The sequence below is a fragment of the Anabrus simplex genome, chromosome 2 (assembly GCF_040414725.1).
Source record: "Anabrus simplex isolate iqAnaSimp1 chromosome 2, ASM4041472v1, whole genome shotgun sequence".
Taxonomy (NCBI): Eukaryota; Metazoa; Arthropoda; class Insecta; order Orthoptera; family Tettigoniidae; genus Anabrus; species Anabrus simplex.
Genome location: NC_090266.1, coordinates 508,430,522 through 508,574,700, shown reverse-complemented (window position 1 = coordinate 508,574,700; position 144,179 = coordinate 508,430,522). Strand labels below are relative to the sequence as shown.

Genomic DNA, 144,179 nt, shown 5'->3' with positions numbered 1-144,179 from the left:
TAGGTGGTAAGAACGGCAGGGGTAGACCAAGGTATGAATATGACAAGCAGATTAGAGCAGATGTAGGATGCAATAGTTACGTAGAAATGAAAAGATTAGCACAGGATAGGGTGGCATGGAGAGCTGCATCAAACAAGTCTATGGACTGATGACTCAAACAACAACAACTGCTCCACAGAAAGAGGCAAGTCACTTGGTTTGACAGACGGTTATCCTTCGAGAATGTCTCGAAAATCGCACAACTGTTTATAGCCAGGATTTTTTGAACTTACATAATTTATTTTTTTCTTTCACTTTTTGTCCTATACTACCAGGAACAGAATTTAGATTGGATATAGTTTTTTTCGGAAACAGTAGGTATTTTCTTTAAGGGAGATCCTACAGCTTCCAGTGACGTTATGGTGGTTGGCAAGAAGGAAAAATGGGCGTTTATAAAAACAAGATTCTCTTCTAACTCAATGCCTGACAGAATATTTTGTACTGTTTGTATTGATGCAGCTTCATTCGAGTCCAATGAATTAACAACCTCCTTGAATATTTCTATGTGCTGAGCATAATACAAAGCTGCATCCAGCCATGTTCCCCATCATGTTAATACTAGGGCAGGAAGAAGTGGGATATTGGGCGCTGTCGATCTAAACAACTTGACTCGTGAAGGAGATTTAACAAAAAATTTCTTTGAACAGACCACAAATCGATCTACCAATGGGAAAGAATTGCGTATTGTCTCAGCAATGCGATTAAGGACGTGCGCCAAACAAGTTACATCAATTAAGTTCGGAAAAATGACTTTCAGTCTTTTTCCTGATTTTACCATACACTGTAAGTACCTGCATCGGTAATAAATAAAAGTAGCTGGTCGTATTTTATTCCAGATGGCCATAATAATTTCATTGAGTATATCACACACTTTGTTACAGTTTCATTGTTAGCGGCCTGCAATTCACACACATTAAGAAGATATGGTATCGTCTTTGTTCATTATTTAAGGCGCCCATAATTACATTAGCAATAAATCGGTCCTCAGAACCAGTGGTTTTATCAATAGACAACCACACAAAGTGATCCGCTAGCTCAATTTGTAAATTTGACAATACTTTTTTGTAACAACGTCCTACGTAAATCTTAACGCAATGTACTTGCCTGGAGTGAAAATGGGAAACCACGGAAAAATATCTTCAGGGCTGCCGACAGATGAATATATGCCTGAGGGCTCCTTCTCTTGGACTGTAGACTATCATGCTAACTAAATGTTTGTGCATTAAAAGCTTGCATTTATTTCAAATATCTGGCCTTCGAGCTCGTAAAGTCAGGTTTCTGCGTAGATGTGTACACACTCAGGGCACTGTTCCATAATACATTTCGTATAATCGCGTTAGTAGCTGTTCTATGGAAAAATGCGACATCACAAACGCTGCAGGAAATTACATTTCTAATTATTTTATCTGAACATGTCTTTCCGTACAGGTTATAATAAGAGAGATAATAATAACTGTAAGCTTTTGCTGAGTTGCGAGAATTTTTGACCAGAATGTTGTTTTCACGTTAGAGTGACATATGTATATAGACTCGATGTAAAAATGAGAAATCACGTAAAAAAGCTTCAGAGTGGTGGTTCACACCTACTGTCTCTTCTGTACAAGTTCATGGCCGACAGCATTTTTAAACTTAAGCTTCGGACTAGGGCTTGTACGGTTAACGCCCTTAGGCCAGCTGTTCAACCCGAGGTCTGTAAGTTTAAGCCTGAACACGTAGCCAGACCTGAAGTCCATAAGGTTAAGTCTGGACAAAGTGCTAGCGTAATTTGAGGTTAAGAGCACGCTCTTAACCTCACATAATCCTACGTATTCTTTTGTTTTCAGAAAATTACTTAAGATGGGGTGATAGAATTGAAAAAAATTCGAATTATTTTTTGAGGATACTTAGATTTAAAAAACTAAATGTGTTACTGACATGAAAATTGGTATTTGGAACCACCTTTAAAAATTCAGTAACATGTGTTACGGAGATATCCGTGGTAGTTAGAGGTGAAAGAAGGTGCGGGCTGGAATAGGTCTCAACTACAAAAGTTTGAAAGATGAATTAAAATTTCCACAAGGTTATATTTTCAAAACTTAACAATGGTAACATAGAACTTTGTGCGTACAACAAAGAACAACAGTTAAATCAGGTACACAGCAACTTTACAAATTCTGGGCTACAAGCCCCGAAGTCTGAGCTCTCAGCTCACACCCACAATTTAACAAAGGGCAGAAAAACCCTTCATTACATGGAGTACTTGCTCCCGCTTAATAATGTCAGGCCTCCTGGAGGCACCTTCCAAAATACCAGAAAGAGCTGACCTGCCCTCGATTTTTACAAGCCTATCAAAGGCCACAACAACCCTTACTACTAACTGCCCTCAAGGCACACAAAGAAGCAGGGGCATTTAATACCCAGCCTACATGGCTTTCACATGAAGAAAACAAAACATCGGGTTAATTAAATGGCCCAAAATACAAAATTGAATGGAGGCGAATACATGCACTCCTAAACAAAAGTTATTAAAACCTAAGAGGCACTACGCCGATAATACAGGGGCTAATCCCAATCTATGGAGGTGACTCGTATGAGGAAACTTAACACATTAAGGAAGCGTAGAAACGGTTATGAAAACGTAGTCACCTCAATTTCAAGATGAAGGGGAACTCGAGAGGGTAAAGCACTCTCTATCCCCGCTTTACAGTAAAAGAGATTTGTAGTTTTCACATAGACAGAAGAGGAATATACATTTTAGAGTGGTAGGTTACATATTAAAAGTTTCGAACCCTCCCCGAGAGTTAAACTGCTGAGCTAGCAAGAAATGAAGATGTTAACAGGCCATTACCTTGTTGAAGAGCTGCTACTTGAAGAAAGAGGCGCTTCCCGCCCCCTGCTACATATCCACACACTGAGTTAGATGTTATACTAGTGGCCCGGAGACAAGAAAATCAGCAGTTTTTATACCCTCGTGGAAAATTCGAGACCTTTCAAGAATGAGTAGGCACACCCCCTCAACTTTATTGGATTGCTTAGAGCTACATATCCATATCGAAGAAGACATACATGATTGGCTTAGAATTAATTAAAGAAATTCGGGATTGGCTAAGTTCAAACCTGGCGGAAGGAAGGCTTAATATTGCCAACCCAAAACTAAAAGAACAAAATTTAGTAAAAACAACAACTTTTGAATACAAAATTTCTTCAAGAAGGTTCATTCCTTTGCACCAGAGTGCATGATCATAGTTTTTTTTGTAGAGACATCTGGTAGAGAACGTCCACACTTCTTGATCAATGACAAACAAAAACACATCAAAATTCACACAGAGCCATCTTCGGAGAAACTGTTGAGTTAATACAGTTTTTTAAAGTTCAGGCTTTCTCCTGTAGAGGAGTTTCAATTGGCGCAATATTTGAACAAGCGGCATGGAGGTGTACCGCCCGGTACAACATGTATTGTTTTGTTTCCGTAAATTTCACTTTCGTGGGGTTGGATTGGGGGAGGACTGATAAATGGTTTCGATTTTTTTACAATGATACTTATATCTCAAAAGCTGAACATGTTACAGACGTGGAAATAGGTTTTTGAGATCACTTTAAAAAATAGAGTTACTTTTTTTCGACTTGAGCGTAGACTGCTTCTCACGTGTGCATTTCTTTGTCACTTGGTCATCTTCACCCAAAATACAATACCACAAACGTGGTTTACAATGAGTCTCACGGGTAAATGAAACTGGACTTTTTGGTGAGATTTTATTTAGGGATTTTCAGATGATGTCTTAGTACAGTACCGAGGAACAATTACATTTTACAGATCACCAAATGCACGCGTGCGAAGCCGCGGGTAACACCTAATCTTCCTATAAATACGAACACAGTGTGGTTACCACGACATCAGATGCACCTGATAACACAATCCAGAGTGAGTGGATTGCAAATAAATCGTTTGATCGAAATACGTCCACCAATTTTCCACTTTTAGGTACAAACACACAGACAGACACCAAAGGAATTGTTGTACCTCATGTTCCTCGGTGTTCAGATACATTACGTGGGGTTAATTTTCAACCCGAGAGAAATATTATGCACCCTCTGATTTTCTCCTCTCATGGATCCTTCAAGTAACCGTTGATGTGCGAGGGTGTCTGTCACTGGCTGCTGAGCATGAAGCCCGTAGGAAATAGTATTGTTCTTCGTCATTTCAATAATAAGCGAAATAATGTACTTAAAAATATACCTAAAGTGAAGGGGCGGTTAACATATAGTCCACAGATTTTACTTATAATCAATAGCGTAGGAGAAAATTGGGAAGGAACCCCTTATTTTATTCCTATAAACCCCCTGTCCGTTCAATTATTTCTACATGATATGCGTATCAGAACGTGCTCCTGGTCGATTGGAATCTAAATGTGAAATTTGACCGAGGTAAAAACAATAGTATAAAATAAAATTGAAAAATTTCTACTGGTCTTTGTATAAACCCCCAGTCTATTCATGGAATTTAAAATTATATGGATATAGAAACCTGCTTCTGGACGAGTAGACTCAAAATATGAAGTTTGGTATAGGTATATTCAGTCGTTCTGGTGGAACAAACGGACAAACAGACAAACAAACAAATACACAGACAAACAGAAAATACGACACGAAAGCTAAAAACTACCTATATTATTTCGGGGTGACCTAAAACGGATAAAAGTATGATAATTTGGCCAAATAAGTGACATTTGAGGCAGCGGACTTCGTAGAATTATATTTATAAGACTATACTACCATCCTTGGAGAACACACATCCTAAATACTTGAAATTATCCAGCTGTCCTAGCTTTGTATCCCCAATCTCACATTTAATTATCTTGGATTCCATACCAACTGTTTTCAATTTAGTCTTCGAAAGGCTAATTTTCATGACGTACTCAGTGCACCTATTTTCAAGTTCCAAGATGCTACACTCCAGTCTCTCGGCACAATCTGCCATGAAGAATAAGTCATCAGCATATGCCAGACTGCTTACTACATTTTAACCTAACTGAGTCCCGCCCTGCCAATTAGCACGTTTCAGCAGATTATCCTTGTAAATTATGAACTATGAACGTCTCCAACCCGTGTAAGTACCCTGAACCAAGAACTCAATTCTACCACCAATTCTCACTGCAGTCCAATCGTCAACATAAATGCCATTGATTGATTTTAATAATCTACACTTAATCCCATAGTCCCCCAGTACGGCAGACAAATTTCACCTCGGTACTCCATCATCAGCCTTCTCTAGATGTACGAACCGTAAACATAACTGTATTACTCTCGTATCATTCTTCATACTGAAAATCTAATCCTGACAGTCCCTCGGTTGTCTGTAACTTCACTGGATATCATCCAACATTCTGCCATCCACTGATGGAACCCTCCATCCGAAAACGCTAGTGAATACCTTGCCTGGTATACCGATCAATGAGATACCTTGATATTTGTTGCAATCCTTCCTGTTCCCTCGCTTACAGATAACAGCAATTACTGATTTTGTCCTATCAGGAGGTACCTTACTAATACTTCATGCTAATCTTATTTCTCTACGAAGACAATTCGTCCCTGCCTTTCCGTTCTATTTCACCATTTCATCTATTCCTTCTGATTTACGAAAGTGGAGATTATTAACCATCATTTCCACTTTCTCCAGCGTAATTTTAGTAGTTGCAACTTCTTATTTTCTAGATACATAACATACATGCAAGGTTCTAGATTTCACAGGCCTTCGATGTTTTTTGCTAGTTGCTTTACGTCGCACCGACACAGATAGGTCTTATGGCGACGATGGGATAGGAAAGGGCTAGGAGTGGGAAGGAAGCGGCCGTGGCCTTAATTAAGGTACAGTCCCAGCATTTGCCTGGTGTGCAATTGGGAAACCACGGAAAACCATCTTCAGGGCTGCCGACACTAGGGTTCGAACCTACTATCCCCCGGATGCAAATTCACAGCTGCGCGCTCCTAACCGCACGGCCAACTCGCCCGGTGGCCTTCGACTTACCCACAAAGTACAAAGTACTCCCAGCAAAGCTGAAGTCTTTAGATGCGTCGCAAATGCCTAATCTCTCGGTCGTGCGAAGAGACGATTGATTACCGGCAGAAGGTCTTCAGCTGTTTGGAGGCGAATCCCACTCACTTCTTCCTTCGTTTTTGGGATTAAGTTGAAGTCATAGGGGCATAAATCCGAAAAATTATGGTGGGGGTAGTTGCTGGTATAGAACTTCCTAGCCCCAGAGACTGAACAACTTAGAAACCGGTGCTGCTGCATGCACCCTTGTATTGTCGTGCAGAATGATGTTTATTTTTTGCACGAAATGTCGTCGTTTCCTTCTCAGTGCTGCTCGCAGATTATTTTGAAGAAACGTCAATTTTTAACCAGCTCCTCCGCTGTTGGTTCGAAAATATTGCGACTGTGATCCGTGTCCGCTCGTTCACAACTGCTCTGTTCTTGTTATTACTATTACTGCGCAGTCACATGTGGAGGATGGGGGGGGGGGCGTGGACGACGACGACGACGACGGGCATGTTCATTTGCTCGGAGGAAGGATAGGTATTTTGAACTACCTGCGGTGCTACTGCATTGTTGGCTCTATGAACAAATCAACCAATGTACATTTATCAGGCGGTTCGCGAACGCCATACTTTCTACTTATAAATGTCCCGCATGCAGTTGTGATGAATGGGATATCTACTAACTGATTTTCACAACAGCACTACTGCAAGGAGGCAGGTTACTTCAGAATATGAAGAGATAACAACCGGACGATCGCTCTTAACTTGTCCATCAACGCCACCCGTCTATTGCAACCCCTTGCATTAGTAAGCGCTGGTGTATGGTACAGCAGCACTACATTTACTGTCTAGTGGCTAGTGTGTTCAGGAACGACGAATAGACAGACATAATTTTGATCTACTGTGCCCTACTGCACTTAAAGTTCCGTCCAGGCGAAAGCCGGTCTCAAACCCAGAGTACAGTAGTGAAAGAACTCTCACAGACGTGAGCTGGTGCACATAGTCTTACCTGAACACAGTCCTCTTCATTCAGTCGGGAAAGCACTCTTCTCAGGGATAACATGGGTATAACGGGGCAACATAAAGATAAAACACTAGGACATGTGCCTACTCAGGTAAGAATTCGCTAAATCAAATGAGATATAAAAAACTAACAAAAACATCGCTGCATTCAAAGTTTAACAAATAGGGATTTATTATACAAAATTGAATTATTTACAAATGAAAGAACTTTTCAATTTGATATGGTCAAATGACGCTGAGCCGATGACAACCAGTTCACTGCCTTCACGAAACCGCTGTACTGCAACAAGCATGTTACAATAGTGTAAGTAACGCAGTATAGAAAGATGGATATCTGCTTAACCACTCATAAACAGTAATTCCCATAAAATTTACAATGCCTCGCGCCGTCGAACACCGGTGCAAACAAAAATCACCAAAAATGTACAATGACCTGACTCGGTCACGAACCCTAGTCCCATGAAGAGTAAGGCGTCAAAGATACCAATGCACACAAAATAAAAAGGACACAATCAACATATACACGCATGTAAGTATCAAACGGGCCAGTGTTAAAATCTTACGTACAACAAATAGGAAATTAAAAAAATCTCTTCCTGCTTTCAAAACATGAAGGTCGTTTCTTGCCCCCCCGGCATACTTGACACACTGCAGACGACCAACTCACAAGCCTGTGACGTCAAGCTCAATAACCTCCACCCTCACCACTCCACTTGCGGCAGTCCCCTAATTTATGAGCTCAAACGGGGCGACAGGCTAAAGTCTTGCCTTTCAAAGAAACATCTCACGTAATCTGCTGCTACAGCCCTCTATTAACTATACCTGGGCTATCTGCCCTCGTATTAATATCTCCAGCAGTCTCGCAAATCTTACTTATGCCTCTCATGGGCTCAATCCTGGTGCTACAAAAACACTAATCATTAAGCGATAGTCACATTGCCATACTAGACATCTCCAAATATATTCAATAAACTCTCAATTGTGCTGGGCTCTCTCATATCAATCGCAAATCTTATTTCTGCCTATCATGGGCTCATATCTCTTAAATATTCGGACTCGCTCGCTCTATTAGTGAATCTGGGTGAATTACTGGTCACGTATTGGTCACAACTATACACATCTACGTCTGCAGAAACAAATGCCTAAATGCGATCTAATAAAGTTCCTATCTGTAGACTAACCTCCTATGACAAAGGAGTTCGATCAGACCCTTACAAACACGCGTACCTTAAATAACACAATCAAAATGAAATATGAACACGCTAACAAGGACTCTACAAATAACATCTACCTTAAAGTACGGGGTTCGAGTTTGAGGCCTAGCTCTAAATTACAAGGAAAATTTTCCTACTACCACAAATCTGTTGACTGACGGCCCCATATTCCTATCTAAATTTAAATGACATGCTTGAAACAGAATTGGAAAGCTCTGACCTTATTTATCTCGGACATGACGGAGTGGCCATCCCTGTGGACCACTGGATCTACCACATCATGATAGACTGCGGAGCTGGCATCAGATACTGTTGACCACTTGGAGACATTCTTGCTTGTGTGGCGTCTTCGTACAGCTCCCTCTGTAGTTGGAAGGTGTCCCCTTCGATGTCGTGCTGATCAGGTGCTCCCGATGTTCCTGGATCGATGCCCGTTTTCGTGTTGGCTTCAGCTCCTGGTTGTGGCTTCTTTGCAATGATGCTGTCAAACACTCGTTCTGACTTGATGCTGGGGTAATTCCTCGCAGATCTAGCTGTACTCTTCGTCTGTGCTGCTCGAAGACAAAGCGTTGTTCTCAGTACCGACACGCAGTATGACGACTCGTTCAAGCAGTCTTCTTGTCCACGAATGAGACTGATATGCCAGGCTGCCTTATTTTATAATCCCGTCTCGCGTCCTCAAGCCGCTTGGTCGCGTGCAATCTTAGCGCGCCCGGGAAGTTTTCCCGCATTAATTATATCATGAGCTCTAATTAGCGAATGCATTAATGAATGCAGCCCTAATGCATATCAAAATAAAGCAGAAATTATACAGGTTGCAATTCTTGTCTCAAATCCAATGCAACTCTTCCGTAACCAAAGATATTAATTTAATTCTTTCTTCCCTCGTAATATAAGTTTTGCCGGGATCTGGGAAGCGTCCCCAATCTTCATCAAGAGGCTTGGCTTGGGACATAACTCCTTTTAATGCGTTTCTGGAGATTTCTCATAATGACGCTCGCGCTCACTTCACATAAGAACGCTTCTTCTGGACCCCTTTATGACATATACTGTAAGACATTGGCTTCGTGGGTGGCCTTGTGTGATTCCAATATCCAATACTCAAATTCATACAATTGTCCCAATGAACCGAATGGTTCATAGCCCCCCGTGAACGACAAAATAAAATTTTGACAAGAATTTTATTTTCCTAACTGCCGAGATCATCTTCTCATTGCAATCATATATGCTGTCAATATTCAATACTTCATGGCACGGGACTATCTTCAGCTACAGACATGATAGCCTCCCTATCCTTCCTAACTTGGTAATAGGCATCCAGCAGAGCTAGAAATCTCCGGTGGTTACTCTCGCAGTCTTGACACTCCGTTTCTTCGCGCTGCTCAGATAGCTGTTTCTGGTTCCCTGGAGATATCATATTTACTTCTTCATCTTCACCATTGGGTCCTTCTAGTTGTTCTTCTTCGTCGTCATGTTCATCTTCTTCCGGAATGACAACCTCCTCTCTGGCAATATCTCCGGTGTCTTCCTCCCCAAATTCTTCCTCTTCTTCGCCTCCTTCTTCTTCTTCTTCTTCCTGATTGTCTAATTGATATTGGCCTGGTTGGAAAAAGGGCTTAAGATTTGATGAGTTAAAGACCTTAGTCACTGTAGCGTCCAAGCTTTGTACCTTGTATGAGTTATTTTCATAACTATGAATTATTCTATACGGTCCAGTGTATAGCTCAGCGAACTTATGGTAGTATCTCTCCGTAGGGTTAGAGACAGTGGGTGTCTTAACTAACACCAATTCGCCCACTTGTAGGGGTCTATGAAATCGTTTGTTCCTAGATCTTCGCAGCCGCTTCTCAGCCTGTGCTTTTAAGTGTTCCGCAACGTTATTAACACATATCTCTCGAGCTAGTTGAGGATCCCTAGGGCACGGAATTACATTTTCCCAAGGACGTTTAGGCAGCTCATTATTATGAATCCATGCTGGAATCATACCGGTCGATTCGTGTCTGGTTGTGTTAATACACTCTGTGATAATAGGCACTACAGTGTTCCACTTATAATGTTCTCTCGGGCAGTATATCCTACAATACTTGGATATCTCCCTCATGATACGTTCACTCGGGTTAGCTTGCGGATGTCTGATGCTGGATAAGACATGCTTGATTCCTAGTCTTTCTAGTTCACGCTTAAACCCTGCAGCAGTGAATTGGCTCCCATGATCACTTAAGATGCTCTCAGGCTTACCCATAATGGGTATTATCTTTCTTTTGATCTGCGATAGCGTCGAACGAGTATTCGCCTTTTGAATAGGGCATAATGTAACAAATTTACTGAAGACGTCCATACAGACAAGGATGTACTTTAAGCCCCTAGTAGCAGAGGGTAACGGACCGAAGAAGTCTATTGCATATAATTTACGTGGTCCCGTAGGTATCAGTGGTCATGGCGGTTGCTTCAGAAGGTACGGATTTGGTTTCACCCTCTGACAGATGTCACAGGTACGCAGGATTTTCTGCACCATCGACCTCATTTTAGGCCACACGAACGTTTCCTGCAGTATTGCTACCACTTTATCAATTCCTGAATGTCCTGTCGAGTGATGAGCTATCCACACCAAGTCAATCTGTAATCGAGGAGGTACCACAATTCTAAATTTCGTATGATTCTCATCCACAAACTTATGCAAAATGTTGTTAAAGTAGTGATAATTTGCTGTTTTGCGCTCCGCTTCATCGTACTGTGGAGTCCCGGGTTGGAGTTCTTTCCGAAAGTACTGGATCAGCCGTCCGGTCTCTGAGTAATTTTCCTGTTCCTCATGAATATTCCGAAGTCTCGCCAGTATATTCTGATCCTGTTGGTCTAACATAGTTAAGTGTATTGTAAGTTCCTCCGGATTAGGATTCCTGCTCAACGCGTCAGCTAGTATGTTCACTTTCCCTGGGCAATGTTCTACCGTGAGGTCGAACTGCTGGACGTACAGTGCCCATTTACTGACCCGTGCATTAGCCATGTCCGTCTTAAGAATGAAGGTAAGTGCTTTGTGATCTGTTCTAATCACTACTGGGAATCCGTACACATACTTTCTCCAGTGAGCTAAGGCAGTAACTATAGCTAACATCTCCAACTCGGTGGTCGTGTATTTCAATTCGTGTCCTCGTAATTTTCTACTCATGAAAGCCAAATATAATATTTTATGCTCCCTCTCGGGTGTTTCCTGGTAAAGCACTGCTCCGACTCCCACTGCAGAGGCATCCGTCTGTATGATGAACTTCCTATCGAAGCTAGGGTACCCCAATTTTACGGAATTTTCTAAAAGTACTTTCGTGTTTACAAAAGCTTTTTCTTGCTCTTCTCCCCATTTCCATCTATTATTGGTCTTCAACATATCTTGAAGAGGCGCCACTGTATCCGTGTAACCGGGACAATGATTGGAGAAAAAGTTCGTTAGGCCCAAGAACTGCCTAACGTGTTTAATCTTGATCGGCCTAGGAAAATTTTGTATCGCCGCAATTTTAGCTGGGTTGGGCCGAATGCCTTGACCGTCGACAACATGTCCCAGGAACAATACCCTGCGCTGACAGAAGTGTGATTTTTCAAAATTAACCTTGAAATTGCATCTCTCGAGGTCCTGAAAGAGTAAATTCAATTTTTCCATGTGTTCTAGGGTTTTAGTGCAGATTAAAATATCGTCGATATACCGGATCGTAAACTCTTTTACCTCGGGACTGAGGTTCGATTCCAGTGCCCGTATCAAAGCGGCACAACTTGAGACCAGGCCAAAGGGCAGACGTAGGAAAATATACGTCTGGTTATCAAATAAAAATCCAGTTAGCATATTTGTACTTGGATCCAGAACGATATGGTGAAAGCTTGAGGTCATGTCTACCGTACTGAAAAATTCCATATCTCCGAACTTCTTAAGAATATCCTTAAGGTTTGGAGGTCTCTCATACTCGGGGACTAGGCGTTGGTTCAAAGATCGTGCGTCAAGGCACACGCGCACAGTTCCATTTGCCTTGGCCACTGCACATAACGGATTTAAAAACGGACTCGGGGACTTGGCGATTATCCCGTTCCTCTCCATGTCTTCGATTACCTCCCGGACCTGGGGTAACATTTTCTCTGGAATCGGATATGGTCTCTGTTTGAAAGGCTCCCAGTTATTTACACATAATTTGTATTGGTAATTCGGGATCTTTCCAGGCCTCGAACCAAAGACCGTCTCATGCCTCATCAATAACTCCTGCAGCCGCCCCTTGTCTTCCGGACTAATCTTTGCTTCTTCGATTTTGCTCGGCAACAGTTCCAAAAATTTTTCTTTCTCTCGCTGTTCTTCCAATTCGGATACCATAATTTCGAACTCCGGAATAATTTCTTCGTGACCCTGTAGCCACCTTTCTGACTCAAGTTCTTCCGTCTGCATGTCCATTGTCCAAATACGTTCACCGGGTCGGTAATCCTGGTTCTTGTTTAACTCTATTCGTTCCTGGTTACCATTTAATTTCAACTGGATAGAGTTTGTACCCATGTCAATAACAGCTTCGTATTCTCTTAAGAAATCGGCTCCTAATATAAGATCGTATTCCATTTTAGGAAGCACAATACATGGATGGGACACCAGTAAATCTCCAATCTGGATGTCAAGTAATACCTGCTCCTTACAGGACGTTACTTTGTCAGGTATAATACCCTTAATTTTGACCTTTGAAATTGGTATGGACGGGATACGAACTCTGCTTTGAATTTCCGAAACTAAGGCCTGTGATACGACACTGACCGTGGCTCCAGTGTCCGCCAGACAGCGTACGTTTAAATCGTGAATTCTCGTATAAATTACAGGTAATTCTTTCGGTCGGGGCAAGTTACTTTTATTAGGATCCTCTAGTAGATCATCAGGAGTGATAACCCAATTATTAATAGCTATAGTCATCCAACCGGCATCCTCGCGAAATATTCTATCTCCTGGCACTAAATTTCTCGTTTTTTTTATCCTCCCTCTCGATCTCGGCAAAGCTGGGTACATTTGGGTTGAGACCCTTCTGCCTGGCTCCATTATGAAATTCTTGGTATGCCAAGCTCGCAGCTCCAGGAGAGTTGGCAGCACTGTGAGTTCGGATTGCTTCCTGCCATGTGTCGCGTGTTGACATATCCCCCGATTCTCTTACTCTCGAGTGGTAGGCGCCTTCTTGTCTCTCACCATTTCTCGGGCGCAGTGAACTCTCCCTAGGCCTGTCATATCTCACTCGGTTCCCATTCCACCGCTGGCTGTTACTTCTGGGGTTGTAACGTTCACCGTCTCGTCTCCAGTACGGCCGGTCATTCCGCCGCTGTTCGAATGAATTTCTTCGGCGTTCTTGCCCTCTCCATCGGTCCGGTTCCTCCCGCCATGTGCTCCATCTTCGAGGTCGCCAATTCGTATCTCCTCTGGGTTTAGGATTTTCTTCATCTCGTTCCCTCCGGGTAGGCGTTTGAGTGCCGGAATTTTGACATTCCTTGTGGCTTCTTTCTCCTATCTGCTCTTCTGCCTGTACGTTCACATTATGGACAGTCTCTATGGCCCGTATACGTGGCTGATGCAGTGCAGACGTCTGGTCCCAGAGCCTAAGCATTTCTTCCGCGGCCACCGCCGTCGTTACATTTGCCGCGATAAGAGCCCTCTGCACCTCTACAGGCAGCTGTCTGATAATGGTTGTGACGATTTCCATCTCTTCGGGCTGATGATCTAGCTCTTGCAAACGTAAATATTGGGAAATGAAGAACTCGCTTAGTCTAGTGGGAGTACTATTCGCATATCTTCGTGCGTAGAGCTCCATTCTGAGCGCCAACTGATGCCCCTGATTCCAGAATTTATTCAGGAATGCCCGTTTAAACTCATCATAATTCTTAAATGATTGCCCAAACGCCTTAAACCAGGCTCCAGCAATCCCTCCAAGATACTTTTCTGCCGTGCGTAGTCTGCGCTCAGGTGGTATCTGTCCTTCGTCCATGTAGGTCTCTAACTCCTTCAGGAATGAACGGGGCGTGACCTCTCCATTCCCCTCAAATTTCTTCGGTTTCTCCTCAGGTGCCCTAATCCAATGGTAACCCGGGAAAACACTGTCCTGACTGAATAGGGTTGAATTTCCTATCCTTGGCTTAGCCCTAAATGATTCTCCTAGTATCTCATGTCCCTCTTCCTGACTTTCATTCAGGCTGTCATCTCCATACTGGCGTTCCATCGGGCTATGAGTCCTACTCAGCTTCCGCTTCTTTACTCCGTTGTCTTCCTCAATTTTTAATTGGTCCAACTTATCACGTATATTCTCCATTTCATGTTCTAACCCTAGTATACGTTTCTCAGTTGTCCGTTGTTCCTGCTCACTGCACTCCTTCAAACCCTGGACCTCCGCGCTGATTTCCTTCCTAGTTTGTTGTAAATCCAATTCTAGTCCAGCAATTTTAGCCTTATTTTTCTCGGTCGTCCTTTCATATTTGTCTACCACTTCTTGAGTCCTAGCCTCTAGTTTTTCTTCTATTCTGACTAGTTCTTCTTGAGTATGATCCATGCCGACTACTACGGCCATCAGGTTTTCTCTAAATGTTCCTAGTTCGGACTGAGTCTCCTTATCTTTTTCTTCCATGCGCTGTTCTATTCCCTCGATACTATTCTTTACTTCCCGAATTTGCTTCTCTACCGTTCTGTGCGATTCTTCAACCTGTTGACTCAACTTCTCGGTCGTGGTAACACAGCACAGCCGTACATTTTCTATTTTGGTATCTAATTCTGCTATGGTTTCCCTAGTCGCTTCATTTTCAGAGGCCAATTGCTCCAATCGAATGCTAGTGTGTTCCTTTAGCTCAGTGATTTGGGTCGCTACCCGGGTTTCTGTGAATACTAATTGTTCGGTCAAGTGTTCCTTAAGTTCTTTTATTTGTTCCGAGTTCCTAATTTCCTGTTCTTTAAATTGTGCACTGACTTGGTCGTTCAAACGCTCACCGTTCTGAACCAATAGCTCACGATTCCTAGTCACTTGTTCGTTCAAACGTTCACCTATATCCTCCCTAAGTTCCTCTTTAAGCGCCACAAACTGTTCATTGAATCGCTCACTATCCCTGGTCTGTTGTCCTTTAATAACCCCTATATCCTCTTTAAGTTCCTCTTTAAGCGCCACTAACTGCTCATTGCTTTTGGCACCCTGTTCTTTTATCTGCTCGCTGAGTTGCCTCAGCATCTCTCCTATGTCTACCGACATTCAACTCACTTGTTATAAGGTCCGGCGGAAAAACCGCTCCGTATGTCCTCGATTAAATTTCAAATACTATAAATTTCCTACACTTTCTAATTTATCAAAATGTTCCTACTGCCCACTATCGGCAGCCCTGAAGATGGTTTTCCGTGGTTTCCCATTTTCACACCAGGCAAATGCTGGGGCTGTACCTTAATTAAGGCCACGGCCGCTTCCTTCCAACTCCTAGGCCTTTCCCATCCCATCGTCGCCATAAGACCTATCTGTGTCGGTGCGACGTAAAGCCCCTAGCAAAAAAAATGTTCCTACTGCTAAACTCTCGAACTTTCAAAGCCTAAATTGGCTACCTCAATCTAACATCATGTCATTCAAACATAGGGTAACCGTCAGTACAACACTATCACAAAATATATATACAACACAAACATAAAATTCTTCAACAAAATGTCATAAAACAACAAAAACTACAACATGCAAAAATCCAAGCTATCCGATTATACACCTGTAAAACACCACCCTGCAGGTCAAATCCCCGCACGAATAACATCCATCACTCAACGGAAACCACAAAATCGGCACATCCTCGCTAAACACCATCAACAGCAATATCCATATACCAATGGTAAGACCAAAGACATAACATCACAAAATACCGCTCTGAACTGGCAGTCATTCAACCTCCCAAGTTTTAACAACTTACTCCAACTATATCATCAAGCTAACAGTACAGATCACAGACCAAACTTGGTATACCTGCACAACACATAATTGAATGCAGCTGTCATAACATATGCTTGAACTCAAGCATTGCACGACCTTTATTTACCGAAATATCAGGTCCTGCCTTTATAGACACACGTTATGACCTATAGCCCTATTCTATGGGGAAAATCAGTAAAATACCACTTGGTTGTGTGAGCTCGTTTACACAAATATCAAGCATCACCTGACGGCATAATAAAACAAGCTGTATGACCCTCCTTACTGCCATATCGGGTCCTCAGTCAGCCACACCAAGTTCACAATGTAGACAAAGGCGCAATGGTCCCTTTTACTGAGATATCGGGCCATTCGTTACTCGTCGTCATAAATACCATGGTGCTATGGTTAGCCGTTTACGAAAATTCGGCCAACACATTGCTCGGCGACAAAATACTATGGCGCTATGTCATAATGACAAAATAGGCCCCGTTTTACAAAGTTATCGAGCCCATCGTTGCTCGGCGCCATTTATACTATGTGCCCTACTGCACTTAAAGTTCCGTCCAGGCGAAAGCCGGTCTCAAACCCAGAGTACAGTAGTGAAAGAACTCTCACAGACGTGAGCTGGTGCACATAGTCTTACCTGAACACAGTCCTCATCATTCAGTCGGGAAAGCACTCTTCTCAGGGATAACATGTGTATAACGGGGCAACGTAAAGATAAAACACTAGGACATGTGCCTACTCAGGTAAGAATTCGCTAAATCAAATGATATAAAAAAAACTAACAAAAAAACATCGCTGCATTCAAAGTTTAACAAATAGGGATTTATTATACAAAATTGAATTATTTACAAATGAAAGAGCTTTTCAATTTGATATGGTCAAATGACGCTGAGCTGATGACAACCAGTTCACTGCCTTCACGAAACCGCTGTACTGCAACAAGCATATTACAATAGTGTAAGTAACGCAGTATAGAAAGATGGATATCTGCTTAACCACTCATAAACAGTAATTCCCATAAAATTTACAATGCCTCGCGCCGTCGAACCCCGGTGCAAACAAAAATCGCCACAAAATGTACAATGACCTGACTCGGTCACGAACCCTAGTCCCATGAAGAGTAAGGCGTCAAAGATACCAATGCACACAAAATAAAAAGGACACAATCAACATATACACGCATGTAAGTATCAAACGGGCCAGTGTTAAAATCTTACGTACAACAAATAGGACATTAAAAAAATCTCTTCCTGCTTTCAAAACATGAAGGTCGTTTCTTGCCCCCCCGGCATACTTGACACACTGCAGACGACCAACTCACAAGCCTGTGACGTCAAGCTCAATGACCTCCACCCTCACCACTCCACTTGCGGCAGTCCCCTAATTTATGAGCTCAAACGGGGCGACAGGCTAAAGTCTTGCCTTTCAAAGAAACATCTCACGTAATCTGCTGCTACAGCCCTCTATTAACTATACCTGGGCTATCTGCCCTCGTATTAATATCTCCAGCAGTCTCTCAAATCTTACTTATGCCTCTCATGGGCTCAATCCTGGTGCTACAAAAACACTAATCATTAAGCGATAGTCACATTGCCATACTAGACATCTCCAAATATATTCAATAAACTCTCAATTGTGCTGGGCTCTCTCATATCAATCGCAAATCTTATTTCTGCCTATCATGGGCTCATATCTCTTAAATATTCGGACTCGCTCGCTCTATTAGTGAATCTGGGTGAATTACTGGTCACGTATTGGTCACAACTATACACATCTACGTCTGCAGAAACAAATGCCTAAATGCGATCTAATAAAGTTCCTATCTGTAGACTAACCTCCTATGACAAAGGAGTTCGATCAGACCCTTACAAACACGCGTACCTTAAATAACACAATCAAAATGAAATATGAACACGCTAACAAGGTTTCTACAAATAACATCTACCTTAAAGTACGGGGTTCGAGTTTGAGGCCTAGCTCTAAATTACAAGGAAAATTTTCCTACTACCACAAATCTGTTGACTGACGGCCCCCATATTCCTATCTAAATTTAAATGACATGCTTGAAACAGAATTGGAAAGCTCTGCCCTTATTTATCTCGGACATGACGGAGCGGCCATCCCTGTGGACCACTGGATCTACCACATCATGATAGACTGCGGAGCTGGCATCAGATACTGTTGACCACTTGGAGACATTCTTGCTTGTGTGGCGTCTTCGTACAGCTCCCTCTGTAGTTGGAAGGTGTCCCCTTCGATGTCGTGCTGATCAGGTGCTCCCGATGTTCCTGGATCGATGCCCGTTGTCGTGTTGGCTTCAGCTCCTGGTTGTGGCTTCTTTGCAATGATGCTGTCAAACACTCGTTCTGACTTGATGCTGGGGTAATTCCTCGCAGATCTAGCTGTACTCTTCGTCTGTGCTGCTCGAAGACAAAGCGTTGTTCTCAGTACCGACACGCAGTATGACGACTCGTTCAAGCAGTCTTCTTGTCCACGAATGAGACTGATATGCCAGGCTGCCTTATTTTATAATCCCGTCTCGCGTCCTCAAGCCGCTTGGTCGCGTGCAATCTTAGCGCGCCCGGGAAGTTTTCCCGCATTAATTATATCATGAGCTCTAATTAGCGAATGCATTAATGAATGCAGCCCTAATGCATATCAAAATAAAGCAGAAATTATACAGGTTGCAATTCTTGTCTCAAATCCAATGCAACTCTTCCGTAACCAAAGATATTAATTTAATTCTTTCTTCCCTCGTAATATAAGTTTTGCCGGGATCTGAGAAGCGTCCCCAATCTTCATCAAGAGGCTTGGCTTGGGACATAACTCCTTTTAATGCGTTTCTGGAGATTTCTCATAATGACGCTCGCGCTCACTTCACATAAGAACGCTTCTTCTGGACCCCTTTATGACATATACTGTAAGACATTGGCTTCGTGGGTGGCCTTGTGTGATTCCAATATCCAATACTCAAATTCATACAATTGTCCCAATGAACCGAATGGTTCACTACGGACAATCTGGTCGAAATGCTGCCGAAACTCGCAGACGATATGCACAGGAGTTTCGAAACAGACGTCGTCTTTCTACACACATATTTCGCCGAACAGAGCTGCAGTTAAGAACTAATGGATCGTTCAAGGCACATATGAGCAGAGACAGACCCGTCTGCGACAATGCTGGCGTTGTGCAGAATATACTGCAATACTTTGAACGCAATCCTTCACATGGTAAATTGAACTTCACCTTACTCTGATAATAATAATAATAATAATAATAATAATAATAATAATAATAATAATAATAATAATAATAATAATAATAAAAACATCATTGTCACAACGCGCACATGTCTAATGTTACTTCGGGCAAAGACGAGCTGCGGATGACCTTAGAGTATCCCGAGCGTCCATACAAAGGATCCTAAATTAGAGAAATTGTCACCCGTACAAGGTCCGTATTTTGTCAGTAATATCCTGTGGAGCGATGAATGTTACTTTTCGAATGATTACATCTTCAACACTCACAATCTTCATTATTGGGCTCCAGGAAAACCCCACTCGGTTCAAGCACAGCATATGCAACTCCAGTGGGGGGTTAATATTTGGTGCGGTATTCTGGGAGACAACATCATTGGGCCTAGTTTTATAGCCCCTAGGCTCACTGGTAGGTGTTGTATGGGAATTTTAGCCAACGAATTTCCCCTAGAAATCATTCCAGAAGATATTCCACTGCAGCTACTACTCTAATACTGGTTCCAGCTTGATGGTCCACCACTTGACAACTTCCGAACCGTGAATGAACATCTAGATGCACGATATCCTGAACGGTGGATAGGTCGTGCTGAACCCCGGCAGTGACCACCATGATCACCTGATCTCATCATTCTGGACTTTCTGCTGTGGGGATATACCAGATCGAAAGTGTACGAAACTGAACCATAATATGCTGAACAATTACAACAAGGAATTCGTGAGGCTAGTACTGCGGTGAAACCTGAAATATTGAGACGTGTCCATGCAGACTCTGTGAAACGTGTTCAGCACTGCCTGCACCATCAGGGACATGTTTTTGAGCATATCTAATATGAGTTTCTGTAGAAGGAAGCGGTATGGTAGATCCAAGTGTGACATTTTCATTTTTTTAGCTTTGAGGCCACAACAATATGTATAGTGTTTGTTTTATAGACTAGAATGTCTGCACGTGTATAAATTACGTAAGTGGATTAAAAGGTTATTTGCACTAACGTGCCGCAGCAGCGCGCTATGTGTCGCAAACGTGGGCACAGCTGAGAAAGGGACAGACACTGCCCACACGTCTGATAGCAGGTCGCTGTGGTGTCTAGTCTAGTATTGTGTGAATAGCGGCCAAATGTAATGGCGCGTCAACTGGACGTTCACTCCAAATATGAGGTGCGTGCGACAATGCGATTCCTATGGGCCAAAAGGAAAAATTGCACGGACATTCATCGTGAAATTAGTGCTGTGTGGGGGGAGCGGGCCATTTTGCGGCAAGGTATCGTAAAGTGGTGTCAGCAATTCGCAGCCGGACGCACGGATATCATGGACAACCATCGCGAAGGCAGGCCAGCAACGTCCAGGACCCGTGCAAATTTCAACAGTGTGAATGCGATCATTAGAAGGAACCGGCGCATTAAACTGAGAGAAATCGCGACGCAGCTGAACATGGCAATGTGTTCGCCATTTTTCACGAGGACCTTGGATATCGTAAGTTGTGTCAAAGATGGGTCCCACGTCTTCTCACCGATGAGCACAAGGGACAACGTTTCCAATCCTCCCTGGCATTTCTGCAACGTTATGCAGCAGACGGCAACGGGTTTCTGCGGCGAATCGTCACAGGCGACGAAAGGTGGGTCCACCACTTCAACCCCGAAACGAAGCGAACATCAATGGAATGGGTGCACCCCTCATCACCACAACGAAAGAAGGCCAAGGTTCAACCTTCAGCCGGTAAGGTTATGGCGACAGTGTTCTTTGACATGGAGGATTTGCTGCACGTGGAATTCATGCCGAAAGGAACGACGATCAACGCGGCGTCGTATTGTCAAACGTTGCAACGGTTGCGTAATGCGATTAAAGAGAAGCGTCGGGGGAAATTGAGCGCCGGTGTAATTTTGTTGCACGATAACGCAACAACTCACAAGGCCCGCCAAACGAGAGAACTGCTGCAGCGTTTCAAGTGGGAGGTCTACCCTACAAGCCCGACCTGGCGCCATGCGACTTTCATCTGTTCGGTAAGCTCAAAACGGCGCTCGGTGGTCGACGTTTCCAGACCAATGAGGAGGTGAAGGCCGCTGTCTCCGAGTGGTTGCAGAACGCTAGAGGAAATTTCTATGCATCCGGCATCGACAAGTTGGTTGTGTGTTCGCAGAAATGTTTGGAGTCTCTTGGAAACTATGTGGAAAAGTGACGTTACAGTGTATATCGTTATAGTCGTGTTGCTGTTGTATAGGTGGTGTTATAAATGGCCATAACTGGGAACTGCAACTTATTTTCTGATCTGCCCTCGTAATAAGATTTTCTTTCCTTTATCCTTGGTGTACTCACAAATACACCCATTCATAGATCGTGTGCAGTAAAATTACTGCTATTCGTTCCACACATCCGAAATACAGCACGTTGTCGCTCCTTCGAAAACAAGTGATTAGGCATCCCATGCATCACTAGTGCATGCGGGACATTTGTAAATAGAAAGTACTGCGCTCGCGAATCGTCTGGTATAAGCACACGTACATTTTTACAGCAAATCCCAACGCTGACGTGTGTGGTGGGCAATTTACCTGTGAATTGTGAATTCAGGAGGGAAGTGGGATTGGTCTCCCACGTTCAATAACATACATAGCTGCTTGATTGCTCGTGTGAGTGATATAAGTGTCGAGTTACCGTTCTGTTCGTTTTGGTTGAGTATCTACCAATTATCCTAATTTTCATATGTTTTGTTTCATTGTTAACTACCCCTAATCTTAGTTCTGTCTCTGGATCAGTGTATTAGTTTCAAATCCGGTAGAGGTTAATCGAAATATTCATTGAGAGTAGAGAGTTCGTTCGATTCCATATCGTGGGACTTCGGCATGTATTGTAGAAGATCTAGTAGTACAGCTGGTGTTTATCCTAGATAATTAATTAAATTCAGTCGTAGATTACCCAAGAGAGATCCGGTTTACGCTGTCACCTAGTAGAGTAAATCGGAACGTCGAAATTGACACATACGTATCCAGGATTGCGTCAAATCAAAATGCCCGCTCACGGCAGCTGAGGCTCTACGATTATCATTACTTTTCTTTCTTTCTTTCTTTCTCTCTTTCTTAATCTGTTTACCTTCCAGGGTTGGTTTTTCCCTCGGACTCAGCAAGGGATCCCACCTCTAACGCCGCCTAGACCGTGAGACTTGGGGTCGGGGGATCCAACTGGGGAGAAGGACCAATACCTCGCCCAGGCGGCCTCACTTGCTGTGCTGAACACAGTTCTTGCGGAGGGATGCGAATATTGGAAGGGATATACAAGGAAGAGGGAAGGAAGCGGCCGTGCCTTAAATTATGTACCACCCCGGCATTTGCCTGAAGGAGAAGTGGGAAACCACGGAAAAACACATCGAGGATAGCTCAGGTGGGAATCGAACACATCTCTACTCAGCTGACCTCCCGAGACTGAGTGGACCCCGTTCCAGCACTCGTACCACTAGTCATATTTCGTAGCAGAGCAGGGAATCGAACCCAGGCCTCCGGTTGCGGCAGCTAATCACGCTAACCACTACACCACAGAGGCGGACGATTATTATGATGATAATGGTAATAGTGATGATGATGATGATGATAATAATTATTATATTTATTATTGTTTTATGTAGTTGAAAGGATTTGTTTTAAATGCAATCCCTGTATTATGTCAGTCGTAAAGTATGTAGAATGCAAGCGTTGTCTTAATATTATTATGTTCCCTCACTACAATGAATAATATTGGTATCTCATGCCCTAAAGTTCAAGGATAGGTCGTGTTAAATAAACACGTCTCCAGCTCTGTTCGTGTACACTTTGCTTAGTCTTGTCGTCCATGTATTCATTACATAAACATGTAGGGCTGTGTGTGTTTTCCTCTCTAAATTCCATTTAGTTCATCATATAACATAAATTTCTCCCTTTGTTAATTTTCAGAACATGGGTTCTTCACCACGAACCATTTAATAACGTTATTCATACATTTATAACAACTTGTTTATCGTTTATTAATTTCTGTTACATGGAGCACTCTTCAGCTCGATCACTGTAGATTTTACGAGATTCGGTACCAGCGGTCCTTTTATGTTCAGGGGATTATATAAACAAATGTTTAGCGCTGTCGTTCGTATTTAAAACCGATACGATGCATTAAGAATGAAACATTCGGTCGGCCATTGAAAGTCACAGAGGCAAGATTGTGACCACTTAAATTTACTTGCTGGGTTGAGTAACTCAGCAAGTAGAACACTGGTCTTCTGAACTCAATATGGTGGTTTCGATCCCGGCTCAGTCCGGTGGTATTTGAAAGTGCTCAAATACGCAAGCCCCGGGTCTTTAAATTAACCGGCATGTAATACAAATTTTGCGGAACAAAATTTTGGCACCTCGGTTTCTCCGAAAATAGTAAAACTAGTTAATTGGGAATGAAATCAATAAAATTAAAATCAGTTCCCCTGTGCCGTCATAGTGAGTCGGAGCGTACACGTGGCTATGAACGTTGGCAGATTTTAATTTTCTATGCAGAATAGTCGGAAATAACGTTAACGGGGTATATAATCGTTAGACGGTTGGTCACTCTGATAAATAATTTGGAAGGAATAATTCGCTATCTCGTGCCATGGTCATTTTATCAGCTGGTGATGTTAGCCAACCAGATAGCTTCACGGGCGAATTCAAAGGGCATTTCGAGGCTGTGTTTCTAAATCTGCATGTGGCCGAGAAAGGCTTACGTAGCAGTGTGACTCCATATCAACTGTACGCATGCCACATGGCTGCTTAACGAACATTTCCGCAGATGACCGATCACCTGCCTGCTATGAATGCCGAGAAATGAGCATCGAACACGAACACATCGAGGGCTTCAGCCAGTGTCCTCGTAGCGTTCTTGATATGGCGTGATTAAGTCAGATCGGAGGTCCGTGTTCAAATCCCTCCCTCGGCGAAGAATTTTCCTTCTATTGATGCTCACAAGCTTGTCTTATGCCATGTGCAGATTTAGCAACACCGCCTCGCAAAGCCCGTTTGAATTCGGCCGCGAAACTATCTGATTGGCTAAATTCAGGGGCTGAATAAACAACAACGGCACGAAATATCTAATTATTTCTTCAAATTATTTATCAGTATGACCAACCCCCAAACGCTCACATATCTGGATCACATTGTTTCCGACCGCCCTGTATAAAGAGAAATATATACATCATCTGTGTGAACTCTTAACACTCGTTCCATAGAGCAGATTTCACCATGTCCTATAACTATGCATGACATACAGTATCTTACAATTTATTAATATTACTTGGGTTGTCAGTATATGGACTTATTCGATGCAGCCTTCATTGCCCCCCTCCACTCCTGGCCTTGTTCTAACCTTATTCGGTCTACGTAACTGCTGCATACATCTGTCGTATTTATGCCTTGGTCTACATTAATTACGGACACTATTCACTCCTGTTAGGCACCATCATCAGTTAGGAAGGGAGGAAAAATTTAGGACTGTTGTAAGTGCGGAGATAAGGAAAATCAGGATTCGGGGTAAAAGGAGAGACTTGGCGCGGGGGCTACTGCGCAATATGGCGGCTATACACGGGCTCTTATAGGAATAAATCCTGGGAGCTGGCGCGGAGGCTACTGCGCAATATGGCGGCTGTACATGGACTCTTATAGGAATAAATCCTGGGAGCTGGCGCAGGGGCTAATGCGCAAGATGGCGGCTATACAGGGGCTCTTATAAGAATAAATCCTGGGAGCTGGCGCGGGGGCTACTGCGCAATATGGCGGCTATACATGGGCTCGTAGGGAGAAATCTGGCGCAGACGAGAATAGGCGGTATACATAAGACTTAAGGAGACGGCCTAGGGAATAATGTGCAAGATTGTGGCCGTGTGCAACTTCCTAATCCTAAGGCCCTCAGACTTACATACGTGGGCAATGTTAACCTCACGGATCCCGCAAGATGGCTGCTATACTCTATTTGTTTAGACTTAACTAGACGGCTCACTCAGGCTCTCAAAACGTGTAAGTTATGAACTATTACCTTTATCAGCCTAACATTCGTGGATGAGACAAGGGCCACCATGCAAGATGGCTGCTATACTCTATTCGTTTAATCTTAACTAGAGGGCTCCCTCAGGGGCTCACAACTTGTAACTTATGACATATTATAGTAGTTTTATCAGCCCAACATTCGAGAACTGAGGCAAAGGATACCATGCAAGATATATGCTATACTCTATTCGTATATAGCTAACCAGAGGGCTGCCTCAGGGGCTCCCAACTTTCTAACTTATAACCTATTAGATTGATCAGCCTAACATTCGAGAAATGTGGCAAGGGTTATTATGCAAGATGACTGCTATACTCTATTCGTATAGACCAAAATACAGGGCTGCCTCAGGGGTTCAACCCTTGTAACCTAGGACCTATTAGTTTTATCAGCCTGACATTTGAGAACCGAGGCAGGGGGTGCCATGCAAGAAGGCTGCTACACTCTATTCGTATAGACCTAAGTAGGGAGCTGCCTCGGGGATCACAACTTGTAACTTGTGCCCTAGTAGTTATTTTGCTATTTGCTTTACGTCGCACCGACACAGATATGTCTTTGGCGACGATGAGATAGAAAAGGCCTAGGAATGGGAAGGAAGTGGCCGTGGTCTTAATTAAGGTACAGCCCCAGCATTTGCCTGGTGTGAAAATGGGAAACAACTGAAAACAATCTATTCAAATGGACCTAACTAGAGGGCTGCCTCAGGTGCTCACAACTTGTAACTTATGACCTATCAGTTTTACCAGCCCCACCTTCGTGAATTGAGGCAAGGGCTACTATGCAAGTTGGCTGCTATACTGTATTCTCATGGACCGATCTCCATAGAGCTGTCTCAGCGGCTTACAACTTGTAACATATTACCTATTATTTTTATCAGCCTGACATTCGAGAACTGAAGCAACTGTTGCTATGCAAGATAGCTCATATACTCTGTTCGTATAGACCTAACTACAGAGCTGCCTCATGGGTTCACAACTTGTATCTTATGACCTATTATTTTATCAGCCTGACATTCGAGAACTGAGGCAAGTGCTGCTATGCAAGATAGCTCATATACACTATTCGTATAGACCTAACTAGAGAGCTACTTCAGGGGCTCACAACTTGTAACTTATGAACTATTCGTTTTACCAGTCTAACTTTCGGGAACTGAAGCAAGGGCTACTATGCATGATGGCAGCTGTACAGCATTCTAAGGAACCGAACTCTAGAGAGCTACCTCAGGAGCTTACAACTTGTAAGTTACGGCTAATTATTTTTATCGCCTGACTTTTGGGGAATTAAGGCAGGGGCTACTAGGCAAGATAGCTTCTGTACGTTGGTTATATTAGACTAACATTAATTATCTAGGCTATCGCTCATCCTTCGAACCAGCTACCATTCATAACTTTAGTCTAGCGCAGGAGCAAGTGGTGAGAGGTGGGCGTATGACACTAACTGGGGGAGAGCTGTGCTAGGGCTTTTCGCGCATTGAGCTTTTGCTGGGTTTCATCCTCCTAACCGGATGCCCTTCCTAACATCAGTCTTGAGCAGGGTCTCTTGCATATACATAGGCTCGGATGGGACTAGGGAGAGCTGCACTAGGGCTCTCGAGGAAAGATAGCAGCTCAAAGCCACGAGGTATGTAGGTGTTACGGTTACAAGCCAACCGAGATATTAGAGGGTAGAAACCGCTATTAACACTAAAGTGGGCGTGGAAATCGCGTCTTATCAAGGTGTAGCCAGTATTCTGTTCGGTGTATCAGAGCTCTAACATCAGCTAGTAACAGCCTGCATGAATGCAGGTGTTAGGGTTAAAAGCCAACGGGGATATTAGACGGTAGAAACCGCCATGGACACATCAGCAGAGGTTGTAAGCTTGTCTTGCAGAAGTGTAGCAAGTTCTCTACTCCATCTCCGACGTCGCGATCGCATAAAGATAAAAAAGCCAAAATGTCGAAACGGCGAAAGGGACAAGTGGCCAAAGGACCAAAGGGCAAATTGGCAAATGGGCAAAAGGTCAAAACGGCAAAATATCCGAAGGGAAAAAGGGCCAAAGGGCAAATGAGCCTAAGGGAAAACTTGCTAAAAGGCTAAAGGGCAAAATGACTTACAATTTTTCTGGTATTTAGGGTGCCGCTCCACTCTTTATCTGGGCTTGTGACCGGCTCTACAGCTAGAGGCGGAGCTAACACCCTAAGGAGGGGAGAATGTTGGAAAGGAGTCTGTACCTGTATAGCTACTCGATCATCTATATGCTACAGGAGGGTGATTAAGGGAAGGATGAGTGTGAGGGCTGAGAATGTAAGAAGGTGTTTAGGCTGTTTTACTGTCGAGAGAGAGAGAGGTTACAGGTAAGGTCTTCACTTTGAAGAGCTATTACTCAATGATACCTGCAAGACGTAATTCTTGCTCTATTTCCAAAATATCTGCTTTATACTCTGTGCAACCAGCATCTTGATAGGCTCTTAGCAGTTGTAAATATTTTACGAATAGGTTGGGTTCTTTACAGTCTCTTACGTCTACATATGGTAACAGAGGCTTGTTGTGATATTTGAGCCGTCATACAGACAGTTGATGTGTTGGGACTTGTTTTGATATAATATGTGCTTCTGCAGTAGCGCTTCCAGGTACAAACTTAACTTGTTTTGATAGCAAAGAAGCGTTCATATCTTCTACTTCCTCTTGCATCTCTTCTTGAAATGTTTGCACTGCGACAGAACGTGTAGTAGGCTTAGAAAATGAAGTAAAATAATACAGCCCTAATTGCAAAGAAACATTGATATCTTCTTCTTCTCTTTTTTGTTAAATTATCACTATAATCGTCAGTATCCTCGTCCCCATCATCATCATCATCATCATCATCATTTTGCTTCTCATTATCTCGAAATGTGTGCTTAATAACAGAACTTGTAGCAGGCCTAGACAACAAGGGCGATTTAAAAATCTCTCACAGAAGTGTACTTTTTAAGCATAAATCAGTATTTACTTGAATACGGTTGAGATCTTTATATTTTCTTCTCGATGGAGCTACATTACACGGGGCTTCGTGACGTTGAGCGTTGTAAGCGTTCTTGAGCTCTCTTCAACAATGTTTATATTGAAAAATTTTCCTACAAGATATCTTATGATGTCTCTCGTGATAGCTTTTCCACACTGTTTGCAAATATAGTTAGAAATGGGTTATTCCATGACGGACTTTATCTTCTGCTAACAAATTCCTCCAAAAAAGAAACAAACCTAAATCTACTAGACACTTGATATTCTCTACTTATATATTTTTATAAAAAGCTGTGTAGATCAGAAAAGTAGCCTGTAGTAGGTTTAGGACGAGAGGTCTTACCACGATGTTAACAGCTTGGCGGTTAACAGTAAACTAAACCACAAAACGTATAACCTGTATTTTATACCTTATACAGGGTCGGTGAGGAGATTAGAAGGTATAGTTAAGGAAGTGGGAAGGAAGCGGCCAAGGTTTGGTTCATATGGGCAATATGTTGATATACAGGGTGTTAGGTGTATACGTGCAGATATTAAGCTAGTCGGCTAAGAAAAATACATCTCATAATATATGCTATGTACTTTTTTCCTTGTCCTATTAGTTTGCCCATAACTGAGCCAAATATTTCAGGACCTAATGTGTTTTGAACGGCCGTAGCAGGATACGCCGGTGATGTCATTCTGTCCACGCGTAGCGGAAGTACAGTAGCCGAGTATAGGGCTTGTTGAACCTGTTTCTTATCGCAGGCCAACACATGTTGTTGTGCACTTCCCCTAAAGGCTTGGCAAGTAGAAGAGGATGACTCACGTGCCAGGTCACTTGCTGTACTCGAAAACCGGTGTAGGGTACTCTGTGTGAAAAGTACACAGAATCCTTACAGTGACGTCGAAGATCCGTACAAGCACATACGTGCGAATCAAGTGTTGTGTAGTTGTGTACGATTTTTAAGACGTCAATGGCATTACTCAGTGATCCAAGCTGACAAAATGAAAGGAAATGGTTAATAAGTAAATGAAATATGGGCGCAACATTTCTGTGCTGTTATTGCGACAGTCTACGATGAATTTCTGACAATAGACAATGCGGGTTGTCTATACTTATTCATAAACTTTTTAGGTCATTGAAAGGACGGTGGACACTGAAAGAAAAGGCTATAAGTATTCAGTGAAATTGTTATTAATGAGACAAATTTCAAAAACCGTAATTGCATCCATCGTGAACATTGCTCGAAGGAAAAAGACCTACTGTGGAATTGCCGCCGGGCATTTCTAATAGAAGGCTTATTCTTCTTTTTCCTAATCTGTTTACCCTCCAGGGTTGGTTTTTCATGGGACTCAGCAAGGGATCCCACCTCTACCGCCTCAAGGGTAGTGTCCTGGAGCGTGAGACATTGGATCGGGGATACAACTGGGGAGAATGACCAGTACCTCACCCAGGCGGCCTCACCTGCTATGCTGAACAGGGGCCTTGCGGAGTTATGGGAAGATTGGAAAGGATAGACAAGGAAGAGGGAAGGAAGCGGCCGTGGCCTTAAGTTAGGTACCATCCCGGCATTTGCCTGGAGAAGGGGGAACTACGGGAAACAACTTTCAGGATGGCTGAGTTGGGAATCGGACCACCTCTACTCATTTGACCTCCCAAGGCTAAGTGGACCCCGTTCCAGCCCTCGTACCACTTTTCAAATTTCTTGTCAGAGCTGGAAATCGAACCCGAGCTTCGGGGGTGGCAGCTAATCACACTAACCACTGCACCACAGAGGCGGACGGAAGGCTTATTACTGAACAGTAAGTACCGATAGGTAAAATGATGACTGTAATGGACCCGTTTAATTAGAACTTCCGTAAAAATAATATTACTACTACTACTACTACTACTACTACTACTACTACTAATAATAATAATAATAATAATAATAATAATATCTTTACGTTCCACTAACTAATTTGCACGGTTGTCGGAGACGCTGAAATGCCAGAATTTTTTTATCGCAGTATTTTTTAATGCAAATAAATCTACAGACACGAGACTGACGTATTTGAGCACCTTCAAATACCACCGGACTGAGCCAAGACCAAGCCTCCCAAGTTGGGTTCAGAAGGCCAGCACTTTACGCAGTGCTGCACCAATCATCTTGCCGGGCTGAGTGGCTCAGACGGTTGAGGCACTGGCCTTCTGAGTCCAGTCTTGACAAGGTGCTCAAATACGTCAGCCTTGTGTCAGTAGATTTACTGGTACGTGAAGAACTCCTATGGTACTAAATTCCTGCAAATCCGCGTCTCCGAAAACCGTGAAAAGTAGTTAGTGGGACGTAAAGCCAATGACATTATTATCATCATCTTACCTGCACAGTTCATAGGGGTATCTTACCTGGAGTTCCTCATAGGTACGTTATTAGAGCTTTCAGAGGACGCTCCGTTTCGACTACGCCGAAACATGTGGTTTTTACACGATGGTCCACCACCTGATATAAGCCGCTTACTGCGTGATCATTTGGATCAGTCCTTTGGTCTATGGCGAATAGGACGACATGGACCCATCAATTGGCCCGCCAGATCTCCAATGGATATTACGGAAGACTGGATTCGGAGAAGTGATTTTCTTTTGTTAGTTGCTTTACGTCGCACCAACACAGAGAGGTCTTATGGCGACAATCGGACAAGAAAGGCCTAGGAATGGTAAGAAAGTGGTCGTGGCCTTAATTAAGGTTCAACCCCCGCAATGCCTGGTGTGAACTTGGGAAACCACGGAAAACCATCTTCAGGGCTGCCGACATTGGGGTTCGAAGCCCCAATCTCCCGGATGCGAGCTCACAGCTGTGCGCTCCTAACCGTATGGCCAACTCGCCGGGTACGGAGAAGTGAAGCCTGCAGAGTAGTCCAGGGAGGTCACTTGAACAATTGCTACGTGTTTCACATTGGTATGTCAGATGTTACACCATTTCTGCAGCGTATTGAGTTGGGAGTTCAGTTCTCAATCGATGTAGTATTTTGAGTCTCGATAGTTCGATATTCTCATAAATCCGAGCAGAAAAATTGAAGTACCGGTAACAAAAATTATAAATCTAGAGTTTCAGTTCGCGATTGCCTTGTACGTGGCGCAAGCTGAACACAACACACGGAAGACGTGCTTGTTAAAACGCTAGATATTGACCTTGAACACAGCATGGCAGTTCTTCATTCTACACTGTACTGGTTTGGGTACATTGCGTGTGTGTGTCTGTTGATGTGCACGTTTGATGTTTATACACAAAACCTGTTTGTCACACTTTGTCCTCTAGTGCTAACCACAATACGAAAATACACCTGACTCATCGCAAAGAGACCTGGTTCTGGTCTTACGCATACTATCCTGTAGTAAACTACTGCGAGCGATGTAGGCACGGGTGAAGTACATTTCATCTTGTTTCCTCCTACACCACGCATATTTTACTATTTTCTTCCCTGCCTTTCAGCTCCTAATGACTTGTTAATAATAATACCGGTAATGTTATTTGCTTTACGTCCCACTAACTACTCTTACTGTTTCTGGAGGCGCTGAGGTGCTGTAATTTAGTCTCGCAGGAGTTCTTTTTACGCGCCAGTAAATCTACCGACACGAGGCCGACTTATTTGAGCATCTTCGAATACCATCGGACTGAGCCAAGATCGAGCCTGCCAAGTTGGGGTCAGAAGGCCAGCGCCTCAACCGTCTGAGCCACTCTGCCCGGCAGCAAATATTATTATTATTATTATTATTATTATTATTATTATTATTATTATTATTATTATTATTATTATTAATATTACCGGGCGAGTTGGCCGTGCGGTTAGAGGCGCATGGCTGACAGCTTGCATCCCGGAGATAATGGGTTCGAATCCCACTCTCGGCAGCCCAGAAGATGGTTTTCCGTGGTTTCCCATTTTCACACCAGGCAAATGCTAGGGCTGTACCTTAATTAAGGCCACGGCCGCCTCCTTCCAACTCCTAGGCCTTTGCTATCCCATCGTCCTATAAGACCTATCTGTATCGGTGCGTCGCACCGACACAGATAGGTTTTATGGCGATAGATATAACTAAGGACTAGGATCGGGAAGGAATCAACCGTGGTCTTAATTAAGGTACAGCCCTAGCATTTTCCTGGTGTGAACATGAAAAACCACGGAAAATCATCTTTAAAGCTGCCGACAGAGGGATTCGAAGCCAGTACATCCCGAATATTGGATACTGTTCGAACTTTAGCGACTGCTACTATCAAGCTCGGTGATGATTTAAGAGTGGATTTCTGCCACTGGTTAATTGATCAAGCACTCAATCCAGAATTTCTGTCAAGTGTATTAGTGACACATGAGGCAATTTTTATAGAAGGAGTGTTTAATATTTAGTATACCAAGGCAACCGCTAGCACCGGCTCTCAATTAATATCTGGATGGATGCAGTGGGAAGTCTGTCTCTTTGACCAATCGGCTTTTCATTAGCGTTATTTTGCTTTACGTCCCACATACTATTTATACCGTTTTCTGAGACGCTGAGGTGACGAAATTTCATATCGCAGGAGTTCATTTACGTGCCAGTATTTCTACGACACGAGACTGACGTATGTGTGCCCCATCAAACATCATCAGACTGAGCCAAGATTGAACCTGCCAAGTTGGAGGTCGGAAGATAAGGACCTCAACGGTCTCAGACACTCAGACCGGTACCAATCACCTTACTTGCATAAATTTGATTGGTGTAGCTTTCCTTATGGTGACGATGGGACGGGAAAGGAAGCGATCGTGGCATTCATGACGTTACAGCCCCAGCATTTGCCTGGTGTGAACATGGAAAACCACGGTAAACCACCTTTAGGGCTGCCGACAGAGGGGTTGGAACCCACTATATCACACTCATGAGCTGTGGAATATCCCCATTCAATAGGACAAGGCAGTTTCCAGCACCGGTTCTAATTAATATCAGGATGGGTGTAGTTGGAGGTCGGTTACATCTTTTTATTAATGTTATCTTGTTCCTGTACAGTAGATACAGTACGTTACTGGAGCTTTCAGAGGACGTGTCGCTTCGACTACGCCGAACCACGTGGATTTTACACGATGGTGCAGACATTTCCTCAACGGTAGACAGGACGATGTGGAACTATCAATTGGCCAGCCCTTATTCCAGTGGATTGTTATGCCTGGGGGGACATGAGAAACAAAGTATACCGAACTGAGGTAACCACTTCGGATGACCTCCGTGAACGTATGTTTAAGCACCAGAGGATATTCTGAACCACAGTGGTGTCTTGGCTCGAATGACAAGTTGCTTTACGTCGCACCGACACAGATAGGTATTATAGCGATGACGGGGCAGGTAAGGGTTAGGAGTGGGAAGGAAGCAACCATGGCCTTAATTAAGGTACAGCCCCAGCATTTGCCTCGTGTGAAAATGGGAAACCACGGAAAACCATCTTCAGGGCTACCGACAGTGCGGTACGAACCCACTATCTCCCGAATACTGGATACTGGTAGCACTTAAGCGACTGCAGCTATCGAGCTCGGTGTACCAGTAAATATACCGACACGAGGCTGACGTATTTGAGCACCTTCAAATACCACTGCACGGGGCCAGATTCGAACATGCCAAGTTGGAGTCAAAAGGCTGGCACCTCAACCGTTTTAGCCACTCAACCAGGCAGGAAGCACGAAATGTAGGTACGTTTAATTTACTTAGTTGTATAATATGTCCATTTTTCGTTTGAAACAAAACGTTCGATGTGCTTCGATAATTCAATTCTGATTCTACTCATATGGATATCCTATGCCATGCATTTGTTCGTTGGCGCAAGGAACTGTCTTCCTTCTTCTACCTTTACGCAATGCACAACGGGGATCGTACCGCATTTCACGTCCCGGCGTGCGTATCCCAACCAATAATTGACGACAGAAAAGTTGTATGGCGCAGCCACGCGGTAGAATGTTGAAGCTGCAACATAGTGACTGGTGAGCTTTATTTACATGGCGAAGCATTGACGTCGTGATGGAAACAGAAAGAAAATTGTCAAATTTGAGGAGGTACTGCTCTGTATACGGTTGCAAATCGTATAAAACGAATGCGAAATCTCTTCACTACTTTCCTGTACAAAAAGTTCAGAGAGAAAGATGGGCTTCCGCGCTGTCAATTCGAAAACGCGTTACGCGATACATAACAGTGTGCAGTCTGCATTCTCGTGAAGACGACTTCTTTACACAGCGTAGGTACCGGTACTGTTTATTGTACTCATTGATAGTTATTGTCTCTAATTTGTATTCACAACGATTTAGCTACATCAAAAATACTGTTAACTTGTAGCCTAATACTTCTGTGCCGCACATAGAATGTAATCCGCTCTTTGTAAACTTCTTCATATGTGTAACAGCAGGCAGTACATTAACTATCTACGTGTGAGTAATATCTTTAACTGGTAGTAATTAAGCACTGCATTTAAATTGCCTATAAAATACTTCTTTCAATGAAAGAAAATATGTAGTATTTTGCCATCATAAATTAGCTTTTTTTGCTATTTGTTTTACGTCACACCGACACAGATAGGTCTTATGGCGGCGATGGGACAGGAAAGGTCTAGAAACGGGAAGGAAGCGGCCGTGGCCTTAATTAAGGTACAGCCCCAGCATTTGGGAAACCACGGAAACCCATCTTCAGGGCTGCCGCCACTGGGGTTCGAACGCACTATCTCCCGGATGCGAGCTCACAGCTGCACGCTCCTAACCGCACGGCCATCTCGCCCGGTCATCATAAATAAGAAGCCATAACCTAATTATTTGGTAGAATTGGACAAACCAAGTATTCTTCAACCCCAAACAGCTGTGACTGTAGAGGTTATACTACTCTTGAATTATAATTTTCAAACTTTGCTCAGCATATTCTGTAGGTAGTTATACATTTTATACTTACTATTGTCGGTTCTAAGTTCTAACTTTTGTGCTGATGGTAAAAATGGAAGAATGTTAAGATTAGGATGTGGGCTGTTCCAACAAAAGCCTGTATAAAGCCTAGGATTTATTTGCTTTACAACATTTACTTAGTAGAATTATTATTTTATTTCTTCCCCAAGATTACAGTTTACAAGACAGGTAACTCCCCCGTCACCTGGCTAAAGCTTTGGCATGGACCAAATCAACAAGAAATTACTCCATAACTTCTAATAGTGGAAAATTACAGTAGCTTAACTGTTAAGGTGCGTTAGCGTGTCAACGGTAACATTTCTCTAACAAACCCGCTTTACATGTACAGTTGCACTTCACATTTTCACTCCCTTTGTTCAAGACAACATTAACTTTGTGGGGTTTTGAATCGATGTGGGATGATTGTAAACACAGCGCTACAACACCAGTTTCATCTTCTGTTTCAAACTTTTTACCTACACATATCAAGTAATTACGCTTGAATATTTCTTCCCCTTCCACTAATGGACGTGTGAAATCTCCGACAACTCTCAACAGTTGCGCATACGACACCAAAGACATTTTGAACATTTAATAAATCCTACAGACGCACACCCGATCACTGTCGTGTTTATTTCCCGTCACTATCTCGCCGCCATATTGGAAACAGCTGAACGTAGGCTCCTCCCCCGTTTCGGACGTCAATTATATCACACGCTCGTACAGGTCGCGCACCGGCACAGGTTTTCAGGTCATTTCCATACTCACTAGACCACAGGGCTGACGACCACAGATATCCCTATCCCCTAAAGGACGTAACAGCAAATGAACCAGTATTAACGCTGAGAATTCAATACATCTCCAGGGTCCGAAACAGATAACTAGTGTTGTCTGAAACCCCTAAGACGGAAACTAAATACTAACAACAACAAACCAGTCTGGCGATAATGTAACGTAACATGTTGTAGACTGGTAGCCTTCAGATGTTACCGTAGGTCACTTGCTCGTAAACATAAAACCAGTTTGGCAAGTATATTACGTAACATCTCGTGGCATGGAATAGGGAGCGCTCAGCTGTCACAGTAATACATTTGCTCTTAAACATAAACAGAACAGAAACCAGTTTGGCAGGGATGGCGCGTGACTTGCCTGTTATCAAAGGAAAGCTATTCATTCACCAGAACAAGGCATACTACCTATTCTAAAAACATCGTACCCCTTTGCTCTCGAAAATAACTTCCGAGGATTACTAAAAGTTTGATATATAGTGGTTCGTCACATCGTTCTTTATTGATACAATAAATATCTGCACGTATACACCTAACACCCTGTATTTCTGATGAAATCGAGCCTCCTGCGTCGACTGACACATCTTAACCGACTGCCCTTCCTTACGCCAGCCCGTTGTAGGATGACTGAATCACCATGACTTGTATTTTCTCTTTGTGCGTGAAAAGTGCTGGAGTGATGCGTGTTTTGGAACAACGTTCGTAACTTCATCTGTTCTTGCAATTGCATATGTCAAAAATTGCTAGAAACGACGTTTCGATTCGTCAAATTTGAGGGCTTAAATGCCAAGGAGAACGCTTACAACGCTGAACGTCACTATTCTGCGTGTAATGTAGCTTCATCGAGAAGAAAATATAAGAGTCCAACCTCATTCAAGCTAATACTGATTTTTTTAAGTGCACCTCTGCGAGATATTTTTAATTCTCCCTTGTTGTCTAGGCCTGCTACAAGTTCTGTTGCTGAGCACACGTTTCGACATAAAGAGATGTTGATGAGGATTATGATGATGGTGAGGATGAGGATGCTGATGGTAATAGTGATAGTAAAGGAAAAGAACGAGGATAAGAAGAAAAAGGGGATCTCAAAATTTCTTTGCCATTAGACGTTTATGATTTTACTTCAATTTCTAAGCCTACTACACGTTCTGTCGCGGTGCAAACATCTCAAGAAGAGATGCATGGTGAAGTAGAAGATTGCGACACTTTTTGATATCAAAAATGTTAAATTCGTACCTGGAAACGATACTGCAGAAGCACTTATTACATCAAAACAGGTCCCTATACATCAACTGTCCGCATCAAGGCTCAAAGTTCACAAGAAACCTCTGTTGCCCTTTGTAGACATAAGGTACTCTAAAGAACCCAACCTACTCGTAAAATGTTTGCAACTGCTAAGAGCCTATCAAGATGATGGTTACACAGAGTATAAAGCAGATATTTTTGAAATAGAGCAAGGACAACGTCGTGCAGGTATTTTTGAGTAATAGCCACTCAAAGTGAAGAACTTACCAGTAAGCTCTCTCTGGACAGTACAACAGCCTCAACACCTTCCTGCATTCCCAGCCCTCGCACTCAACCTCACCTAAGTCATCCTTCTGTAGCATAAAATGTATCGAGTAGCTATACTGGTACAGACTTTTTTCCAACATTCTCCCTTCCTTACGGTGTTAACTAAACCTGTAGCAGTAGAGCCGGACGCATGCCCAATAAAGAGAGTAGAGGCACCCTAAATACGAGAACAAGTATAAGCCCTTTAGTCCTTTAGCCCTTTAGCACTTTAGCACTTCTTCCCTGTATCCCTTTTGCCTTTTTGCCCTTTACCCCTTTAGCCCCTTAGCCCTTTAGCCCTTTCGCCATTTGGCTCTTTGGCCCTTTTGCCCTTTTGCCATTTGGCCCTGATTCCCTTTCACCATTTAGCTCGTCTGTCCTTTATGCAGTCGCGCCCTCGCAAAGGAAGCAGAGTAATTGCTACACTTCTGTAAGACAGACTTACAACCTCTGCTGATGTGTTAATGCCGGTTTCTACATTCTAACATCTCGGTTGGCTTGTAACCCTAACAATTGCCTATATATATAAAAGCTCTAACTAGTTGATGTTAGAGCTCTCATAGAGCGAATAGAGTACGGACTCACCTTGAAAAGACGAGATTACAACCCTCGCTGTGGTGTTAATTGCGGTTTCTACCTTCTAACATCTCGTTTGGCTTATAACCCTAACACCTCTAGTACGCGAACTTTTTCTTAAGCCCTAGTTCCCATTCAGCACTATGGAGCTCAGGGCTCAAAAAAGGTTCGCGTACTATACTTACCTCCAAGCTTTAAGCGGCTATCTTTCATCGAGAACCCTAGTGCAGACTCTCCCCGGATTAGTCCCATCAGTGCCTATGTATACGCAAGAGCCCCTGTGCAAGAGTGATGTTAGGAAGGGCATCCGGTTAGGTGTATGAAAGCCCCGCATTAGTCCAATACGCGAAAAGCCCTAGCACAGCTCCACCCAAGTTAGTGCCAGGAAAGCCCATGTATCACCACTAGCTCCTGTGCTAGACTAAAGTTATGAAGGGTAGTTGGTTAGAAGGATGAACGAGAGCACAGCTCCTTAATATTAGTCTAATACAACCAATGTACAGCAGCTATCTTGATTAGTAGCCACCGCCTCATTTCCCTAAAAGTTAGGCGATGAAACCAATGGGCCATAAGTTACAAGTTGTAAGCTCCTCAGTATATCTCTAGAGTTAGGTCCATGAGAATGCAGTATAGCAGCCATTTTGCATAGTAGCCCTTATTTCAGATCTCGAAAGTTAGGCTGGTAGAAGTAACAGTTCATATGTTGCAAGTTGTGAGCTCCTGAGGCAGCTCTCTAGTTAGGTCTATACGATTAGAGTGTATCAGCTACCTTCCATAGCAGCACTTGCCTCAGTTTTCGAATGTCAGACTGATAATACTAATAGGTCATAAATTACAAGTTGTAAGACCCTGAGGCAGCTCTCTAGAGATCGGTCCATGAGAATAGAGTATAGCAGCCATCTTGCATAATAGCCCTTGCCTAAGTCCTGAAAATTAGTCTGCTGAAACTTATAGGTCATGAGTTAAAAGTTGTGAGCACCTCATGCAGCTCTCTTGTTAGGTCTATACGAATAGTGTATAGGAGCCATCTTGCATGGTAGCCCTTGCCTCAGTGCCAAAAATTAGGCTGATAAAACTAATAGGTCATAAGTCAAAAGTTGTGAGCCCATGAGGCAGCTCCCTATTTAGGTCTATACGACTAGAGTACAGCAGCCATCTTCCATGGCAGCCCTTATCTCAGTTCTCGAATATCAGGCTGATAAAACTAATAGGTCATAAGTTACATGTTGTGAGCCCCTGAGGTAGACCTCTTGTTAGGTCTATACGAATAGAGTATAACAGTCATCTTGCATAGTAGCCCTTGCCTCAGTTCTCGAATGTCAGGCTGATCAAACTGATAGGCCATAAGTTACAAGTTGTGAGCCCCGGAGGCAGCCCTCTATTTAGGTCTCTACGGATAGAGTATAGCAGTCATCTTGCAATGTAGCCCTTGCCTCGGTTCTCGAATGTTGGCCTGATAAATAATAGGTCATAAGTTACAAGTTGTGAGCCCTGAGGGATCCCTGTAGTTAAGTCTAAACGGATAGACTATAGCAGCCATCTTGCAGGGTCCGTGACGTTAGCATTGCCCACGTACGTAAGTCGGAGGGCCTTAGCACTAGGAAGTTCCACACGGCCGCCATCATGCGCATTAGTCCCTAGGCCATCTATTTAAGTCCTATGTATATCGCCTATTCTCCCCTGCGCCACCTTTCTCTAAAATATCCCGTGTATAGCCGCCATCTTGCGCATTAGCGCATTTCTCTAAACTTCTGAAAATTATCCTTACCTCGCAATGATGGATAGTCTGCTGCTAGTACTACTACTGCTAATGAAACTTCATTTCAACATTTCAACTACCACAATTTCTCAAGAGACGATAGAGTGCCAGCATTTTGTTAAACATTCATTCACCCGATTAAGATGGGATTTAATATTTCACCATTAGAACGAGGTGGTGATTGTCTAACTGGTTGAACTAGATAATAATGTTCTTATTCCCGACTATAGGTACCCGTGTGCTTCCCGCACGGACAAATCGCAATGAGTATCAAGAGAAACGTCCAACGATAAATGCTTAGATATGACATAGAAAGGGACGTTACATAATAACCAGGTGAACCAAGTCCATCGCGTTCTACAAATTAAATGGCCAATGCACATTTCGTGGGATATTACCCCCTTTTCGCATCGTCAAAAGCCTTGATCAACCAAGGTGATTACTGCCCATCAGATGACATGAAGTTACTAGAATTCCATGTAGTCAACCTAACACTATCCTCAGCCGTATTGCTTAGCATTGTTGGCTGGATTCGCTGCCTCACATAACCTATTAGCCTGCTTTCCATATTTTCTCATTAAGCTGATTTAACCCCGTCGCAGCCTTTAATTCAGAATATAAATCCCTGCACTGGCAAGATAACGAGCCCGGAGCCTCCGAGTAAGAGGCAGGCATGCTTCCCTACAACATAGGCCTATGGCTGGCCGGTGAGGTATAAAACTATTTAACATTCGTTTTACTGTGAGCGTCAATACACATGTTTCGGTCCGAAGCACATGGTTGCACTGTACAGTTATTCACAAAAGTATACCTACTCGTGATATATTAATCATCTTCCATTGTTAATACCAGTATTACGACCGTGACATATTTTAGTATTGGTAAACTTTGAATGCGAAATGTACGGTGACTAGGCCGTGTCGGGTGGCCCTGCCTCGTGTACAGAAAACAGTTTTGCCCTGAAAAACGTGAAGTAATGTAACTGAAACAATAACGTCACGTAACAAAAGTATTCATACGCACCATAAAAGTATTCGAACATAGCACTGAAACATCGATTTGGTTTTGTCCTGAATGGAAACGAAACCGAGGATGCACTCAAGATAGCATTTGTGATATAGAGACAGACGCAACAGTTTACTGCTCCTACAAGCAGTATAATGGCGCGTAAAAGTTAAACCACATCCCTTGAATTACGTCAGCTGATAGTTGATCATTTAAAGAAAGGTTAAACATTCCGACAGATTAAAGAAATGACGGGAAAATATGTTTCGACAATCCAGTCTGTAATCAAGAAATTCAAGATAAGGGAACGGGATTTAAGATGAACTAAACTCAGGACGTCCTAGACTACTGACTCCAAGAGATGAGCGATTTATTGCAAATGAAATAAACTTAAATCCAAGAATGAGTGCTCCCATGATTGCTTCGAGCTGTTAAAACAATATTTTGTAAAAGTAAGTTCAGAAACTCTAAGGCGAGTGTTAACGGGGAACATCTATAATGGGAGAGTAGCTATTGAAAAACCATATTATATCAGTCAAATAAATCGCAAAAACAGAGTGGCATTTGTTGTGGAACATGCAATTAAACCAAAGGACTTTTGAAAGGACATTATATTTACTGATTAAAGTAAATTTAACATTTTGTGGTCTGATGGTTGGCAAATAGCATGGAGAAATGCAGATGAACCAAATATCAAAAATCTTATTTCCACTTTTAAGTTCGGAGGTGGTTCAGTACTAGTATGAGGTTGTATGTCTTCCAGTGGTGTTGGAAATGTAACCTTCATTGAAGGCACGATGGACCAATACAAGTACGTAGATATAGTGAAGAATAATTTTAAAGAAAGTGCTATAAAAATGGGGCACGGAGAATAGTTTCAAGTTATTACTTGCACGTACCACGTACCTAGAGTACTGGAAACACCTCCCCAATAGCCTGATATCAATCCTATAGAACATTTGTGGTCTCACCTTGTAAAACAACTTCGAAAACATGACATTCGAAATGCTAAAGATCTTGAAGAAAAACTTCAAGTAAAATGGCAGGCTATTTCACCATCATTAACAAGCAAGTTGGTTAGGTCAATGCCTAAACGGCTACAAAGTGTATTACAACAGAAAGATCACTCTACCAAGTACCAATTTGTAGAACATACGTGTTGTATGCATACATTTGTGTACGTACGAATAAATTTGTGAAGGATACAAATATGTTTGTGGCACTGTAATTTTATGATTTTTTGATATTCCTTACCATTGTCCTATGTAAAGGTCAGAAATGATTTAAGTTCATCTGTACAATCTGTATTCCTTTTCATTTTCATAAACAATATCACAATTCAGACATTAAATCTCCTTCATTTATAAATATCTCTAGTGTACGAATACTTTTGTGAGTAACTGTATCTGGAGAAACGTTTTGTATTGGGTGAAAATACGAGTATGTTTACGCTTGTGTACCTAGGAAGTTTTACTTCTGAACTTCAGTTTAGGACACACTTCCCCCACCCACCCACGCAGCTTCCTGGAGACAGTTCTGGGAATATGCATTTTTAGGGACCTTGGAGGTATTGAGTTCTCTGGTGTCAAGTTTTTAGTTTCTGAGGAGCCTGAAATTCCCTCATTAATTCATGCATATACTTATGTTTATATAGCAATTCTTCTAATTCCATTTATTGGTATTCGTATACATGTTATAAATATATCAGTGGTGGGGTATTAAGGGTGAGGATGTCATAAGTTAGAGGTTAGTTATTTTTAGAAACTGGTATAATACGTAATAAAGCCATTTATTAACATTCTTTCATTGTTAACGATTTCAAGGAATGCCAGGATGTCAGATTTTAATTTTACAGGAGTCCATGGCCTTTAATGTACCGGACGTCAACATCCCCGACGTGTAGCAGTTAAGCACCTAAACATGTGTTCGGCTTCATGGCTAAATGGATGGCGTGCTGGCCTTTGGTCAAAGGCGTCCCTGATTCGATTCGCGGCAGGGTCGGGAATTTTAACCATCATTGGTTTCGCTGGCACGGGGGCTGGGTATATGTGTCGTCTCCATCACGAGGCGCAGGTCGCCTACGGGTGTCAAATCAAATGATCTGCACCTAGTGAGCCGAACTTGTCCTCGGAAACTCCCGGCACTAAAAGCCATACGCCATTTCATTTCAGTTTTACCTAAACGTGTCACAGACCCCGGTCGGGATCGAACCACCAATCTGGGAAACAGGACACTGGCTTGGCAAATTTGCATATACATACCTGTATTAACAATTTGGATCAACTGGCGTGAATATGTATATGTTCATGAGCTTTTCGTCGATTACACTGACAAAAAATGTCATATGGGAAATCTCAACTCCATATTGTTCAGTACGTTTTTATATGAAAGTGATCGAGAGAGTTATTTCTCAGTAGTGTATTTACGGCAGGAAAAAATAATTGCATTCGAATAATAAAGACTTCGGGTTATTTAAATAAGTGGCTCGAATACAATCTGAGTGAAAAGGGAGGATTGGAGAATCCAAAACTAGTTTTGTAGAGAGACAGGTAAATTGAATCATATCGATGAAGAGTTCGATGCGGACTTCATTATCTGCACTTTCAGCCATGTTTTAGGCAATCAGAGAGAATCGTAATGCAACTCCCACTCATACACATTCTTGACTCACTGAGAAGGAAAGCTTTGCATTGTTCATCATTCTACTATAGAAATGTGATCAAACTATGTCTAAATTCAAGATACTGTTTGGAGCCGATGACCTCGATATTAGGCCCCTTTAAGCAACTTGCATTTTGAGATTCTGTTTTCACCTCTCTCTTGTCTATTATTTAGGGAAATTAGGTACTTGAAGAAAAGATATTCACTCATTTCATTGAAAAGGATGGGCCATGAAATACTAAAAGGGTACATGCCATCTTGTGGTCTTCACGTTCTCCCGATCCTGCGTAGCTCATTATCCCATTTTTGCTGTGTGACCCGTGTACATGGCATAATCTACCATACTCTTCAGCCGTATTCGTCACAATCTTTCCGGGAGGATAGCAAATGAATGTATCCCAAACATATAGAAGCAGAATTAAATACCTCGTCATTGAAAGTTGTTTCGTTTATGAGCCAAACCTTTCTGCTGTGGGAAGCCAGAGTATCTGATATCGAGGCAGGCAGCCACGTGTTATCGGCTTTCGGGGCCAGGAGAAACAAGATGGCACGTTCATGTATCACATGGGAGGGATGCTGGCAACGTGACGTCACGACCAGCCATAAAAGCCAGATGTAAGATAGGCATTCAATCCTGGTGAACTGAGCCGTGCTGAGCTACCTCTCTCGAGGAAACACTTTCACATCTGGGCAAAAGTATGCTATTCTCAGCGACGACCAGCTGGAGTTGAACGTCCGACTATTGTGGAACTCTCGTATTTTAAGTCAATTTGCAATGATATTCTAGGCAGAATTTATTTTGCTCCACGAATTGTAGGTGTAGGTAAATTTCTTTCTCTTACTTAAATGATCCGTAACCAGATGCATACTTAGCCGGCTGATAAGTGGTGGCTAGTTATGTTACTGGAGTCCGAAAGTATTACTCCATGTAGCTATACTATACTACTTTCTCCCATGTTCCCTCCTCTCTTTAGTATTCCCGCGGTAGTTGAAAATTAAGTTGGAGTAGATTTTTTAGAACTTTACGCTCCGAAGGCCTTGAAGGTGTTTTCCTTGGATTCCTGTTTTCACACCAGAAAAATAGCGCAACCGTCCTTTATTTGAGGTTATGTGCACTGTATTTCCTTCTTGTTTCAGCGTTCCCGGAAACCAGTTGTGTTGATACGACGTTTCACAGCTACCAAAAAACCAATATCTTCAGTGTAAACAAGTGCTCCATTCAGGTATTAAGTTTCCCTATTTAAAGAAAACAGACGTTACATAAAAAAAATTATTTTCACCAGATACAGCAATGTTGGAAGTATTTTTCGACATAATCACCACCAGAATTGCGACACTTGTCATATTGTGGGGTCAAATGTTGTATGCCGGTGTCCTAGAAGTCTGTCCCCTGGGAATAGAGCCAGCATGTGAAATTAGGCCTCAGCTCTTCGACCATGAGAACGAGCTGACAGAAGGACAGGAACTCCTTGACGTGCAAGAAAATATGAAAATCTCTGGAAGGAATGTCAGGACTGTACGGTGGATGTTGAAACGCCTCCCTGCCGAACTGCTGAAGAACAGTTGCTGAGCACCGAGCCGTATGTGGGCGAGCATTGCCATGGATCAGCACAACACCTTATCTGAGCATTCCAAGCCTCTTGCTTTGAATGGCTCATCGCAATTTCCGTACAAAGCTTATCACAGAACGAACCTCGCAGGTGGCGGAATAAAACAATACGAGCACCGATTTCGAGCTAATGCTGTTGCGCTACTGACACCAGATGTAGTTAGGGGCGCGCTGCTGTGAGCTTGCATCCGGGAGATAGTGAGTTCGAATACCACTGACGGCAGCCCTGAAGATGGTTTCTGTAGTTTCCAATTTTCAAACCAGGCAAATGCTGAGGCTGTACCTTAATTTAGTCCAAGGGAGCTTATTTTCCACTCCTAGCCCTTTCCTCTCCCATCGTCGCCATAAGATATACCTGTGTCCGTGCGACGTAAAGCCAGTTGTAACACTTAAAAGAGAAGAAACCAGTTGGGACTTTTCCGGCCGGTATATGATTGCTACGTCATAGATCTGTCACGTATTCTCATATTTCCCCGCTAAATACGTTTACTTTACAAGGAGCGATATAGGGAAACTTAATTTATGGATGGCCTACGTACATTCAGAACGATCTTTGATGTCCTCCAATTCCGTATTGGTAAGAAGGATGTGCATCCAAAAGAATGTTCCTTTTTCTCATACTTCAAAGACTGGCATGGATTATTATGGTTTATTAATCACTGCCTTCTCCCACCTTTCCTGGGCCGTAGTTCTGGTTATCATTCTAGGATACCTTCCATCGTTTAAAACTACCATTCCATCTGTTCCTCGTTCATGCTTCTCGACTCTTAATGCATCATTCCTCATTATTCTCCGCCTACAGTCTTCTTCTTATTCTTCTACACCTTATCTTCACACCCTGCTGGGTTCCTGTGCGCGAACTGTGTCGCTCATTTGGACATGGCCTTATTTTACCGCCGGATCATTTTCGTTATGCCAACCACATGTGGATGGCTGTACATTCTATTGCGTGCTTCTTTTCTAGAAGATAGTATGGTGTGTCCGGTGAATATTGTACCTTACTGGGTCGGTAAACAAATGAAAAGCAATACAAAAAGTTGGGACATCACGTAATTAGCTACAATTTACAAATGTTTCCTTTCCTCTCTTGACCTTGCTAGTTCAGCGGCTTAGCCCGCGGATCGTCCAGAATCTTGGCCTCCAAACTACCACCGAATAAAATCTTGAAGATGTAAGTAGCACAGGAATTTCTTTTGTGTGAATGAACAACACAACACAACACAACACAACACAACACAACACAACACAACACAACACAACACAACACAACACAACACAACACAACACAACGCAACACAACATTCCCTAGTTAACTCGGTACAATATGTATTACAAAATTGTTGATAGCCATCAATTGGCAACAAGTCAAAGTCAGTTACCTAGGAATTCGTGGGGGCGTTACACAAACACTACATTGTACACTTAGATAAGTTTGACCAGACTCGACTGTTGGCGTCGTATTTGAACGTCCTGGTACACGAGATAATCAACAGAACACTTCGCGTATAAGAGAAACTAAGGTTGAAGTTATTCTCATAAATCTGGGATATTCCCATAAATGTGGGATACAAAATCTACACGAACACTTATTTAGGACTTTCTGATACCCCCAAAGATACTGGAGCTGATACGAGCCCGACCTCATAATCAAGGCGAGGATGAAACTCGCAACCCCTAGAATGCATACTTGCGTCCACTCTAGCAATATACAATCAAATAACAATCAAGAATATAGAGACACAATAAAGAATCATAATAAACAAAGCACAGGATATTAAATAAACACACAAAAAGGAACACACTGGTCTTGTGGGCTGGTGATGTAATCGCCTTCCTGGGTCGTCTTACTGGGTGACGTCATCGACCTTCCCTTACTTGGGGAAATGGCAAGGTCGTCTAACCCTCGCTGTATTAAGAACACAAATGTCTGTCAGCAGATACACGTAGCTACACAGTCAAGCCTCTCTTCTGGCTTTCATCAAATGTTTCGGTGCCCTCTCCAGCTAACAGTCCAAGGCAGCTCTCAGCTGAGCGGAATCTCACTCTTCACTCGGGACAGACTGCAGGCGTTACTGGCCTTTCAAAAACACATAACAAGGAGCATATCTTTCTGTCCTGGAATCATTTCCTCAAACTCGTAATTTACAGGCCTACATGCTTGACCTTGTTTTCAGACCGTCCCAGAATATCCGTATTACACTCCCAAAATCTCCTCTCTTCGAGCCATGGACCCCGGTTCATGTCATGTGAGAGCTGGCCAGAATTCTTTGGAAAACCCTTTCTAAATTCGACGTTGAGATTCATTGTCATCAGCTTCTTCCGCATATCTGTTAAAACTCATGCACATTTAAATGACATGCAATTCCTGTTCATTAGGTTGCCTGGCACTTCCAGTAAGGATCTCACCATCCTTCAATGTCCACCAATTGTCTGTAAAGGAGGCTATTTTCTACGTTTACCCTGAAACTGGCTTCAGAAAAGGGGCAAATGAGGTAACATCTTTTCTTAATGAATACATTACAAGAATTCTTAGCCCAGATGTCCGGAATTTAAATATATTCTGTGACTCTACAGCAGGGAAGAACAAAAATTACACACTTTTCGGATATTTACACTGTTTTGTCCACGAGCAGAAACGTCTACACATTCCCAGTGAGAGGGAATTCATACCAGGATTGTGACAAAGATATGGGACTGACAAATACAAAAACTGTAACAGAAATTTCTCAAGACTGGGTTGGAGTGTTCCAACGTGCAAGAGTGAAGCCTGAATCCTTCACAGTAGTAGAAGTAGACGATGGAATGATGAGAGATTGGAGCAGCTTCCTTGATGATTACTACTGTAAGAAGTATCCCATTCCAACCAGGCCAATCAAGGAATTGAAAGTTGAAGCAGACCATCCGCGCCTAGTCATCCACCGGGAATTATACAATGCAGCATGGATTTCCATTGTTGTGCGCAAGAGGAGATCAAAAAGAAGCGTTGTGCGTGATATGGAACCTAATGAATTACGTTGTCCTCCAAGAGCATACTCGGGACATCTACCGATATCAGAAGTGAAGTTCAAAGACCTCCAAGGATTGAAAGCTTTTGTTCAAACGAGTCTCAAATCTATCACATGAATCTACCACATGAAGCTAAATTACGAAGAAAATGAATGTGGAGAAAATATTGTGATCACATTTTGCTATAACAATAATAGATTTGTTGATTTACCTCCCTATTCTACCGTAAAAGGTGACTCTTTGAAAGAATTTTTGTTAATGTGTTGTGCTCCTGTTGACAAAAATTGCATAATATTGTATTCCATAAGAAAGAAATATACGTTTGTTACATTACATACTGTCATTGTAAGGCATTTAAAGACAAATTCACGTCATTTGGTTTCAAACTTTAAATCAGATCCTGTGTAAAATTATGAAATCTTGACTTGCCTCCCTTTTTCCATGTGGTCGCTACTTATAAAGCATCTTCGTCCTTTAAATTTTAATGATCCTAGCTCCACAAACTTCCAAACAACACTCCCCAATAAGAATAACACTACTTTGCGTGACTACAGAACAAACCTAATTTAATCCTAACACCCTCATTACCATACATAACTGACACATACCTTATAACACTGAGTACACATGCATTAGTCCTAAGCATAATTATATGATCGCCATAAAGGTTTAATGAACGCTTATTTACAAAGAAAAGTATGCGAAGCTAATCTGTACCTCTCTCATGCTATAGAAATCTGTTCAAAATTATCTGTTATATTGCGACCTCACGGTTCCTCCATGCTGGACTTTGTCAAATGGATTTAGCCCAACATCTCACTAGCATCGTTTAGGCTGCTGGTCCTCGGCTCAGTTCCGTGGTGTGGCCCATCGTGATGCCATCTTCTTGAATCCTGTATTGTCGGATGTTCTCGTGCTCAAACAGATCTTGTTGTAGATTACCCGTACCGCCAATAACTGCAATATTATGCACAAAATTAAAATTACTGTTTGCGCACTCCGGTCACTCCGAGTTCAGAATATCTCTGGATCAGGGTTTATTAATTTATTACTTCCTAGTATCGTGTACTGGCTACTTATCCATGCTACAAGGAATAAAGCTGGCCGACGCTACATATTGTAATATAGATTCCTTGTGACTTCTACAAGCTCACGACGCATCCCCCCTCATGTCCGTCTTCCGAAGAAAGGAAGAAAAAATGAATGAATTCCATCTCGTTTTTTACGGGGGCCCCCGTAGTCCGCTCCGCCGTTGTGGCAATCGACTCAGTCTACATTGCCTCCGACATGCTATTAGTTCTAAGTAGAAAGAGACAGCTGGGAAGAGTGGGAAATGATACAAGGAGTGTCTGCCTGTTTCCATGTTAGACACGTTACCAGGCGAGTAAGGTGTGGTATTGAAGGGTGAGGGAAAAACCACATAGGCAGAAAAAGAGAAAGAGCCTACATGTAAAACCTGACATCCTTTGATAGCACATGCAAGGATGTGGGCTGGAAAGTCCAGAGGTTGTGTTAGTTAGGAGTATCATGCAATTATAACCATTTTCGTAGCTTTTGTCAGTTATTATGGGGTATCAGTCCTTCTTGTCACTGCCTGGAGCGGCTCGGGTCCGCTGGCGTCTGGTGTTAGGGCCACAGGTTAGTCCCTTGGTCCAGCAGCCAGCGGTCCCTGGTGCCAAGTCTCCTTTAAGGAGAAGGGGAGTATAGCCAAGTCTTACATGGGGTAAGGGGCTTCTACTTCTCGCCTGATGACGTCCCCTGCGGTGTTGGTGGCCCACACTTGTCTCTGCAACTATATATACACATACATACACACATACGTCGTTATCATATATACATTTATACGTTTCTCGGTAGAATGCGGGCCGCTCTTCCGTTCTCAGGTCCTGTAAAATTAGTAAATTACATAATAAAGTGGTTGCTGCAGGGGGGTTTTCTGCCCACTCCTTTGTCGCTGGCGGGAGGCAGGGGTGGATTGGGTCGTCTCTTATTATGGCCATGTTGCCTTCGTCATTGTGTTTCTTCTCTCAATCCTCCCTCGCTTGGTTCCCTGTAACATAAGACAAGAGGCATAGATATACATGTACATATATACAGGTGTTTGCAGTGTGGTGTGTGTGCGTAATATTAAGTGGAGCGGTGTAGTGAGTTTGTGTCAGCTTAGGAGACGGAGACGTTTTTGGACTCCCGGCCTCCTTACCCTGTGGCTGAACAGAATGTGCTTCAGCGTGGGGTATTTGGTGTATAGATCGACGTCGTAGCGTCCTATTCCACTGACTAGTGGGTTGATCTTAATACCCCATGACTTCGTGTACATTCGGAGTGTTTGTTTTCGTATGTGTGCCTTATCCAGCTGACTTTCGCAATTGCGCATAGGTGGCGTATTGGTGTGTCATACGGGAGTCTAGACGCTGCTCGAATGCATTCGTTTCGTATTAGTTCCAGCTTATCCAGGTTCCTCATAGCAGTGTAGCCCCAGGCGGGGGCTGCGTACGTTATTATTGACCTAAGTAAGGCCTTGTACATGTGGATTGCTACTCTCTTGTTAATACTGGATCTTTTATTCAGTATAGGATGTAACTGTGACAGTCGTGCGTGAGTTTTCCGCTGGATGATTTTAATGTGATGTAGCATAGTTCGTTTTCTATCTAGGACTACTCCTAGATATTGTACCTTGTCATGCCATGCAGTATCTTGATTAAATAGTTTGAGATATTCGATATTGGCAGGCCTATGTGTGCGTCTGTCCTTCCTAGTGAACATCACAGCTTGGCATTTGTCAACGTTGACCTTGATACGCCATTTGGTTAGCCAGGGCTTGAGGGTTCGCAATGCTACTTGTAGTCTCTTTCGGGTGCATGCTAGCTGAGGGTGTTGTACTTTGATAGCAGTGTCATCCGCGTAGAGGTGCGTGGTAGTGAGTTCCGCTGTCGACATATCTTTCGTAAATAGGATGAACAGGATTGGGCCTATTAGTAACCTCTGGTCTACGCCCGTCCTGATCGGTCGCGTGCTTGACAGTGTGTTGTGAACATCTACTTGGAACTCTCAGCCTTCCAGGTATAATTTAATTAACCTTATGTACCCTGGGTGGAATTCTAGGTCTATTAATTTCGCTAATAAGCTTTCGTGCCAGACTTTATCGAATGCCTTCTGGATATCAAGGAATACCCTGCCTGTGTCCGTCCACTTGTTTAGTCCGATGGTCGCTTGTTCTATGACACGAGTAAGCAGTTGCGGGGCGGAGTGGCCGTTCCTAAAACCGAATTGTTCAATTCGAATGATTCCTTTTTCCTTAATACGTGCTATTAGCCTTTTCAGTAGTATTTTCTCGAATACTTTGTTGAGGGCGTCCAGGAGGCTGATGGGCCTGTAATTATTAGGGATAGATTTGTCCTTGCCTGGTTTGCCAAATACGAGGATTCTCGCCTTTTTCCACTGTTCCGGGTAATACTGCAATTGAAACATTGCATTGTATATTTTAGTGAGTAGTGCGAGGGCTTTCGGAGTTAGCTTTTTGTGTATTATGTTCTGAATCTCATCTGGGCCGGGTGCCTTCTTCGGGTTAAGGTGATCCATTATCTATTTAATTTCGTGGATATTAGTCTTCTTAACCTCGGGCTTAGGTGCGTTTGCTAGGAATTCCACTACCTTGACCTCTGTTTGTCTAATAAAGGCGGGGTCTGACGGTTCGTCATTGGGTGTAAAGGCCGCTTCCAGTGAGTCAGCCATCATCTCGTGTTTATCTTGGTTTTCGTATACTGGTCCACTAGGTCCCTTAATTGTTGGGATCACGTGTGGTTCTCGCGTGAAATATCTCGCTAAGTTTCACACCAGTCTGGTATTTGTGTCAAACGAACTCAGTTTGTTATTCCAGATCCGCGACCTGTATTCCATTATTTCGGTTTCGATTTCAGTTCTGAGTTCATTTTTACGTCTCCGGTCTTCATAGCGGTGGTATCGGGCCCAGTTGCGCTTGTGTCGGTTGCGCTTGCGTATTAGATCTTTAATGTGGGCCTGTATTTCGATGTTAGTGTGTTGTTTAGGTTTGTGTACCGGGATGCTCGCAGTTTCGTCTGCCTGGATCGCATTTATGAGTGTTTTTAAGGATTCATCCTTTTGGGCTGGGCTTACTATTTGTATGTCCTCGGTACCCTGTAGGAGTTTATCAAGTTTCCTTTCGAATTTACCTCAATTGTCTGCTTTATAGTTGAGTCGGCGCTTGGGGTTATTCTCATATTCCTCTGTGTTCGCTTCCAGTGTAAATATCACCGATTGATGCCTTCACCCTAGGTCGTTTATGACTTTTATGCAGTGTCTTTGAGGGATATGTCGCAGTAGGGCTATGTCTAGTATATCGTCGACCTGATCGTTTGTCGCTAGGAACGTGGGTTCACTGGGGGCTGTTACCACATAGTCCTGGGATAGCATGTGGTTGTACAGCTTTGTGCCTTCTGAGTTAGGTTTCAGGCAGCCCCAGCTGGCGTGTTTCGAATATAGGTCTCCTCCTAGAATCGTGTTTCGATTTAGCCTTAGTATCGTTTCAATGTCTTTAGTGTTAAGGCTTTTAGGTCTGGCGTATCTCGATATGACATTGATGAGTGTTCCTCGCACTGGCATGGCAATTCCGCATGCCTCCAGCTGGACCAGTTCTGGTAAGTCTAGTTCCATATGTTTAATGTCCTTCCTTACCAGAACTGCCATCCCTCCAACTCTATTAGCCTTGTCTCTTCTGTGTAATTTGTAGCCTCTTATGTTGAACATCTTCCCCGGTGGGAGAAAGGTTTCTGTTAGAAAAGCTACGTGTATTGTATTCGCGGCTAGGAAGGCTTCGAGTTCGTATTTTCTTGACCTGACGCCCTGGCAGTTCCATATCAGAACTCGAAGCCCTTGTGTGTTGTTGTTGTTGTTGTTGTTGTTATTATTATCATCCTCGTTGGGTTGATCAGCCATCTAGGGTTAGGAGTTCGTAGATCATATTCGCCCGGTCCCTCAGCCACGGGAAAGTCAGCAATTTGGCTATCATAACTGCAGAAGTTATGATTGCAGTGAGGTTCAAGTTCGGGAAGATGGTTTTCAGGACTTCTTCTATCCTTTCCTTGAACGTTCTCCCCGCCGTATCCCTCTCAGTCTCTTCTACCTGGTTTGGTGATTTGTGTGTATGTGGGGAGATGGGTCTGGTTGTTGTGGTGCTGGGGGCGGGCATTGTGGGCGGTGCCTCGGATGCTGGTTTGTTGGCGGCAGGTTGCCTGCGGGGGTGGAGCTGGCCTCGGGTGGGCCCTGGGGTCGCTCGGGGCCAGCGTGCGTGTGCTTAACCTGCTTTGTAGTATTTGGGGGTAGGGCCTTCTTCTTTGTGTTGTTCCTGGAGGTCTTACTTTGGACGGTGGTGAGGGGTGCTTGGGCTGAGGGCCCGGGGTTGAGTGTACCCTCCGTCCTTGGAGGTTGAAAGTTAATTTTGCCTCCGCCTGATGGGTCTATTTTACCTGATTGGCCTTGTTTTTGGCCCTTTGTGCCTGAAGGGCCTGCAGGACCTGAAGAGTCCCTTTTGCCTGAGGGGCCTGTTTTCTGCTTGCGTGAAGCGCCTGTGTCTGACGGGCCTGCTTGGGCTTTAGGGTTGCCACGCTTGTCCCGATTTCGCGTCGGTTGCTCTACCAATTGAGCTATGGTGGCCTAGGCCACCTTTGTTGCGGGTTCGGATCCCACTGGTGTCTGGTTGGCCATTTTTGTTCTGTACTTAACATGTCTTCAGCACGTACTAAATGTACGTAACACGACCTAATAGGTTGAAAGTCGGTGTCGATTACAATGCGGTCGTAAATATTCAATATTTATTATTATTATTATTATTATTATTATTATTATTATTATTATTATTATTATTATTATTATTATTATTCATTACATAACAGCCCCGATAAGACTTGGCCTGCCAATCGACCACTGCTCAACCCGAAGGCCTGCAAATTACGAGACGTCGCATGATCAGCGCTACGAATCCTCTCGGCAGTTATTCTTGGCTTTCTTGACTGGGTAGGCAATATGGCCGTCAGATAGCTCATCAAGTAATTAGGATGGCTGAGTGGACCTCGAACTAGCCCTCAGATCCAGGCAAAAAAAACCTAACCTTGTTTGGAATTGAAAGTGAGAATTCCGGTTAAGAGACAGAAGCGCTACTCCTAGACCGCTGGGCCGGCATTTTTATTATTAATATGTTCCACTTTACATCCCCGCTGTTTTCGAAGACGCCAAGGTGTCGCAGTTTTGGCCCGCAGGAGTTCTTCCACGTACCAGTAAATCTAGCTATACGAGGCTGACGTGTTTGAGGATCTTCAAATAGCACGGATTCGATTCTCGGCCAGGTCGGGAATTTTCGTCACGACTGGTTACCCTTTGGCTCTGAGATTGGATGTTTGTCTTAACCCACATCTCTTCTTTTGCAAACAGCGCACTACACTACACCATCACAGAAATACGAAATGAAAGAAATCATCCTGGCAGGAAGAGCATCCAGACGTAAAACTGTATCAAGTCCGCATATTAAACACAAATCACACCCGCAATCCCACCACGGTGCGGGAAAAACGGCAGCAGAAGAAGTATCATAGATGGTATTAGTACCGAGCTCGATAGCTGCAGTCGCTTAAGTGCGGGCAGTATCCAGTATTTGGGTGATAGTAGGTTCGAACCCCACTGTCGGCATCCCTGAAAATGGTTTTCCGTGGTTTCCCATTTTCACACCAGGCAAATGCTGGGGCTGTACCTTAATTAAGGCCACGGCCGCTTCCCTCCCACTCCTAGCCCTTTCCTGTCCCATCGTCGCCATAAGACCTATCTGTGTCGGTGCGACGTAAAGCAACTAGCAAAAAAAAAAAAAAAAAAAGATGATGTTAGTACCAAGAGTTGCAGTTCGTCCTGGTTGTAACGTCATTTCTTGTAAACATGTTCCAATATATATTTACGGCTCAGAAGCAAAACAAACAAGATTTAATCTCTTGAGTGGACTTTGGGGTCCATACTTTTAATATTTACTGATGTTTCTCTAACAATTAACATGGTTAAGCCATTCCTCTGTGGTTGAAAGTAGAATTCCATTGGCATTAGCCATAATATTGTTCGGTTTTGTGTAGCAGAAGGAATTCTTGTAAGCTCGTGCAGACTTTGACTTATATTTCATTTGAATGTTGTCTTCATAGCTATAAAAAGGTTCTTATTTTTGGAATAGCTTGTGTATTTCGGAAGCACAGCGAGTGGTTGGCGTGTGAACGTCTCTCCGAAGAAACTTGTGGTGGTATAAAACCCCCGCAGGGTGTTCTTACGTGGCCCATTACCTCCTGGAAAGAAAGCCGACGGTGTGAGGATGTAAAACATCCCGCTGCCACCTGACTTCCCTCACTCACCCTTATCGAGACAGAAATATCGACCCGATTCCTCGGTTCACTTGCACTTAGGTGTGTTACTCCGATTGCTGTACTGTAAGATATAAAGTTTCTAACTTAAGTTTGACTACTCTGCTTCGAATAAACAAACCTGCTTGGTTTATAAAAAGAGCCGAGCTAAGTGACTAAGACGGTTGAGGCGCTGGCCTTCTGACTCCAACTTGGCTCAGTCAGGTGTTCAAATACGTCAGCCTCGTGTTGGTAGATTTACTGGCACGTAAAAGAACTCTTGCGGGACTAAATTCCGACATGTCTCCGAAAACCGTAAAAGTAGTTAGTGGGAAGTTAAGGCAATAAAATTATTGTTAAATAAAAACAATGTCAGCGACACGTGCCTGTGAAATATTTTAGAAACTAAACAATAATCGAGTAGGCCTACTGTATTATGAGACATCCTTTCCAGTTGTAAGTTAGTGTTCGATACTGCTTCGCTTTAATTTCTTCTGTTGCAGTGTCGATATCTGTGTAGGAGGAACGACCCGTATATTTATGTGTCGTTCTGACTCAAAACAGTGATTCCTATTTAAGACACCCTCCTGGTTCAAAGGAGTGGGTTTTGTTATAACGTTCATTTCTGAATGAAGTAGCGACTGCTATTTGAATGAATAGTATTAATTCGTAGGAACAACGTACATTTAACTTTCAATTCTGACAAAAGGAATGATTCCTATTTAATGGTAATCGCTGATTAATTAGAAGGACTCATATTCTATCCTACAGTAGGCATGTCGTTAAAATAAACATAAGGTATTTAATATAATTTACTGGCAGGGGTCTTCATAGGAATGACTAATTTATTTTAATGTACCACTCTGACTCAGATGAACAAGTTCAAGTATATTATTCGTGCGCAGGAACGACACATGTTTTATCTTATATTTCTTTCCATAGAAATGGCTCCCACTTCAATGACATCACCTTTTCGTTAGGTGACGTGCAGCTTTACATTGATGACGTTTTAAATGTGAAGTCTTATTTTGCCTGGATATTGAGGACGGTATGCTCTTTGCAAATAATTCTTTAAACTAGACAACAGTCACTTGAGTCGGAGGCTAGGACTGCGTCTTTGCAGAAACTACAGAAATTTGTAGAAAAATTAAATATTAGTCAAACCAGATAAATATTTACTCATTTGAACTACGAGTATCAAAAAATCATATTATCTTCAGTAATGCAGTGTTACAAACCATCAGGACGTGACTGTCCACATTGCCGGAAATTCGACTTGCAAACTTGCCACTAGAGAGTTTATTGATTGTGTAACGCTCATATTTACTCAGATTTACCAGTTATCTAAGTACCAACGAGCGAGAAGGAGAATAAAGTATCAAGTATTTGGACCCTACACTTTGTGCGATTCAGAATGTGTTCTTACCACAGTCACTATAATGCCCCGTGAGCTATTCAATGGACTTTTATTGAGTAATGGTACAGTACCATGGATAAATGGTTAGCGTGCTGACCTTTGTACACAAAGGTCCCGGGTTCGATTCCCGACAGGATCGCAATGTTAACCATCATTGGTTAATTTCCATGGCACGGGGGCTGGGTGTACGTGTTGCCTTCTTTATCATTTCATCCTCAAGATGAGGCGGAGGTCACCTACGGGAGTAAAATCAAAAGACCTGCACATGCCGAGACGAACATGTTCTCGGACACTCCAGGCAGAAAAAGCCATACGTCATTTCATTTCATTCCGTACAGTAGTGTACTGTATGACGACAGTTTTGTGAACAATTACTGTCTACCGGATACATACTGAATATTTCCTTGACTGGGCTCGCAAATCCAATTCTATGGTCCTTTAGCAGGCTCAAACACGTGAGTACTCAGGAGACTTTGTGTTTAAAATGTGCAAAAGTCCAGTCAAAGTGTTCTTCTCCATGTTGCAACACAGTTTTGAATATATATATATAACGTCTTGTAATTCACTTCACTTCAGTACAACTGTGAGTGAACAGCTCACCTGTTATCTCAATAATTCAGTTTGTGTACAATATCAGTGTTTTAGTAGTTAGACGATTTTTTGTATTTTAAGAGGATGAAGGTGAACATATGATCTTAATTAGACCAATGCAGGCACTCCAGAAGGCTTTAGAACTGTCTAGTAATATATCGCTCACCATTATCGAATCTGATCGCCAGTTCCTAGTAGTAAAGTCATCAGGTTTTGTAAATTTTCAGCCCTTCATGAATGTTCTACGGACACACTAAGCATCTATCATGATGATACATCGTAGTAAGACCGCTTAAGAGTACGCATTCTTTGTTTGTTGTTAGGCTCCATGAACAAAGTCCGAACTTTTGGTGTAAAAATCTACTTGAGCTATTTCTTCTTGATTTAACCAAAGAAAAATACAGTGATTTTTCGAAGTTAAACATTAGTATTTGTTGAAGGTGGTTTCATGAACTAGTTGCAAATGCGTGCTATTGGGTAATTCCGTCGAAAATGATGTTCGTACGCCTTCTCTCAAGGTTATTTTCATGTGAAACGTAACACATCTCATTTTCATTCTCTCCCTGAACATAATAAGATTAATATATTTACTATCATGGCACATATATGTACAATAAAACTGAGGTGTAAATGTAGACATAGCATTATGGTATGACACTATTTAGAGCCATTGACTAACAGTGTTCATGATCGGGGACTTTACGTACATTAGAAATGGGGCGTCGGATTTATTCAGAAATTTTATATACACATTCCTTTGATTCCATTTCAAAAATCTCGAGAACATTTTTAAGGGAATGGTACATATTAATGTGCTACTGAAAGACAAACTGTTATCCTGCTACGTTCCTTTATCACTCTCAGTCACGAATTAATTTGTACCAATTGAAACAACAATCTGTAACAGAATTATAGAAATAGGGCCTAGGATAGTTTACCTCGAATTTTTTAATAGATCCAACGTCTCATTTTTAGGTAGGCCTACACTGGGTAAATGTGATGTCATGATCACGCACAACATGGCTGACAGGGCTGATTCTTACTTTTTTTGCTATTTGCTTTAAGTCGCACCGACACAGATATGTCTTATGGCGACGATGGAATAGGAAATGCCTTGGAAGGAAGCGGCCGTGGCCTTAATTAAGATACAGCCCTGGCATTTGCCTGGTGTGAAAATGGGAAACCACGGAAAACCATCTTCAGGGCTGCCGACAGTGGGGCTCGAACCCACTATCTCCCGATTACTGGATACTGGCCGCACTTAAGCGACTGCAGCTATCGAGCTCGGTGATTCTTACTTTGATCCTATCCCCAGCGCGAGTCAAACTACCGTACTTGCCCTACTCACAACCGATAAATCCACCACTGTCTTGCTAACGTTAGTGGTACTGTTCTGCGAGATGACGTATATAGACACTCCTTTCAACTAGGAAGAAAGACCGCGGAATTGTACTTGATATCTTTAATATTCGAACGACTTTTCAATACGAATCAGTTAATATCGTGACGAAATTCTTAACTGGTTGTAAGAACTCAGCTTAGTCAGTTACTACACTTCGGGCGAGCACTCCAGTTTGATGAATTCGGCAGTGAAGAATTTTTTTTTTTTGCTAGTTGCTTTACGTCGCACCGACACGGATAGGTCTTATGGCGACGATGGGACAGGAAGGGGCTAGGAGTGCGAAGGAAGCGGCCGTGGCCTTAATTAAGGTACAGCCCCAGCATTTGCCTGGTGTGAAAATGGAAAACCACGGAAAACCATTTTCAGGGATGCCGACAGTGGGGTTCGAACCTACTATCTCCCGAATACTGGATACTGGTCGCACTTAAGCGACTGCAGCTATCGAGCTCGGTAGTGAAGAATTCATGTAAAGAAGGACTTTATCAGTCTAGTCTATTGACCAGTGACCCATCCTGCAAGAACAAGAACAACACCATCAACAATAAATACGGACATTATCCTCCTTTTAACTCGTTAGGTGTGAATACTAACGGAATGCATTGGGGATGACTATTAATTTACACAGTAGAAGGTGAGTTGAATTGGTAAGTATCAGTCATAATTCGATTCTTACAACAACAGTGGGAATTTGTGGCTCTGGCCTTCTGAATCCAAGCTGGTGGGTTCGATCGCGGCTCAGTCCCGTAGTATTCCAAGGTGTTCCAGTGTCATGAGTAAGCTTTAGAGATGCTACTTGGAACTATATAATTACTACTAGCATGTACCTGCGGCTTCACCCGCGTTTATTACTTCAACATTCAGATGTTTTAAACCATTTATTCAAAAGAAAAAGAAAAGTTTATATTTATTAACACATGTCGTTTTTACATAAATAGCACGAAATGTATTAGTTTATGTATAATAGATTTATTACCCGGCGCTGTATGGGCACTATATGAAATGTTTACTCTTAGTCTTTTTATTACTCGTTAATTATGTGTGAAGCGAATTTTTGTAGATTTCCTTATCGTGACGTTGACTGATATTTTACAATTTATTTTCTAGTATAAGAGCTGTTGTTATGGGGACTGAACTTCGATTTAAATGGCACGCAGAGTGCCACAATTCTTCTCAGCCACCGCGAAAACTATTTATTCGACACTATTTTCATATACTATCCCTTCCCCACCCCATACTGGTGCTAGGAGTGGCCTACCCCCCCCCCCCCACAGTGTTTGTCTCCAGATAGTAGGTCATAAGTGTACCAAGTTTAGTTGAATTCGCACCAGTGGTTTAGGAGGAGGTATGGAATATACACACGTACACTTTTGCATTATATCTGCTAGCTAACATATATGACTCGAATTGGTACAGTGTTTTCTTAAATTATACCCGAAGCATTAGAAAGCAGCGCCGGGCTGAGTGGTTCAGACGGTTGAGGCGCTGGCCTTCTGACTCCGACTTTGAAGGTTCGATCCTGGCTCAGCCAGGTGATACTTGAACGTGCTCAGTACCCCAGCATCGTGTAGTTAGATTTAATGGCAAGTTAGAGAACTCCTGCGGGAAAAAAATACCGGCACCTCGGCGTCCGCGAAAACCTAAAAATACAGTTAGTGGGACGTAAAACCAATAACATTATTATTATTTATTACATGGACGTCCCAGCAAGTAAGCTACTTCATAAAACATGGTGGCGTGTTCCCGTCCTCCTACATACAGCCACGGTTATGAAACTCCAAGCAAGAAAATTAATACATCCTCCTGTATACAGTATTTCTTACCGGACTACCATGATACAGAGTAAGTTGCTGTCGCCTAGCGACAATTTGTCCATGAAGGTCGATCCGATCCTGGTGCGGCTTTGTAATTAAATTAATTACCGGTACATAAAATTACTCATTATAAAAAAACTACCCATCGAATTCAATAAACAACATCCTAAACCCTCTCAGGAGTAAAAGGAACAAATTTTGAAATTTTTCAGTCAAATCAGTCCAGAATTATTTCAGTCCATTTGAGACAAACAAATAAAGGAAACAAACATAACTTCACTTATATATATTGTACCAGGAACGCTGGTCCAGCATTTGAGTTTAAGTATTTCAAACTTAAAATACTCGCCGCGTGCCAACAGAGCACCTGGCGACAGCAAGCATATTGCGAGTGAAGTAGGAACCAGCCTTGGCTGTTACATCAACCATAGAACCTTCTACACATTCTATGGTAAATAACTCGTACAGGAATTACAATACGAATATAAGAATAACATCACCGTATAAAACATTTTATTATCTCCAATACCAGCAAGTTTCGTTAAAATCCACCTCGGATTAAGGAAGATATTGAATGAATTGAAGCAGCTGCAATTTCAGCGAATTTGGTGCGAAAATTCAGCACGACACAGTCTTGTCCCTCAGTCGAAACAGGACGTTTGGCTGGTGGAAGTTTGTGCCGCGACGTGACAGTACGGAATCGTAGTCTACAGTCAAAGAAGTTACGATGTGAAGTGATTGAAACATTGCAATAGTCCTGCGAACTTTGAATCTGAACAGTGCATTAGGACTTGTATTTTCTCAAGTGTTAAATACTTCAAAGTTATTGAAATATTTCTGCAGGTAGCAAACTTTAGACTATGGAACAGTGCATTAGGACTTGTATTTTTCAACTGAAATCTAAATGTTAGGTAAACATCAAACTTCCCGTGTGAATTAACTTATAATTTCACGGTACATTTAAGTGAACCCAGGACTATTAGTGAACGGAACTAATTTTCACTATCAAAATATTATAAAGCCTTACCAGCATTATTATTCGTGTTTGAACGTTAGCGTGAACATGGCAGTGCGTGCGAACGGAACTAATTTCTCAGGCAAAGCATTTAACTTCCTCTACCAATGTGAAGTAATCATCACACATAGGGCAGGCGAGGTGGTGGTATACAATTTCTAATCACTAGATTGCGTGCCAAAAGCCTGTATTAAGTTACGAACTTCTCCGCAGTGCTCATATGGAGTGAGGGCATATGATGCTGTTGATGGTAACTCGTCCGTCGGATGGAGACGTTAAGCGTTGAGCAGACCCCTTGGTGCTATTCGACAGGAGTAGGCTATGTGCCGGCATCGGGTTTCACCCTCTCCCTTCCTACTATCATATATCACGTCATTCATTTCATCTCATTATCTTCTATGATGAGGTTGACGTCAGGAAGGGCATGCGGTCATAAAAGCCCGCCACGACAGTTCATGTCACCTCATACACGACTCCGTAGAGAATCGGGACACGGGTTGGCTAAACAACAAACTCCGTCACTATTTATGTCTTAATTTGTCTAATGCTTAGCAATTGTCAACTCAATCATTATCTCACACATCCCAACCCATTCCGATCCCGTTTTAAGTTGCTGTGGTACGCCAACCTCGTGCCGGAAATCTACGGCACGTAAGAAAAACTCTTGCAGGACAAACTTCCTACACTGTGGCGTCCACGAAAACCGAAAAAGTAAGCAGTGTGACATAAGACTACTATTATTGTTATTATTATTATTATTATTATTATTATCTTAAATAAATAAGAACATGGATTCACTTCTCGTTCTTTTACGTTGCTTACCCTCCATGCTCAAGGATACGGTGTCGAATACCGGACAATTGGTTGGAATTTGTGAGTTCTAAAACACATTTTTCTTTGCAAGTTGCTTTACGTCGCACCGACACAGATAGGTCTTACGGCGACGATGGACAGGAAAGGGCTAGGAGTGGGGAGGAAGCGTCCGTGGCCTTAATTAAGGTACAGCCCCAGCATTTGTCTGGTGTGAAAATGGGAAACCACGGAAAACCATCTTCAGGTCTGCCTACAGTGGGGTTCGAACGCTCTACCTGCCGAATACTGGATACTGGCCGCACTTAAGCGACTGCAGCTATCGAGCTCGGTAGTTGTTAAACACTACAGAACTATGTCAGTAGATTTACTGCCACGTGAAAGATTCCCTTTTGAGGGCAAAGTTCTATCCCTCAGCTGTCTCCGAAAATGTATAGTTCCTAATCGACAATTATTAACTTAGAATATCGTTTTCAAAATATGCCTGGCAACTGATATGTTTCTCTTACAATTAGCGGGAGGAAAGGAGACCTGCACCTAACCAGTAACACTACGTGGCCATTCCGTCATTTCTACTAACACTCTCTCACAGACACAATCATTCACTCGTTCAGGATTGTATTAATAATCAACATCCATGTTTGAAGTACAGTATCATTTCTTAAGAAAAGCGTATAAAATCGATCGTCTAATGTTAAAGTAGCTTAGTTCTGCGGACAAATTATGGTTTACCTGCTTTACTACTTCCAGATGGGATATCTAAAGTGATGGAGAGTCTTATACCTATTAGTTTTACTGTAAAATGCCGTTGGTTGCTGGGAATTGCAAATTACCTGTTATCCTGTACTTACGAGCCATAACCATAAAATATAACGGGGAGAAATCTGAAAATCTCTTTTTCCAGTCGTGAGGCACTTTGTTAGAGATGCAGCCTCTCTCAAGTACCGCTTACCAATTTACTCGGCTTATGCATATTAAAAGGGAGGATCGTTCTTAAAAACGATTCCATCTGTTGTATGGCTCCGTGTTTTATGTTAGATTTTGCTGCTTAAAGGAAAAATGTCTGAATCTTCTGGTACTTGTTTCAATAGGACAGGGATAGTATATTAGTTCGTCAAATTAAATAAGTCATCAGTTCCTGAAGATTTCTCGGTGGCTCAGGGGTAGGTATTAGTTCCGATGCTCTTATCAACCCTGTGTTGTTCGGTGATTTCTAAGACGACGAATTCCACAGCTTTCACTATCTACATCCCAGTATACAAAAGATACCTTATGAATTGTTCTGTGACCCTAAGACAGAATTTTCTTTAGATACCCAGACTGGGTGCTCAGCCTCATGCCTAGGTCACACTGATATATGAACATCCAAGATGAAGAGTGGAACTCCTTCGTTGTCATCATTTTTATCAACATTACGCTACTCCAGATGAATCTCGTTCGAAGCAAAATTAGTTTTTCTACACGTTTTTGTAACTCATCACCGCTTCTTGTTCATCACCACCTTCCAGTTAGGTTCCGTTGCCATTTTCTGCTTTTAAAAATATTCATGCAACGCAATAAGATCTCCTTTTCACCTTTCTTTGTTATTCCACACTTTCCAGTGTGTAACATTCCCATCAAGATTTTTCGAATATCATCTTTTCTTACCTTGTATTATCTTGTCTTCCATGGCAATTTAGGGAAAGAATGCCATAGTATGTGGTTTCGATTTTCATACTTCTTTCTCAGTGGTCAGGCTTTAGCTAGATACTGTTTGTCATAATAAGAGTGTAAATACATTGTACAGAATTTCCTCAGACTTCTGATTTATATCCACCTCTTTATATTCCTCACTGCAATTTTTCATTTCACCACATGGAATTCTGTTCTCTTTGGTTCAATCTACCCTTCTATTGAACTATGTCACACTTCGAACTCAAATAGAACTAAAATATTATCGATCAATAGCATTTTATTAATTCATATTAGTTATTCATTCATCTTAGTTTTTCTGCCCACATGGCATCAGTATTCTTGAACGGAAGAGTAAATAAAAGCCGGTTCGATGACGACGTGGGCCATTTGAATTTTTCAGAATCAGCATTTTGGAATTTTGCTGAATCTGCTTGGGTCAGTTACCTCTAACGTCATCACGACCTCATAACCTAACTTACACTTACCTAACTTAAGGCACGCGATATAACATCTCTCCTATTTAGCGATCCTCGTGCATGAAACTTTGCCTCACGTAACTCCTAGCTAAAAATCAAATTCTAAGGTACTTTCACAGATCAAAAACAAAGAGACACACTTTTTCGAATACAATTTATGATTAAAATGGGTAGGGGATTACTCTATATTCTCCGTATAACAGTCGGGATACAGGAGATGAATGAGAAGCACAGACACAATATTTATAATTAACACAATAGCTGTCCCGGCTGAGTGGTTCAGACGGTTGAGGCGATGGTCTTCTGACCCCAGCTTGGCAGTTTCGATGCTGACTCAGTCCGGTGGTATTTGAAGGTACTGAAATACGTCAGCCTCATATCGGTAGATTTACTGGCAAGTAAATGAACTGAGGGACAAAATTCCGACACCTCGCTGACTCCGAAAACCTTCAGAAGTAGTTAGTGGGACTTAAAACAATGCAAATATAATTAAAACAGCAATTGATAAACACCTAAAAAGAAAAATGGTAGATTATATGTTACAGCTATTAAGACCTAAAAACACTTTTGATTCGGTCAGCGGACATGCTATCACTACGAAGCTCGCTGGAATAGGGCTTTCAAATGAAAATTTTAGGGTTAGAGAAGATCTGCATTCGGAAGTGATTTGCACGATTAAAGCGAAGGAGGACTTAGCGGTGGGAGAGATACATTCAAATTTTGGACTTAAGCAGGGATGTAAATTATCACCAATATTATTCATACGCTTTATTAACGATATTTTGGATCATGCAAGGAGGATAGGACAAGTCCAAGTCTGAATAATAGAGACATTCCTGGCCTGGTTATCGCAGGCGATATCCATCGGCTTCCTCTGACATTAGTCCGTATGCAAAACAGTATCAAACATCCTGCTGAATATTGCAGGAAATGGAATTTGAACTTTCACAAACAAAAGTAATGATTTGTAAAATAATAAATAACCTAGAAAAATGAACGGCGGTGGTTAAAAGGCGTAGAAAATAAAGTGGTTAATTACCGGGTGAGTTGGCCGTGCGGCTGGGAGCGCGCAGCTGTGAGCTCGCATCCGGGGGATAGTTGGTTCGAACCCCACTATCGGCAGCCCTGAAGATGGTTTTCCGTGGTTTCCATTTTCACACCAGGAAAATGCTGGGGCCGTACCTCAATTAAGGCCACGGCCGCTTCCTTCCCATTCCTAGGCCTTTCCCTTTCCATCGTCGCCGTAAAACTTATCTGTGTCAGTGCGATGTAAAGCAAAGTAGCAAAAAAAAAAGTTGTTAATTAAAGAGGATACTTAGGAATTACAATAACATCTAATGGGATGTGGAACCAACAAATAAGACGAGCTAAAAGGAAAGGTTTCGTCGCAGTTTCGAGCACTGTGTGTCTGGAAAGGAAGATGCTAAATACTGACTATAAGCTGCATACAAATATTTTAAATCCCCTTGTAATATCAAGAGCATTTTATGAGGTTTTGAAGTAGATAAAAAAGAACTAGAGGTGATTAGTAATAAATTCTGCAAACGTTTATAGGTATACCAGAAGGTAGAGCTAATAGCGGAGTCAGATTACTATGTGAAGATATAAGTATACAAGCAGATATAGCCATAAAGGTAATAAAATTCTGGTCGAGATAAGAAGGGAAGACGGGAGGGAAAAATTGCATTTAACATACCAACACCAGATGAAACAGGCGAGTCAGTTAAGTGGTGCTCAAGGCTAATTAAATTTAAAATCATTTTGAAAGATTAGGATGGGAAAATACTAGAATAAAGAGATTCAGAACAAAGATAAGAAACTCTACAAGGAAATAGCGATTAGAGTGAAAGATAATGAAAAGCAGATGAAATGGAATGGAATGGTTTTTAGTGCCGGGAGTGTCTGAGGACGAGTTTGGCTCGCCAGGTGTAGGTCGTTTGACTTGACACCTGTAGGCGATCTGCGCGTCGCGATGAGGATGGAATGGTGATGAAGACGACACGTAAACCTAGGTCCCGTGCCAGTGTTATTAATTAACCAATGATGATTAAATTCACGACTCGCCAGGAAATCGAACCCGGGACCCCTGTGGCAAAAGGTTAGAAGGCTATCAATTTAGCCATGGGGATGGACATAAGCAGGCGATAATGGCGTAATGTAGGAATAAAGGGACATTATCGGAATTCTGTGAAATGATTCAAAAATGCCAATAAATTATAAAAGGCTTCCAGACAGGGAAGAGGTATGATATAGTGGCTAATGGAGTTATGTAAGAATACGGGTCGCGGGAGAGAAACGTGACGAAAACTGTTTTTTTATTTATTTATTTATTTATTTATTTATTTATTTATTCAGGATCAGCAACAGCATAACGCCGAATTACAACGATCTGAGCTATGTACAACAGATATGAATCTAAAATGAAAGATATATAAATACTTACAAAGGACACAAATATACACAATAAAAACTGCACAATCATATATAATACATATTTACATAAACAACGTTATTAACAAAGAAAAATACATTTACAGTAAATACAGGAGCAGAACGGGAAAGAACAAGAAGGAAAATTAAGTTATATGATAAATATCATGACAGAAGGAAGGAAACGTTACGAAGAGATCTAGGTTGTTGTTGATAGATAATGTATTAAACATTGCTGGAATACGTACCGAAAGGGACCTTTGGGTGAGAGAAAGCCGGGAGTAAGGAGTATGGAATAGGGTCTTCATTCTGGTATTACGGGATGGGACGTGGAGGGGAAATAAGGAAGCTAAATCTGGAGACCTAAACAGACCATTAACTGCTTTGTATAGCAGCTTTAGGTCGGCTACTTTCCTCCGAGCAGAAAGAGTCTTGAGGTTCAGTTTCCCAAGCACTTGGATAGTGCTTAGATTGCGACATGCAGGGACCCTGGCTCTGACGATAGCACAGAAAAATGATTGTACACGGTCAAGGTGGCAGAGGTTAGAAGAAGCAGAAATGGACCAGACTGGAGAGGCGTATTCAACAATAGGTAAGATACAGGAAACGTAGAATGCTCGGAGGGCATTCACATCTGTGATGTCAGAAAACCTGTACAGTAAACCAAGGAGTGACATAGCACGTGAGGTAACCCTGTTTATGTGCGAGACAAACAACAATTTACTGTCAAAATGCACTCCTAAGTCTTTTTGATTGTCAACAAGAGCAATCGGTTGGTTCAGTAGGTGATATTGTTGTAGAACGGGGGATTTACGAAGTGTGAACGAAATGGTGGAACACTTGGAGGGATGAGGTTTAAGACGCCATGTAGTACACCAACCTGATAGTGAATCAAGTGCATTTTGCAATTGGATCGTATCTGTAGGAGAATCGATCTGCTTGAAGATTTTACAATCATCAGCAAAGAGCAGTATTTCACATGAATGGTGGGAAACAGTATCGATAAGGTCATCAATAAACAGGGCAAAAAGAAGTGGACCAAGGACACTACCCTGCGGGACACCAGAGAGGGTGGTGGTGAGAGAAGAACTGCATCCATCAAGAACAACGCGCTGTAGTCTTTCGCTCAGAAAGCTATTAATTAGAGCTAGGAGTCTCCCATGCACGTTAAACCGTTCAGAAAGTTTGTGCACAAGAAGGGTGTGATCCACGGTATCAAAGGCCTTCGCGATGTCGATATAGCATACATCAAGTTGAGAGCCCGCGTGGATGGCAGACGTGGCATGATGGAGGAGGATAGCCAAGTTAGTTACGCAGGAGCTTCCAGGAAGGAAACCATGCTGCTGAGGGGATATATAGGGATTTGTAAACGCAAGCAAATGCTGATGGATGATCCTTTCACAAATGATTGATAAAGCAGGTAATATAGAGACCGGGCGATAATTTGCAATATCCGACCTCTGTCCACCTTTAAGAACTGGTGTGATATACGCAAGTTTCCAGGAGCTCGGAAAGTAGCCGACTGAGAAGCACCGATTGAATATCACACTAATAGGGTATGAAAGACTTACTGCTGTATTCCTAAGGAAGATAGGACTGAGACCATCAGGACCAGTGGGTTTATTTTCTGACAAAGACGAAAGTAGGGAGTACACTTCAGATTCAGTGGTAGAAATATTACTGAGGCTATGGGAAGTAACAGGTTTACATTTAGGAAACTCAACATATTGCACAGGTTTAACAAAATTAGAGGTAAAATATTCATTAAATAATTCAGATCTATCTGCTCCACTGGCTACAGACTGGTCCCAGGTTACTACTTCCGGTATTCGTTTATTGTCTCTTCTGTTATTTATAAGTGACCAGAACCTTTTACTGTTGTGTCTTACTTCAATGCAGGCTCCGTTAATATAGTCAGAGTAATCCCGCCTTAATAAGTACTTGTGGTGTTTGCGAAGGTCCGAGAATATTTTATAATTACTCTCGGAAGGTGCATTCTTCCATTGTCTCCAGGCTAACGATTTTTGTAGTTCAGCACTTTTTGTATCACTCTCCTTCCATGGAGGGAATTTTCTGGACATCGAACGAGTAGGAATGAGGTCCCGAGTCACAGCAAGCGTCCAATCATAAAATAAGTCCACCGCATCTTGAACTTCACCCACATGCAACAAATGCCATGGTAACAGGGACAGGGTACGATTCACAGTCTGCCAGTCAACTTTACGCCACACAGGCACAGAGCTCCTAAGGACAGGTCGATGACATCTCGGAGCACGGGGAGGGGTGAGAGTGAAAGTTGCTTCAAAGGACTTGTGGTTGGAGTTAAAAATATTTCGTCCCACAGAAACAGATGAGGGCTCGTTATAGGAAAGCAGGTAGTCAAGAAGACTATTTCCGCAGGTGTTTTCCAAGACATGCTGTTTGAAGTTCAGTCCAGTAATATAGTGGTCCATATACCATTTGTCAAGGCTATTAGAAGGCTGACCTAATGAAGGGGAAATCCAGGAGACAGACAGATTAAAGTCTCCTAGTATGACAATGTTATCTTTGGAATGAACGGCTTTAAGCACAGAGGAAAGAAAAGCTTCAGAATAGCTGAGATAAGAACGAGGTGGTCTATAGAAACATGCAAAAAGATATTTTATGTTATGAAATGTAACTTCAACCCAAACAGCTTCACAGTCATTCATCAGGTCGGAGCGTAGGGTCGCATGCCATTTAGATTTGACAGCGATTAAAACACCCCCTCCCCGCGATCCTGTTCTACGATCGGCCCTGAATAACGAAAACTCTTTTGAGAGTGGGATTTCAGAGTCTAACACAAAATCCGTCAACCAAGTTTCACTTAAGGCGATAACGTCGAAAGCAGCTAATTCTTGAACATGAAGTTCACAGTCTGTAATCTTATTTTTTATGGACCTGATATTTTGACAGTACACGGAGAACTCATTATTCATTGTCGGCCCAGGATTAATTTGCACATCACCAGACAGTAGTAACAGTGTTAGTAAGAAACTTAACGGGGAACGGCGCGCATGACAGCGTAATTTCAACGAATCGTGGGTCGATGTTGGGACCTTAAGAAAACAAGACAGGTTAGCCGTCGGTAAGGAAGGAAAATAAAACTTACGATCCGAAGTTAACCAGACTCCTGCCTGTGAGAGGGCAAAGGAAGTTTCCACGTTCCATTGTGTACCTGCAGGCCCTGGAGGCGGATCACTCGCAGCAGTTGAGGACGCCGGCCCCGTAGTGTGCGTAAGCTTGTCACACCCCGACCACGTGGCGCACAAACACAATCTCATTGTTTTCACCATTATATCGTCACACATCGCACACTCACTACAATCCACATCATCACTAAAATCCTCGGAAGGAAGGAGAGATCGAATTATACACAATTGTTAAATTATTAAATAAAAAGTGGATTACGCCGAGTTCAACAGCAACATATTTTATCCTAAAACATATGGCAAAAGGAAATAAGGAAGAATAGAACAAGTACTAACGAAAATAATGGATGGTACGGCACATGATTGTACTGAAACAATTGGTAAGTTATAGATGGAGATATATTTAGGGATTATTACAGGAGGGGGAAGAATTTGGAAATTCCGTAGGTAGGTGTTGAAAATATGCTAGGGGATAATAATAGATGAAACAATAAGAATGACCGAAACATCGATAGCAATAATTGGTAGAAAAAGGGTTTGAAGGCAGAGAAGGGAAAACAAGCATCACCTGTGGCAGAGAGATGCCCCACACTTTGCGTGGAGAGGAGCACTTGTTAGGGCTACTTCTGTTTCATGCTGTCTTTATCAGGAGGAGCTATGTAGATTGTGGAGGAGGATGGCGACAACTACTACATCAGGTAAGCTCTTACAGGGTTTCCAGTGTGTGATGTGGGTCCACCATCAGGTCAGATTTGGAATCCCGTAGCTCTGTTATCTTTGCTTGTTCTGGTGACCACTACCATCACACAGCTTGCATGGAACCTAGGAAGGCGCCCATGCGTGCCAACTGGATATAATTACTAGTTTGTTTAAATGTATAAAACGAATGGATTGGAGTAAATTAATTCTCTCTCCCCAGTTTCAAGCGATCCGTTACTAGGGTCCGGGAGTATTCTATTCTACACAGTAATCAACAACCTTCGCACGACCTGTACGACTTTATCATTGTAGAAGGAGATGGATATAGCATACCTAAGAAACCGCCAGTAGTACCGTACAATCCTGCGAATTTAACACACATCAGTGACACAACCCGTAGGCTAGAGATGGTCCACGTACACCATGGATGGACTTATTAGCGTAGACAGTCCTCGTCTCTGGACTTACTCATTTGTGAGCGCAGTCCACATGTGTGGGGCTGCAGGGTTGTTCACACATCAGGACCTCCTCATCTGTGGACTGGTCCACAGATGTACAGTCCACAGATGTAAGTCCACAGATATAGATCTGCGGTGTGGTACACACATATGGACCTCATCTGTAGACGCAGTCATCATTTGTGGTTGTGCAGCTTTTTCGACACATGTGGACCTCCTCATCTGTGGACGAAATATATTTATGTGAAACTGCAGGGTTGTCTAAACATGTGTACTTCTTCATCTCTGGACGCAATCTACTTATGCCAATCTCAAGGTTAGCACGTACTCCGAACGATTAAACAAATTCAAAACGCACGGTCAAAAGTGAGGTAGAAACGGATGCCTCCTGTCATTCTGGGACTGCTCCTGAGACCTTCCTGCCTGCAGCCCGTTCTTCACCACGCAGACGCCTGAATGTGCCCCAAAGGACAGGGAACACACGTGGTTGTCAAGAAATCTACCATCTTATGTTTGACACGCTCTCTGTCATCTAAAGAACCCTCTTGTGCAGGTACACGTGGTATTGACAGTTGTCCACATTCAATATACGCGCTCCCGATCCAAACATATAGTCATACCGTTATTTTATACTCGAACTGCGCTCCATCAGCTGTCGAAGGAAATCTTTTGCACGTGGGACACGTGGATTTTGACAACTGTCAATATTCAAAACACGCACTCCATTCTGAACATACGCTCATACCGCTATTCTGTGCTCGATCTGCACTTTATAAGCTACCGAAAGAAACCTCTTACACACGTTCACGTTGTGTTGACACCTGTAAACACCCAAAACACGCGCTCCATTTCCAGAACATATGACCATACGACCATCTCAAGACACATGCTTCCCGTAGCAGCCATCTACTTAATTATGATCTCTGGTAGTGTACTCTACATAGTCACAAAACTGACCGATTTTGGCGCTGTCCATAACCCCTTCACCTTACCATTTCCTCCAATTTCAATCTCGCAGTGCACCATAACAATCAAGAGATGCCCCACACTTTACGTGGAGAGTAGCGTAAGGGCGTAAGTGCACCGGGTTAATGCCATTCCCCACTAGAAAGTTTTACTTCACATTACAACAGGCGCAATCTGTCCCTGAACTGTTAATTGCACATCAGGAGAGCATTGCATACGCACTTGATAGTGCTACTTCTCTTTCACGCTGTCTTTATCAGGACGATCTATGTAGATTGTGGTGAAGAATGACGAAAACTACTACATCAGGTTAGGATGTGAGCCCCCGGAGGGATTCAAATTTGATGGGCGCCACGCCGACCCACGGCTGCCCGCACTTCTTGTCCACTATAATGAAGGTTTCAGCAGGGAGTCCGGCAGGGATGTCGTCAACCACAGAGTACGTCATCCAACTGATGATGGCGTTAGAAGAACGCCCCTATCACAAAACATCGAGTCCATTAACCAGGAGTTCTCATCATTAGGCCCACGGCAGAACGAATAGACGCTCTCCAGAATTACAGTATATCTCCAAATATTTCAGGTTGGGAGAATACGGGGAGCCTGAGAAAAGGATAGCCTACCTACCACAATCCAAGAGAACTACCGGCACGCAGACGACCAGGAAGCACAGGGGGATAACCAACAAGTTGGTTGGTGCAAACTTGGAGGACACGGACACGAGCACTGAGGTGCACCGGGACGCAAAATGGCATTGCGACGGCCCCACGCAGGCAATGCAGCCCTGTTTCGCCAAGTTAATGCAGGCCAACACCACCAGCCAAGGTGGACCACCACACGCACGGGCTTCCTAGGAACGGCCTTCCTCCCGGAAGCAATAGAGGACTAAGGATGCCAAAAATGAGGTAGAAACGGATGACTTCTGTCATTCTGGGGCTGCTCCTGAGACCTTCCTGACTGCAGCCCGTTCTTCACCGCGCAGACGCCTGAATGTGCCCCAAAGGACAGGGAACACAACAGGATGCCAGTGCCTGCTCCCAGGAATGGGAAGAGGAAGATGGGACAGCAGTGGGGCAGCCAGTGTCCTCACGATCACCAGGCAGGCAGGAGGGGAGCTGCCAGGATTAGTCCCCCTCCCCTGCCGAGAGGAGATTGCCGGCAGGAGGAAGAAAACGCTGACATCGCACCTGGATGAATAAAATAAAGCCCCACCAGGAGATGGCCACCCAGCAGAAAACCACGAATGCACGCAGGGAGGCGGTCGAAGGAAGGGCCATTCAGGAGAGAGGACTTCAAAACACGTAGTGACCATTAGGTGAGATCAGCAAGTCGCCCTCGGGAGCTCTTGCAGGGTTTCCACTGTGTGATGTGGGTCCACCGTCAGGTCAGATTTGGACTCCCGTAATTCTGTTATCTCTGTTCTAGTGATAACGACCACCATACAGCTTGCATGGCACCTAGGCAGGCGCCCATGCTTGCCAACTGCACGGGGTGACCACACGGCCGCACATCGCAGTTGCCCAATATACAGAGTCATGGCTCAGACAGAGTGGAAGTAGGCCGGCCTCCATGTGCCAGCGCCCTCCATTAGGTCCAAACGGGCGTGGCAACTTCTCCGGGATCGACGACCAGATACATTGGACTCCATGGAGACCGGGTTGCATCGCAGGTCTTAGGACTTCTCATGAAATGACTTGGTAGCCGGCAAGAACCACTCTAGCCAAGGTGGTGCTTGTAAGTGCTGATGCCATGAATAATTGGAGGGGCTGGGAACAGTGCATTGATTTGTGCATAATACCTGTTCCCGACATTACCTGGACTTTTCTGGTCCGCGTTCTCGTATCTGCTATCAACAAATTGCCAGGTTTTGCATGTGGACAATATTTGGTTCCCACCTATGTTTTTCTTCCCTGGCCCCTATTACCTGATCACACAACTATCTTTAAGCGATCACCATATCTTCCTTGTAATATGGTGGCATAGTAAGGTTTTTTCTTGCTAGTTGTTTTACGTCGCACCGACACAGATAGGTCTTATGGCGACGATGGGACAGGAAAGGCCTAGGAATGGAAAGGAAGCGGCCGTGGCCTTAATTAAGGTACAGCCCCAGCATTTGCCTGGTGTGAAAATGGGGAAACCACGGAAAACCATTTTCAGGGCTGCCGACAGTGGGGTTCGAACCTACTATCTCCCGAATACTGGATACTGGCCGCACTTAAGTGACTGCAGCTATCGAGCTCGGTCATAATAAGATTGGACCAGACCAGATATATAATTTCAGAGTGTTACCAAATAAGCATTCGGATCCAATATTACATGATACGAGGCTATTGGTATCAAAAGGAGCATTCTCCAATTTTCGTCAAAATTGAGTTACCGACACCGTCGTATTGTAATACTTAAATTCTACTAAACTATGTTGTTATTTTCTGAAAAAAAGAACAAAATTCCATCGTTTCAGGGTATAGGAGTATAACGTTGCTTGCAAACTGAACAATCTCCGCCATCTATTAGAATCTACTGGGCCTCTCTCCACAACAACCAATCAGTTCCTTCCGTTCCGTTCATTTGAGTGCTGCCATATTAGTTCAATAGTGTTATAAAGTGAGTCTGTCATGCTGACGTGTGCTAATTTGTCGAATTTGTAGTTAAACTGGAGGTACGTTTTGGGGTTTTGAAACTGTATGAAGGTGCACGCACATACTATATTAACAAAACAGGCTGTAAGTTTCTTCGTAGTGTTCTGTGATGGATACGATACCGCAAAATTGGACACCGGTGTCATTCACAAAAGCGAGCATATGGATCCGGGTCAAAAGAAATGGAAATCAGTTGTTAGTAAAATACTGATCTAATAATAACGTGTGCAGAGGATGAGGCTAAGAGATGAAAAACGTATTGGCAAGCAATATTAGTATATGTTTAGAACAGTAAAAGACAAAGATTTCTGCACAGTTGCTGTTCAGAAGCCAACTGGATCATGGCACTTCAAAATTTGCTCCAAGTTAAAGAGTAATAGCAATCCGGGGTATCAAATATGCGACGTAAAAGTAATAGGAGGGACAGCGTACCGTACTGATACTAACAGGCCCATGTTCCTTACAAAGAAAAAGTGTTCTGTGCCTAAATAAACTCCATGGATAATGTGCGAACAACGTACCGAATGTATCAAATATTTAACTGAGAGACTTTTCGAAGCTTTTGTCATCCTATTTCGGCGAAGACTGGAAAACGCCTCTCAGGCTTTTATAATATGTGGATGTGCTGCTCAGAGCACAAAAAGAGGAATAAGGCGGCGAGAATATTCAAGATGATGTTTTGTGTGAAGATATATAAACTTACGAGGATGAGTCTCTTTTGGTGGTTTAATTCATAATTTAGTTTTGAACAGTGTTCATAATTAGCTTTTGTACCGTAATCCAAATCAAGGAATTTTATTACTTATCAATTGTGTCTGTCATCTTGCATTTATTTTGTTAAAGTAGGTATGCCCGAAATTACATGACGCTTTATTGGAACAGTTATCCTTAGTTTACTAATTTCTCCTCCTTCTTTTGTTTTACTGCATTTCTGATGGCTAAAATATTTTGCTAATTACTGAATAGCCCTACACTTTTTTTTACATTTTTTTGTACCCTGTAAACTGACTTGAATGTATTGGTGAATGTTTATTACCTAAGAACTAATGTGTTTGATTTTGTTGTCATGATTTCTTGTTTTTCCGCCTAGATAATATTATCCGTTACTTTTGTAACAATATGAAATAAACGTATCTTATAATGCCATTCTTGATATTTGAATTTAGTGTGAAGAATATAAATAATGTTATAATGGAATTTACACTAAATTACGGACTGTAGGTGTCACAGTTCTGCATGTTATTATCTGAAAGAGCAATCACCATGCATGTTGATATCAAAAAGAGCAATATCCACGGAACTCGTTCAGTTTGCATCAAGAGGGATAATATCCAAAATAAAATTTGAAATATCTAATTAACTATTATTCATATGCTTTGTTTCCTATGATTATTCGCATAGAACACGTTTTCTGCATATTTATGAAAAAGCCATTCACATAGAGTGAATAGAAGTACCTTAGATAAAAAAATACTCCTACTGTAAAATTCAGGAGGGTGGAGATTTCTCCTTTGGTAATACCAATGTCCTCATATAGTCTCAAGTCACATTGTTGTTGTTCCATGTGGTGTTTTAACGAGAATTTGCCTTGCATGCGTGAAGGAGTTTGCACCAAGCGGTTGTCACTTGATGACGACGGAGAAACTAGAACACTCACGGACAATGAAGTAGATAACCTATGGGTAGTTCTCTATAATCCGGTTCTCCTTAAAACTGTTGACACGCACATCGACGTGGAGTATCTAATTCCGTCAAATCCAATAAATATGTCTGTAAGAACACAAACAAAGGCAGCGATCAGGCTACATTCATCATTCAATCAACAAATGAGGTTTGTTGCTCCGAGGCAGTGTGGTGGATTTTATATTTTAGTGTACATGAACAAGCACCTGAAATCACTCACCTTGCAGTCCATTTACGAAACGGACAACACGTCTACTTCGCTGAAAATAATGCCTCTGTTATAGTCAATAATCCTCGTGATAATACGCTGATAGTTTTCTTATAATTATGTGCAGGAAACGATTTCGCAAAGATCCTTACTTACGATGAAGTTCCAAGTATCCTCCCTTTGTATCAAACTAGCAGAAAAACCGAGCTCGATAGCTGCAGTCGCTTAAGTGCGGCAAGTATCCAGTATTCGGGAGATAGTAGGTTCGAACCCCACTGTCGGCAGCCCTGAAAATGGTTTTCCGTGGTTTCCCATTTTCACACCAGGCAAATGCTGGGGCTGTACCTTAATTAAGGCCACGGCCGCTTCCTTTCCACTCCTAGGCCTTTCCTGTCCCATCGTCGCCATAAGACCTATCTGTGTCGGTGCGACGTAAAGCAAGTAGCAAAAAAAAAAAAAAAAAAAACTAGCAGAAAATTTCACCGGAGAGACCAAGATGTGCCGGTTGATGGTTACAATGTCATTAAAGTCACACATGCGCCTGCCCGAATGTATTTAGTCCATCCCAACAAGAGTGAATGGTTTGATTGGTTTCATCTAAGGATGTTACTTCATGTAGTTAAAAGCCCTAATTCACTTAAATACCTAAGAACCGTGGAAGGCATAACTTAGGACACCTTTCAGAAAGCATTCTGAGTTAAAGGATTGCTGGAAGATGGATCTCATTAGGAGAGCACAGTATCAGAAGCTGTTCTATGTACTTGGGAAAGAATCACTTCGATATATGTTTTCCATTATTATCGTCTTTTGCCATGTTCCTAATCTAGTGGGTCTTCGGAGTAATCACCGAGATAGAATATCAAAAAAATATTTAACCAAAAACGGAGGGACATAGCACTAAAAAATTTAAAAAAAAATTACATTCCAGAAATTCCATTAAGGGCTGAAACTAGTCAACAGTTCAAAAATGTTAGAGGAACATGCTTTTAACGTCTGGTATATGAACGTTAATTTGGTAAATGAAATGGCGTATGGCTTTTAGTGCCGGGAGTGTCCGAGGACATGTTCGGCTCGCCAGGTGCAGGTCTTTCGATTTGACACCCGTAGGTGACCTGCGTGTCGTGATGAGGATGAAATTATGATGAAGACGACACATACACCCAGCCCCAGTGCCAGTGAAATTAACCAATGATGGTTAAAATTCCTGACCCTGCCGGGAATCGAACCCGGGACCCCTGTGACCAAAGACCAGCACGCTACGCAGTGGCAATATCGTAACCAATGAGGTTTATCCGAGGTGCGATTATTTCTAGTTAATTTGGTAGATAGGATTCCAATGGTCATACAGCATACCGTGAGACCTTAGCTAATCAGGGTATGTCAAATCGAAGTCATACTCCATCTGTAGGCGTAGCCATGCATTAAGCCACATGTGACCCCTCAAAACAAAATGAATAGCGGTGCTTCCGTGTGTCGTGGGGGGGGGGGGAGTTCACAGACTACTGCGGTCATTTGAGCACGTTGTACGTCAACATCCCATGGGACATCTTAACGAGGTTAAAGTCGCACGGTCCGTCACTTTGATCCAGGAAGGATGGACTTTTCGTCGTGTTCCTGTGGATCTCAATGTCTCTCCGTCAGTAATTGCACACTGGTGGAATCGCTACAATGATACTTGCCATTTAACAAGGAGTGATGGACAAGATCGTGGACGAATGACAACCCCACAGGAAGACCTATATCTGACCGTCTGTGCGTTTCGGCGTCGTTCAGCAACTGCCAGAGAACTGCAACAAGACCTCAGGAGGGTCACTGGAGTTACGGTGTCTGACCAGGCAGTAAGGAACAGGATAAGTTTCCTTATGACCCAGACGTCGTGTTCGAGTGCCCCGTTTAACACAGCAACATCGCGCAGCTCGCCTTCTCTTTGCCAGTACCCACGTCAACTGGCAACGTCGCCAATGGAGACCTGTGTTGTTCAGAGATGAGTCCAGATATCCCCTGATACAGCGTGATAGACGTCAAGGTGAATGGAGATGCCGTGGTGAGAAGTACATGCCAAATGTTGACGAGGAAGGCGACCGATTCGGACAATGTTCTGTGGTGATGTGGGGTGGCATCAATATTGTTGGCCGTATGGATCTTGTTGTCGTCTGTGGTAATCTTATCGCTGCGGGGTACGTCGTCGCATCATATGGAATTGCAGCCACTCTTTTCGAAGGCGGGGAACAGGTCATACAACATTTAAACTTCGTCTGAATGTTAACGGTAATGATGCAAGGGTATTTAATATTTCAAAACATAGTAACGTTGCCAAATTAATTTAACGTATTTCAGTTATAGTATAGGATGAGGCCACAATGTCGAACACATCTTTATTTGAAGTTCTAGACCTTACCGTGCGTGTACTAAGGAATATGAATACACACCTATGGGTGACTGCACGGTTTTATTCGGCGGAGGTTTCCGTCAAGTCTTAACAGTTGTTAAGAGGGGAACGAGAGCTGACGAAGTGAACGCTTCACAAAAAGCTCTTACATCTGGACGCATATAACGAAACTAACATGAGAAAACTCTATCTTGTTAACATAATAGTATTTTGTTCCGACATGCTAATGAGAATCAGAAATGGAGAATTACCGAACATTGAAGGAAAAATTACCCTCAGTAATGATGTATAGATTTTAGTAAGTTATATTCAAGAATTGTTTGATTATGTTTATCCAGAAATCCACGACTTATCCAACAAGTCGTTTTCATAGTGAAAATGTGTAATATTATCGCCGACAAACGAATAAGTTGGGAAAGATAGTGAATTGGTGTTCTTCAAATTTACTGCCCTGGCTCAAGTATATTACTCATTAGACACAGAAGTCTATAGTGAAGAAGCTGTTCATTACACTACAGAATTTCTAAATTCCTAACATCCTTCGGGCTTTCCACCACACCAGCTAATTTGGAAAGCGTTTGAGCCTATTACATTGTTACGTAATCAACAACCGCGAAAATTATGCAGTGGGACGCGGTTGGTAGTGGAAAGTTTAAAACATTATTTGATTGAAACTACCATTTTAACTGGCTGTGGCTCAGGAGAAACGATCTTAATACTATAATCCCTATGATTACTTCAGTTTTACCTTTTGATTTCAAAAGAGTCGAATTCCCGGTAAGAATCTGCTTTGGCATCAAAATAAACAAAGCACAGTTTGGCTGGAGTTGATTTCAGGGGAGAATGTTTTCCTCGTGGACAGCTTTACGCGGAGCTTTCACGTGTTATATCAAAACGAAATCGTTTCCTGTTCCCTACTGGAGGGAAAAGCGCCTAATATTGTATACAATGGAATCTTGTAAGTGGCATATCTCCTTAAATTCATAACTGCGCCCCGTGCGAATCCGGGGTGGGCGCAAGTAATACATTTAATAATAAATATCAATAGCCTTCATCATGTAATTTGTCCACAACGTAAAAAATGTAAAATATCAAGAAATTAAAACTGGATTTTAATGGATTTTTTGGAACAGCGCATCCTAAAGTGGATTGTTCATTCCTTGTCATTGTCATTTTGTGTTGGACGTTAATTTCGGTAGCATGGGATCACCTATCTGGCCTAGTCAAATGTGCTCTGATACGTTTTGAGGAAGTTGGAATGCCCTCTAGAATGATAGCAATGATTCTCAGAAATGCCCGTGTAGTTGTGACGCATAAAGTTTAGAGACAGGCTGATCAGAAATACCCCTGTGATGTGAAATATTTATGCGATATGGAGCCCAGTTTACAAGAGAAATGCCCACTTAGAAGTAGACGCCTTATGTGCTATACCAGCGTGTTATGGTTTCAAGTGAGGCGGGAGGTCTCTGTTGATTCAGTTTTGTTAGTGCCTATCCAACACCCCGTATGGTAGAATGTAAGATGGAGATCATTGATAGACCACAAATAATTGAATAGTGTACCCGTCGTAGTAGAATTGTCTGTTGGTTGCAATTAGTTGTATTTCGCTTCGTTTCCAAGTTCATGTTGATATTAAAATTTAACTTTAGGAGATATTGAACCCATAGTTCTATCTTGGTAAAAAATTGCAACTACAAGATGGAGTGCAACAATATTATTATTGCAAGCTCATCTCGCGTTCTGTGGCGTAACAACTTACAGCCGGGAGCGGCCCACCATTTCGAACGAGGTCGGAACATTTCGGGAAACCTCGGGTAAACAATAATGATGTTTTGAATAATAACATTCATTGCGAGATATTTCGGCACTGTAATTAAGAAAGAAATCAGTAATTAATAATTTCAGGAAATATCTGGTGAAGCTAAAGTCTACACCATCTCGTGAAGCTAAAGTACACAGAGTGAAAATATATTTAATTAATCCTGAAGAGAAGTTGACACCCATACTGGAAGAATAGTGCATAGGTGTCGAGGACATGCAGTCAAAATGCACTGCAAACCTAATGCACGAAATGAATCAATTACACCCGTTAAAGTAACAGGAGAAATCAGCAAACAACACCATCATGACTGGAAAATTAGGTGGAATTTCTGGAGTGAGTCTCGAAGAAATCGGTCAAGTGGTCTACAGTCGGAATGATTGCACCACAGTACATAACGCCAAGCAGAGCATCCCTAGAAAAGACTTAAATACCTCCTCCTCAGGCAGGAGCGTCAGTCGTCATTCGAAGTTCCGAGAGTTTGAAACCTACGTCAGGCAACATATGAAGAAGACTTAAAGTGGGCGAAATAGACTCGTAGATTCTCTAAAGCCAGTTGGCTTTTGGGATGAATAATTTACCAAGTGGTAAATGGTGAACGAAGAGTAGTCCGACTGAACGGTCAGCGTACTGGCCTTCGGTTCAGTGGGTCCCGGGTTCGATTTCTGGTCGGGTCGGGGATTTTTACCTTAATTGGTTAATTCCAATGGCACGGGGGCTGGGTGTATGTTTTGTCTTCATCATAATTTCATCCTCATCATGACGCGCAGGTCGCCTACGGGAGTCAAATAGAAAGACCTGCACCTGGCGAGCCAAACCCGTCCTGGGATAACCCGGCACTAAAAGCTATACGACATTTCATTTCAACGAAGATAAATTAGCTATTTGAAACATCGTGGTTACGACATCTATCACTGTCGGGGAAGAAAATCACAAGTTTAATAACTGTAGGATTCCTCAACTTCTCATAGGGAGACAGCAGATTCAGTACTGAGCTACGCTTAGGATAAGGAGAGCTTACCAGCATCATGCAGTTCCACACTGTTACACTATGGAATGTATGTTTGCATGTATATATGAGTCTTCAGCAGGAAGTTATTCTGATCCATCAGGTGGCACACTCCGCATTGTGTTAGATACTTCACGTTACGTTCCTCGCTGGTAACACTGTTCCGTACGTCGATTAGGGGAATAGAGGGGGTGGGATGAGATGAATATTGTGGGTGTTAACTCTGGTCATTTGAGGTGGGATTGGACGTGTTGATTCTTCATCAATATGCATAAAATCACATTTCCTGACTGACTGACTGATTGACCGAGAGTTTCATCACCGCCGAGCCAAAATTACTGGCCATAAAGAAATGAAATTTTGAGGATATATTTATATTACAATGTAGGGGCTTGCTAAGGGAGGATTTTTGGATATTCCGTCGCTAAGGGGATGAAAATGGGGAACTTTTAAATTAGCGTATCTATATCTCAGAAACTTAACAGTTTTAAAGACGTTAAAATTGGTATTTGGAATCCCTTTTAAAAATAAGGAAAGGCGCATTGTTTTTGTTTTCGGAAAATACTTTTAAGGGGGTGAACTAAGGGTTGAATAACTTTTATGAGGATACTTATATGTCAAAAACTGAAGATGTTACAGTAATGAAAATAGGTATTTAGAATCTCCTTTAAAAATAAAGAAACACGTTTTTTTGTTTCTGTTTCTACCTACGAGGACTTAAACGGGAGTGACAAAAGGGGGTGAATTTTTAAAATGAGTATACCTACAATACATCTCAAAAATATAACATGTTACAAACGTGGAAACTGGTATTTGGAATCTCCAATAAAAATAAAGAAACACGTATAATTTTCTTTCTGAATATCCACTTAAGGGGAAGTGTTAAAGCGGGTGAATTTTTGAAATGAGCACATCTACAGTATATCTCAAAACTTAACATATTACAGACTTGAAAATTGGTATTTTTAATCTTTTAAAAATAAAGTCGAAAGTATTTTTTGTTTGCGGAAACACTTTAGTGTGGGAAGGGGGGCGGGACTGTAAAATGGGGTTCAATTACTTTTGGTATCCGCAAAACTGAAGATATTACTAGCGTGAAAATTGGTATCTGTAATCTCTTTCATAAATAAAGAACAGGTATCTTTTAGGAAAATTAATTTACGGGGGTTGTAAAAAGGACTGAAAAAGGGGTTGAGTTCGTTTTTATGAAGTTACTTATATCTCAAAAACTTAAGATGTTACAGACATGAGCATTTGTATTTGGAATCTTTTTAAACATAAAGAAACACGTATTCTTTTTGTTTTCTTGAAATCCTATTAAGGAGGTGGTGCTGGAAAGAATTTTGGAAAGTGTTGAATCATTTGATGAGAATACTTATACATCAACTATTGAAATGTTACAGACGTAAAAACTTGCATCTGAAATCTCCCGTAAAAATAAAGGAACACGCGTTATTTGTTTCCTGAAAATCCACTTAAGGCAAAGTGTTAAACGGGGTGATTTTTAAAAAAGAGCATATCTACAGTATATCTCAAAACTTAACATATTACAGACGTAAACATTGGTAATTTCAATCTTTTAAAAATAAAGAAATATGTATTTTTGGTTTGGGAAAAACACTTAAGGGGTCGGAGTTGTAATAAGCACTGAAAAAGGGCTGAAATCTTTGTATTTCTGTTCTTGGGAACTACCTACGAAATGGGTGGGGGCACTGAAAGCGGGTACGAATTTTTTATTAGGATGGTAATATATATAAAAAACTGAAGATGACCGGGTGATTTGGCAGTGTGGTTAGGGGTGTGCAGCTGTGAGCTTGCATCCGGAGATAGTGGGTTCGAATCCCACTGCAGACAGCCCTGAAGATGGTTTTCCGTGCTTTCCAATTTTCATACCAGGAAATACTGGGGCTGTACCTTAATCAAAGCCACGGCCGCTTCCTTACCACTCCTAGGCCTTTCCTGTCCCATCGTCACCATAATACCTATCTGTATCGGTGTGACATAAAGCCACTAGCAAAAAACTGAAGATGTTACAGAGTTGAAAACTGGTATTTGGAGTCTCCATTAAAACAAAGAAATACGTATTTCTTTGTTTTCGGAAAATCCACTTAAAAAGGCGAGTGAAATAATAGAAAAATTAGTTGAATTCTTTGCATGAGGAGACTTATATCTCAAAAACTGAAGACATTACAGAGATTAAATTTCGTTTATGAATATCCTTTAAAAATAAATAAACACGTATTTTATTGTTTTTGGAAAATACGAATAACAGGCGGGGAAAGTTGTGACAACTGGGGTGAATTTTTAAAAGGACTATATCTACAGTATATCTCGGAATCGTAAATTTTTACACACTTGAAAATCGGTTTATGGAATCTCCTGTTAAAGAAACCGAAATAATTTATTTTCTGAAAATCCACATAAAGGGTACTGCAAAAGGTGGTGAATTTTTAAAATAAGAATATCTGGGGCGAAGTTTTAAACTGAGAACATCTACAGAACATGTTACAGACGTGAAAATTTTTATTTTCAATCGTTTAAAAATAAGGAAACATGTTTCTTCTTGCTTTCGGAACAAAATACTTAACGGGGGGTTTAAAAATACTGAAAATCGGGACTGAATTTCTTTATCAAGATAGTGATATCTCAAAAACTGAAAATGTTATGGAGTTGAAAATTGGTACTTGGAGCCTACTTTAAAATTAAACTAAGATTTATTTCTTTGTTTTAGAAGAATCCGCTTAAGGGGGGTTAAAGAGTTGACAAATATTTGTATTCTTTGTAGGTGGATACTTATATCCCAAAACTACAGATCTTACAAACGTGAACTTTTGTATTAGAAATCTCCTTTAAAAATAAAGAAACATGTAGTTTTTGCTTTCTGAAAATATACTTAAAGGAAGTGTGAAAGGAGTGAACAAAATTATTTTTTATATCTCAAAACTGAAGGTTGCATACGTGAAAATTTGTATTTAGAATGTCATTTAAAAATAAAGAAATACGCGTTTTGTGCGCGGCGATCAACCTGGATGGGGACGGGGGAAGGTAGAAAAAGGAGTTGATTTATTTTTATGAGGGTACGTATATCTCAAAAACTGAAGATGTTACAGGTTTCATAATTTACATTTGGAAGCACTTTTATAAATAAAGAAACACGTTTTTTTTCAGAAAATTTACTTAAAGGGGAGGGTGAAAGGAGGTGAAAAGATTGAATTCTTATTATGGGGATAATTATATCTTAAATAATAAATGTTACAGACTTGAAAATTGGTATTTGGAATCAACTTTAAAAATAAAGAAACACACTTTGGCGTGGGGATCATCTTAGCGTGGTATAGGTGGAGGGTAGTAAAAAAGAAATTGCAATATTTTCTGATTATATTAAATATTTTACAAAACTGAAGATGTTGCAGACTTTAACATTTGTAATCTGAATTATTGTTAAATTAAATAAACACGTATTCTTTTGTTTTCAGGAAAATACTTAGGTGGGGTGAAAGAATTGAAAAATTTGTCGAATTATTTTTATGAGGATACTTATGTCTAAAAAACCTAAACATGTTACAGACGTGAAAACTGGTATTATTGGTATTAATTTTTATTTTCAGTCGTTTTAAAATAAAGAAACATGTATTGTATTGTTTTTGTAAATTTCACTTTTGTAGGGTTGGGGTGGAGGAGGACTGATAAAGGGTTTGGATTAATTTTATAGGTGTACTTATAGCTCAAAAACTGAAGATGTTACAGACGTGAAAATATGTATTTGGAAACTCTTTTAAAAATAAGTTTTTTTTTTCTAGTTGAGGGTAGACAGTTTCTCACGTGTAAATTTGTATGTCACATGGTCATCGTCGCCCGAAAAGGTAATACCACAAACGTGGTATTCAAAGAGTGTCTTGGGTAAATGAAACTCAGTTTTCCGGTGAGATTTTATTTGTTAGGGATTTTCAGATAATGTTTTAGTACAGTACCAAGAAACGATTACTTTTTACAAATTACGAAATCCATGCGTGCGAAGCCGCGGGTAACTGATGGTCTATAATATATTTTTGTGTACTAGTAAAAAACGCATTTTAGTGATTTTAATGAAATAAATTTCAAAGGTATTGTAGTCTCCTGTGGGATTTATTAATCGCTAAAACAAATAAGTAGTCGGAAATTAATTTAGTGAAACTGAAGTAGTACGACGCATATATCCTACGTATACACTCGTGTTTTAATTATGAAATCAAGTTAATGGTGGATTTGAGGGTCAACTTTTTTAAACCGTATTTCCCACAGTTATACCAGCCCTCTGTAGCATATAACATTACTCGTCAACTTGCATTTGCAATTGAACTCTGGAAGTGTGATTTACTAGAAGGTGGTTGAAATTATTGCTAAGGTAATCTCATTTACATTTACTGAGGTTCTGAAGACATTGTGTTGCTGTACTTGAAGAAATATTGAGCATATTGTTCTTTTAGCAGAGATATTCATCGTTCGGAAACTCGCACGCAAGGGTTAACAGTTCATATGCAGCGGTAGGGCGTATAGCAAAGTGAAATTTGACCGCATTAATTAATCACTGAACGAAATGGTTTGCAGACCTAAACATGGCAACATGATATATGAATCTCTGTTTTCATTACGAGCCGAGAATGATAAAGTGTGTCTTGGTTGGGCGATACCACTGCGATCCATCCCAACTTCTTATTTATGTGCGAGTCTGCTGAATTCCAGGTTGTTTAATTTGGAAAGTATAAATGTCTTACTAACTTACAGTTTATACTGGGTGGTCGGCTACAACCGATTAGGTTCTATCGAAATTATCGTATTTAACATATATAGGCCTATTCGTACTTCATGTAAATATTTTCCACCTCAATGTGTCGGATTATTTAATGATTGATGTATTTGCAGGATTTCTGCTAAGATTCCATATGGTAGCTGAATGTGTTGTGCCATTTTATGCAATTGAAAGGGGATTTATGACCAACAAAGTGTAACGTGTCCCACGCACGTTTCATTAATATTCGATTATTTGTATGTTATGTGCTCGATTTACTTCATGACATCTCCAATCGTGGTTTCTTCTATTTCCTCTGCGACCATCCACGATATATCTTAATCCTGCGTAATCTATATAAATAAAATTGTAGGGGGTCCGCTGTCAGTAATTTCTTTTGTTTTGCCAATTTTTCAGATATTTATCCGTTTTAGGTCAACTCAAGACCGAATCGGTGGTTTTTACGTTTCGTGTCTGTTTGTTTGCCTGTCTGTTTGTCTGTTCCACCATCACGTCGAAACGGCTGGATAGATCTCAACCAAACTTCATATTTAGAGTATAATCATCCCGGGGAAGGTTTCGATATGCATATCATTTTAAAATCTTTGAATACTCGGGGAGTTTATAGGAAAACCAGAATGGTTTTCCTCCATTTTATCTTATACTATTGATTTTCTGTAAACTTTGTTTACCGTACGTGAAGCGTCTCTTCATTATAAACAACTTTCGTTATGTTCATAATTTACCTTACTCTTCACATGACGGAGAAATTTACTATTTTCCGCTGGTATCATGCTCTGCATTGAGTGACCAACAGACCGACAACGAACCTACAGGTTACCATGGCAACGTCTCTGACTGCATGCCAGCAGGGAAGTAACGTATAGCCATTTTCCTCATCATGCTTTTAAATTCGTGGTTGTTCCTTAGGTAGAAGGCAAGAGAGGCGTCAATCGGCCTATCTACGGGATATTGGCGGAATATCGTTGGATGTTATAACCGCCCTCGAATAGATTAAGTAAAAACACCATTAGTCATCTTCTTATTATTTGTTTACCTAAGAATCACTGGACCTAAATTTCTCCTCTGTTACCGCTTCGTTATATCCATAACTCACACTAGCATAATTTATTGAGGGACATTTGATTTTCCAATACATTCACTTGGCATTTACATATTTGTCGTTATCCGGCTGTCCTCAGTTATAATCCAATTTCTATTACTTTCAACTTTCTTAACTGTATTATTTCTTCCTTAATTACGCCGTCTGTACGCAAGTGCTACAAACTACTGGATGTATTTCACCCAAGACTCATATTTAGAATACACCTGTCCTTGATAGGTTTTAAGGCAAATATTGTTTCTAAATCCCTGAAATGATTGGGGTTTTATACGAAACCGAAACAGTGATTTTGCACTTCCACAAAGTATACACAACCAAACTTAATGGAAATCTACCTACCTTGGTAGAAATTAATTTCTAAACCTTTTTTCTCATGTGCATCATTTCGATACAAGGATTAATAAGGGAGATATCATTAACGGACCGTTTTTCTGTACAAGTCCCATCGGACTTGACTCATGAGCGGGTGCGTGTAAAGCGTACTCCTTACAACTTGAAAACTACTGAAGACATTCGAACTAAAATTTATATTTAGCATCCACCAGTCCAAAGGTAGGTTTTAAACGTAAATAACATTTCATGTTCCGGAATGGACTGGCGGTTTATAGGGAACACAAATGGTGATTTTACTCTTCCACAATATATACAGAACAAGACCAACCTGACTGGAAATCGACCAAACGTGATGGAATTCCACCTCTAAACCTTTTTTTTTTCATGTGCATTTTTTCGTCAGGAGGATTAATAAGGGAGATATCATGAATGGTCACTTTTGAAGGTTAAGTCCAGCGGACATAGCCAAAAAGGTGTTTTACATGGAGCAGATTCCTTATCTATATAAATCAAATCGTAACGACTGTGTGCCTCTACACTGACTATTTTGGCGAAATTTTCGTACATCTTTCCGTTTAAGGGGTAATAATGACCATATCCATAATTTTTGGTTTAGTATACAGAAAGTCCTAATTTTTACCCGCCTCGCCCAAAATCCACATTGCGGCATAATCTGCCAGAAGAAAAAGAAGATAATTGAAATTTGACAAAATTTTACGTTTTAGCCTGTAACGAACGGAAAACATCCTAGATCATTAAATTTTTCACTTTTTATCCGCGAAGAATATCGAAATATGCAGGCAATTTTAATGATGGTGCAGAGCTCCGGAAATTCCTATCACATAACGGATTGCAGAATCTCCGTTCAATTTGGAATGATCTACAACCTTGGTCCTATGATTTTTTGCCGTATCTGTATCTCTTTTACGTTTGATTTTTCTCTATTAATAGATGTTAAGTCAATTTGGAATTTTCACATGCATAATTCATACATTCAATTACTTATACGAAATACAGAATCACCAAAATCTTCACGAAAATTGGCCCACCTAGTAGCCATATGTGAGCCAAATGCTATGTTTGTAGCTGTCACATAATTATCCGAAAAGTAATGTAATGTGAGATAATCTTACAAAACCTTTACCCTGTTCCACGTTTCTAACTCAATCTGACCCAAGAATAGATGACATATCATAGGACCAGCCATTTAGGCCACTAAATCCGGCGTGTCTTATGGTATAATCCTTTGTCGATATGACGTACGTTTAGTAGCAGTTAATCTGTAAATGAAGGTCTTCAATATTGCAAACATGCATATACTTTCGTATGTCGATCTATATATATTCACTGATGTCGATTTGTAGCGATCGAGAAAGGGTGGGTCTGCTATTGTAATCAGTACTCCCCACACCAACTTTGACTGGCAGTAGGAATGGGGTCCTTCTCCAACTCCTGTGTAACTGTCATTAGTAAGGAAGGCCTACAATTGTAATGAATAGTTCCCTTCTCGATTTGACTTGCAGAAGGCAAGTGAGCATGCAGTTTTGTTTAAAACTCCCCTACCCGATTGTGTTTGGCAGTAGGCAAGGGTGCCCGCCATTATAAAGAAATGTCCTCATCTAAAATGTGACTGGTATTAGGCATAGTGGCCTGCTATTTTGATGGAAACTCACCAACTTGGTGTGACTGGCATTAAGCTGGCTGGCAGTAGGAAAATGGGCCTGGCATTATAATGATAACTGCACAACTCAATTTCGAGTGATAGTAGGGTAATTGCCTAACATTCTAACAGAAACTCCTCAACTGTAATCTGTCTGGAAGTAGGAAAGGGGGCTGCCATTATAACGAAAACTCCCCAAATCGATTCTGTCCGCGTAGTAGGCAAGTGAGCCTGCCGTTATATCACAAATCCATAACAAACACTTTACATTGGAAACAACATGCAATTTTAAAATAATATTATTTTTTGACTGTACACTATTTAGTTCGATATTCGAATACAATGTAGAATACCGTAGCGAAGCACAGGTACATTCGCTAGTGATTACTATTATTATGATGATTATTATAACAGTGCCATCTGGTCTGTTGTACATGTCCGCTGTGAATGAATGAACGAATTAAGTAACTAAGTAATTAAATAACTAAGGGTTACCGCTCTAAGTCATAAGGGGCGTCTTCATGAGTCAGGTAACAAATGCTAAACATAGCCATTTAAATACAACCAGATCACTGCCTCCACCCCATAACTATTCTCTGTAAACTAAGATATATTGCTTTTCTGAGAAAATCTCGCAGGTAACATTCATATCAACCGTTTCAAGCGCTTACAGCTGGACTACCGTTCCGTTCACCGTCGAGGTGTGTCCCTTTTTCCTCCAGTTACAAAAACAGCATCATATCAAAGTAGCTTCTTTATTGGTTCTGCTCGGCGGTGGAATGAAATCTCACCACGGAAAAAAAGAACTATCTACTGTAAAATTTTGTAAATAGGTAAAAAATAGCATGTATTTATACACTGACTGACAGTGACAATGCAACACCAAGGAGGAGTGGTTCGAAAGGGATGAAAGTTGGGGAAAAAACAGAGACGGCACGGATGAATAATTGGTGTTTATTTCAAACCGATATGCAGGTTACACAATGCGCACGGCATCGACTCAGTAGGATTTAGGACCACCGCGAGCGGCGATGCACGCAGGAACACGTCTAGGTACAGAGTCAATAAGAGTGCGGATGGTGTCCTGAGGGATGGTTCTCCATTCTCTGTCAACCATTTGCCACAGTTGGTCGTCCGTACGAGGCTGGGGCAGAGTTTGCAAACGGCGTCCAATGAGATCCCACACGTGTTCGATTGGTGAGAGATCCGGAGAGTACGCTGGCCACGGAAGCATCTGTACACCTCGTAGAGCCTGTTGGGAGATGCGAGCAGTGTGTGGGCGGGCATTATCCTGCTGAAACAGAGCATTGGGCAGCCCCTAAAGGTACGGGAGTGCCACCGGCCGCAGCACATGCTGCACGTAGCGGTGGGCATTTAACGTGCCTTGAATACGCACTAGAGGTGACGTGGAATCATACGCAATAGCGCCCCAAACCATGATGCCGCGTTGTCTAGCGGTAGGGCGCCGGATTTGACCTTTCTCCACGCCGACGCCACACTCGTCTGCGGTGACTATCACTGACAGAACAGAAGCGTGACTCATCGGAGAACACGACGTTCCGCCATTCCCTCATCCAAGTCGCTCTAGCCCGGCACCATGCCAGGCGTGCACGTCTATGCTGTGGAGTCAATGGTAGTCTTCTGAGCGGACGCCGGGAGTGCAGGCCTCCTTCAACCAATCGACGGGAAATTGTTCTGGTCGATATTGGAACAGCCAGGGTGTCTTGCACATGCTGAAGAATGGCGGTTGACGTGGCGTGCGGGGCTGCGACCGCTTGGCGGCGGATGCGCCGATCCTCGCGTGCTGACGTCACTCGGGCTGCGCCTGGACCCCTCGCACGTGCCACATGTCCCTGCGCCAACCATCTTCGCCACAGGCGCTGCACCGTGGACACATCCCTATGGGTATCGGCTGCGATTTGACGAAGCGACCAACCTGCCCTTCTCAGCCCGATCACCATACCCCTCGTAAAGTCGTCTGTCTGCTGGAAATGCTTCCGTTGACGGCGGCCTGGCATTCTTATCTATACACGTGTCCTGTGGCACACGACAATACGTTCTACAATGACTGTCGGCTGAGAAATCACGGTACGAAGTGGGCCATTTGCCAACGCCGTGTCCCATTTATATTTCGCTACGTGCGCAGCACAGCGGCGCATTTCACATCATGAGCATACCTCAGTGACGTCAGTCTACCCTGCAATTGGCATAAAGTTCTGACCACTCCTTCTTGGGGTTGCATTTGCTCTGTCAGTCAGTGTATATAACGATACCTTCTGTACATAATTTTATACCGTGTCAATATTCAGTATGCTCGGGTGGACGGATGAAAGTTTGTGGTGAAATCACAAGGGCGCTAGAGTTCCACAGCCAAAAAAATGCGCCAGGTGACAGCGCGAAGGAAAGACAAGGAATTCCATGACGATCGCTGTGCGACAAAAACACAACAGATAGCTTTAGTTCGGTGCTATGGCTGACAGTGACAGCAAGATTCAAGAGGGTAAACAGACTGCACATTCTTGTACTCGGAAAAATAAAGCAGTAAGCCTTGCCTAATATTAGTGTTGTATTTATTGTGTGTAAATGTGAGTAACGGTTATTTCAGTAGCCATCTACATTCGTGACCCCAACGTCGCACTTCTTTTCATAGGATCAGAATTCCCCGCCTAATACCATCTTCTGCCAGACTGTCGTAATAAACGCATGGTCGAAGACTTCATAGGCTTATCAGTGAACATCCAAATGCCAACTCTCTACAGTCCAGTGTTAAGGCTCTCAGTGTACTGACTACGTTTCATGAAATTTTAAAGGAATTTACTGACCTCACTCGTCCAACTGGAGCCCCGCGAGAAGTACGCAATTCTACGATACATTTCATCCGCACTACACCCGGACCAGGTGTCTCCTGACGAGCTCGTCGTATCTCCCAGATCGACTCCAGATCACTGAGAATGAGTTTGAGGTCATGCTTCTAGAAGGTACAGCACAACGCTCTAAGGTTCCTTGGTCGTCACCGCTCCATCAGGTACCGAAGGAAGACGAAGGCTGGCAGCCATGCGGAAATTACCGTGTTTTAAAATCACGGACCATTTGAAACAAGGTATCCACCTCGGCATCTCCATGATTTCAGCCAGCAAATTCGCGGATGCACTATTTTCTCCATTATCGACCTAATGAAGGCCTACACCGAAATTCCCGTGACCCCAAGTGACATTCCAAAGACCGGAATCATAACGCCCTTCGGACTCTTGAAGTTTCCTCTCTTGACCTTCGGACTGCGCAATGCTGTAAAAACCTTTCAGAGATTTATAGAGGAAGTACTATCTGGTCTGGATTTGACGTTTGCGTACGTCGACATCTTCGTCTTCTCTAAGAGTCCAGGCGCCATATGCGAGCTCTCTTCCACCGTATCTCTGAGTATGGCATCCTCATCAACGCTACCAAGAGTGTGTTAGCATTTTCGAGATTCACCTTGCTCGAATAAGAATTCTCCGCCGCAGGGACACGACCACACGACCACACGACCACACGACCACACGAAAGGGATGCAGAACTTCTTGATCTGTTGAACCGCGAATCAGCACTTCGGTTGCAGCAAGTTCGGATACCAGGAACCAACATAACTTTGCTCAGCGACACTTCAACGCGTAGACCCAGACCATTTATCACTGCAACTTTTCTGAAAAGAGCTCTTGACGCTCTTTGCGGTGTAAATCATTCTGGTTCCAGAGCGACCGGCCGTATAGCATCAGAACGCTTCGTATGGCCCCACATGCAAAACGACTGCCATGCATGGGCACGAGCCTGCCAGGCATGTCAACGCTCGAAGGTCACGCGCTATGTCAACGCTCCAATTGTCAAATTTACCTACCGTTTACTCGCTTCCAACACGTCCATTTGGACATCATCGGCCCACTCTCCACTGTTGGAAATTAACGATAATGTCTGACAGCAATGGAGCGATTCAGCTGCTGGCCAGAAGTCTGGCCACTGGAACGCATCACAGCCGAAAATTACGTTGAAGCTTTTGTAGCATGTTGGACCTCTCACTTTGGATCACCACACCGTATCACGACCGACCAAGGTAGACAGTTCGAATCTTAGTTGTTCCACCAACCTGGGGATTATGACCGGAACTTCACGCTCCCGAACAACTAGCTGGCATCCTTGCGCCAATGGCATGGTAGTACATTCCCACCGTCAACTCAAGGCAGCCATCATGTGCCATCCTGATATGTCTTAGCTGCAAGCCTTACCAATTTTCTTGCGTGGTATTCGAAGTGCGCATAAAGAAGTTCTTGGCGCTTCCTCGGCTGAGCTAATCTACGGAAAAACGATTCGACTTCCGGGAGAAATCTTGTGCCACGACAGCCAACTGCTTCGAAGACACCTCGAGTTTCGATGTCAAACTCCGCCAACAAGCGAGTTGACTACGTCCTTTGCCCCCATCACGACATGATCAACGATCCGCTTTCCTCTTCAGGGGCTTAAACACGTGTACTCACGTCTATCCACTTGTTGACACGCTCCGCGGCGCCCTACAGCCGCCATACACTGGCCCACACCGAATGTCACTTCGAAGTGAAAGGCACAAGCCCATCCATATCACAATTGATCGGGTAAAACCTGCCTTCCTCCTGGCAGATAACACATCCTTACCTGGACAAAATGCCAATGAGGATCATCGCATGAGCCCCGAGAACACTCTCCACGATGACACAGCCCAAACATTACCGGCACTTAAAAATCCCCAATCATCCCGCGGAAAAGGACATACAACTCGATCCGGCCGAAGAGTTATATTTCCGGACTACTTTAAGCCGTGACTACCTTGACTCCGTCGGGGGCTGGTCTAACAACATCACAACAGCGCTAGAGTACCACAGCCAAAAAATCGCCAGATGACAGCACTAAGGAAGGGCAAGGTATCTCCATGACAGTCGCTAAGCGACAAAAACACAACAGTTAAGTTTACTTCCGTGTTATGACTGACATTGACAACAAGATTCAAGAGGGTAAGCAAACTGCACATTCCTGTAATCCGAATCCTAAAGCAGTAAACCTTGTCTAATATTAATGTTGTTTTTAATGTGTGTACATGTTAGTAAACGGTCATATCATCAGCCATCCACAAGTGTATGTAAGACTGCATGTGGGAATGAATGAGCCAGTCTAGCTGAAGTATATGTTGGGGTTCATCACTGGCGTATGCTGGAATCAAGATGTAAGTTACCGCAAGCCTTAGGTTAACCCTTTTCGATGGTTGGTTTAGTGAACGTCAAGCCTTCAGAATTTTGAGCTGTAGCCAATAGCCATGAGGGAAGCCTGCTCTGTTTTCAAGGCTGCTTCACAAACTACTGCCCTTACCTCTGCTACAGCCAATGCCCAAATGCTGATCAGTGGAATGGTACCCTAAGGTTTAGCAAATCGTTGTGGCTAAATGGATATAATACTTGCCTTTGGTCCGATGGCCCGGCTTCAATTTTCAGAATCAATTTCCTCATACTGTTAATTCTCCTGGCTTTGGGACTGAGTATTTATCACATCTTCGCCATTCATTTTATCCTCATTAGATCACCACCAAGCCAATAGAGATGCCATGCACCATTATTGTTGTTATTGTTATTATTATTATTATTATTATTATTATTATTATTATTATTATTATTATTATTATTAAATAAAAATGTTGAATTTTACAGCGGTCGTACACATCGTTCACAGTTTAATTAGCTTCCTTGGGAGATCAGTGGTGGTATGCGATCCATGATCCATGATCGATTCCAACCAACAAAAGAGAACACTAAACCTGAAAGATTGCATTTCATTTTAGCAGATCTACCAATAAAAAGAAAACTATATTGCTCCTAAAGCAGCAGTCCTGCAGTGTCTTCCTACAAGGATGCAGAAGTAAACCGGAGTGAAATGCCAACACTTCGTTATCTATATAATTAATTCGGAAGTACGAGGTGAGGAAATATACACGATGAGTAACGCATGGTTAATAGCAATGGCGATCTGACGAACCGAAGCCTAGCACACACGTACCTCCGCCGCCCCCCCCCCCCCACCCCCCCGCTGGTCCGCAAGCTTGAATTATATACATCAGCAAGCCACACGGGTCGAGTCCATGGGAGAGGGACGAAAGTCTGGTCTGCAAATTCAGTCTCCGACGCCTTGCTCTCAGAAATACGTGCGACGTGTTTTCTCATTGCTTTCAAGCTTTGTTAATGGAACAGTGTGCCTGACGCTTACGTTATATTGTGCTCTAGACTTCCTTCATTCGGAATTGAGGTTTGGGCTTCACTGATAGCCTTGGTAGCCCTCAGTATCCCACTGGAATTTATGCTTGTGTGTATGTTAGTAGAATTACTTGAATATTGAAAAGGTCTTGTGAATATTGCGTAAATAATACGTCTATATAAATACGGTAACTGTGTATAAGTATATTTTGTAGACTGTAATTGTAAATTTTAATATTGTAGTTTTAAGTGGGGATGGAGGCCCATTCGTGTGTGGGGGGCTATACTCTTTCCCTCTTCATTCACCATCCCTGAACTGTATCTACAATTTGTGGGAAATACATCAAGAAGCAGAAGAACATTGTACATCATGTTTCACCCTGGGTAACACTAATCAGACTAAAAATTCACGGGGCTGATTACCTCGAAGTTATCTCAAAATGATCGCTATCATCATCATCATCATCAAACATGTCTCTCGGATCATGAGAAGATTTTCATTAGACTGTGCTAAATGATTGTGAGAATAGACGTGTAAGCACTTTATCAAAACCTTTATGTTTTCCAGTAAATCAAAACAAAAAATAAAACACTTAGTACACTACAAGTAACTTACCTGTAAAAATACTTTTCAATAAATAAACAAGTAAATCAATATACAAATAAATAAATAAATAAATAAATTATTTAATGATCTGCTTTTAGTGCTGTCGCCAGGTGGCAAATACCCTATCAGATCTTTACCTAGACTTTCCATAATCGTTTCCAAAGAAATTGAAAATTTATCGTATATTTCCCTTTGTAAATTATTCCATTCACTTTTTCCTCGTCCTAGAAATTAATATTTGTCCCAGTTTGTCCTCTTGAATTCCAGCTTCCTCTTCATATTATGATATTTCCTACTTTAAAATCTCCGCGCGAGCGCATTCATCTACTATTGGCATTCTACGCCATATTTCCACTGAGAGCTCGAAAAATACACCTAGTCGAGCATATCGTATCTCTATTCTCAAGTCTTCTTATCCCAGTGCCTGAAATATTTTCTTAACTCTACTCCTTTGTCGGAAACCACCCAGAAAAATTCGTGCTGATTTCTTCTCGATCTTTTCTACTTCTAGTATCGCGTACTCCTGGCGTGGGTCGCATTCACTGGAACCATACTCTAATTGGGGTCATACCAGAGACTTATAGATCCTCTCATTTACATCCTTACTACAACCCATAAATACTCTCATAACCATGTGAAGATGTCTGTAAACTTTCTTAACAACCTCGTTATTAGGATTATCCGAATGAAGGTCATTCCTTATATTAACACCTAGGTACTTACAGTTTCCCATGAGGTACTATCACCCCATCAACGCAATAATTAAAACTCAGGGGACGTTTATTCTTGGTGAAATTTACAACCTTACTTTACATCCCGTTTACCATTATACCGTTGTCCGCTGTCCATCACAAAACATTATCTAGGTCACCTTAAACATGCCTACAATCCTGCAACTCATACACTACTCTATATACAATAATGTAATCCGAAAATAACTTTATCTGTTATTTCATTTCCTTACTCATTTCACTTATAATATACCGGGTGATTATCTTGCGCTTACGAATTTTGTGTTATGCAGCTGAAGTATCCGGTGGTTTTATGTACGTGTATGTCATGAATCCATTGGCCTTTCTCGTACGCATAGCTAAGACAAACAGATATCTTTGTATTTAACGCCTACCATAATAAGATGACGTTATGCGAGCCGTGCTTTTTGGGGGGGTTCGCCTACCACCACCACCCCCCCACCCCGGGAGAGGTCTCCACTACCCGGAATGTGCGGACTAAGACTGAGTGCTTAACCTCACATGACCTTACTTGGCGGGCTATTTGAAAAATAAGGCGGTTGGCTAAGAGTTCACACTTGACCTCACATGCTATTACTCTGGCTACGTGTTCAGGCTTAACCTCACAGACCACGGGTTCGACCCAAAGCTTAAGGACATTAACCTTACAGACCCAAGTTTGATACCAAAAAGTGCAAACTGGACCAAACTGCTAACGTGATTATCGTCAAGAGTGTAAATTAGAACTCCAAGCTTAACCTCACAGGCTTTGGATTCAATGCTAGGCTTATGGGCGTTAGTTTTACAGACCCAAGTTTGATATCCAAGAATGCCATCTTAACCTACAGTAACTGCCAGCGTGATTACGGACAAGAGTGCTAGCTTAACCTAACAGGCATGCATTTAACGCCAGGCTTAACCTTACCAGGGCGCTACAGTCTCAACTTTTAGATTCGATCCCAGACTTAAGCTAACTAGACAAGATGAGACTTGGTTTAGGGGCTTTTGGAGATGAGCTTGGCGCAAGATGACGGCTGCGCATAGGACTAGGGATATGGTGTAAGGCATAATACATATGCTTTATTCATAGGAATGGAACGTTGGAACGCACCCTCAGGGAGGGCTTGGAGCTGAGCTTGACACAAGAAGGCGGCACGAGACGACGGAGATGGTGTAAGGCGCAATGAAGAAATCCACAACCTGTTTCCAGTCGTTCGATCGGGTCAGGGATGGAATAAATGGAGCCCCATCTAGCGACGAGAATAAGAACTTTGCCGGCTGCTGAAGCCTGTCGCTCACTCCCCTGGGGCAATTATTAATGACTGAAAGATGAAATGAAATGATACGGGAGAGTGTTGCTGGAATGAAAGACGATAGGGAAAACCTAAATACACGGAGAATAACTTGTCCCACCTCCTCTTTGTTCAGCACAAATCTTATATGGAGTGACCGAGATTTGAACCACGGAACTCAGTGGTGAGAGACCGGCGCGTGCCGCCTGAGCCACAGAGGCTTGTAAGGCGTAATACATTAGCTTTATTCATAGGGGGTGTAGTATTTGAAAACATCTTTGAGCCTTTAAAACAGAGATCGAGTTTGGGAATCTACTGAACTAAAAATAGAACTACTGCCGGACTAAATTTCGGCACTTCGGTGACTCTAAAACGTATTTAGTAGGACGTAAAGCCAATAGCATTATTAACAGTTGACCCAAATAGAGATAGAGACTGGGACTCCCTTGAACAAGGGAAGAACGACTGCAGGATCAATTTCCGGCACTTCAGTGTACCCGAAAATCAGTTAATAGGACATAAAGTCAGTAATACCATTAAATCATTAAGTTATTCTGAGTTAATGTTGAACTAAACCAGTATATTTTCTAACTGCTCACATTCCATTCAGTATTCATATTTGTGCCCATAATGAAATGGAAGCATCTAATTCTTTATGCTTTATCCCGAATCAGTTAAAAGTCGATATTGAGCTATGTTGGATAATCCAATTGCTTCCTAAGATTTATGCAACTGACTGTTCTAAATCATTATGTTGTTCACTATTTCACTTTGAATTGAATCCAAAGGCCGTGTGTTTATTTAGTGGAGGGAAAGTAATTATACTTCGTAGTATAAAGCCATGGATATTATATAAATGCCTTTTCAATGTTAAAGAACTCAATATTTGAGGACCATCAGTGGCAGTTTAACATTTTTCTGCCCTTAGGCACAACTGTATCATGCACTCCTCCCTCCCATACAAAATAATAAGTTAAGGACTGGAAATAAGTACGGAATATGGATAATGTTACAACTAAAATTTCAAAATTAAAATAAAGCAGAATATTCCGAACGTCATAGGTTTTAAAGTTGAAAGTAAAATCACCAGTAATATTAGGTTCTTTCTCAATTTGATAGAAGCAAACTAGTCGATAAAGTCTTCATAGTTGAAACGTTCATCAGTCAGAAGGTCACCTCTTTGAAGTGAAGGATAGACAAGTCGTTCAACGTCTGTTCTGGTATTGCAGATTGAAGGTAAATTGGTTTAAAAAGGAGCGTTCTGCTGAACAGTTTGTAAGCGTGTGATAATTTTAGAGCAATATCAACATTTGAAAACACAGATCGTAACCACTCGTTTCGAAGCAATTTACTCATTTAGACTGGTTTTTAACTAATTCCGTACGTCTTCATGTGCCCTACAAACTACACAAATTTGCTTGGGGAGGGTGGCTCTAAGTCAGTTTCATATAAAACCTGGAGTTGTTCTGCGCTTACAGAAATGACGTCTGGAGAAATTCCCTGAAATTACCTGAACATTATGAAGGTGCCTGACATTAATTTATAAACCCCCTTTCTTCTTTCTAGTTCGCTGTGTAATTGATCAAGAACAGAGGAAAGTTTCTCAACTCTTGATTTCTCTCTACTAGTCAGAATGATTTTAATATCTCTGCCTTCATAGGAATGAAGTTCAGCGCATTGGCCGAATGGTTAGCGTAGTCGCTTTTGGTTCATACGGTACCGACTCTGATTTATGACGGGGTCAAAGATTTTAACCTTAAATGACCTATTCCTCTGCCTATGGAAATGAGTGTTCGTATTGTCCCCAGCATCTCTGCATTCCACACACCATAACACATAACACTATCATCAACTACAACACCATGCAATTTACTGTTTACGGAAGATGCCGCCCACACACGTCCGAGGATCTTACCTACAAGGTCTGTACCAGGCATTATCAACGTGACGTCAATATTTCTTCCGGTTTAAAAATGATAATGGTAATCTATATTAGTTTTTTCATGAATTGTTTTTCATGATAATCGAACATGGCAAGAACAAAACTTAGGGCCTAAACTCCGCAAGCGATTCACTTAATCCATGTACTATTTCAATGTCTATGACGACACTTTTGAATTTAACACTTACATAATTAAATGTATTACATATTACATTCCTAACAGTTATCATGAATTCTTTTCCTACTTCACTAAGGTGATTATAAGGTTCCGAGGCCTCATTTTACACCAGTTGTTTCTCACATGTGTTATTGGCAAAATATATGTGAGGGCCTTGACTTTCCCATATTTCATTTCCATTTAGGCATATACATGATTCCTATTTTACTGAATAACGTGTTTTAATAAGATTTTTAATGTTTTGTTTCCTGCTTCTCTGAAGGAATGAGGTAATTTCGAGATTTTTATAGAACTAGACAAGAATTTGTAAATATTTAGCGCTATATTGAGAAAGGAACATGTTTCCTGACAAAAGTTTGCGGCACTAGTATCGACTAAATTCAGTAAGTGTGCTGAGCAAGGCAAGTAATACGTATTCAGATTTTCTCTTTAATCCCGACTTGCACACCTGTGTATGCTCCTCACTAACTACTTGCATTGCCATAACATTCGCCTCTGCAGTCAATAATGTTAACAGAACATGTAGGCAAAACCGCCTCTCATAGATTTTGAGACTTGTGACCTGGGTTCGCCAGAAGTAAGAGGAAACGTTCAAGAGACGTCCCATTTTCGACGGTGAACCTTAATATGAAAGGCAACTGATCTATGTGCGAAATATCCGTGGTACATTCGCCCAAAATAGAAGAGTATTTGGTCTGACTGACGTCAGCAGTTCAACTATTTCGACACACATTGTTGAAGGTAAATCGCTTGTATGAACGATCTTGGATTTCCATATCAAGTTACAAGTTCTGAGAAAGATGAAAAGGTTCGAACTCTGCTATAATTCAAGATACATCAGGCACTGTTCGTTATGCATATATACATCTTCTTTATAGACTGTTCTGCCTTTCAGCGTTCAGTCTGTAAGCTTCAGTGAATTTACTAACCGCCGCCACAATCCTCTATTTATAAATTGTTCTATGGCCTCGTTTAGTTTTGTATTTCTATATCGTTCGCCTACGCAGCGTAACGGTTAGCACTATTAGCTGCCATCCTCGAAGGCTCGGCTTCGATTCCGGTACTGCCTGTCATTTAGGAATGGCAAGAGGGCTGACATGTGTTTAAAGTGGTACGTGCAGCTAACTTCCATTGGGGGTGTGCCTGAAAAGAGCTTCATCTCCTCGGCATGAGGACAAGAGTTTACATTGATTTTTTCTCTAAATTTTTATAAACTGAGTCTCACCCTCGTCGTCTTGGTCTCCCTCTACTCCTCTTACCCGGCATAACAGAAACCACTATTCCCCTCGGTAACCTGTCCTCCACAACTCGCCTCACGTGATCCCACCACCGAAGCCGGTTAATGCGTAGAGCTTCATCCATCCAGTTCATTCCTAATTTAGCCTTTATTTCCTCATTCCGTGCACTACCCTGCCTATGTTCACCAGCAATCATTCTCGCTTCTTTCATGTCGGTTACTTCTAGCTTATGAATAAGATATCCTGAGTCCACCCAGCTTTCGTAGTATATTAAATTTGTCTGGATATCCGCGAAGGAGGATTCTACAACTAGTGAGCAAATACCCTTTTCCAGAACACTGCGCCAGTACATTAGTTCGGTCCGACATTTGACTCGAAATTATTTTCTAAGTTTCCACGAAATTTATTTCTTGCTAAGAGTGTCAAGTGGCAGATTGCATGTTCCTAAGATTTTTCATGATATAAAATACTAGAAGTGTTTCTCCAATCTGAAATGCCCTGTGTAGCGATTAATGCTTGGCCTCCAAGCAATTTACAAATAAAGCTGATTACCCATTTAGAAGTTTACAGCCGGGCTGAGTGGCTCAGTTGGTTTAGGCGCTGGCCGTCTGACACCAAATTGGCAGGTTCGATCCTGGCTCAATCCGGTGGTATTTGTAGGGGCTGAAATACGTAAGCCCCATGTCGATAGATTTACTGGACGTAAAAGAATTCCTAGCTGGGCCCGTGGTGTAGGGGTAGCATGCCTGCCTCTCACCCGGATCGCCGGCTTCGATTCCCGGTCAGGTCAGGGATTTTTCTCTCGACCTGCGGGCTGGTTTGAGGTCAACTCAGCCTACCTTATTCGAATTGAGAAGCTGTCTGACGGTGAGATTGCGACCCCGGTCTCGAAAGCCCAGAATAACGGCCGACAGTATGCGTCGTGCTGACCACACGGCCCTTCGTAATCTGCAGGCCTTCGGGCTGGGCAGCGGTCTCTGGGTAGGCCAAAGCCCTTTCAAGGGCGTTAAGTAACATAGGGTTTTGGTTTCGGTTTTGGTTTGTGAAAGAATTCCTGTGGGACTAAATTTCGGCACCTTGTCGTCTCCAAAAACCGTCAAAATAATTAGTGGGACTTGAAAACAATAACATTAAATTATTAAAATTTTACGGTGAAAAGCACTTTTGTTCAAGAGTCTAGCTTTATTGTGAATCAGACTTTGTGATCTACAAAACTCACTGACTGTTCTTATTTTGATTAGTTCCACTGCGTAGAAGAATGTCAGTTGTAGACTCATTAACACACCACTTCTCAGGTTCATCAATGACGACCCGGCGAGTTGGCCGTGCGATTACGACCGCGGAGCTGTGAGCTTGCATCCGGGAGATAGTGTGTTCGAATCCCACTGTCGGCAGCCCTGAAGATGGTATTCCGTGGTTTCCCATTTTCACACCAGGCAAATGCTGGGGCTGTACCTTAATTATGGCCATGGCCGCTTTCTTCCAACTATTAACCCTTTCCTGTCCCATCGTCGCCATAAGACCTGTCTGTGTCGGTACGACGTAAAGCCATTAGCATCAATGACGAGGATATTTTAACAGCTGAATCAACAGATAAGCCTACATGTGATTCATTTTCATAAACGTCTACTCTTTCTTCATTATTGGTTATTATTACTGTTTTGTCTGGACTCATTGTATTCACAACGCCTGTGATGTTATATTTTTACTATTTGCTTCCTGTCCTACCTCAAGCTTACGGCCTGCAATTGGTATTAATTATACATACATATCAATAGTAAATCGTCCTACCGAAAGATTAAATTCGAAATATGTTCAAACGTGTTTTCCTACAATTTCTATAACGCACACTTCTGTGATGACTTTTTTTTTTTTTTTTTTTTTTTTGCTAGTTGCTTTACGTCGCATCGACACAGATAGGTCTTACGGCGACGATGAGACAGGGAAGATCTAGGAGTGGGAAGGAAGCGGCCGTGGCCTTAATTAAGGTACAACACCAGCATTTGCCTGGTGTGAAAATGGGAAACCACGGAAAACCATCTTCAGGGCTGCCGACAGTGGGGTTCGAACCTACTGTCTCCCGAATACTGGACACTGGCCGCACTTAAGCGACTGTAGCTATCGAGCTCGGTGTGATGACGTTAACCACTGTAAAATTATATGAAACACACCACGGGAAGTTGATTCTCTAACCATCACTATGCATTTAATAAGACATGTTATTTTTGTATTTCACTAGGACAGTTTCTTCTGAGATATATTTTTGGATTTCTTTTTGTTTGCGGAATTCAGAACGCAGAAAGTGGGAGGTGAAACTGAAAGCGACATCGATCATCACACATTCGGCACGAGATCCGCATGAAAGTAGTGATTTTCTTTTCTTTATGCCTTCAGAAACGAACCCATAAGTGCCACTAAATCCTTAATCAAAACACAGCACGAAGAATTAGCTTATATTTCGGCATAAATACGGAGAATAACGTTCATATATATCTTAAGTCTTGTATGTAATGTCTTCAAGGACAATTTCAGAACGTGTGGTAGGGAGAACACTGTAGATAAACAACTAGAACTATATTTATGTACCACATACAATCGAATTCTTCGCTATTTGCGAAAGCTTCTGAAATTCAATTTCACTTCTGGAAATTTCTTGTTCCGGAATCACCTCAGTACAATTTTTTTCTCACACTGTTATGAGGACATTTGAATTGCATTTACGTGAACTCAGTGAAAGTTAGGTGAATTATAATTTCAATCATCATCCTGTTGAAGTTTTGACCAATTCAGCCCTTGAGAACTCTGTACCTCAATATTTTTGAACACTACCGTTATTTCATTCTAAACTGCAAAGTGCAGGATACAGGTCAGTAAAAGTCTTTAAAATACGATAGTCATGTTTTACTCGCAAAGATAACTGGTAACTAAGGATAATTAAGGGAAACTGATAATTAAGTGAAAGCCTTACTGGTTTCTCACCAAGGAGGCCCCAGTTTTTCCTAGCTATCGCTTTTGTGATTTTGGTGAGGAAAATCACTTCACTAATGCTTGGATTACACTGAAAACGGTAGGACTTGGGTCACGATATCACTCTTCGTGTGAAGCTACAAGTTCACTTACTTGTTTTATAGGATTTGCAATTTTGCTTTAATTCGCACCGACACAGGAAGGTCTTATGGCCAAGATGGGATAGGAAAGGCACAGGAGTGGGAAGGAAGCAGCCGTGGCCTTAATATTAAGGTACAACCCCAGCATTTGCCCAGTGTGAAAAATGGGAAACCACGGGAAACCATCTTCATTGCTGCCGACATTGGGTTCGCACGGGAAGTGTACAGAGAAATAATGTAATTAAAGTTTTACAGACTTATGCTCATATTGAGCACTGAATAATTATTATTAATAATAATAATAATAATAATAAGGAGAAGAAGAAGAAGAAGAAGAAGAAGAAGAAGAAGAAGAAGAAATGTTCCAACTCTGTGGTGTAGTGGTTAGTGTGATTAGCTTTTAACCGGCTCTGCCACGAAATTTGAAAAGTGGTACGAGGCATGGAACGGTGTCCATTCTGCTTCGGGGTGGAGGGGTGGGGGAGAACAACTGAGTGGAGGAGGATTCGATTCCGTCCTCAGCCATCCTCGAAGTGGTTTTCCGTGATTTCCCACTTCTTCTCCAGGTAAATGCCGGGATGGTACCCAACTTAAGGCCATGGCCGCATTTTTCCCTCTTACTTCTCCATCCCTTCCAATCTTCCCATCTCTCCACAAAGCCCCTATTCAGCACAGCACGTGAGACCGCCTCGGCTGGGTACTTCTCCTCCTTCCCAGTTTTCTCCCACCGAACCAGAGTCTCACACTCCAGGAGACTGCCCTTGAGCGGAAAGAGGTGGGATTCCTCGCTGAGTGCGAGGGAAAAGCCAGCCTTGGTGGGTGAACGGATTAAGAAAGAGGGAAAGAAAGGAACTTACTAGTTGCACCTGCAACATGTTCTGAAACCCTTTGTCAAGGATATAATACTGGCTCATGGGGCGGACACACTGATTATCACGAGTATGATTCCACGAATCCCGGCCGACTTGCACTATGAAAGTTATTCCACCGAAGTGCACAGCCATGTGCCAATCGGGTGATGTTTATTTCTTTCGCCATGTGAAGAATATATTGGAAATCTCCAAAACTGTCACAAACTCTTCGAAACACAGTGAGAACTTCACCATCGAGCTGATCCCATAAAGATTCATAGCCATGTACGTAATTAGTTTTCGGCATTGACATCATGTGCGTGGTATGCATCGAAATTAATCGCAGAGGGACGTGTATTCATGAGCGTAAACCAGGTTTGCTTTCCGAAGAATATTGACCGGGAGAAAGGTGGCTTTCTTGCAATATGCTTGGTGCACAGGATTTAGCTGCTTCTCATGCGTCTGTGATGAACACAATCCCACGCACTGTGAAGTCAAACCAAGACAAGGAGAAAGTGAGTGACTCAATGAGTGATCGAATAATAATTGTGAGAACGTTTAGGTTAATATGAGGTAGAAAGTAAAGTTCAAAGCAGTTTGCCTAATATCTTTCTTTCTTTCCTTCTTAATTCTTTTATCCTCCAGGGTTGGTTTTCCTTTCCGTCATTATTTTTGGCTTTCTTGACCAGCGGAAAGGTTACACATAACAAAAAATGTATGTCTTGATTCACACTTCACGCGGAGTTTCTACATATAAGCTACAAATTAATATATTTAAACCGAAAGTAAGAATGATAGAAATTTCTGTGAGTGTAAATTAAGAAAACACATCACTTGGAAAGCCACGTTACATTTCATGCACTTTCGGGTAGTGTGTAATTTTTAAACAGCACGTATTTTTCCTTATTCTTCTGATACCACAAAGAGAAACACTTTATCAAATCTAATGTCTTTAGCAACTTGACTCTCAACTGGAGTAATAGTTGGTCGGGGTTTTAAAGACGCTGATCCATATTCCTTCAGGGAACCACTAGCAATTCGCCTGCGAATTTTAAGGAGATCAGTATCTTCGTTTCCAGCACATCTTTAAAGAATCGGAACATTTTGGACAGTAGCATTTAGTCCCCACAAAAAGATTGACCACCACCATTTCTTGAATCTTATGTTCGTTCTGATCCATCAGGTCTGTTCCTCTCACATCAGTATTATAATTCTTGATCAAGAGATTGACGGACACTCGCCTTTTTCTTAAGCGATGAAGAATATCTCTGTACATTAATTAAGGGCTGAACAAACTCCCAGCAGGTCAGAGTTGTTTGTGCCGAATTTTCATGCGAACGGCAGATTAGAATATCAGAACTGCTAGCGAATTTCATGCCAAATGAACCTCTTCATACATTGGATACATTTAAAGCGGCAATCCTCTACGCGATTGCTCCAAAATGTTTCTGCAATGCTGATTCCAAGTTCAGTGAACTTATTAACGATATTCGGTGTCATAAAGTAATTCTCTGCAAATAAATGGTGTGGCGAGACTTTGCCACTCCCTTCCGTTGGTAGGTTTTTACTGAACTGCATAGGAATTTCACCGCTCAGTCCAAAATCTTCTTTATACTTATTCTAGGGCCTTTTGCAACTTGGTAACCATAAAATCAACAAGGTATCATATTTTGAAAGTGTGGCACAATATTTTGTAGCCTAATCGATCTGTTTTGCCTCTAATTAACTTTTTAAAGCCACAGCGTCGAAAGTATGGTATTATAGCTTCATAAAGACTCAATTCTGTTCCTGAAATAACACGTTCTTAAAAACCACTTTTCAGTTTATCTTAATCATACCTAAGTTTGAACAGTCTGTAATTTGTGTTCATCACGGAGTTGTCATTCAAATGAACATCGCCCTGATTTCTACCAATCGGATTCTCCTCATAGCAATCAAGATTCTTCGTTCCTACTGCTATAATGTTCATCCCAGTACATTCTTCACAGATAAACTACAACTTATCAATTGCGTAACAATATGCCAAAGAAAGTTTTAAGGGGCTTCGGTATGGTTGAAAATGATTAAATTTATCATTTTCGTTTTTTGCTAATTATTGATCTTTTTAATGTCCCCTTTAAAATGGTGGATAATACATACTTGTAACCTAGAAATGATTAAAATAAGTAATTTAAGTTAATGCAATGTCGGCGTAGCAGTCTTCGCAGTTTTGTTTCAATTGATTCTGCACCGAATCACGAACTCTGCCCAAAGGAACTGACGCATGTTTTTAGTACGACAAAGCACAAGCAGCAGGGGAAAATTTTGTACACAAGGATGGTTTGCAATATGCTGTCATAGAGAAACTTAGGCCTATTTTCAGGGACCTATCTGATGGACAATTACTGAAAAAGTGTTTACATTGTTGTACCCAAAATAAGAATGAGTGCATCAACAGTAATATTTAGTCAAGAATTCCAAAAACAGTTTTTTGTGTCAGTTAATCCTCGTTATTTTGGTGTTTCAATGCTGTAATGACCTTTAAAATGACTACTTCTCAAGATGTAAGGCATTGAAGGAACCTAGTACTAGCGTTGTGTATCACACCATACAGGCTGTGTACAAGCTTGCCAAAGAAAGGGTTAGGGCTTCAGAGAAGTCATTGAGGGAAGTGGAAAGTAACATTCAAGCAAAGAGGAGAAAATTAAAGAGAAGGCTAGAAGACGATCCACATGACCCAAGTTATGGTTCTGGAATGCATTGAAATTTTGACAGCAGTTTCCCGCAAGTTTACTTTTTGAAAGATTTGGTGTAACTTCTCTCGGAAACTACCGGCATGAAATTCTTGAAACTTTTATAGCCTTGAAAGCATATTTCTTTGAAAATTTTAAGACAGGAATATTGTATTATACCTCTTAGTATGTGCATTATTGACTGTAGAGCACCTCCAAAAGTGCAAAAAGTACTGGAGTATTTTAAAAAGTAATTCTGCCAGTCAAAATGGCATTTTTGTAAATCCCTGTGTTAATGTATTAGAAGACCACTATAGGTTCAACTGTTTTTTTTCGATATACACCTTAATTAGTTGTTGACAAAGGGTGCAATGAAGTTTGTAACAAAAGCGTAGGAAAGGTACACCTTACCGGAGCGCCTAAGTTCTTTAGGAGATAGTTGGAAGTGTAATCTACTCGCCTGCATTGCGTGTATCACGCTTTTCTAAACAATGTGTAAGAATAATTCACCTGAACAATGTAGTTCAAGTGCAGTAACTTCAATGGTGACATTGGCCTCTGAAGAGGACAAGACTGATTAATAACTAGACCTGCATCACTCAATTCTCCGTTCATTTTGTATTTTAGGGGAGCTTAATGTTGCTCCATGCTGTGGTTATATTTATTCTCAGGTCAAAATTTTTAATCGTTAATCGACATCGAAATTAAGTCGTAGAAACCCACCACTTGATGTTATTCCCTAGTTAGCCGCTGTTTTCCGCAGGAGATACGCTGCTGCTTGTTACTGTATCCTCAGTATCCTTCCAAATCACTGCTTCAGCTTTCGCTCTCTGTTTAAGTTACTGTATTTATATTACCCCCGTATTCTCAACATCACTTTCCTCATCGGTGTCAAATCTTGAATCTTGGGGCACGTAAATATATATATATATATATAATTTGCTGTTGATACGTCTTCATTGTCATCTTCCTCTGGTAGTGCCGCCATAACCTCATCAGTATTCAAGTATCTGAAATTATAAATTAATTTTAGGTAGGTGAACTGATGAATTCATATCGGTATAAATAAAATTGCAGCGTCAGTTTATGTTAAGCTTAGATGCATCTCCTGATGCTTGGTGGTGCAAAAACAAACCATTTGAATTTGAGCTACGTTTACGAGCAACGAGGTCAATAATGTGTTTTATCTATATAGTATATCTAGTTAGTCATTTACGAATATCTTATTATAAGTGGCAAAAAACTTACACAGTAAACTTGTCACATTCGATAAGACCCGCCGTCCACACCTAGGGATTGATGCCATGATGCTTTAATGGTTGAAGTGCATTATTTCTACGTCTGCAGCACTAAGATTATTCAATTAATTATTGATCCCAAAAATCAGTTAGGAAGGGAACTAGATGTCTTGCAATTGTTTAACACATCTGAAAACCAACAATGACATATTTCCTTTGTGGAGTGTCGAGGAAACTGTAGTCATTGTATTGTGGTGCACCGAGTAATAATGGATTTTAACTGGAGTGGACATAATTGACGTGTCACTTACATTGAAATAAATGTTGTAAATTACAAAAAGTGTCCGCCTCTGTAGAGTAGTGGTTAGTGTGATTAGCTGCCACACCCGGAGGCTCGGGTTCGATTCCCGGCTCTGCCACGAAATTTGAAAATTGGTACGAGGGCTGGAACGGTGTTCACTCAGCCTCGGGAGGTCAACTGAGTGGAGGTGGGTTCGATTCCATCCTCAGCCATCCTGGAAGTGGTTTTCCGTGGTTTCCCACTTCTCCTCCAGGCAAACGCCGGGATGGTACCTAACTTAAGGCCACGGCCGCTTCCTTCCCTCTTCCTTGTCTATCCCTTCCAAACTTCCCATCCCCTGCCAAGGCCCCTGTTCAGCATAGCAGATGAGCCGCCTGGGCGAGGTACTGCTCATTCTCCCCAGTTGTATCCCTGACTCAGAGTCTGAAGCTCCAGGACACTGCCCTTGAGGCGGTAGAGGTGGGATCCCTCGCTGAGTCCGAGGGAGAAACCAACCCTGGAGGGTAAACTGATTAAGAAAGAAAGAAAGAAATTACAAAAAGTATGGTGAAATAACACCCCAAAGTGAGGAAATAATTAAATAGTTCACGGATATATGATGGTGATACAAGATGTGCTCTTCAAGACATTTCACGTCCGATTGCCGCGAATGGATTAACACTGGAGTTCACTTTCGATTCAGATGGAGTGAACTTTTGCGATTATTACAGTGACTCATTCGTTATTCGCTGCTCGTAATGCAAGTTAGATACCTGTGTTGATCATTTTGCGAACTCGGACGGTCACAATTTTCCAAAATATATGTCGTGTTCCAGATGTTCTCGTGCGAACAAAATATTTCATTGGCTGCTAACATTGCATGTGGAAGAATACGCTGCGTGGCGCTTTCCGCTATTGAACTCTCTCGATCTAAGAGTGGGATGGATTCCGTGTTGCACATTATTAACATTTTGCCAGAGTTCAGGAGTCATCTTTAACAAGAATTCGATGTGAGTAATATTTTTTGTACGTATGTGCCTTGATTTACTTGGCGTAGTTAAGGCAGTGACGCCTTGTGTTACACTAAACCATGAATCTAATACAGTTCACAGTTAAACGGAAATAATTAAAGAAATATCCTATAAAAGATTTACAGCTGTATAGGAAATTGATAAAACTACTCATAATAATAAATTATGCCAATAGTTGTAATACTAATGTGGTAATATTCCCAATTAAGCAGGTAATATATATTTCTTATGCTGTTTTTTTGTTTTTGTTTTTGTTTTTTGAACGATGATCTAGATCTCAGGTTCGGCAACTCGTCCGGAGTGGAGCTCCAGTCCTACGCTGCGCCTATCATGAAGAAGTGGGTTTACCGTTTGGCGGTGTGTGCGGGGATAGTCAGGATGTTTCTCCTGTGAGAGCCGGTGTTTAGTTTATGGGTCTCCGAGAGTCTGGTAAACCCGGATGATATGTACTGAAGTGCAAACGTACTTGCAGTGTTGTGCAACAGACAGAGGGCACGGAGTTGCCCTCTCATTTGCAGGTGTAACATAGGCAATTTGCTCAGAAACGGAGAGATAGTCTGATTAAAAGCAATGATTTCCTACTCCTCTTCACTTTTTAGGTGCAAGTTATATCCAAATTTTCAGTAATTATTTAGCTTCCTTTAAGAATAATAAGAAGGACGTACTATATTGTTTTGCATTTTATTATAACCGGGCGAGTTGGCCGTGCGCGTAGAGCCCCACTGTCGGCAGCCCTGAAGATGGTTTTCGGTGGTTTCCCATTTCCACACCAGGCAAATGCTGGGGCTGTACCTTAATTAAGGCCACGGCCGCTTCCTTCCAACTCCTTGGCCTTTCCTATCCCATCGTCACCATAAGACCTATCTGTGTCGGTGCGACGTAAAGCAACTAGCAAAAAAATTAATTTGCATTTTATTTTTTCTACTCAAATGAAGTACATTACACAGAAGTTGTTACGTCCACCTTCTCAACATAGTGTCCCGGTGACTGTATGCACTTTTGCCATCGATGTGTTAGTCTGTCCAGACCTTCCTGAAACATATCTTTGGGAATGATGTGTCCCAATGGCTTGACAGCTGTGTCCAGTTCTGAAAAATCCGCTAAACAGCGACTACGCAGAGTTTTCTTCACGTTACCGAACATGTGATAATCGGCATGTCGGGAGAGTATGGTGGGTGTTGCAGCACCATGAATCCCATTTGATCAATAGCAGCGGCTAGTGTGCGGAGGTGTACTGTCATGTTGCAGAAGCACGCCTTTAGCCCATTTTCCTAGCCGCTTACTTTGAATGGCACGACGTAAGCGCTTAATGGTTGTAACATATGCTGTACTGTTAATCCTAGCCCCAAATTCCAGCCAGTCAATGAGGATGCTTCCATTGCATCGATTGTTGTTTCGTTTGTGGCTCATGGTAATTGAGTCATATCTCATCATCAGTCACAAGTCTAGCCATGAACTCAGCTTGATCTTGATCATAGCTTTGCAAAAGTTCTCTGCACACGTCCACACGCTTCTGCTTTTCGTCTGCAGACAAGAGTCTAGGCAGCCCAACTGTAAGTGGCCGTGCACGATCCGCTGCAGGGTGTTTCAGCTAATTCCCGTGGCTGCCTCCATTTCTGTAAATGTGATGCTTTTGTTTCCTTGGATGGCCTGTTCGACCCGGGCAATGTTGGCTGGTGTTGACACTGTCAAACTCTTTCCAGAACTGGTTCCCTTGTCCACCGATGTGCGTCCTGTTTTGCAACCTTCTACCCAGTTGCAAACTATTTTCTGTGACGGCGCATGTTATCCACAGACTGCCACCAAGTGCCGATGAATTTCTGCAGTGGTCTCGCCTTCTTCCCATAGGAGCCAAGTCGTATAGCGCTGTCCCTGACGGTAGCCTTCCATGTTGTATGCTCCTACACTGACAGTGTTGTTGTGAAATGGCTATGACGAGTGCAATCGTTGGACTCTGTGCGTGTGATGCTACCGAACAGTGGAACAAGACACTAGTTACACGTCACCACCTTCAAAAGTGAAATGTGGATCACACCCGGACGTACAAAAAATAAAGTGTAAAACAATATAGTGCGCCCCGCGTATATTCTTATCTAACAGCTCCCAAATGTATCTTCACAGCTACTACTACTACTACTACTACTACTACTACTACTACTACTACTACTACTACTACTACGAATACAGCTATTTAAAACTCGTAGCTTTGAAATATGAAACATCGCAGTCTTCATTTTGAATCGAGTTTACCTCTCCCCCACCGCATCGATCACGAAGATGGGTAACTTAACACACTAGGCCATGCACAAATCGCCATATTGCGAAAAGTATTTCTTATTATAGATGGTTTAATTGGAAGCTTCTTTTAAGGACAAATTCACTCGTTCAAGACAATGTGAGAATAGATAACGTTTCTTTTGCTGTTTGATTTTATGGAGACGGTGGGATAGGGCAAGGGTAGAACTGGAGAGGAAGCAACCGTGGCCTTAAATAACATACAGCCCAGTATTTGCTTCGTGTGAAAATGGGAAACCACGGAAAATAATATTCAGGGCTACTGACAGTGGGCTTCTAACCTACCCTCTTCTGAATGCAAGCTCACAGGTGCGTGAATACACTGCGAAGCTAACTCGCTCGCAGTACAGATAACTGTTTGAAAAACTGTTTAACTGTGGGTTATGTAGTAATGTGTGTAACTGGAATTGTAGGGAGAGGTATTTAGGGGCGTTTGAAGAATGCACTGCTCGATTTCAATATTCTGAGAACGGTTCATGCGGGCAATCCAAACTCCCAGATATAGTTTGGAAGGTATTTTAACCACCGTGGTTACAATGAAGGTAACTTGAGATGCTACGTCACACACAAATAGTCATATTGCATTGTTGAACTATAGAATTTATTTATGGGTTTGAAAATCCCACAGGTTTATTAACAAAACAGCAGAATATCATTATCAATTGTACTCAGTCTGTCGGTGATGATATTTAAACTGTTCGCACTCTGCGTGACATAACCTCATTTTCCCTGGGGAGAAACTTGCGCTTGTTTCGGAGTGCACTTTATTTTTGAACCTTCCATTTAAATAGTATGTTCGATCGTTCACCGCTGCAGCCTCGAACCAAATATCCGTGACTGCATGTGAAATTGGTATTGTACAAAGTTTGGGAGGTGAAAATGTATCATTACGATTTATGTCTCTCTGTTAGCCCTTAATCATTTTCTTTCCATCAGCTTGGAAATGTGTGACAAGTATCACCAGCACAATGTAACTCGACCCTTGATCGCTTTTCACCCTGCAATTCGATAAGTCGTTGTAATAAATCATAAGTTGTGTTTGCTGCTTCGTGTATTCGGATTGCGACATGTTCATTAACTTCCTTTTGTACATACAGTGGGAAGAATTTTACCCCCTGTGTAATTGTGGCTCCTGTACTGCGTATTTGCAAAGGAAATAGCCATCGCCTCCAGCAACGGTGTGCGGATGCTGGGAAATTGGCACCGAGGGGTTATGCGGGCAGCGAGCACATTGCATTGGCATGGAGGTGTGACGTCAGAGTCTATATACGACTGCTGGTGAATTATTAGTTATTCTTAGTTAACATAGGCCTAATGGAGCTTACTACGGAACGTACGAAGCGGAGGCTGTCGACATCGTTGTCGTTTCGAAATGAATGGGAAGTATGTCGGCGACTCTTCTCAGTGATGAAGATACGCAAGTAGACTATCAGATTTGAACGCTGGACATGTTCTCAGAATACATTCAACTCAAAACATAACGCAAAACTATGAAAAATTCATAGACAATATAGTCAATAAAAATGTTCCTATGCTGAGTGAAAATACTGGTATAGGTTCTTTCATATTATGAAGGATGGTGTCATAACTTCTCGTCCAGCCTAAAAGGAACTTTCCGTGAAAACCAGTACACGTGATTTAATTCACGTACATCGTATATAATTTGTGTTTTGCCATGTTCTTTGTTACGTTTTGAGCATAATATCTGATTTAAAATACTTGTAATTTGTATATAAGGCTGCCCCTTATTGGGGATATTCATATGTAAGTAACTCTGTCGAACCTGCCCTAACGGACACCTATATTCAGCGGATACCCCTCTATACGGACATTTTCCACGGAACTGATTTTAACATAAAACACGTGTTAAATAAGCCTCATTTAAGCGGACACCTCAAATTCCGTACAGGGGACATCACCATTAGTCTCGTCCACATGTCTTAACCAGACACTTTACAGGTTACAGAATTATCGTTATTTCTATTAAAATCATTCTGCAGACATACGGGAATTCATTTTGAATGTTTGCACTGTTTCGAGTCCAAGAAAAAAGAGAGAAAGAAACGTACAAAGGAATGCTTAAATAGCCGTGAAGTTAATTCTGCCGTACAGGGCTCTTTCCAAATATTTGTTAGAGTCGTCTTGCGTTCTAATTAGTGTATATTCTGAGAATTCTAGTTGCCCGGGAATGCTGCCAGAGACTGTTTAGTCACAAGTTACCAAACGATATTCCAGCCTATTTTGCATCATTCCATTCATAACTCAGATTGTTGCTGATAAGGTCGAAGTCAGCTAGTTCAGTTAAACTTTACAAGGAAGAGACTTTCATATGCTGATTGTTGTTAAAAATACTGTAGCATTTCAATCACCCAGTAAATATGAATAGGAGGGACGAGCATGTTTAGACCTGCAGACAAGAAAACATGTAATTACTTACAGAAACTGCGAAAGGACTTTCAGTAAGAAAGGCTCCCTGTGACAAAAACTCAAATAAACACAATTGTGAAGAACAAAAATAAAATTTTAAACTAATGGGAGGAAAATAGAAATTGAAAAGCGGAAAGAATGCGTAAGCACATTTTCGCAGAAGAGAACGTTGCGGTGTATGAGTGGTTCAAATGTGTACGAGCACAGAACCTTTGAGTGAGTGGGCCATTGGTATAAAAAGTAGCGTGAGTAATCGCAAATAATATGAAAGGTGCGATAAATTCATTAAAGGGTTTTTGTGTCACGCTGGGTCGTTATTTCCTTTTCGAGAATATCGCAGTAAAGAAAAGAATGTGCTTAATTTACACACACAGCTGAATGATTGCTTCCCGAACGTATAATTATTGTAAAGTCTGTAAAATCACTTCTATTATCTCAAAGGCAAATATTTAGTTAGAAAATATTTAGATTAATCAGAATAAATATGTATGCTTATTTTTAAGGTGGATGGTCTTCGATATTAAAATGTTCGATTAATTATTACCACCTTGTTTTAACGGACACCTCTCGCAACGGAATTTTTCTACGGAACCGACGATGTCCGCAGAAGAGAGGTTCGACTGTATATACAGTATTTTCTTGTATAATATTAAAATGATAATACTATTATTTATTTCAGCATGATAGTGCCAAGTCCATTTTTCCGCAGCACTGCGAAACTGTATCACAGCAGTGTTTGGCCACTGGTGGATATGTAGGATCGGCCCGGTGCCTTGATCTCCTCGCTTACCAGACGTAATTCCTCTTGAATTTTTCCGTGGGGTCACAATAAAGGCATGGAGTATAAAACCCCAGCTCCGAATGTTGAAGATCTAGTCGAGCGGATCGTTGAGAATGCACATCGTGTTCGGGAAGTGCTGGGAACTGCCCACAGAATACGTGGATCACTGTTGCGTGCATATGAATTGTGCCGGTGAGTTGGAGGTTGATGTTTTAAACATCTGCTCTGAAGTATTGTACGTTTGTCCGTTTTCATTGCCTACATGTGTAAACAAAAAGTAAGCAGCGTGGAATGTTTAAGCTGAGGGACCTGAGAGACTGACGGCCGATCTTAAATATTTAAGTGCGTGTAGCGCCGAAACTATACACTGCAGACCTCTGCTTCGTATGTTCATAATACTTGTACTTGTATCACGTAACAGTCCTTTAGTTTACGAAACAAAGTTTTCCGCACCCTGTTTATTAGATGGTCAGGTGTTGAAAGTTTCTACTCAAATTCGGTCCAAATATTGAGAACTGTAGTCGATAATCTGTGTCATGCTACTCGGTGTTTTGATATTTCATAGAACGCATGATGCGCGTAATATCATCCCAAGGTTTACTCATGTGACATTCAGTTTCATCATGTTGAGGATCCTTTGCACGAGTTGAGTTGTGTGTTACTTTAGCATAGATTTGAGTCCAATGTTGTATGAGGACAGGGTGTATCCTCCGCTGGGATGGGAGGGTTGAGGTAATAGGCCAGCTGAGGAATGTTACATGAGTAACACTGCAGCACTGCAGGGTAAATATGTGAGCGAGAGCTTCACAAAGGGAAGCCCAAGCTACAACCCCTGTTGGCTGTGACATATTTTCGACACCGTGGTGTATGTCTGTCGGAGTGACATCAGTGCACCTGGAACAGCTCATTTATATTATTAGGAAACCTGGAGAGAGAAACTGTGTAAAAGTTAAGAGTTTCAGTCTTCTTCAAATAAACTAAACATTGCCATTTCTCTTGCAAGAAGTAGCTGTTTTGAAGATGACAAACATTGAGCTGAAGTTATATTTGGTATGGGAGCCTGAGAATATCGTCACGTGGTTATTTTGAACCTGCTTACCCTCGATGGACCAAGAATTATATACAGAATTGTTATGTTTAAAATCATCCTAACCAATTGATAGCATAGATATTAAAAGTTAATGCGTGGAGATCTTCATTAAAATAGGATCATATAGTAGCATATAGTATTTTAACAATGGTGAATTATTGGGCGTGTGACGGTAGTTTTTCTCAATATCTTTTACATTTGGTGGAACATTGTCTGTATACCGAAGCGATATTTTGTGTTACAGGATTATTAAGGTTCGATAAACTGATGAACGTGTTATATTTCTCATTAGTAATGTATTACGTGTTAACTAGCAGATCGTTCGGGAATAATCTGTGTATGTAAGCACTGAGGTAAAGTGCTGCCTACTGGAACATATCTCCGAAGAGTATTAAAGTACAGTTACCGTCAGCCTACCAAATGGACCGTTGTACCATATTTCGCAGCCATGAATCGTGAGCGAATCAGAAGGCTGTTTCGAGGCAGGACATACATTCTAAGATTTAATGTTATAATTGTCAAGATTGGTTCCTTCGCAAATGTGTTACTGAAGGAGACGTGGAATTGAATGACTTAAAATCTGAAAATCATGTTTCGATGTGTTGTCTTTGTGAAAAGGAAACACGAAACATGAATTGAAACTGGCAACAATGACCCCATCCCCAGGGAAAACAATTATCTCTTACTCGGGGTAATGAAACCATGACTTTGAGTCATAAGGAGCCACAGTCCTAAATTCATTACATGATGCCCCATATAATTTCAGCGCGCCAGGTCATGTGGAACCCAATTTCATTTTTATTTCTGACCACAGACGGCACGTGGAGAACAGGTGAGATAATTATCATTCTCACGCAACAGAAATTACGTCACCCACATGTGTGGAATGTACAGCGATACAAAGTAATTTGCCGTGGAACTATTTTTTCTGAAATTCTGTTTGAAGAAGAATTGGCGGCGAAACCGCCGTAGTAAACGTCAGGTGGTCGTAAATGAAACAATTCGGTTGTTAGTGGTAAAAACATTAGGCCGCTAAGTAGCCCAAGAAGGAAAATTGTCGAAAGAACGCGCCTGTTCGTTTAAACTCTGTTACATCGACCAAACTATAGTGCCTAACTTATGAGTTAACTTAAAGACTCAAAATTGTTAAGAGAAACCCTCAATGTTTATCATCAGCACCGCTACTAAACTAAACAATTACATTTTCTGTGAGGTAAAAACTGTGTCAGTAAACTTTTGGTGGTGAATGCAGATGGCATGGGAGTAGGAGAAAAAAATTATAAAACCACACCGCGCCATTTGCAATTACCCATTACGTCCAGTGGATTTGAGGCGACTCCACGCAGTTCAAAATAGCACTGCAAGCTTGTTGGGAAGACTATGTCCGTTAAGGGAAGATAGGCTTGCCCGAAGGTGGCTATAACATCATCACCAATTGAAAATAGTTTAGAAAACCCTGCAACTGAATTGAAATATATCATAAAGTATTGCTTGTGCAGATCGGTGGTTTGACAAACGTGTTCGAATAAGTAATTAAGAAACGCGTGAAGGGCATTTATCCTTTTTATGTCATTATTTTCAGATGAATGGTATAAATTAAAACATTTCACCCAGGATAGGAATCCTGATGAAAGGAAGAGTATGTTTTGTAAAGCCACTGGCTCTCGGGATAGCTGGATAAGAGATTGCGAGAGGCTGGTGGGCCTGTAACGATGCATGGACACGTACGACTTCCGGGTATATGAGCTACCCTTTGTAAAGTGCATTTGTTTGTATCATTATGTCACCATTTTTTCTGTGTATCTGTGACGCATTTTGGTCACCCTATTTCTTTCGTAGAAATGCCAGAGATATACGACGAAAAGTCATTGTATGTTTCTTGGATAATCGGTAGAGCCGCAAAAATAGCGTGTGAAATGTTGTACAGTAGTAGATTTGATGGTTGTAAAATGAATGTAATGTGTAGAGCTGAGTATCATTTCCGTATGTTTGTTCATATATTTGTTCTTTTACCAAGTTAACATACAAATTTATCACGAAATTCTGTTCAGTGTAAAGATGCAATTTCTGCAAGTGTAATCCGTAGTTTAATATTTAAAATTTTGTGTTACGGGATTACTAAGGTTCGATAAACTGATGAACGTGTCATATTTCTCATTAGTAATGTATTACGTGTTAACTAGCAGATCGTTCGGGAATAATCTGTGTATGTAAGCACTGAGGTAAAGTGCTGCCTACTGGAACATATCTCCGAGGAGTATTAAAGTACAGTTACCGTCAGCCTACCTAATGGACCGTTGTACCATATTTCGCATCCATGAATCGTGAGTTGCGTGTTACTTTAGCATAGATTGGAGTCCAATGTTGTATGAGGACAAGGTGTATCCTCCGCTGGGATGGGAGGGTTGTCAATCCATTGAGTTCGTGATGGATGAGGTGTTGCTGTTGTTAGTTTCCATGGCACAAGTGTAGTTTGGTGTGCTATGAGATCATGCCTGTGGAGCACATGGGTTGCAGTTTTCAATTCTACCTAGAGTTTGGGTGAGGTGCATTATTACACTTGAGTCTCATGGGTATGATACATTCTAATAAGTAGGATTATTTTATCATTACCCATTATAAATGAAACTATAACATACTCACGCTGTAAGAAACGAGTATTATGCCATAATATGTTCGGATAAGTAGAAATTGTCTAGGAAAGTACGAGGCAAAACTGGCATGTTACATGTGGAAGGGAATTGTTATTCCAAAAGTCTATTAAAATATGTGTAGAATTGATAAGGAGAAAATAACGGTAAAATTTTTGTAATTCAAGTTATCAGTTTCGGCTTTGAAATATTTTGTTGTCGGAATCAGATATACGAGGAGAGATGGTTAATTTCTCACATATTGTTTCATGTAACAGCGTAGTGGATCGCGTAAGAGAGATATCCCGTATTATTATCGAGTAGAGAATTTGAGGTAGCAAGTGGTTCAAGTCTTGCAGAGTTTAGGACAAAATGTGGCTCAGGTTGTTGAAATCCTATTGTGTTGAAGAAATTTTGTTGCCGGGATATTTCATTGTATTGAACCCGAGGATTTACTTGTGTATTAAATGATATGGGAATAGGTTCGTACCATAGTTAGGATCCCACATAAATCCGTAGGACCGTGGTGGTTAGGAACATTTCAAGTGACGTTTTAAATAAAATCTTTTCGCATATTTTGTGTTGGTTAAGTATTGTCTTTCACGCGAGCTGTCAACGAGGCGAGATTTCACTTATGATACAGAGAAGAGATAACGTGTTTTTATAAAGGTCTCGAGAGGGATCTCCCTTCCAGGTAGTAAACCATCTTTTTTCGGCGAGCGAGACAGTTCATTGTCAGAAAGGAATTGTAACTGAGATTTTGTCATTTATAACAAATGTTCGGAAATTTATTTCATTACTTAAGAAGAGAATAGTATGGTAGAGAACATGAGATTCATTATAGGTGGGACGGAAGTGATACGATATTGTGTTATGTTGTAAATAACCATCTTCAGGGGTGTCCAATTTTGGGAATCTATAGTAATATACCTTCGTATTGTTGAGGACTGTCCAAGGTCCTGCGATTATTTTATTTGAAAGTCACGATAGCTTGTCAACCCATTGAGTTCGTGATGGATGAGGTGTTGCTGTTGTTTGTTTCCAAGGCACAAGTGTAGTTTGGTGTGGTATGAGATCATGCCTGTGGAGCACATGGGTTGCAGTATTCAATTCTACCTACAGTTTGGGTGAGGTGCATTACGACACTTGAGTCTCATGGGTAAGATATCATATCGGAAGGAGATACCGGAATTAGTCCAAAGGATAACCGTAGACGTTATAAGAGGTTGATATGGGTTGTTTTATTTTGCGTTGTGTAGAAATTCACGCTGATTTTAGGATTTAAGGTTAGGATTATCCAAGCTAGTTTCTTAATAATAATTAGTGTTATAACGTAAACTTGTTGAGTGACATCATGAAATAAACAAATGGCGCTGAAAGTTATGACCATGTCTTTCTTATCCAGCTGCGAAACAAGAAAAATATGAGAATATACATTAGATACATATTTTCTGTTAAAGAAATGTTTCTGTTAAACATGTCCAAGTGATAACGCAAATTTAATTGAAACTGTTAGGGAGTTTAAAGAAAGCACTTCGTCCAGGATAGATAAATTTGATGTTAACTAGGATTATGAGATTACTTCAGTGGAAGCGTATTTTGAGAATTGGCTTAAAAACAAGAGACTAACTTGAAAATGTATTCTGGAATTCTTTGTTTTATTTGCTGGGAAATTCAACTTTTTAACGTAACAATTAAGGTGACATGTCCAATATCAAGGGACTTGACTGCTACAAGTTTTGTGAGTGTTTGCTGTTGTTGTTGTTTTTATTTTTTATTTTGATTTGTTGAACACCAGATGTGCTGGGGATTTACTAACGTGAAAACTTGATCATCAACTACTTTATCTAAATTGTGTTCAGCCTTCAGCCTAGAAGTTTGGATGATCATGAGTCATCAACATCAGTGACTTAGATTAGGGCCATCTGCCATAATAACATCATTCCTCTTGTGGTCATCATCCACAATGACTTTAACGAAAAACAAATAGCCGTTCATGACATAGTCGCAGGTCACATCGATTGAATTAAGTGTCCATGCCTTACAACCAATGTGTGGCACATACCGATTGGACAGCCTTAATTATAACAAGAGTCCAGAGCTCGCGTTACCGGGGCTGAATTATTACGAATCATTGTGGTGGTACATGCAGTTACACATGGAAGCCAATCTTAGGGATCTCCAGACTTTCTTTATTTTATTTTTAAATTAAAATGGTGGTTTCTGGTAAGAATGCCCCACAGGCAATTGAGTTAACGTCTCCAAAGCCAGCGTCTCTCATCATCGTTGTTATTATTCGTTAGTTTCTGAACGGACAGGTATGAGTGCGTCGATCAGCTGTTGTGAAATGTCACAAGTTTTAGATTTCGTTTGCAATGGTCAGTAAACCTAAATGTTCAAGTTAAACAGTCGTTCGGATTCTCATTGTGAACATAAGTTTTAAATTATTGAAACCTGCCTCTTAGCCCTGACGAAGAACCTGTAAGCGACCCAAGAGAAAGTTCTCATGCCGATTGATGATAGGTAAGGAAGGTAGGTATCATTCAAAGGTCCTTAAAGGGTTCAGTAAGGAGATATATTTATTGCGGAGGTGAAATAATCAATTGCAGAGGCTGAGCGAGATTTAAACAAAAGTCTAGTAACAATGTTACATTTATTAAAAAAACGCACTCGGAAGTGACGAATGGCAGAAAATGGAAAAATTGATAGGGGATCATTTTCATCTGCATAAGCAATTAAACGATGCACAAATAGAATTAGACGAACTGACCAAGGGAATTTCTGCTCGTTTTTGGTCATGAAGTTACATTCGGAAGAGAATTGGTTCGAATCCCTCTGTCGGCAAATCTGGGAATGTTTCTCCGTGTTTTCTCAATTTCACACCAGTTAATTTATTATTCCAACGTCGCCGTACAACCTGTATCGGCGAGACGTACAACAAATGTTAAAAAAGTTAGACGAAGTCGGTCAGTATGGACTTCGTATCACTGTCGATTTTTCAGCCGTACCTTGAAAAGCTAATGAGGATGTTCCTAATTTTTTAAGCGTGTAGATTGAGTATTGAATGTGGAGATTTAAAACGAATCGATTGATGCATGGCATAGATTGAGGTGGCAATTGCATCAAGTTTCAGTTGCTTTTGCGGTGAAACTTTTGCCTCGTAGTACCAGGAATGAACTTACCTTATTCAAAAGAAGGCAGTGAAAAGGAATCCAAATGCGTTTCACCTTAGATTCTAACAGTATGAGGCAGTGTTTGCAAATTATAGTTGGACATTCCTAAGTAGGTAAATCCTTGGCCAAACACGCAAAATTAAGGAAGAGAGATACTGTAACGATGGCTGTCTTGTAAAACCTCGTTTGTCCCAATACTCTTCCTATCCATTAAATTCCTTACGACAGGAAACGTTTATTTTAAAAAAATAAGTAGTTATATAATTTATAAGCATTTGAGAGCGTGAATGGTTTGAATGTTGGACCTTTCCATACCGTACTGTAGGTATGTTGTTTGCATGGCGAATTTACGTACCGTACTCCTACAGTATAATGTGTTTAAGGTTAATTTTCCCTTAAACACTAGAACAGGAAAATGAATACAACAAAAATTATTCTGATAGACTGCATGTGAATTTGTGGCTGGAAGGCGCGAAAAGTCTTAAGGAACGTAATGGTAGGAAGAGTATTGGGACATGCGAGGTTTTAAAAGAAAGCCTTCTATATGCTCTTTTATTCATTGATCAGACAGGTAACATTAAACTTTAAACTTTGAAAAATTTAAAAAGTAAGAAGGGCTAAAGGAAGATATGTAACTTTAAAGCACTTGAGAGCGTGAATGGTTTGAATGTGATTGTGTAGCTTCCCTATCTTCAAAAAAATTATTTAAATGACATTAATATATATTAAGGGAATGTTAATGGGTTTAACACCAACACTTCGAAATTTTATATTAACAACAGTGAATCAGTGTACGACATTCTGTTGATTACGGATACATGTTAAAGTCGCATGTTTCTAACAGCGAACTCTTTAATAGGGAGTTGAAAGTTTGTGGAAACTATCGTGGAGATACAAGGAAAGGAAGGAGATTTAATAGCTGTTAAAGGCTCTGTAGTATCAAAGCAAATGATGCTAGATTTTGTTGATATGCAAAGAGCTTGTGTAAAATTTATACCAGGTGGTCCACCAGTACCGTACATTCTACTTATAAATGTCCCGCATGCACTAATGATGAATGGGATGTATAATGACTGATTTCCACAGGGGCAGATTGCCCGATCTTACGGCCCTTGATTTCTTCCTGTGGTGCATGCGCCGGATCCAGCGAATCCTGGTCACCTTGGGCAACTCATCACCGAGGCACGCCGATCCGTTGTACCGTAGATGTTGCAGCGTGCCGGACGGTCCTTGAAACACCGTGCGCAGCTCTGTATCGACAACGGAGAGAGTCAGTAAGGGCAGGTACTGCGGTAAACGGCGTAAGTAACTGAAATTCTGTCATATGTTTCCCTAACGTTTTCCAATTTACAGATAAAAACACTTGCGTGAATTTCGAACCTCCCTACTCTCTGACCGCTCCCCTGCCAAGTGAGTTACGGCAAAACCTGATATGCAGCGGGCAGTTCCGGTCTTATACAGTATATGTCCCTGGTCTTTGTGTGCCCCTCCTGTTGTGAGATACGTGTTCTCCCTATGTGTGCTCGTTTTACGGTATCATTCGTGGTACCGTCCGACTCGTTGGCTGAACGGTCAGCGTACTGGCCTTCGGTTCAGAGGGTCCCGCGTTCGATTTCCGGCCGGGTCGGGGATTTTAACCTTAATTGGTTAATTCCACTGGCACGGGGGCCGGGTGTATCTGTTGTCTTCATCATCATTTCATCCTCATCACAACGCGCAGGTCGCCTACGGGAGTCATATAGAAAGACCTGCACCTGGCGTGCCGAACCCGTCCTGGGATATCACGGCACTAAAAGCCATACGACATTTCATTCGTGATACCTTGACGAAGTGATAGTGGCGCTCAAGATTCCTGCTGTTCTCTAACCCATAACCACACATCTCGTTATATTACTCCGGTTTAGGGAGTGAGGCCGATCTATGTATTTCAGAACTGTAGTAAACGTGACAGATTGCATAAAATCAGACCGTAGGGGGCGGGTGGACTATTCCTGGTCTGTGTGTTCACCTCCTCTCGCAACCGTGTTGCAGGGAGTCAGAGTAGATCGAATGACTGTATTTAGAGACTTCGCTAAGCTATATTGGAGACTGTACTCAGTTTAAATTCTGGGTGGCCAAGTGATACTTCCCGGATATGTGGTTAACGATCGGGTACTATAACGGCAACTTATGATACGACAGTATAGAGGGTACAGTTTAGAGAAGACAAGTTAGGTTGTCCAATACCCCAGTGATTAACCCCTTCACTATCGTAAATAACAAGCAAAAGTTAAATAAGGAAGAAATAAGAGTGGGGCTGGGGGGGGGGGGGCGGTTAGTATAACCAAATAAAGAAAATACTCGTATCAATATGGAAACTTAATTATATTTCGGTTATAGCACATTCCAAATTACAAAACGGCATGCGTAATCCTAGATAACATAAGTATTCATGGGTGTTACGTATCACAATGAAAGTATATCACGTAGCTGTCAGCTTGCACTCCGGAGATAGTGGGTTCGAACCCTACTGTGGGCATCCATAAAGATGATTTTCAGAGTTCCCAATTTTCATACCTGATAAATGCTGGCGCTGTACGTTATTTAATGCCAAGGCCACTTCCTTCCCAAACATTGCCATTTCCTATCCCATCGTCGCAATAAGAACTACCTGTGCCGGTGTGACGTAATCCAAATTGTAATAGAAATAAAAAAGTAAGTCAAAGGACATAGTATGATGCATTCTAATAAGTAGGATTATTTTATCATTACCCATTATAAATGAAACTATAATATACTCACGCTGTAAGAAACGAGTATTAAATTGTTCAACATTTCACGTATATTAATCCAGTTACGTATCCTTTCACATAACCACAAATCATTCCATCCTCACCACTCTCAGGTGCGCGGAGGAGTATCAAATGAAAGTGCAAGGATGTATCTGAAATAAGATACAAATGGAAACATTCTTAACAACTGTACTTTGTAAATAACTAGCGAATAATCAACATTAACTGGAAATAGGTTGCATAAATGAATTAATAGCCTCCGTGGCTCAGACGGCAGCGCGTCGGCATCTCACCGCTGGATACCGTGGTTCAAATCCCAGTCACTGCATGTGAGATTTGTGCTGGACAAACCGGAGGCGCGACAGGTTTTCCTCCGGGTACTCCGGTTTTCCCTGCCACCTTTCATTCCAGCAACACTCTCCATTACCATTTCATTGCATCTATCACTCATTAATAATCACCTTGGGAGTGGCGACCCCCTTGTAATACTAGCCTATATATGTTTCATTCATTACATTCCTGACCCGGTCTCAGACTGGAAAACAGGTAGTAGGTTTTCATAAATGAATTAATCTATTGAAAACAACCAGAAATCGATCGTTCAACATCTACTAGTGAACAAACCAATTTGAGATCAGTCTTACTTATAAGGAAATTTTAAATCGCTTGGAAGATTACCTAACATGCGTCAATCAGTGACTTACTTCTTAACAACAGGATATATGTAACAGCAATAAAAAATCAGTAGAAGGGGTGTATGCTGCTAGTAGTTTACAATCGTTGGCAAAGTAAAGCTGCTTACAATCTAATTTGCCGATCCACAGCTACAACACGAATGTTGTTTTTTTCTTTAGAATTTGCTTTACGTCCCACCGACACAGATAGGCCTTACGGCGACGATGGTATAGGAATGGCCAAGGAGTGGGAAGGAAGCGGCCGTGGCCTTAATTGAGGTACAGCCCCGGCATTCGCCTGGTGTGGAAAGGGGAAACCACGGAAAACCATCTTTAGGACTGCCGGAAGTGGGGTTCGAACCCACTATCTCCCGTACGCATGCTCACAGGTGCGCGGCCCTAACCGCACGGCCAAATCGCCGGGTTGAATATTTTATAAAGCTAGAAAGATATTTAATTCCAGTACACAACAAGTGAAAGGGACCAAATATCTTTAAAGAATAACTCAGAGAAAAAGTTAAGTATTAAATTTACTAAACAACTCCCTTAGTGCATGCAATGACATCATATGCTTATCGTTGATATCTCCATTAACATGAGATTACACTCCGAGCTTCCTCTGGTTTCCTGAGATGTTCAGTCGTTGCTCTGGCACGGTTGTACATTATCTGTTACTTCTCCCTTAACGATTTCACGAGTCACAAGTTCAGGAAGCCGGCACGATGAGTACTGCAGCTATTATGTGTAAAATATTTCATTTTATTTTCTGCCTCACCTCCTCTAAGATAAGTTGAGTGGGAAGGAGAACATATTGCGTCGTTACAAGCCATAAAAATTCTTTCGAGTGCTCTCCTCTGAGAAAGCACTTCTTGGTTGTGACCTATTGGAAAATAAATACACCATAGTGTACTGTACTGACATCGATTGCTTGGAAGTTTACTTGTAATTTTTACCGATACTTTAAAAATGATTTCCTCCGTGGGTAAGGATGTGTTTGTGATAGGATGAACGACGTAAGTTCCGATCATAAAGTTTTATCTATACGGTTCGAGAAAACTCCACTTAGGAGGCATGTGGAAATGGTAGGTTTACAGTTCCATTCTTTTAATTTTGATTACATCCGGCTTTCTGGCTAAATTGTTAGCGTTCTGATATTTTCCCAAGGGATTCCGGGTTCGAGTCCCTTCATTGATTAAACTTCCTTGCGCGGGAACTGGGAGTGTTTATCATCTTCAACATTACACGCAGGTCGCCTATAGGAGTTACTTGCAAAGACATGGACCAGGGTTCTTCGAAGGCCATACGCCATTTAATATCTTAATTACAACGTCCGAAGCATGAGGTTCATAGTGCTCATGTGACGCTTCCAAGGAACTAACGAACTCAGAAAGAAAAGAAAGCCATCTGCGTACGTACCACGAAGCTGTTGACAAAGTGGAAGGTAAAGGCTTCCGCTAACCTATGTCCTCGTCTTATTAACTGCATGCATTTTACGTGTGAGAGGATGGCCGCGGGAATATAATTTATTCTCTCGTCTTGCTTGTGTTAAACTTAATTGGGAAAACTTCGGCTTGACTAGGTGTTTAAATTCGTCCGTTCGCTCGGGGCAGTGTCATGTGTTTTTCCGGGGGAGGGGTGCTACTCGATTCAGTGAGATATGAGTGAAATCACGTGACTTAGACTGGGAACATTCAACGCAAATGCAGTGCACATGTGTCATCTCGGAAGATTCTCAACGTACGGTTTTGAAGCTCTCCAAACCCAACAAAACCAAACCCCATGGCACAGCAGCCCCAAAGGACCTTGCTCTACAAAGCGACCGCTGCTAAACCCAAAGGCCTACAGATTATGACGTGTCGTGTGGTCAACACGATGAATCCTCTCGGCCGTTATTCTTGGTTTCCTTGACCGGGGCCGCCATTTCACCGTCAAATAGCTCCTTAATTTTAATCACGTAGGCTGAGTGAACCTCGAACCAGCCCTCAGATCCAGGTAAAAGTCCATGACCTGGCCGGGAATCGAACCCGGGGCCTCCTAGTAAAAGGCAGGCACGCTACCCCTACACCGCGGGGCCGGCCTTGAATCTATAATTTTTACAACTAATTTATAATAATCAATAGGACACATTTGTCACGTCACACCTCTAACTAACTGAATTGTATATAAGCTGACAACGGCATACCTCGTACTCCAGATTCTGTTGAAGATTAACCACGCAGCAATAAAGTATTCCTTACGTAGCTCCGCAGGGAAATAACACGTGGTCGTGGTCATATGGTAATTATTTTCTCCGTTAGTTTCAGCTTGCGGATAACTCACCAAAACTTCCAAGGAACCCAGTGCAACTCTACTGTGTTTGTGGAACTACTCTATGTATATAATCAAGTGGACTGCTAAAATCATCTCGAAAATGAACTTGGATTTTGTTTACAATATGCTTTTCGTCGCACCGACACAGATAGGTCTTATGTCGTCGATGGGCTAGTAGTGGGAAGGAAGTGGTCGTGGCCTAATTAAGCTACAACTCACCAACATGAATTCCTTGTACGGAAGATCAGCCCTGACTCTAGGAATAGAGCACCCGGAAACGTGAAGGGGACGCAACGTGATCAAACCCCATCATCAGCAAAAAAGAGTGCAGTTTTTTAATGTAATTTAATTCAAGTCCACCTCTGTGGTGTAGTGGTTAGTATGATTAGCTGCCACCGTCTGAGGCCAGGGTTCGATTCCTGGATCTGCCACAAAATTTGAAAAGTGGTACGGGGTCTGGAACGGGGTTCACTCAGCCTCGGGAGGTCAACTGAGTAGAGGTGTGTTCGATTTCCACCTCAGCCATCCTCGAAGTGGTTTTCCATGATTTCCCACTTTTCCTCCAGTGAAAATCCGGGACAGTACCTGACTCAAGGCCACGTCCGTTTCATTCCCTCTTCCTTGTCTATCCCTTCCGATCTTCCTTCCACCCCCACCCCCACCAACAAGGCTCCAATTCAGCATAGCAGTTGAGACCGCCTGGACGAGGTTCTGGTCCTCCTTCCGCATTGTATCCCCGGACCAAGTGTCTCACGCTCCAAGACCCTGCCCTTTAGGCGGTAGAGGTGGGAACCCTCGCTGAGTCCGAGGGAGAAACCAACCCTGGAGGGTAAGCAGATTAAGAAAGAAAGAAAGAAAGAAGAAATATTTTAATTCAAAACTGTATTAGAATATAATGCGACTTTTGTTAATGTACAGTAAAATCCTCATAATTAGAGTTCTGTAGAAGCAATCTTTCCATTTCGACACCGACTGGGTTAGGGTAGCTTTCGAACACCGGGTGAGTTCGCCGTGCGGTTAGGGTCTCGCGCCTGTGAGCTAGCATTCGAGAGGTAGTGGCTTCAAACTCCGCTGTCGGAAGCTCTGAAGATGGGTCTTCGTGGTTTCCCATTTTAACACCAGGCAAGTGCTGGAGCTGTAGCTTAATTAATGCCACTCAGCCCTTTCCTATCCAATCGTCGCCATAAGACCTATCCTTGTCGGTACGACGCAAAACTAATTTTGGAAAAGAAAGTTTTTGAACGTGAGTTTGAAGTAGTCTTGTAGAAAATTATATGACAGTGTTATTGTCTTCATACCTAAGTAATTTAAAGGTTACCGTTGTACCCTAAAATTCGGAATATAGTATTTGCCACATACGTTAACGTATGCACTAAAAGCAGATTTTTGATGCGATGATTATTATCATAATCGATATTAATAAGTGCTGGATATACTTCAGAATAATACTCGTAATCTTGATCTGAGTGAATGGTAGGAATAAAGAAAAATATTCTAAATCTTGTGAAAGAAACACTGGTATAAATTATACATTTAAAGGAACGTTGAGTGTTTAAACTAGTTACACTTGTTAATGTGACTGAAATGCGAAATTATGTACAGGTATTATATGAAATTACCGGTTGAATATACTGTAGAGTTAGAGTAGATGTCTCTTGGAATAAAATTACGGAGTACAATATCGTTATTTTGACTAAACCACGTGATTAATTTATCGTGATTAATTGGCTATTGAAGTTATACAAACTCAACTTTAATTAGGGTGATTATAATACTGTGAAGCTCATGACAGTCAAGATGTAATCTATATACACTGACTGACAGAGCAAATGCAACACCAAGAAGGAGTGGTCAGAACTTTATGCCAATTGCAGGGTAGACTGACGTCACTGAGGTATGCTCATGATGTGAAATGCGCCGCTGTGCTGCGCACGTAGCGAACGATAAATGGGACACGGCGTTGGCGAATGGCCCACTTCGTACCGTGATTTCTCAGCCGACAGTCATTGTAGAACGTGTTGTCGTGTGCCACAGGACACGTGTATAGCTAAGAATGCCAGGCCGTCGTCAACGGAGGCATTTCCAGCAGACAGACGACTTTACGAGGGGTATGGTGATCGGGCTGAGAAGGGCAGGTTGGTCGCTTCGTCAAATCGCAGCCGATACCCATAGGGATGTGTCCACGGTGCAGCGCCTGTGGCGAAGATGGTTGGCGCAGGGACATGTGGCACGTGCGAGGGGTCCAGGCGCAGCCCGAGTGACGTCAGCACGCGAGGATCGGCGCATCCGCCGCCAAGCGGTGGCAGCCCCGCACGCCACGTCAACCGCCATTCTTTAGCATGTGCAAGACGGCCTGGCTGTTCCAATATCGACCAGAACAATTTCCCGTCGATTGGTTGAAGGAGGCCTGCACTCCCGGCGTCCGCTCAGAAGACTACCATTGACTCCACAGCATAGACGTGCACGCCTGGCATGGTGCCGGGCTAGAGCGACTTGGATGAGGGAATGGCGGAACGTCGTGTTCTCCGATGAGTCACGCTTCTGTTCCGTCAGTGATAGTCACCGCAGACGAGTGTGGCGTCGGCGTGGAGAAAGGTCAAATCCGGCAGTAACTGTGGAGCGCCCTACCGCTAGACAACGCGGCATCATGGTTTGGGGCGCTATTGCGTATGATTCCACGTCACCTCTAGTGCGTATTCAAGGCACGTTAAATGCCCACCGCTACGTGTAGCATGTGCTGCGGCCGGTGGCACTCCCGTACCTTCAGGGGCTGCCCAATGCTCTGTTTCAGCAGGATAATGCCCGCCCACACACTGCTCGCATCTCCCAACAAGCTCTACGAGGTGTACAGATGCTTCCGTGGCCAGCGTACTCTCCGGATCTCTCACCAATCGAACACGTGTGGGATCTCATTGGACGCCGTTTGCAAACTCTGCCCCAGCCTCGTACGGACGACCAACTGTGGCAAATGGTTGACAGAGAATGGAGAACCATCCCTCAGGACACCATCCGCACTCTTATTGACTCTGTACCTCGACGTGTTTCTGTGTGCGGTGGTCCTACATCCTACTGAGTCGATGCCGTGCGCATTGTGTAACCTGCATATCGGTTTGAAATAAACATCAATTATTCTTCCGTGCCGTCTCTGTTTTTTCCCCAACTTTCATCCCTTTCGAACCACTCCTTCTTGGTGTTGCATTTGCTCTGTCAGTCAGTGTATATAAAATAAAAGTTTTGTCTGTACAATGCTCAGAATTTGAAAAGAATGGTATTTCTGTATCGGTCATGAACATAATACCACGAAAATGCGATTTTTACTTTTCTGTAATGTCTGTCTGTCTGTCTGTCTGTCTGTCTGTCTGTCTGTCTGTCTGTCTGTCTGTCTGTCTGTCTGTCTGTCTGTCTGTCTGTCTGTCTGTCTGTCTGTCTGTCTGTCTGTCTGTACACACATCACGAGAAAACGGCAGAAGAGAATGTAATGAAAATCGGTTTGTGATGTCCGGGGATGAGCCGCTACAATCTAGGCTATAAATCATTTTACTCACTCTGAGTGAAATGGTAATTTAGGGGAAGGCCTAAAACTTAATTCTCAAATATTTTTATTATTAGTGGTCCTATCGATAAATACTACATAACGAAAGTTATATAGAATTAAATTTCCAATCATTTATGTCATACATTGTTACTTTACCGGCTTTGATAACACAGATATTCATAAATTTGTATTTTTGTTGCCAAGTCCATATTAACGCCGAGCCACGAGAAAGTGAGTTAACAAAACTGCATGAAAGTCGGTATATACAGTCGGGGAATAAGAAACTACAGTCTAAGTTATAAACAATTTTATTCACCCTGGATGAAATTGTAGTTTAGGGGAAGGCGCCTAAAATTTAATCTTTGAATACTAATGTCTTGGTGCTATCGAAAAGTACTATATAACAAAAGTTATAGAGAGTACAATTTCCGACCATTTATATTTTATTCAGTTTTACCGTACCGATTAGATGTATGCATGTTGGGTAATCAGCCCGAAGGCTGGTTTGATCCTCTGCAGTTCTGCCAACAGCTGTCATACATAGGCTAGGCGTCACTGAAGAGGCGTAGTAGGAAAATGAGGAGTGAGGTAGTTTCCCATTGCTTTCCTCACCGAGTCAGCCGTTGCTATTACATATCAGTCTGCCAAGCCCACTGAAATGCATGCACCAACCGACCCTATGAGCGATAATTTCACACCATTCATAATAGGGACTGGCTGCATAAGCAATGGTATTACTAGCATCACTCATACCGCAGTCACTTTCATGTTGTCAAAGCCAAGAATGAGACTGAGACAGGTCATTGTAAGTAACACATTTGATTTAGCCCATACCAGAATTCATAGTGCACTGTAAACACTACATCTCGCCAGTAAAGGCATACCGACGAGATAAGAGTGGTATTTCAGAGATAGAAGAAAATTAAATGTGAAGACCTAAAATATTGAAAGCGCATAACATTGATCAACAATAACATTACATTGACCATTGTTTGTAGTGATGTTCTTTGTCTCTTACGCTACCGCTCAATTCCGATGGATGAGATTACTGCTACGTACCGAGTATATCAGCCTTACTGAATATTGGCGGGAAATAGCTGGGGAGTTAGAAAATTTTCTTCTTTAGCATGCACTTCCTCTGGTTCATACATTTTCTGATACTGCCGGTACGTAACAGATTGGTTCATCATAGTATTCCAGCTATTCGATCCTTACTCTGACGCGCTGTTTTGAATGAGCAGTGTGCAAACATAAGGCAGAGGCTCATTTAGTAGTAGTAGTAGTAGTAGTAGTAGTATAGTAGTATGGCCTGGTCTAGAATTACAATTTAGGCCTATTCTATTTTTTTTATTTGCTCCACGTCGCACCGACACAGGATAGGTCTTATGGCGACGATGGGACAGGAAAAGGCTAGGGGTAGGAAGGAAGCGGCCGTGGCCTTAATTAAGGTACAGACCCGCCATTTGCCTGTGGTGAAAATGGGAAACCACGGAAAACCATCTTCAGAGCTGCCAACACTGTGGTTCGAACCCTGTATCTCCCGGATGCGAGCTCACATCTGCGCGCTCCTAACCGCGTGGCCGACTCGCCCGGTGCCTATTCCAAATTAGAGCACCACAATTCACCAAATAACTCAAAATTCAACCCTGAATTGAGGCGTTTCTTAAGAATAACTTTCTCCCTTCACTTTTATTATTTAATTCCACATTCTTTTTATTCCTAATTAGCAGTGAAGACGGGGTTTCTCCTCTGGCTTGGAGGAAAAATTGCCTCCAAGTCAGATAGATTTTTCCACGGCTTATGTAGTGAACTGAGATTTTCCGACTCATCGGGTACTCCTAGGAAACAGATTAGTAAAAGGGCATTGTTTTTGGCCTGGGAGTCTCCACTTTTCGACAACCCCATCCGGCCGAAATAAGACGAAGTGTGTTCACGGATCACGGCTGTCTGCGGCTTGGTCATTCCAGCTCTGGAACTTTGGACTGCTAGATCGGCAGCGTAGTACTCTTCGTTAAATGTGAGAAAATGTGTGGTTTTTCATTCCATTGAGTATTTCATATGAAAGCATTGCTGTTAATTGCACCATTGCTACTGACGTCGTAGTAACGAGTAATGACCTGTGTTCATTTCAGTTGGGAAAACTACTAAGATAGTCTTTCTGAGGATGTAATAATGCAGGTGGAAAGTAAATGTCTGCCATTGTAATGAAAACTCCCCAACCTGATTGTGACTTATGTAGGCAAGGGGGCCTACCACTAAAATGAAAATTCCCTAACCCAGTCTTAATATGAGAAAATACTTTTGATGACTACCCCGTCGCGTGCTATGCAATTTAATACAATTTAGCTCACAACGTGTACTATACCTAACCTAGAATTCTGTATACAATGTAAAATTCCGTAGCGATGCACGGGTACATCAGCTAGTAGTTTAATAAATCTAAATTTCTTATAATAAAATAAGTTTTTGTGAATATCACATATTCATCATGTGTGGATGCAGGTTAGGAGAAAGTCGAAAAGTTTTACGAAGGTCCGAATAACATCGTAGTCAGAGTCACCAGCAAGCATTGGATAGTACTAATGGGCGATTTCAATGCGAGAGTTGAAAATGAAACTGAATGGCTTGAGGAGGTGATGGATATAAGTGGGGGAGATATGGAAGTTAATAATATTGGGAGGCGTTTACTGGACTTTTGTGCTAGTATGGGACTAGCAGATACGAATACATCCTTGATGCATAGTGGTATTCACCGCTGCACATGGGAGGGTAGGCGCACCAGATCCATAATGGAATATTACCGTAACCGACTTTGAATTCAGGAAAACTGTTAGGAATATGCGGGTATTCCAGGGAATTTTTGATGATAGAGACTACTGTCTGATCTGCGGAGAACTGAGTATCTCTAGGTCTAGCATAGAGAAAGTGGAATATGTCTGCAGACAAATAAGCGTAGAACATCTCCAGAACGAGGAAATTAGACAGAAGTAGATGGATATCATTAGTTAGAAGTTCCAAAAAAGGACAGTGAGCTGTTTTAGGACAGAGACGGAGAATGGGTGCCGTGTATAAAGATGAGATAAAACGAACATGTTGGTGGAATGATGATGATAGAGCAGGCAGTAAACGCAAAATGGCTTCAATCAAGGTCTGATGCTGACAGGTAATTGTACGCAGATGAAAGCGGCAGGGAAGCCTTTCTAGACAGTAATAAATAGTCTTAGGGAATCTTAGGAATTGAGGTAAAGGAAGGAAATGAATAAAATTTTGGGTAAATCAGGTGAACTCAAGTAGATCCAAAGGTATTACCGGACAGTTGAAAGGAATATTTGGAAATCTTCTTAATGTAAAAGGATGTATTACTGGTGACGCCGGGAGCAACCGAGCTCATAGGGACGAGGACAATGATGTTGGTGAAATTACGCTTGAGGAGGTGGAAAGGATGGTAAGTAACCTCCAAATCATAAAGCAGCAAGAATATATAAAATTAGACTTGAAATGATGAAATATAGTGGGAATTCAGGGACGAAACTGCTTCGTCTAGCAATAAGATTAGCATGGTATAATAATAAGGGACCTTCTGTTTGGACGAAAGCAGTAATTTCACCTGCCTATAAGCAAGTGGACAGGAAAGATTGCAACAACTGTCAAGGTATTTCAACGATCAGTATACAGGCATGGTGTTCGCTGGAATTTTAAAAGGAAGGGTGTGATCAGTGGTTGGCTGAGAGCATATTGGATGAAAACTCATGTGGTTTCAGATCACAGAGGGCCTCTCGGGATCAGATTTTCAGTATGCGCCAGGAAATTAAATAATCAAATAAGATAAATAGGCAGTGATGTTGGTTTAGTCTATCTGGAGAAGGCGTATGATAGAGTATCGAGGTAAAATATATTCGCTGAATTGCGGGACTATGGGATTAACTTATTAAAATCAATCAAAGGCACGTATGTTGACAATTGGGCTGCGGCGAGAATTGATGGTAGAACGAGTTCGTGGTTCAAGGTCCTTACAGAGTTTATACAATGCTATAATCTTTCACCTTTGTTATTCGTAGCTTTCTTGGATCATCTACTGAAGGTATGAAGTGGCATGGGGGATTCAGTTATGTGTAAATTAATAAACAGTTTTGCCTATGCTTTCAATTTGATCTTAATGGCTGTTTGTGCCGAAAGACTCCAGTCTAATATAGTCAAAGTTAAAAATAGGCCCAATGAGTATGATAAGAATATAACTCTTTCGAAGACTAAATTGATGTCAGTAGGTAAAATTCCTAGGGAACTGAATGCTAGATCGGGTACACAAAGCTGGGACAGGTAGATAATTTTAAGCACTTAGGATGTGTATTCTCTCAGGAGCTTGAATCAAGGTGCAACAAAGCCAATGCAATGAGTTCAGAGTTGTGATTATTCTGTAAGAATGAGGCAGCTCCAGGCCGGAAGTATCTATATCCTATTCGTAAGTTAGAAGTGGTAAATATAAAAGTAGCGAGAATGATCGTTGGTATAAACAGGGCGGAACAGTGGCAGGAGGGTACAAGGAATGGGAAGATAAAGGTTATGATAGGAACGAACTCGCTTGATTAAGATGTGCCCATAAACCGCCTTCGGTGGTGGGGTCATGGGAGGCGAATGGAGGAAGATGTGTTTCCTAGGAGAGTAATGGCCTAGTCGTTTAGGGTAAGATTCGTAGAGGGAGACTAAGTCAACGATGGTTAGGCTCATTTTACAATTATTTAATATTAAGGGTTATAGAACTAAACGAGGTTACACCGAGCTCGATACCTGCAGCCGCTTAAGTGCGGCCAGTATCCAGTATTTGAGAGATAGTGGGTTCGAACCCCACTGTCGGCAGCCCTGATAATGGTTTTCCGTGGTTTCCCATTTTCACACCAGGCTAATGCTGGGGCTGTACTTTAATTAAGGCCATGGCCTCTTCCATCCCACTCCTAGCCCTCCCTGTCCCATCGCCGCCATAAGACCTAGCTGTGTCGGTGCGACGTAAAGCAAATAGCAAAAAAAAAAAGGAGGTTACAGAACTAGTTGCAAATAGAGGGTTGTAGCGGCGATTAGTAGGTTCACAAAGGTTTGTAGGTTGAACGCTGAAAGGCATAACAGTCTATGATGTAGTTGTATGTATGTAGAGCAAATAGAAAATCATCCTTCTAAGTGACAATCTTCAAAGTTATGAAGAAAAAAGAAAGGAAATTAATTGTGCTGCACAGTTTTACTGGAGTAGCATTTAATGCAGCAAGGATACGTATTTCCATAAGATGTAGGCTGTCGCATTAGAAATACCATACATGTAAAAGAAGGTTAAGGACTATGAGAAAAGTCATTTTGAGAAAATACAGACGAAAAATGGATGAAAAAGAGAAAAGAAGTTAACGTTTGATGTGGACTTGAATCTGTGCACATTACATTACGATATCAGCTAAATGAGCACTACGCTTTGGAGAACGTGTTTTTCGGTACGGTACTAGTTTATGTGACGGGTTGTAACTGGTTTTTGATATTTGAAATGTTAAGGAACAAAAATTAAGGCCAATTTGTAAGAATTTTAAAACAGGTATTGGTTTTATACCCATGTAGATTATATTCGCGAAAACTAAATAAAATCGATGTACGATACAGTATAGACACTATATCGTATCCTGTCTCAAATTCGGCCTAGCTCAGGGTAAAAGCGCGTGGAACATCCGCATGTGGGCAATTATATATCTACTGGCAAAATTATACTAAAAGTATATGGACAGGAAATACGTACATATAAAACCAGTGAATGAGAACGCAGGTATTCGTGTAAGATAGCTTTATTAATCTAAAACATGAATTGAAATCATAGTATTCTAAAACAAAAATCAAATGAAGGAAAAGTCGACCGTAAAATTGGCCAGAGAAAGTAATACGCACATTTAACATTCATGTATGCATTAGAATCACGTGTAACGACCCGAAAAATACGACCCTAAATTATATGGAATCGGCATGTGTTACATTAATTCAATTGCTTGACTGCTTCGTTAAGCCCCTAAGTCCTTTGCCCGTAGGTTCCATCTAAAACCGTCCATCATATGCGAAAATAACACTCGACAGATTATTAATTGATCTAATTTAGGTATATACATTCCGATTACTCGGACACAAATATATAAAAGAACACTTGTTCAGGACTGCGTCTAAATTACCCATCCAAAATAGCACCGACTCTAATCATACGGGTCCGTACCCAAGAGTAAAGTAAAATTGCTTCCCTAAAATTAGACGACGGGCTATGTATCCCCGTTACTCAACAAAGGACAACATCACAAGACAAAAACAATAAATACACTGGACACTAATAAACACAAAGTACATATACGAAGATCACACCTGCAAAATAAAACTTACACAAATATGCACCGAAGTTCATAGATGCGCCGGGATTCGATTCCGACATATACAGACTGCGAAGATGGACTAACGGGATTTATCGTAAAATACTTTCACTCACAGTGGGCTCACAGGCTACGGCTCTCTCGGGCTTTCTTTACCTGGGAGCTAATATCGGGTCGGGGCCACGCCGACTCCTTATTTCTGCACAATGGCACAAAATTCTGTCTGACAGAAATAACACACGGCCAACACATTCGCGTGCAAAATCACAGGCTGGCTTATTAATACACATATAAAGCAGGGTTCCCTGTAAAACGTCATGACTTTATTGCCTTTTTTCAAATCACATCAGCCCCGTCAGCATCTCACGGCAATTCTAGCCTCTCGCATAAAATATCCTTGGTTCGATACCCGTTACATTCCTAAACGTGCCTTCCACCAAAAGTTGAGGACCATACTCTGTATTGAATGATGAATACAAATCTACCGTACTACTCCTTGCAGCTGAAAAATTCATGGTTCATGCATAGAAAAAACTCTGATCTAATGCTGCCTCTAATACACTCCGTACAATCTCGCGACGCTGACGGCCCGGAGCCCATTTGATACTGTGAAGAATCTGCCCAACATCTCTATCAAAATAAACTTGTACAAGAATGCAATACTGAAAATGGAAACCTACAACCTGTTTTCCAATCATTGACCGGGTCAGAGATGTAATAAATGAATCATATATAGGCTATTAGTACGATGGGGTCGTCACTCCCAAAGTGATTTAGTAATGACTGATAGATCCTATGAAATGAGAATAGAGAGTGTTGCTGGAATGAAAGATGACAGGGAAAGTTGGAGTACCCCGGAAAATCGGGTCCCACTTCCTCTTTGCCCAGCATAAATCTCACATGGAGTGACCGTGATTTGAACCACGGTATCCAGCGGTGAGAGGCTGAGGCGCTGCCGTCTGAGTACGGAGGCTACAAAAATACAATAATATTAATACAAATACACGCGCCTATATCTAACCCATTCTGTCCCTCGTTCCCATCTAATTCAAATATAAACACTAAGCTCGGGGCTTAAACATGCATTGCGGACCTGAACGTATTTAACTTTTCTAAAACAAAACAAATGCCGCACTGGCTTAAATTTAATCATTACTTAACTGACTTGCGAAAAACATATACTAGTGTATGAATATTATTTCACATGCTTGTAGAACTTAAGGATTTAACTTAGCAGCCATCTCTCCACCACTGACGAATCTCATGACCGGTATGTTATGCATGCTTAGCCTATGGTAACAGCAGTCATCACGGGGTTGATGGTCGTCGCCACGAGCCCTGGATACACCATGATTGTCGTCTGCTTAATTCTGGAATCGTCTGGAATGGTGATTTACTTCAGAATATCTGCTTAACCTCTTAGCGTGATCGTACACAGGATATCAAGCTTAGTTTTAGACTACCATTGACTGTAGCCTCCGCAAAAATTTTAGTCCCGAGCTGTACGTCACTAATTATGGGAGCTACCCCAGTTGAAATCAGTCCTTCACAGCGGTTAAAATTTACACAGCCCACACACGTTATTATCGCGGTCTGCGTACGCGTTATAAATGATTGTATTACTTGATATTGTTATTAGCTCTTGTGAGCTCACTCATGGCGATTGAATAATAGTCTTACTATAGTTTCTAATACGTTCGTGAACAACGCCATGCCGCACTTCTGGTTTCAAAACAACGAATGAGTATCAACCGAGAAACTGTCAATGAGTTTCTGTAATACGACTGTGCGAACAACATTGAGCGAATCAGACTAACTGATTTGGCACAATGAGACTAACATATTAAGACACAGTGAGTGCTGCGAATCACTGAGATGCGAATGAGAAAGATTCCCCATTGAAGCAAACTTTTATAGCCTTAAGAAGGCGCCGAGCTCGAGGTAATTCCCCGCCTAACAGAGAGTTATCCTTCGTATCGGCAAACCAGATGTCAAGAGCCCCTCCTGTAAATACGCACTTCTCTCAATTGAGCACAAGTAAATAATATTATCGACTCCCAGCTTTCGATAATTCTGTTATTAATTATGTGTAGAGACAGAGCTGTGGAATTTAGCTTAGTGACGGATTTATTGATTTAAATTACGTTGATTCTGCCCTGGGAAAGAGAGGTTTGTCAACCTGTGACAATTGTTCTGTAGATCTGCCCGTTCAAATCTCATCCCCTCCAGATTTCAGCGGATGGGCTTGGTGATACAGTAGGGATATACACGAATGAATTCACAGTTTGTAGCTCAATTCCAACTCGAGGAATTCGTTCCTTCCGGACCGATACGTGGTTCTCATGGCCTATGGCACGGCCATCCAGGGTCCTTGCCTTCACTCGCTGCGACTCCATGACGCGTTAAATAAAATTATGCTACAGTGTTCTAATAAATAAATTGAGGCATATTACGAAATGGCTCAACACCCCTTGCAAGTAAAACAGAGTGGTTTGTTTCATCCACAAGCGTCCTTGCCCCAGGAAGATTACTTGGTACTCATTTCTGTTATAGCCTTACTGAGCTCCGGGACCGTATGCCACTTCTTAAATGGACGTCTCGTTTTTATATTTCTCAACTTCCTGACAGAGACTTTTTTATTAGTGTTACTCCATGTGCTTAGCTTGTAATAAGTATGTTTGGTAACTTGTTTTGTTATGGTGTCTGAAATGTTGCGAGATTAGAATTGGGTGGGAAGTGTCCTTTGTACATTGTACCAACATGATAACCACGTATAGTTGAAATATAGATACCAATTCTTTGTGACAATCCTGGCTAATATGTGTGGATTATTTTAAATCAAAATTCGTGCCTCTGTTATTCGTATTATACACAAAACTGTTAGTTTATTTACCATTTCCTGGATGGCAGAGAGGATTAGTAAACAATTTCCTATCTAAATTGTGTTACCTGAGGCTGATTGAATTCCACACCAATTCGTTAAACCAGGTAAGGAAGATGGGTGAACCGGACAGGTAGCCGCTAAATTAACACCTAGACCAGGACGGGGGATTGAATTTTACATAGATATATAATATAAATCTAATTAAGCGGTATACCATTCGTTCTCTCCTTTTCTTCTTTCATTCCTCACTCCCTGCAACTCTATGACGCGTTAAATAAAATTACGCCACAGTGTTCTAATAAATAAATCGAGGCATATTACGATATGGCAGGGTTTGTTGTTTCCGGTGAGTGCACACTGTACAACAATTATTTTAAAGTCAAAATAGAACGAGATTTTCAAGAATGACTTAGCCGGTCATTATCAATAAAATAATGGTATGGCTAAGCGCACGGCCCGAACTGGTGTTAAATGGATTGATATGAACTGTAAAATTCCCCGTCTTCTTCAAATGTGAAGCAGAAGCTGAGACGGGAATAATAAGGGTGTCTGGTCCGCCTGTTGAGCTCTAAATCCGGCTCGTTCAGTATTATGTAGACGTGGATCATTAATAAACGGAATAAACAAAGAGCATTCCACCATGTTAGGTGAAATTCGCAGTGGAAACGTATATCAGCCACCAAACAGGACTCGAAATCTCGACATCATGTTCGAGTCACATATTTTACGTCGTTCTCCTCTCGGCATGTAATATTATATTGTGAATGCCGCATGGAAACGAAACGTATTTGTACAACTCTCCTCTTGTTTACTTCATTACTAAACTTATTGTCTGGCCTGTAAGATACACTCATGTTTTTGGTCATGTACATTGCTCTTTTCAAAGCTAGTCTTCCCTCTCCTTCAGTTTTTTGTTTGATCATTTCGGTGGTTATGACAAGTCAGTCTCGTAAATTGTGAAATAACGATTATTATTTTGTCGCCTGGAATACTGAATGCAAGTACGTATGTACTTTCAATGTATACAAGTTCTCCCTAAATTGCCGGGCTGAGTGGCTCAGATGGTTGAGGCGCTGGCCTTCTGACCCCACCTTGGCAAGTTCGATCCAACGTCAGTCCAGTGGCATTAGAAGCTGCTCAGATACGTTAGCTTAGTGTCAGTAGATTTAGGGGCACGGACAAGAACTCCTGTGGGACTAAATTCCTGTGCCTCGGTGTCTCCGAAAACCGTAAATGTAGTTAGTAGGCGTAAAGCAAATAACATTATTATTCTCCCAAAATTAGTTATACAAATGGGAACTTGAATTGTAAAGAAAGTATACATCGAATTTAATTGAATAACGCAGCAACACATTCAGTATAACTTCAAGTTTTGTGTACAAATATTACCAATGTTCAATGTGACCTCCGTTTTTAAAACGGCGTATTGTGCCCTTTTGACATCGCATATTGGGTGCAATATATCTCATTCGTATGTGATTTTGCCCCAAATTCTACGAATCATATCACTGTCATCAGTGG

The 144,179-nt window shown here is 41.9% G+C and overlaps 1 pseudogene; it reads left to right on the top strand.

Moving 5' to 3' along the window:
• The first annotated feature begins 78,414 nt into the window (after positions 1 to 78,414).
• Positions 78,415 to 78,479, top strand: LOC137498666 (U4 spliceosomal RNA; annotated as a pseudogene).
• The last annotated feature ends 65,700 nt before the right edge of the window (positions 78,480 to 144,179 follow it).